Source organism: Lethenteron reissneri, unplaced genomic scaffold, assembly GCF_015708825.2.
Source record: "Lethenteron reissneri isolate LAM-NWPU_2019-01 unplaced genomic scaffold, ASM1570882v1 scaffold_1846, whole genome shotgun sequence".
Classification (NCBI taxonomy): domain Eukaryota; kingdom Metazoa; phylum Chordata; class Hyperoartia; order Petromyzontiformes; family Petromyzontidae; genus Lethenteron; species Lethenteron reissneri.
Genome location: NW_026891604.1, coordinates 754121 through 898299, shown reverse-complemented (window position 1 = coordinate 898299; position 144179 = coordinate 754121). Strand labels below are relative to the sequence as shown.

Sequence of the window (144179 nt, the reverse complement as noted above, 5' to 3'; positions counted from 1 at the left end):
TTCTTAAATCCTTTATATTAAGTTCACTTGCTTGCTTGCTTGCGCGCTTACGACCGTGCAAATCTTTCGGTCGTTTTTTAACCCACTTCCCGTGATCCAATCGAGCTGACATTTTGCACACAGACTCGTTGTGCGTGACAATTTATTTTCGTGAAAATTTTTTTCCAAAATGTTCCACTTTTTAGGAAAAAAAAAATTCATATTTAATTTAAAATACCAATGTGATAAAAATGAAACTCTTACTCAAGAAAAACAGAAATGAATAATAAAATAAAACCGATGCCACGCATATAAAGGATTTATAGTGAAAAACTTTGTTTTTACGGGTTAATTTTATTTTCTCTTTGTGTCTCTAAATCTCTCTGTCTCTCTGTCTGTTTTACGCCGTCCATTCCTGGACTTTTGTTTTCTCTTCAGATGTTGTTATTTTGCCTTTCCCACTTCTATTTATATCTCTATGATGTATCTCTGTGTCTATGTGTATCTCCATGTGCTCTATGTATATCTACGTGTATCTACGTATCTCTGTGTATCTTTACGTATTTTAGGTATCTCTATGTATATCTGTGTATCCCTCGATGGTGCTGAGGGGATATCTTGTCTAGCTCACCCAGCAGCTCGTTATTCTCTTGATCCCAATCCCGATACAACTCGCTGTGGTACTCTGTAGCCCCATTTCTGTGGGTCTCTCTTCTTTGTCCATCTTGCCGTCCCTGCCTTGTCTCGCTGTTTTACTGCAGCCTGATACTCTAAACTCGTGGCGACGTTGATTCTAAATGTGGAGGGAAAAAACCGGAGGACCCGGAGAGAAATCCACGCGACCACGGGGAGAGAGAGATGCAAAGTCGGGTCATACAGCAGGCGTTGTCAGGGTCTGGGATCGATTCCATGGCCTCCTGTATATCCCAGGAGAAGTAGTTAACATCTTTCTAGCCACCATGATGATGATGAGAGAGAGAAATACAAACCAAATATACAAGCGTCATGATCGAGATCAAACCCACAACTCCCTGCACACCAGGCGAGGTAGTTAACATCTCTCTAGCCACTGTGGCGCCCTGTGTATCATCGGCACAAAAACGAAGGTTTACGCCGAAGCTTGAAATTACTTTGCCAAGAGGAAGAATCTCCACGCGGTGAAGAGAACAGCGCCCAGAATAGACCCTTGGGGGACACCGCAAAGCGGAAGCTCGCGAGAGAACGCGACCACCGTTCATAGACACCGACTCTATATCACGCACTCCGTAGCACATTCACACCGCGACCTGTCTTAAGATATTTTAAATTATTTCCACTCACCCCTCCCCCCAATCCCATTCCCACCTGCACTCTACAAGGCGCTCCTTGCCACAAATTAACCGCAACTTCTCGCTGCTGATGTCGTCAGCAAGAAGCTATAAACCATCATCACGACAACTCCGCTCAGCATCCTCACAGGAGCAGCAGCGGCTCTGGCTCAGCCGTTGAACAAAGACGGTCACCTCACTGCATATTTTCCTATCCTATAGAAGGTCACTGCATCATCACGCTGAGCATTCACATGCGTAGAACGCTCCTCCCGAAATGATGAAGCTACTGCAGCTATTCACTTTTACAACATCTAGATTGAAAAAATATATGTTTTTGTTTGTAATCCTTCCCCAGCTCCTCCGATTAGCTTAGTTGGCTACGTCCTGTGCCAAAGTTCAAACTACTACACGGACACTACGCACTACTTTACTATGCAGTATACTATAGACCACTCTACACACTACACGCAGTATACTGAAACCCTTTTTCTTCATAACTGCTTTTTGTGTTTAGTTTATTGTCCTCATCAAGTGGAACATTCATAGCAGCAGCCAACTAATCTAAACACGCGACGATGATTCTTAATGTTGAGTGAAATAACAAAGTATCCGGAGAGAAATTCACGCAGTGACCACAACGGGGAGAGAGAGACACGCAGACTCCACATATATACATCAGGTGTCAGGGTCGTGATCGAACCCTCAACCTTCTGCATACCAGGCGAGGTATTGAACATATCCTAGCCACCCTGATGACGATGAAAGAGAGAGGCACAGTCATCAAAATATACAGCAGCAAGCATCATCAGGATGGCGATCGAACCCACGACCTCGTGTATAACAGGCGAAGTATTTAACATCTCCGAACCACCGTCATGTAAAGAGATAGCAAAGCAAATTCCACGATCTCCTGCATACCAGGTGAGATGGTTAACATCTCCGAGCCATCGTACAGGCCTCCTTAGGTTTCAATGTGGCCTCTGAGTCGGAGGCGTTATAACCTGCAAATGTAACAGAATCGTGATCTAGTAGTAGGTTTTTACCCTTTTAACTGGTACAAAATCTGACACCTTTATGCAAGGCATCATGTTTGCAATAACCTCAACACAAGAAGTCAAAATGCAAACAAAAATGAAACAACTCTGATGATGATAATGATATGCACTGTCCTTGAAGTTGTTTGGTCCACACCCAAGACAGCTTTCTTTAGAGCCTAGTCTCCATTGGTGTTGGACCAGATGACGCCAAAAGGCGTACAACTCAAAGACAGCGCACTATCAGAGTATTGAGAGCTCGGGGTAAGCATTTACACTATGAGACATCTCCTTTACCAGTGGCAAAATATAGTAATAGGTTTTTACCCTTTCAACTGGTACAAAATCTGACACCTTTATACAAGGCATCATGTTTGCAATAACCTCATAGTGTAAAAGAATCGTGATCGTTGTCGTGATGTTGATAACGACACACACGCCACTTGGCACTGACCACGTGACACGTCACATCCCGTCGCCTGATTATTTGTTAACGAATGGCTGTCAATAACGCGACCACTTGCCGATCGATCTATCAATTGATTTCATCGACGGCCAATCTCCTTGATTGTAATCACGTAGCGCATTCATAGCGAGACGTGGAACTGTAGCGTCATCACTTCCCTTCGTTATCTACGCACTGCTATCGTTGTTTACCCTGTGATGGGTTCAGTGCGTTAGTGAACTGACTGTTCAGGGTGCCAATGAACTGGCGGTTCACTCATGGCGATCATCAACAATAGAGCTGTGGGCGACAGCAGTGATGGTGGTGGTGATTATAAGATTCTACCATCTGATGTCAGCTGGGATTGCAGTGTTGTTGGTTTGAGGTCAGTGCCACGTGGCTTCTCATGGCGTCTGGGCCTTGCTCTACTGTGACGTGAGTGCCACGTGGTTTCTCGTTTGGTCGTGGTGGTGAAAGAGAACCAACTTGGACTGGAGAAAAGGACTCCTTTATCATCGGTAAAGTCACGGAGAAGGGAAGTAATAAAATAATAAAAATAAAACATAATAAAATAATTCTCACGACGTTTCGGCCACAACGCAAGCAGCCGTCCTCAGGTGAAGAACAGGTCTGTCGATAAGACAGAGTCTGAATGACGCGTCCTAGGCTTGGAGCGTCTATTTAAGCCTAGGACGTGTCATTCAGACTCTGTCTTATCGACAGACCTGTTCTTCACCTGAGGACGGCTGCTTGCGTTGTGGCCGAAACGTCGTGAGAATTATTTTATTATGTTTTATTTTTATTATTTTATTATTTCCCTTCTACGTGACTTTACTGAAAGAACCGAGAAGATGAATCCCTGCAGTCACGAAAGCTTTAAATCGAATCTGCTTATGATATAATAATGAGGCACTGCTATATATAAGTCTTTGTCAGAATAAGGCTGCTATATATACATGTATTTGTGATTTGAGAAGAAGGCCTTGCTATCTATAAATCTAAATAAGATCTAAGAAAATGTACTGCTAAATACAAATCTATAATATATAAGAATACGGCACTGCTACATATGAATCTATACAAGGTATTAGATTATCATTCTCCAGCCAACTGCGCCTGTTCAGACATTCTGTACCTCAGCCGCTGGATCTCTCGAAACCTCGCAGCCGTGAGGGATACCAATTCCAAGACAGACCCCGACCAGCCGCGTTGCTCTGGTACCAATAGCGGATGTCCACTCACTCGGCACGGCAGCGAGCAGAGCCTCGACTGAGCTCGCAGTGCGGGGAGTCCTAGAGTGGTCACAGCAGCAGCTGGAATACATTTTGAGTGCCAATATCTTATCTCTGTCAGTGTTTTTCTTAATGTACAAGTCTCGATGTTGTTCTTTAAGATGCTCAGTGTTGTGTCTTGGTGCTTAAGATTTGCTTGCTTCTCCAGATGTTAGTGAATGCTGCCACTAACTCATTTCGCCTTAAAAGATCTTCGCTTTTTACTTCTCCCATTCAGTCGTTGTCCCATGACAGGAGACTTCCCAAGTATGCCAGGTAAGTCCCACTGAGCTATAATCCTCTTTGTGAGAAGTGACCTTGCGGGTAACGGGTGTATAACAAAATCGCTGGTCACCCCACCCTTGACCGAGTAGTTCTAGCCTGCACACGATCTGTCATGAGTCTTCGGATGCTTTCAGATCAGGTCATGGATAGCGTGACACCTCCACCGTACTGCTTAAGCCTGCCTGGAGTCAAGGGCCAGCAACCCTTGAACCCTCCTCTCAGTTGCCACAAGAAACAAAGCCAAGCCTCGACAGGACGGATCAAAACAGAAACGAACTGCGTCTGCCCACTGACTACGAGCAACAGAACTGCGCTTCAGGCCTTCAAATGCCGAGCACATGGACATCTCCTGACTTCACCGCACGCCTGGTACGGACTGAGTCATTGGGCTGCAGCGACCAGAATGATTATGCCGATTAGATTTACTAATGTCTGACATGGCTTAGTGTTCACAATTCCACAAAATAAAAAAAAAATCACCAATAATAGCTCAGCGAAGTGGCTTATTGTCACGTGGTATTTCACAGCAGTGGACACAAATGCTGAACGCACGTTGATGCTAAATGTGGAGGTAAGAACCAGAGGACCCGGAGAAGAATCCGGGAGAGACATTGAAACTCCCAATGTAAAGCAGCAGGTGTCAGGGTCGAGATAGAACCCACGACCTCCTGCATACCAGGCGAGGTAGTTAACATCTCCCAGCCCACCGTACAGCCCTCGTTAGGTTCCAATGTGGCCCCTGAGTCGGAGGCGTTCTAACTTTCTGCACCTGTCACAGAATCGTGATCGTTGTCGTAATGCTGATAACGACACCCACACGAAGCACTTGGCACTGACCACGTGACGTGTCACGTGTCGCATTCCGTCGTCTGATGATCATTAACGGACGGCTATCAATCACGTGACCAATCACCGATTGATCTCTCGATTGAATTCATCGACGGCCAATCTCCTTGATTGTAATCACCGATTGCATTTGTAGCGAGATCGTGAACTTCAGCGTAATCACTCCCCTTCATTATCCACGCAAGGTTAGCGTTGGTCACCCTGTGATGGGTTCAGTGCATTAGTGAACGGACTGTTCAGGGTGTCAATGAACTGGCGGTTCACTGATGGCAATCATCAGTGATTGCGCTGTGGGCGACAGCAGTGATGATGTTGTTGTATTGGGATCGTGTTGTTGTTGTTAAGACATCAGGGCCACGTGGCTTCTCATGGTGATTGGGCCTTAATCTACTGTGACATCAGGGTCATTTATAAAGGGAAGGAGTGTTACATACCTGCATTTCCCATGTCCCCTCCCTTGGATGCTGCTAATCCTGCATAATGCACGGGCATAAGTAGTACTAATCACATACCTGCATTTCCCATATCCCTACCCTTTGATGCTACTAATCCTGCATAATGCACGGGCATAAGTAGTACTAATCACATACCTGCATTTCCCATAAATATGCTAAATTCCTCTTGATATGCATGTTCTTTTGTCGAAGCGCCCTTTCCCCCCCTTCCAACCCAGCTTATATATATGCTCCAAGCACGTGTGCTGTTTCATTCAGACGCTGTCGCTTCGACGGACCTGGTTTTCACCTGAGGACGGCTGCTTGCGTTGTGGCCGAAACGTCGTAAGAATGATTTTATTGTTTAATTTTTATTATTTTATTATTTCCCTTCTACGTGACTTTACCGAAAGAACCAAGAAGATGAATCCCTGCAGTCACGAAATCTTTAAATCGAAAAAGACTGCTATATCTCAATCGATATGAGATATGAGAGCAAGGCTCTTCAAAAACACAAATCTACACAAGGTATAAGAATAAGGCACTGCTCATATTAATCTATGTAAGATATGAGAATAAGGGCATTCTATATATATGTAGAGGTGTAATTGCGCATGGCTACGAATGTTGAGGTGTGATTATGCATGGCCACGGATGGCCAACAAACACAAGGGGCGGGGTTACGGCCGTACACAAGGGTGGCGCTCGCACCGACGTCCGCATGTGTATCCCCCACGGGCCCCCCCTCGGGGGCGAGTCCTATAAAAGGTGATGAGCTCGAGGGCTCGAGGTGGGGACTCAGCTTTAACCAGAGAAGAACGAAGACCTGCTAGTATAGGCCCCGGAGCTCCCCTGGCTCGCTGTCCTTCTAAGGGCCGACCAGGGCAAGCCGGTGGCGTGGCCCCGAGAGCCCAGACGAAGCTGGTTTGGTGACTCAGGGAGCCGGGATCCCAGCTTAACCAAGCTGGGACAGATAGCCTCCCCTAGTCCCGTAGTGGAGGAGTTGGTATAGGCTAGAGGGGTTAGCTGTCGAGAAATCCCTGTAGCCAAGTGACCTGTAATAACTGTGTTGGTGTAATAAATAAGTGTGCCTCCGATCCTGTCGTCAAGCCTCCATATATACTTACTACATCTGGGGTCAGAAGTAAACGTCCAACGATGGACACACGAGGGACGACACGTACCAGGGAGTCGGAGATGGAAGACGCCGCGGCCGAATCACCACCAGAGATGGCCGGGGTCGAATTGGAGCAGCCGGGGCCGAGTACGCCCGCGCCGCTACGACAGGAGGAGGGGGATGCGTCGGCCGAAGGACTCCGGCTGGCCCACTCCCGCCTGGCGGACCTGCTCTACGCCGCGGCCGCCGCGTTGGAGGAGATCACGCGGCTGGGGGCTGGAGGAGCAGCGCGGGTCGACGACGGCAGCCGGCGCGGGGCGACGTTTCCCGCCACCCCGACGCGGCTCGCGGTCAAATTTCCCGCCATCGACGCTGCAGCTGTTCGGGGCGTGGCCAGCCTACACATCCACTCCGGCATCGCCGTCGCTGAAGCTGCGACGTCATCACCACCGCGACAGGCGATCCCATCGGCCGCTCGCACCGACGCACAGCCGAGTGGAGGTGACATCTGCCCGCAGGAATCTACACCAACCGCTGCGCTCCATCAGAGGCTGCGGGCCCGGGCTGCTTGCCATCGACGGCGAGTTGGAACGACGTCGCCCGTCAACTCGACCAGCTGCTGGTGGCAAGGGAGTGGCCGGGTGTTGGTGAGTGATGGCGAAATTGGCTGTGGCGTTCGCGCCGTTTCGGCGGTGTCGGCGTTCCCGCCATTTGCACCATGCCGGCGTTTCACGCCACTTCAACGTGCCGGCGTTCCCGCCTTTTGCGCCTTGTGTGCTTTGCGCCTTGTGTGCCGGCCTTGTGGGCCTTGTGTGCCGGCCTGGCGGCGTACCACTGCAGCCCTGTGATTACGGGCCTCCCTCCCCCCATTGAAGTAAGAAGAGCGGGGGAGGGCATCGGTGGTGAGAGCGAGAGGGGTCCGTGATTGAAGAGAGGCTTCCGACTATGGAGACACTGCTGGGAGGAACTTTTTCAGTTTGACACTCCGGTTTTGTGTTCCTCGCGGACGGTTTTTCCCTCTGTTCTTTTTGCATTTTGGCTTGTGAGAGTGTTATTTGGTTAATGTTGAAGGGGATTTTGAAATTACAGGTTCGGGTTGTTTCAAACCCACTGGTTGGTTCCTGTCCGTTGTTGTGATGGTAGGATGTCTTTTGTGCGGGAATGCTCCTTGTGTTCTACATGGATCGGGGGTGCGTTTCCGTTAATTGCGTTGCTCTCTCCACTCGGTTGGTACAGCTGCATTGCTGCAATGCGAGTCTCGGAGATGAGGGGTACGGATACGGGATGTGAGGTGTATGTGTTGTGATGGTGTTAAATTGCGATGGTGACATGCTGCCAGGGATTTGGAATTGTGGTGCTGGCTGTCACTTATCTTGGGGCGCAGATCCTGACCAGGATGGCCCTGTGAGTGTTGCGTGTTTAACATGAGCGTTGTGGTCCCGTCATGCAATGGCTGACGGCTTGACCTGACAGCCCGGAGATTAAAACACTCCGTGGTATGTCTAGCCTAGTGGGCTGTGTGCTCACATGGCTCAGAGAATGTGGTCCCGTCATGCTATGGCTGACGGCTTGACCTGACAGCCCGGAGATTAAAACACTCCGTGGTATGTCTAGCCTAGTGGGCTGTGTGCTCACGTGGCTCAGGGAGTGTGGTCCCGTCATGCTGTGTCTGACGGCTTGACCTGACAGCCCGGAGATTAAAACACTCCGTGGTATGTCTAGCCTAGTGGGCTGTGTGCTCACGTGGCTCAGGGAGTGTGGTCCCGTCATGCTGTGTCTGACGGCTTGACCTGACAGCCCGGAGATTAAAACACTCCGTGGTATGTCTAGCCTAGTGGGCTGTGTGCTCACGTGGCTCAGGGAGTGTGGTCCCGTCATGCTGTGTCTGACGGCTTGACCTGACAGCCCGGAGATTAAAACACTCCGTGGTATGTCTAGCCTAGTGGGCTGTGTGCTCACGTGGCTCAGGGAGTGTGGTCCCGTCATGCTGTGTCTGACGGCTTGACCTGACAGCCCGGAGATTAAAACACTCCGTGGTATGTCTAGCCTAGTGGGCTGTGTGCTCACATGGCTCAGGGAGTGTTGTCCCGTCAGGCTGTGTCTGACGGCTTGACCTGACGGCTCGGAGGTTGAGACCCTCTGAGGCGCGTTGAAACAGTGAGCTGGAGATTCGTAAGGTTCGAGTGGGTTAGCCAGTTTTCATGTATATAGGTTGTTTTTTTTACGGAATTCGTATTTATTCAAGGGGGGGGTGCGTCGGGTTGTTTTCTCTTCTTGCTGTTGCATTTTGTTGTGTTCTTGTTGCCGTTCTTGTTCTTGTTAAAAATTACGCGAGGCACACACACGGGGTTTTTGTGAGGGATACACCTTTATTCTGATTTTTTTTTTTTGCAGCCAGGGACGGCTGCGAGCTGTACAGGGGGGGGGGGGTGATGTAGAGGTGTAATTGCGCATGGCTACGAATGTTGAGGTGTGATTATGCATGGCCACGGATGGCCAACAAACACAAGGGGCGGGGTTACGGCCGTACACAAGGGTGGCGCTCGCACCGACGTCCGCATGTGTATCCCCCACGGGCCCCCCCTCGGGGGCGAGTCCTATAAAAGGTGATGAGCTCGAGGGCTCGAGGTGGGGACTCAGCTTTAACCAGAGAAGAACGAAGACCTGCTAGTATAGGCCCCGGAGCTCCCCTGGCTCGCTGTCCTTCTAAGGGCCGACCAGGGCAAGCCGGTGGCGTGGCCCCGAGAGCCCAGACGAAGCTGGTCTGGTGACTCAGGGAGCCGGGATCCCAGCTTAACCAAGCTGGGACAGATAGCCTCCCCTAGTCCCGTAGTGGAGGAGTTGGTATAGGCTAGAGGGGTTAGCTGTCGAGAAATCCCTGTAGCCAAGTGACCTGTAATAACTGTGTTGGTGTAATAAATAAGTGTGCCTCCGATCCTGTCGTCAAGCCTCCATATATACTTACTACATATACATCAATATAATTAATAAGAATAAGGTGCTGCTATATAAATCCGTAAAAAGGTATAAAACTAAGACTTAAATATATATAAAATATAAGAATAAGACGCTGCTATACATAAATCTATACGATGAATAAGATAATTATTCTCCGGCCAACTGCGCCTGCTCAGACATCCTGTACCTCAGCCGCTGGATCTCTCAGCACCCAGGAGTCGTGAGGAGGGCTGGATCAGACTACCATGCGGACCCCGACTCAGCGCGTTGCTCTGGTACCAATAGTGGCTGTCCGCTCACTCGGCACGGCAGCGAGCGGACAGCGCGGTGAGAGCCTCGACTGAGCTCGCAGTGCGCGGAGTCCTGGAGTGGTCACAGCAGCAGCAGCAGCAATACATTTCGAGTGTCAACATCTGTCAGTCTTTGTTTTAATGTCCAAGTCTCGCAGGCATACAGAGCTGCTACTGAACATGCATGCTGTTCTTGGTTCTTTCGGTAAAGTCACGTAGAAGGGAAGTAATAAAATAATAAAAATAAAACATAATAAAATACAATTCTCACGACGTTTCGGCCACAACGCAAGCAGCCGTCCTCGACAGACCTGGTTTTCACCCGAGGACGGCTGCTTGCGTTGTGGCCGAAACGTCGTGAGAATTATTTTATTATGTTTTATTTTTTATTATTTTATTTTTTCCCTTCTACGTGACTTTACCGAAAGAACCAAGAAGATGAATCCCTGCAGTCACGAAAGCTTTAAATCGAAATGCATGCTGTTCTTTAACATGTTCAGTGTTGTGTATTGTAGCTTAAAGATTTTCTTGCTTCTGCCAGATGTTAGTGAATCCTGCCACTGACTCGTTTCACCTTCAGCGATCCTCGCTCTTCACGTCTCCCGTGCAGTCGTCGTCCCACGCCAGGAGACTTCCCAAGCGCACAAATTATCTTCACGTTCACAATCTCGCCGCTCTCTATAATTGTCACCTCTCTCAACGTCCTCCTTCACCATCACCATCGTCTTTGTCTTTGTCTCTTTCTCCGCGTCATCCTCAGTCCCAGCATCCCCTCCTGGCTTAGTCAGCGCTATGAACACTTTCCTGCAGTGCCACGCAGCTTTCTTCCCATCACGTCTACGTCGTCCGCGAATCTCAGGTGAATTTTCTCTTTCCCCTTCAACACAGAGATTCCTGCGTGGCGATGTCCTGAATGGAATCCGTCACTCTGTTCCCAAAGTACGTGACGAGGTTGTTTGGTGATGGTGGATCTCCCTGTCTCATACCTGCTGCTGTTGGGACAATTCTACCCTGTCTCTCTCTGTCGGTCTCTCTGTCTGTCTCCGTCTCTCTCTGTGCAGGAACGTGCCCATGTGTCAAGGCGCTGCATTCTCGGGACCTGGCCGACCTACTCGACGCAAAATGGAGAGACCATTTCTCTCCCCTCATTGCGACATTCGTGTTCAGTAGCAGATCTATGCCTTGTTAGACGTGGACGTTAAAACAAAGAACTGACAGAGATAAGATGTTGACACTCGAAATGTATTGCAGCTGCTGCTGCTGCTGTGACCACTCCAGGACTCCCCGCACTGCGAGCTCAGTCGAGGCTCTCACCGCGCTGTCCGCTCGCTGCCGTGCCGAGTGAGCGGACAGCCGCTATTGGTACCAGAGCAGCGCGCTGAGTCGGGGTCCACATTCCAATCGTAATAGATCACGACTCCTGGGTGCTGAGAGATCCAGCGGCTGAGGTACAGGATGTCTGAGCAGGCACAGTTGGCCGGAGAATAATCATCTCATACATCGTATAGATATATATATAGCAGCGCTGTTTTAATTAGTAGATTCATATGTAGGAGCATCCTATTCTCATACCTTGTATAGATTTATTTATAGCAGCGCATAGTGACGAGTGGTGAAAACAGAGCACGTGTGAGACACGTGGGCGTTGTCACGTGGGAACACAATACGTGCCCAATTAGTTATGATTCAGTGAGTCTATGGGTCTCTGTGTGGTGATGAGTCTATGGGTCTCTGCGTAGTGATGAGTCTATGGTACTCTATGTGGTGAGTCTATGGGTCTCTATGTAGTGATGAGTCTATGGTACTCTGTGTGGTGAGTCTATGGGTCTCTGCGTAGTGATGAGTCTATGGTACACTGTGTGGTGAGTTTATGGGTCTTTGTGTGGTGGTGAGTCTATGGTACACTGTGTGGTGAGTCTATGGGTCTCTGTGTGGTGAGTTTATGGGTCTTTGTGTGGTGGTGAGTCTATGGTACTCTGTGTGGTGAGTCTATGGGTCTCTGTGTGGTGAGTTTATGGGTCTTTGTGTGGTGGTGAGTCTATGGTACTCTGTGTGGTGAGTCTATGGGTCTCTGTGTGGTGAGTTTATGGGTCTTTGTGTGGTGGTAAGTCTATGGTACTCTGTGTGGTGAGTCTATGGTTCTCTATGTAGTGATGAGTCTATGGGACTCTGTGTGGTGAGTCTATGGGTCTCTGTGTGGTGATGAGTCTATGGGTCTCTGTGTGGTGAGTCTATGGGTCTCTGTGTGGTGATGAGTCTATGGGTCTCTGTGTAGTGGTGATGAGTCTATGGGTCTCTGCGTAGTGATGAGTCTATGGTACTCTGTGTGGTGAGTCTATGGGTCTCTGCGTAGTGATGAGTCTATGGTACTCTATGTGGTGAGTCTATGGGTCTCTATGTAGTGATGAGTCTATGGTACTCTGTGTGGTGAGTCTATGGGTCTCTGCGTAGTGATGAGTCTATGGTACACTGTGTGGTGAGTCTATGGGTCTCTGTGTGGTGAGTTTATGGGTCTTTGTGTGGTGGTGAGTCTATGGTACACTGTGTGGTGAGTCTATGGGTCTCTGTGTGGTGAGTTTATGGGTCTTTGTGTGGTGGTGAGTCTATGGTACTCTGTGTGGTGAGTCTATGGGTCTCTGTGTGGTGAGTTTATGGGTCTTTGTGTGGTGGTGAGTCTATGGTACTCTGTGTGGTGAGTCTATGGGTCTCTGTGTGGTGAGTTTATGGGTCTTTGTGTGGTGGTAAGTCTATGGTACTCTGTGTGGTGAGTCTATGGTTCTCTATGTAGTGATGAGTCTATGGGACTCTGTGTGGTGAGTCTATGGGTCTCTGTGTGGTGATGAGTCTATGGGTCTCTGTGTGGTGAGTCTATGGGTCTCTGTGTGGTGATGAGTCTATGGGTCTCTGTGTAGTGGTGATGAGTCTATGGGTCTCTGCGTAGTGATGAGTCTATGGTACTCTGTTTGGTGAGTCTATGGGTCTCTGCGTAGTGATGAGTCTATGGTACTCTATGTGGTGAGTCTATGGGTCTCTATGTAGTGATGAGTCTATGGTACTCTGTGTGGTGAGTCTATGGGTCTCTGCGTAGTGATGAGTCTATGGTACACTGTGTGGTGAGTCTATGGATCTCTGTGTGGTGAGTTTATGGGTCTTTGTGTGGTGGTGAGTCTATGGTACACTGTGTGGTGAGTCTATGGGTCTCTGTGTGGTGAGTTTATGGGTCTTTGTGTGGTGGTGAGTCTATGGTACTCTGTGTGGTGAGTCTATGGTTCTCTATGTAGTGATGAGTCTATGGGACTCTGTGTGGTGAGTCTATGGGTCTCTGTGTGGTGATGAGTCTATGGGTCTCTGTGTGGTGAGTCTATAGGTCTCTGCGTAGTGATGAGTCTATGGTACACTGTGTGGTGAGTCTATGGGTTTCTGTGTGGTGATGAGTCTATGGTACACTGTGTGGTGAGTCTATGGGTCTCTGTGTGGTGATGAGTCTATGGGACTCTGCGTAGTGATGAGTCTATGGTACTCTGTGTGGTGAGTCTATGGGTCTCTGCGTAGTGATGAGTCTATGGTACTCTGTGTGGTGAGTCTATGGGTCTCTATGTAGTGATGAGTCTATGGTACTCTGTGTGGTGAGTCTATGGGTCTCTGCGTAGTGATGGGTCTATTTCTCTATGCGTGAGAATCGCCACTCCAGTTGAAGACAATCCCAGACGGAGCATTCGACCGTCTCACCTTCCTCACCCAAGCCTTTCTCTTGACCAACCCATGGGAGTGAGAGGGCAGGGGAACGAGTGGGGCTGGGTTCCAGAGAAAGAGTCAGAGACACAGAGAGTAAGAGACACACACACACAGCAAGAGACAAAGATAGATAAATAGAGAGCGAGACAGGGAGAGACACAAATATACAAATACATAAACAGAGAGACAGACAGAAACACAGAGAGATACAGACAAAGAGACGGACATAAAAAGACAGGGAGACAAAGAGAGAACGACAGATATCCAGAAGGCATTCGATGCGACTAAGCACGCTATACGACGTGGGCAACATTAAGATCACACGGAGTAGGGAAATGATCAATTAACATATTGTCTAGGAGTCTAGGTGACAGGGGGAAGTCAGCAGTAGAGTTTGGACAGGAATTGGGAGAACGGTTCCCAACAGCAGTCGGTATGAGACAGAGAGATCCACTATCGGCGATAGAGAGAGAGAGACACACACAGACAGAGATGGAAACAGAGAGAGTCGTAGAGGGAGAGAAACAGATAGAGAGACAGAGAGAGAGAGACAGAGAGACACAGAGAAAGACAGAGAGACAAGAAGAGTGAGAGCTATAAAGAGAAACAGATAGAGAGACAGAGACACAGAGAGACAGAGAGTGACAGAGTGACAGAGAGACAGAGACAGAGAGTGACAGTGACAGAGAGACAGAGACACAGAGAGACAGAGAGTCAGAGACAGAGACACAGAAAGACAGAGAGTCAGAGACAGAGATTGACAGAGTGACAGAGAGACAGAGACAGAGAGTGACAGTGACAGAGAGACAGAGAGACAGAGAGACAGAGACACAGAGAGACAGAGAGTCAGAGACAGAGACACAGAGTGACAGAGAGATAGAGACAGATACAGAGTGACAAAGAGACACGGAGAGACAGAGACACAAAGTGACAGAGAGACAGAGAGAGAGAGACAGAGAGACAGAGACACAGAGTGACAGAGAGACAGAGAGATAGAGACAAAGAGACACAGAGTGACAGAGAGACAGAGACACAGAGACACAGAGTCTGGGACAGAGACACAGAGACACACAGAGACAGAGACACAGAGAGACAGAGACACAGAGAGACAGAGAGACACAGAGTGACAGAGACACAGAGAGACAGAGACACAGAGAGACAGAGACACAGAGAGACAGAGACACAGAGAGACAGAGAGACACAGAGTGACAGAGACACAGAGAGACAGAGACACAGAGTGACAGAGAGACAGACTTTTTGACTTTTAAACAATTTTATTGCTGCGGCGGCAATTGCTCCGCACCCACTTTTGATTCGAGGTCATCGCCATCAAGAACAGTAACATCATCACCCCACCAGCCCCAATTGCGCTGGGGGGGCCATTTTCAATGCACAATCGACAGCGGCAGAACAAACACGGCTCACCGCATCGTCACGCACGCCACCCCTCCAAGGTCAACCCATCAAGCGTGCCTCTCATCGGAGCCGCGCCTCGGACAAGTCCGCGCAGCATCGCCACCGCCAACAGCCAGCGTCCGATGCACTCTCACCAAAGCTTTGTTTTTTCGGGGCCCTTTTTTGCCTGGTAGGGCACCCCGTACAGACACACACCTGCCCTCACAACGAGTGATGGCAGTGGTGATAGTGATGACACCATCATTGCCTTCAGCTGGTAGATCTCCTGGCGGTTGAACCACCCCCGTACTTTGTGCGGGTCCTGGACCACCGACCGGGCCGTCTCCATGAAAGCCCCCCTCCCTGTCGGGGAACGTCTCCTGCACCCGGACCAAGTGGCCTTCCAAACGACCACCACAGGAAGTCGCCGAAGTTTTCAGTCGTGCACCTCGCCACCTCATCCGGCTCCGTCCGGTCAATGCTGCTGGCGCCGCTCGCAGTGTCCAACTCTGATGCCCCGGCATCAGAGTCGATTGCCACGTTGGCGCAGGTCCCTTCTGCCACCTCCGCCGAACCATCTGGAGCCAGGGTCCCACTGAGCTCGATCTCAAGCCCGGGCAGCCCACTCCCATCGGGCTCCACGCTCACCGCCACCGCCACCCATCGGGACGGGCGAAGAGGCGCTCCCCGGAGCGTCGGGGTGGGTGAGGCCGGGTCCGGCGGTCGCGCTCCCGGCTTGGTCGCATCCGACAGGTGTGCGTCGCCAGTGGCGTCCATTCACCCCCTCCCCCGTACTCTTAGGTCTTTCGGTAAAGTCACCATGTAGGTAAGAAATGAAATTAAAATTAATAAAAATAAAATAAAACGATAAAAATCACGACGTTTCGGAGGCAACACAAGCTTCCCCGTCTTTAGGTGAAACCGTCACAGTAAACTATCTGTACCTTATATAGTGGTTAAGGGGGGAGAAGCCAGGAAGGGCAGCGGGGCAGGAGGAGTTGTGAAGTGGTCAATTACTGCTCTTCTTCTTGGTTCTTTCGGTAAAGTCACGTAGAAGGGAAGTAATAAAATAATAAAAATAAAACATAATAAAATTATTCTCACGACGTTTCGGCCACAACGCAAGCAGCCGTCCTCAGGTGAAAACCAGGTCTGTCGAGGCGACAGCGTCTGAATGAAACAGCACACGAGCTTGGAGCATGTATATAAGCTGGGTGCCTTGACAAAGGAATTTGCATATCAAGAGGAATTTAGCGTACTTATGGAAAATGCAGGTATGTGATTAGTACTACATATGCCTGTGCATTATGTAGGATTAGCAGCATCAAAGGGAGGGGATATGGGAAATGCAGGTATGTGAATAGTACTAATTATGCCCGTGCATAATGCACGGGCATAATTATTACAAAAAATAACTAAAGCGAAGCAAAGAAAGACAACGAAAAAGATCGCATCCAACCCGTTTACCTCTCCCTCAGGCTAGGCTCAGGATACCCTGAAGCCCAGGCCTCCGTCCACACACCTGGGAAAACGGGAGCGCCCACCAGGTGCGACCGCCTACCAGGATGCACAGAGAGAGAGAGACAGAGAGAGACAGAGAAAGCAGAGGGAGAGAGACGTAGAGAGACAGATACAGAGAGAGATAGGGAGACAGACAGACATTTAGGGAGACAGGGTAGAATGGTTCCCAACAGCAGCAGGTATGAGACGGGGAGAGCCACCATCACCAAACAACCTCGTCACGTACTTTGGGAACAGAGTGACGGATTCCATTCAGGACATCGCCACGCAGGAATCTCTGTGTTGAAGGGGAAAGAGAAAATTCACCTGAGATTCGCGGACGACGTAGACGTGATGGGAAGAAAGCTGCGTAGCACTGCAGGAAAGTGTTCATAGCGCTGACTAAGCCAGGAGGGGATGCAGGGGTAATGAAGGACTCTTCCACTGTGTCTGTCTCCATTGTCCTTTATTTGGGTTCTTACAACTTTGCCCCACACGGCCCTCACTCAGAGCCTTCTCCACCTCTCGCTCGGCAGCCCTTCTGCTGCCGTCGCTCACATAGCCTTTTCTCCTCGCTCCCGATGCAGCTCCGCTGCTGGCTTTCCTCTCAGCCTCTCCGCCCCTATGCAGCCTCTCGGCTGCTCCCTCTGCAGCCCCACCGCTGCTCTCCGTCTCCCCCGTGCCCGGACACCGCTGGCCAACGGTGCCGAGTCCCGTCCTGTGGCGATCACGCCACTCTCCACTCTCTGCCCTGCGTGGCCTCCTCCCGTCTTTATTCTTACACTCTCCTCCCGTCTCTTCCGGTTCCCGCCCTTAAGAGCATTCCCTTCTCCCCCACGTGACCTAACTCCTCCCCCCGTTACGTCATATCCGCAAGGCCGTTTAAGCCCGCATTACACGGGACTGAGGATTGACGCGGGGGAAAGAGACAAAGACAGAGACGATGGTGGTCGTGAAGGGAGGACGTTGAGAGAGAAGTGACAATAATAGAGAGCGGTGAGATTGTGAACGTGAAGGGAATTTGTGTGCTTGGGAAGTCTCCTGGCGTGGGACGACGACTGCACGGGAGATATGAAGAGCGAGGATCGCTGAAGGCTAAACGAGTCAGTGGCAGGATTCACTAACATCTGGAGAAGCAAGCAAATCTTAAGCGACAAGACACAACACTGAACATGTTAAAGAACAGCATGCATTTCGATTTAAAGCTTTCGTGACTGCAGGGATTCATCTTCTTGGTTCTTTCGGTAAAGTCACGTAGAAGGGAAGTAATACAATAATAAAAATAAAACATAATAAAATAATTCTCACGACGTTTCGGCCACAACGTAAGCAGCCGTCCTCGGGTGAAAACCAGGTCTGTCGAGGACGGCTGCTTGCGTTATGGCCGAAACGTCGTGAGAATTGTATTTTATTATGTTTTATTTTTATTATTTTATTACTTCCCTTCTACGTGACTTTACCGAAAGAACCAAGAACAGCATGCATGTTCAGTAGCAGCTCTGTATGCCTGCGAGACTTGGACATTAAAACAAAGACTGACAGAGATAAGATATTGACACTCGAAATGTATTGCAGCTGCTGCTGCTGCTGTGACCACTCCAGGACTCTCCGCACTGCGAGCTCAGTCGAAGCTCTCACCGCGCTGTCCGCTCGCTGCCGTGCCGAGTGAGTGGACAGCCGCTATTGGTACCAGAGCAGCGCGCTGAGTCGGGGTCCGCATTCCAATAGTCATTGTGATTCCTCAAGACTCCTGGGTGCTGAGAGATCCAGCGGCTGAGGTACAGGATGTCTGAGCAGGCGCAGTTCGCCGGAGAATAATCATCATATCATCATCATGGCTTGGCTTCGCGAACGAAGATCTAGGAAGGACATCCACGTCTTCTGCAGGCACGCTGGTGGCTGAAGAGGCCTATGCGGGACAAGCAGGTTCTGCCACAACAGCTGCAAGTATAGGTCTCATCTGGGATGGGTGCTGAGGGATCACGGTTCTTCCTCCTTCTCCTTTTGTCCTCCATACGGGCCCTGCGGGTATCTTCGAAGAAGGAGGTGGCCTGGTGGACTGTGTGCCGCCAGGAGTTGCGATCAGCTGCTTGTGTTGCCCACTGACGGTGATCGATGCAGCAAGCAGTGAGGGACTTCTTCAGGGAGTCTTTGTATCGCTTTCGTGGTGCCCCTATGTCGCGATGGCCAGAGGACAGTTCCCCATACAGCACAATCTTAGGCAAGCGGTGGTTCTCCATCCTGGCGATGTGCCCTGCCCAACGAAGCTGTGTCTTGAGGACCATGGCCTCGATGCTGATGACCTTCGCTGACTTGAGGACTTCAGTGTTGGCGACGAAGTCACTCCAGTGAATATTGAAGATTGTGCGGAGGCAGCGCTGATGGAAACGCTCGAGGAGACTCAGGTGACGACGGTACGTGACCCAGGACTCAGCACCATACAGGAGAGTGGTCAGCACAACAGCTTTGTAGACGTTGACCTTTGTGGCTCTTTTAATGTTTCTGTTGTTCCAGACACGTTTGTATAGTCTGCCAAATGCACTGTTTGCCTTGGCCAGCCTGTTGTCGACTTCGTTGTCGACCTTGGCGTCAGACGAGATGACGCACCCCAAGTAGCTGAACTGGTGGACAGCTTTCAGTTCTGTTTGTTCAATGAAGATGCTTGGTGGATGGTGCTCCTCATGGGGTGCGGACTGATGAAGAACTTCAGTCTTCCTCAGGCTGACTTCAAGGCCGAAGATCTGAGCTGTTTTCGCGAAACAGGACGTAATTCGCTGCATAGCTGCCTCTGTATGAGCAAGGAGGGCGGCATCGTCAGCAAAAAGCAGCTCCCTGATCAGTTGCTCCATGGTCTTTGTGTGGGCCTGCAAACGCCTCAGGTTGAACACGCTCCCGTCGAGACGAAAACGGATGTATACGCCATCAGCGTCGTCGAGGTCCTCTGTGACCTGCTGGAGCATCATGCTGAACAAAATGGTGAACAGCGTGGGAGCAAGAACACAGCCCTGTTTCACGCCGTTTGCAATAGGGAAGGGCTGCGAGAGATTGTTGCTATGTCTGACTTGTCCAAGCTGGTCTTCATGAAGCTGGACGATCATGGTGAGGAACTTCGGTGGGCAGCCTAGCTTGTCCAGGATTTTCCAAAGTCCCTGCCTGCTCACGGTGTCAAACGCTTTGTCAGGTCCACAAAGGTGACGTACAGTGCTTTGTTTTGCTCCCGGCACTTTTCCTGAATCTGCCTCAGGACAAACACCATGTCTGTGGTTCCCCGGTTGGCTCTAAAGCCACACTGGGTCTCTGGGAGGTGATCTTCAGCTATTGCGGGTACCAGTCTATTCAGCAGTACTCTTGCGAGGATTTTGCCGGCGACGGACAGAAGTGTTATGCCACGATAATTGGAACAGTCTGATTTCTCCCCTTTGTTCTTGTACAGGGTGATGATGACTGCATCTTTGAGATCTTGAGGGAGTTTACCCTGCTCCCAGCAGCAGACGAAGAATTCATGGAGTTTGGTGTGCAGTGCTGGGCCTCCGTTCTTCCATACTTCAGGAGGGATGCCATCGACTCCTGCAGCTTTACCACTCTTCAGCTGTTTAATGGCTTCCTCAGTCTCTTGTAATGTTGGTGCCACATCCAGTTCGGTTTTCACTGGTTGTTGTGGGATGCGGTCAATCGCTGGTTCTTGGACTGAGCGGCTAGCATTGAAGAGCGTGTAGAAGTGCTCAGACCAGCGGTTCAGGATTGAGTCCTTTTCAGTGAGCAGTTTTTTCCCGTCTGCACTCCGCAGGGGGCTCAGGATTTGGTACGAGGGGCCATATACATCGTATATATTTATATATGCAGTGTCTTATTATTATATCGTATGTAGATTTATATCTAGTAGTGTTTAATTCTAATATCTTATGAATATGTATATGTACCATTGACTTATTATAATGTTATATAGATGCATATATAGCAGTGCCTTATTGTTGTACCTTTTCAAGATTTATATATAGCAGCACCTTATTTGTATTCCTTGTAAAGATTGATATCTAGCAGTGCCTTATTCTTATGAAGATTTGTATATTGCAGTGCCTGATGCTTATTGATAAACAGCGCCTTATTCTTTATCGTAAGCAGGTGTGTGATGCTGCAGCTGATGGTGATGACAAAGGAGTCCTTGTCTCCAGTCCGAGGTGGTTCTTTTTCACCACCACGACCAAGCGAGAAACCACGTGGCACTGACGTCACAACAACAACACCACGATCCCAGCCGACATCAAATGGTAGAATCTTGTTTTGATCACCATCACCATCACTGCTGTCGCCCACAGCATTGTTGCTGATGATCGCACTGAACCCATTGCTGGGTAACCAATGCTAGCAGTGCTTGGATAATGAAGGGGAGTGATTATGCTACAGTTCAACGTCTCGCTATGAATGTGCTCTGTGATTACAATCAAGGAGAATGGCTGTCGATGAAATCAATTGATAGATCGATCGTCGAGCGTGATTGACAGCCATTCGTTAATGATAATCAGGAGACGGAATGTGACGTGTCACGTGGCCAGTGCCAAGTGCCGTGTGTGGGTGTCGTTTTCAGCATCACGATAACGATCGTGATTCTGTTACATGTATAGAGGAGTGAAATACGTGGTGCGCACAGTTAACCGAGGGCAACTGAGGGCAAACAGGTGCGTGTGTGCAACGTCAGGGTTCCACGGACAAGCTGCCAGTTGTTAAGGGGCGACGCAGGTGCAAACGGGTTCGGCCGGGTGTGCACGTTGAGGCCGGAGGTGTTGCCAGGGAGATGGGAGATGGGGGCGATGATAAGGTGATTAATGTGACATCTGGCGCTAGCCTGGCGAGAGCTAAAGAGATGCATGGGAGGTCTGGGATAATTAGCAGAGTGATATAAGGGTGTGTGCGTGAGCGTAGAGGGAGTAGTTGCTGGAGACAAGAGCGAAGACAACTCATCGCTGCGACTCGAGCCGTCAATGGGACCTCAACCCTCATGCATCGCCGGGCGGGTATTGGCTCATCCCCCTGCCCGGGACAGACAGGTGAGTAGGTCTGAGGAAGCATAGGTGAGGGCAGCACCGGAGATATAGACTAGCGGTGTGCAAGATAATTCGTTTTTAAATCTAGATATTGTAAAAGTGCACAGCTGCAGTGGATTCCAAGTTTCGGGAGGAGCGTTACAGATGCCGGAGAAGCTGCGCATCTGAAGGCGCAGCGCGATGATGCGGTGACCTTCTCTAGGATAAGGAAGCATGCAATGAGGTGACCGTCTTTGTTCGACAGCTGAGACACAAGCTGCTGCCGCTGCGGCTGCAAAGATGCTGAGTGGAGTGGTCGCCATGATGGTTTATAGCTCCTTGCTGATGACATCAGCAGCGAGGCGTTGCGGTCCATTTGAGGCAAGGAGCGTCTTGTCGGGTGCGGGTGGCAATGGGATTGGGGTGACAGGTGAGAGGAAATAATTTAAAATATCTGAAGCTAGGTCGCGGTGTGAATGCGCTACGGAGTGCGCGATGTAGAGCCGGTCGTGCTGCACAGTCTGGAAGCGTGTTGACTCTTTATCTTACCAGGTGTAAGGTCCCGCTGAGCGGAGTAGCAGCTCTTTGTTCAGAAGCGATCTGGCCATCAATAACGATAGCAGCTCAACCATGTGACTGATATCATTATCACACAGAGACCCATAGACTCACAGAGACCCAAGCACATGGAGTCACACCCAAACTCATAGAGACCGATACCCATAGAGATCCATACCCATAGAGACCCATACCCATAGAGATCCATACCCATACTCATAGAGACCCATACCCATAGAGACCCATACCCATAGAGACCCATACCCATAGAGACCCATACCCATAGAGACCCATACTAAAACTAAACTACGTATTTATCTTACCCGGTGTAATTCCCAATGAGCCGTGTAGCAGCTCTTTGTTCAGAAGAGATATGGCTATCAATAACTATAGCAGCTCAACTAAGTGGCTGCTATCACCGTCACCGTCATATAGATGGAGTGGGTCCAAGCACGGCGCACACTAAGGCTTGGAGGCAACACTGTTCATTAACCAACATTACATAACCCTTAACAGAACAACAGCACAAGGTGGTAACCCACAATTCCTACACCTCGCTATGTACACTGGGAGCAGATGGCTATGTACATTCTGGAACGACGACTGCAAATCGGACCAGGTGAGCCAACACGCTGCCTGGTCCACAAGACGTCCAGACCGCCGACGACGATGGATTCTTCTCAGCCAGGACCGACCCCGCTACCCCCCCGGGGCTCGGCTTTTATCCTCACGGCGTGACCACGCCCCCCCCCTGGCCACGCCTCCTTTCCCGATCCTTCGCGAGGGTTCAGGGCCCACGTCACGTGTTCCTCAACTCTGGCACCCCCACCGTCCGCCCCACATCCGGTCACGTGCCCCTTCCTGTTTACCCAGCCTCCCCTGCTGTGCCCATCCGGCGTCTGGGGAGAGGCTCCGCCCCTAAAGTACCTCCAACATGGTTCTGTCTCTACACACGGGTACTCACACCAACGACACTACGTAGACATTTAATACACACACATAGAGACCGATAGAGACTGGTAGACATACTTAGAGATACATAGTGAATACAGAGATACACAGAGACATAAAGACACGTAAATACACATAGCGATTATAGACCCATGGAGACCCATCGAGACCCATAGAGACACACATAGAGATGCTTAGAGATCCTTGGAGATCCGTAGAGACCAACAGATACACATGGACTCCCACAGACTCATCTAAGACTATATTTATTTTACCAAGTGAGGCTGTTTGTGTGGTGTAAAGAGCTCCATCTGATAATAATTCTGTACCCGCTGATCGGGCGCATTGCGGTGTCTATGAACGGTGGTCGCGTTCTCTCGCGAGCTTCCGCTTTGTGGTGTCCCCCAAGGGTCTATTCTGGGCGCTGTTCTCTTCACCGCATGGAGATTCTTCCTCTTGGCAAAGTCATTTCAAGCGTCGGTGTAAAACTCCGTTTCTGTGCCGATGATACACAGTGCTCCACAGTGGCTAGAGAGATGTTAACGATCTTGCCTGATTGCAGGTAGTTGTGGGTTTGATCTCGATCCTGACGCTTGTATATTTGGTATATTTGGTTTGTATTTCTCTCATCATCATCATGGTGGCTATAAAGATGTTAACTACTTCTCCTGGTATATACAGGAGGCCATGGAATCGATCCCAGACCCTGACAACGACTACTGTATGATCCGACTTTGCATCTCTCTCTCCCCCCCCCCCCCCCCCCCCGTGGTTGCGTGGATTTCTCTCCGGGTCCTCCGGTTTTTTCCCTCCACGTTTAGAATCAACGTCGCCACGCGTTTAGAGTATCAGGCTACAGTAAAACAGCGAGACAAGGCAGGGACGGCAAGATGGACAGAGAAGAGGCACACACACAGAGATGGGGCTACAGAGCGTCACAGCGAGTTGTATCGGGATAGGGATCAAGAGAACAAGGAGTTGCTGGGTGAGCTAGACAAGATATCCCCTCAGAACCATCGAGGGATACACAGAGATACATAGAGATACCTAAAATAGTAAAGATACACATCGAGATACACATTGATATACAGAGATACATAGACACACAGAGATACGTAGATAGACGTAGATATACATAGAGACATATAGAGATACACATAGTTAGACAGCGAAACATCATAGAGTTATAAATAATATGGGAAAAGGCAAAATAACAACATGAAAAGAAAACAAAAGTCCAGGAATGGAAGGCGTAAGACAGACAGAGAGGAGATACAGAGACACAAATAGAGAGACAGAAAGAGACAAACAGGGAAAGAGAAACACAACGCATTCAAGAGAGACAGAGGGAGAGAGAGAAATATAAATAGAGACATACTTTTAAACAACTTTTAGTGCCGCCAGCAGCAACAGCACTGGAGGCGATTCCGATATGAAATACACAAAGTCACCAGCAAACAAATGTAATGCAAGCAAGGAATGAGGGGGCAGAGTCTGGGTCACGTGAGGAGAAGGAGGAGTCAGGGTCACGTGAGGAGAAGGAGGAGTCAGGGTCACGTCGGAGAGAGGATTTAGGTGGAGAACCGGAAGGGATCGGGGAGTGGAGAAGGAGTGGAAACAGGAGGAGGCCACGCTGGGCAGTTGCGAGAGGGTGGCGCGATTGCCACGTGGTGGAAGGCCACGGCACCGTCGGCCAGCGGTGTACGTGGGGCACAGCAGAGCTAGTGGGCTAGAGTTAGTGGAGTAGAGCTAGCAGAGGAGAGCTAGTGGAGTGTGGGAAGCTAGCCGGGCGTGAAGAGCTAGCAGAGTGTGCGGGGCACACGGAGCAGCAGTGTGGCTGCAGACGGAGCAGCGGTGTGGCTGCAGACGGAGCAGCGGTGTGGCTGCAGGGTGCACGGTGGAGGAGGTACGGGTCTGAGCGAGGACGCCGTAGGGGCGAGAGAGACAAGAACCCGAATAAAGGACAAAGGAGATCTACACTGTTGAAAAGTCCTTTATTACACAAATCAACAAAAGCTATAAATCCACGCGCTGTGGCACTAAATGCAACGCGCACAACACGAAATAAAAGTCACGTGGTGGTGGTCATCGCGCACGCCACAGTGACGAGCGAGCGCTTCAGAAGGTGAACACGAGGGTGCCGTCCACGGCGTTCGAAGAAGATGCGCACATCACCGACGTGTGTGTGGTACATGGCGTGCTCCAGCCCGAGCCGCGCCTTGAGCAGGCCCCTGAACACTGGAAGCACAGAGCAGCCGTCAGTGTCACCTTCCAGCATCTTTTTCCTCGTTCTGTACACCGCCATCTTCGCCTGAGCACAGGCAAGGTTGGCGAGGTCATGGCGCTTGTTAGCCAGGTAAGGCACCCCATATACGATGCTGCTGTTGTAGAAGGGCACCCCCAGTTTCCTGAAGATGTCCCCTAAAAGGTGGAACATTGGTTTGAGGCGCTGGCAGCATAATTACTTTTGGGGCAGGGACATAGAAAGAAAGACAGAGAGAGAGACAGAGAGAGAAACATAGAAAGACAGAGGGAGATAGAGAGGTAGAGAGAGAGAGAAAAAAATACAGAGGGAGAAACAGAGATAGAGACAAAGACAAACAGAGGGATAGAGAGACTAGGAGAGAGACAGGGATAAAAGCCGTAGCTATGAGACATGATTCACTAACGTCTGTCAGAAGCAAGCAAATCTTAATCTACAAGACACAACACTGAACATCTTAAAGCACAACATGCGTGTTCAGTACCAGCTCTGTATGCCTGCGAGAACTGGACATTAAAACAAAGACGGACAGAGATAAGATATTGACACTCGAAATGTATTGCAGCTGCTGCTGCTGTGACCACTCCATGACTCCCCGCACTGCGAGCTCAGTCGAGGCTCTCACCGCGCTGTCCGCTCGCTGCCGTGCCGAGTGAGCGGACAGCCGCTATTGGTACCTGAGCAGCGCGCCTGGTCGGGGTCCACATTCCAATCGGACTTCCTCACGACTCCTGGGTGCTGAGAGATCCATCGGCTGATGTACAGGATGTCTGAACAGGCGCAGTTGGCCGGAGAATAATCATCTTATACATTGTGTAGATTTATATTAGCATCACCACAACGATCACGATTCTGTGACAGGTGCAGAAAGTTTGAACGCCTCCAACTCAGTAGTCGTTTGCAGGAGGTCATGCGTTCGATCCCGAACCTGACGTCTTCTGTATATTTGGAGTTTGAGTGTCTCTCTGCCCATGGTCACGTGTTTATTTAATCGGGTCCTCCCGTTTTCCCTCCACCATTATAATCAAAGTCACACGTTTAAAGCATTTGGATACTGCTATGAATATCCAGGTGAAGATGATATCAGCCACTTCGTTCAGTTGTCACAGCCGATGCCCTTCTGAACAAGGATCTACAGTATATAGCTTTACCTGATTTATTTTTCGTCTACAGGTCTATCCGAGTCTCTGGGTCTCTTTTGGTCTATGGTTCTCTATGATATATGGGTCTCTATTGGTCTCTTGGGCTTTCAATCGATTTGTACGAGTATGGGTTGCTATGGGTCTCTGTTGGTTTCTGTGGGTCTCTGTTGATGTCTATGGTTCTGTATCTGGATCTCTTTGTGCCTCTTTGGGTCTGTATGAGTTGTGAGTGTCTATTGGTCTCTGTGGGTGTAGTTTAGATAACGTCAACAACAACAACAAGGTCAACAACAACAACAACAATGGTGGTGGTTGTGCAATGCTGCAGGTGAACGCGTTGCAGAGCTCCTCCTCTGATACCAAAGAAACTGCCGCACCGGGAGATACAATTATAATGGGGCGGTGCCGACCTGTGGCCGTGCGAGTTCAGCGGTGGTGGCGGTGGTGCAGAAACCCTGGACAGCACCACGGAGCGCATGGACACGGAGCGCAGAAAAACGTAGCTTGCTACACACGATGCGTAGTGATGCGTTGTGACGCGTTGTGACGCGTTGTGACGCGTTGTGACGCGTGGTGACGCGTGGTGACGCGTGGTGACGCGTTGTGACGCGTGGGGACGCGTGGTGACGCGTGGTGACACGTGATGACGCGTTGTGACGCGTGGTGACACGTGATGACGCGTGGTGACGCGTTGTGACGCGTGGTGACGCGTGGTGACGCGTGGTGACACGTGATGACGCGTTGTGACGCGTGGTGGCACGTGGTGACGCGTGGTGACGCGTTGTGACGCGTGGTGACGCGTGGTGACACGTGGTGACGCGTTGTGACGCGTGGTGACGCGTTGTGACGTGTTGTGACGCGTGGTGACGCGTTGTGACGCGTTGTGACGCGTTGTGACGTGTTGTGACGCGTTGTGACGCGTGGTGACGCGTGGTGACACGTGGTGACGCGTGGTGACGCGTGGTGATGCACGTGGCTCACGATACACGACTTGCAGTGACGCGTAGTGAACGCAGGTCACGTGAGTCCGCGTGAGTTCACGTGAACGTCACCACTCCACTATGAGACCTCCTTTACCAGTGGCAAAATATAGTGATAGGCGTACAACTCAAAGACAGCGCACTATCAGAGTATTGAGAGCTCGGGGTAAGCATTTACACTATGAGAACTCCTTTACCAGTGGCATCTGGTCCAACACCAATGGAGACTAGGCTCTAAGGAAAGCTGTCTCGGTTGTGGACCAATCAACTTCAAGGACAGTGCATATCATTATCATCATCAGAGTTGTTTCTTTTTGTTTGCATTTTGACTGCTTGTGTTGTGGTTATTGCAAACATGATGCATTGTATACAGGTGTCAGTTTTGTACCAGTTGAAAGGGTAAAAACCTGTCACCACTCCAGTTGAAGAGCATCCCGCATGGAGCGTTCGACCGTCTCAGCTCCCTCACCCACGCCTATTTCTTTAGCAACCCATGGGAGTGCGAGGGCAGGGGACGAGCGTGGCTCTGCGGTGTGGGAGCTATGCACCAGGCTGTGTGTGTGTAGTACGCGTGCTGTGTGGAGCTACGTTGGTGTTGTGTGCATGGCACGTGGTGTGTGCGTGTGTATGTTGTCTTTGTGTATCTGTGCTGGGCTTCATAGGCGCTTCTACTCGCTAACAGTACTTGCTCCAACAGTCTATTGAGGCTAAAAGGGGGGTCTTTGTCTTTCTCTTTGCATCTGTGTGTGTGTCTGTATCTGTGTGTGTGTCTGTATCTGTGTGTGTGTGTGTGTCTGTGTGCATCTGTGTGTCTATGTGTTTCTGTGTGTATATCTGTGTGAATCAGTGCCAGCATTTATAGGCGCTTCTACTCGCTAAAAGCACTTGCCCCAAAAGTATGTTAAGGCTACACGGGTTTTTTTTGTCTTTGTATCTGTGTGTGTATCTGTGTGTGTATCTACGTGTGTACTGTGTGTGTATCTGTGTGTATGTGTGTGTATGTGTATTGTGTGTATTGTGTGTGTGTTGTGTGTATTGTGTGTGTGTGTATCTGTGTGTGTGTATGTGTGTGTATTGTGTGTATGTGTGTCTGTGTGTATGTGTGTGTCTGTGTGTGTATGTGTATCTGTGTGTGTATTGTGTGTGTATCTGTGTGTGTGTGTATTGTGTGTGTATCTGTGTATGTGTATTGTGTGTATGTGTGTGTCTGTGTGTATCTGTGTGTGTGTCTGTGTGTTTGTTTGTGTATGTGTGTGTGTGTATCTGTGTGTGTGTGTATCTGTGTGTGTGTGTATGTGTGTGTGTGTATCTGTGTGTGTATGTGTATTGTGTGTGTGTGTATGTGTGTGTGTGTTTGTTGTGTGTGGGCAGCGTTAGTGTAGCGGTGCGTGTGCTGTGCTACGAACCTGGCCACTCGGGTTCGATTCCCACTCACGGCCAACACCAGTGACGATATTTAAACCACTCTTCGGCCTCCTCTAGGTCGACTCAGCCTCAAATGAGCACCTGGTGCAGTGGGTAAACATCGCCACTGGTAACACAAAGGTGGTCCGCGTAGTGCTGGCCACCCACCCCCTCGTGCGCCGTTCTGGCCTTCATAGGTGCTCGCAAACAGCACTTGCCCCAACAGTCTGTTGCAGGCTATACGGAGATCTGTGTTTTTGTCTTATTTTGTAGTGTTCTCTCTCACATCCTAAAAGTTTACCGGCGTTGTGTTGCATTGAGATTATTTAAAGAAGTGTTTTTTAACCTTTAACTGCAACTTGCTCCACTTTGGTTCTTAATCGTAAAAAAACGCATACTGTGAATAAACACAGAGGGTTTAATGAAACATTTGTGTTTCGATCATTTTCCTTCTAAAAATAATCTGCCCGTGTCTCGCACCCCCAGGGTGTGCGTGCTGCACCCCAGACTAAGAAGAGCCACTGGGCTTAGAGTGTGGAGCTGCCTGTGCCGGTTACCAACAGCGTGGCCGTTATTGGTACCAGAGCACTTTGCGCTGTCTGGGTTCACGGTCCACGACGACCCAGTCCACTGCTCCCGCACGATGCCCGAGTGCTGAGCGACCCAGCCACTCAAGTAGAGGATGTCCGTGCACTGACAGTCCCAGGGGTGTGGAGCGGAATGATCTATAACTCTGCACATAAAGCACTCAGCCTGACTAGAACAACAACAACCTGCAGCTTCAGCTCCTCCATTAGAACAACGCCCACCTCTTGTCTCCTAGACCTGCATCTTTATCTTGCTACTGGTACTCACTGCCCCTGCAAACCAGCTATCAGCAGGGCTACCCCTACCACTATCACTACCACTACCCCTACCACTATCACTACCCCTATCACTATCACTATCCCAACCCCAATCACCACCCCTAACTCAACCTCTGTTACTACCCAAACACCTATCACTACCCCAACCCGTATCACTACCCCTTTCACGAACTCTATCACTACCCTAAACATTGTCACTAAGCGATGACCACCACAACGACTACCCCAACCCCTATTAGTGCCCCAAACTCTACGCAACGCAAAAGCGAAACGTCTCACAGCGCGGTTCGCTTCTAGCCTGGGGGACCGCCCAAAGGCAGTGTCGCTGTGCAGTGCAAGGTGACTCGGAACCTGCCTGCAACCTGTAACCAGGCTGATGATGATGCAGCTGATGACGATGATGATGCAGCTCATCCAGATGATGATGATGCAGCTCATGATGATGATGATGCTGTAGCTGAGTATTATGATGATGCAGCTGATGATGTTGCTGCAGCTAATGAAGACGATGCAGCTGATGGTGATGATGATATTAGAGAAGTCCACGTCTCTAGTCCGAGTTGGTTCTGTTTGAGCACCACCACAACAGAGCGAGAAGCCACGTGGCCCTGACGTCACAGTAGACCAAGACCCAGACACCATGAGAAGTCATGTGGCCCTGACGTCACAGTAGACCAAGACCCAGACACCATGAGAAGTCACGTGGCCCTGACGTCACAGTAGACCAAGACCCAGACACCATGAGAAGCCACGTGGCCCTGACGTCACAGTAGACCAAGACCCAGACGCCATGAGAAGTCACGTGGCCCTGACGTCATAGTAGACCAAGACCCAGACACCATGAGAAGCCACGTGGCCCTGACGTCACAGTAGACCAAGACCCAGACGCCATGAGAAGTCACGTGGCCCTCAAGTCACAACAACAACAACAACATTGCAATCCCTGCCGACATGAGATGCTGTAATCTTGTCATCACCACCACAACTGCTGTGGTCCAGAGCGCCATCAGTGTTTTCGAAATCACCAAAATGAAGCTATAAAAACAATGTAACAACAGTAATCATAGGAACTGTGATTCAAATTGAACAATAAACGATATGCATAACATGTACGATCAAACTTGCAGCCATAGCTGCAGCATGATACTCCCAGTGTATGATGTGTGAGTGAGTCAGTGGTAGTGTGAGTGAGTTTATGATGTATATGGTACGGGTGGGAATGAGATTGGGGGGACAGGTGAGAGGAAGTCATTAAAATATCTGAAGACAGGTCGCGGTGTGAATGTACTACGGGGTGAGTGATATAGAGGCGGTGTCTATGAACGGTGGTCGCGTTCTCTCGCGAGCTTCCGCTTTGCGGTGTCCCCCAAGGGTCTATTCTGGGCGCTGTTCTCGTCACCGCGTGGAGATTCTTCCTCTTGGCAAAGTCATTTCAAGCTTCGGTGTAAAACTCCGTGTATGTGCTGATGATACTCAGGGCGCCACAGTGGCGATAGAGATGTTAATTACTTCGCCTTGTTTGCAGGATGTCATGGGTTCGATCCCAGTCTCTGACAACGCCTGCTGTATGACCCGACTTTGCATCTCTCTCTCTCCCCGTGGTCGCGTGGATTTCTCTCCGGGTCCTCTGGTTTTTTCCCTCCACGTTTAGAATCAACGTCGCCACGCGTTTAGAGCATCGGGCTGCAGTAGAACAGCGAGACAAGGCAGGGACGGCAAGATGGACATAGAAGAGAGACCCACAGAGATGGAGCTACTGAGTATCACAGCGAGTTGTTTTGTGATAGGGATCAAGAGAATAACGAGCTGCTGGGTGAGCTAAACAAGATATCCCCTCAGCACCACCGGGAGATACAGAGACACGTATACATACAGAGATACATAGAGATACATATAAATACACCTAGAGATACACATACTTACACAGATATACATAGAAATACATAAAGATTAAAAGAGAAGCGTATAGATACACATGGAGAAACATAGAGATACACGTAGATTAATGTAGATATACATAGACACTTAGAAATATATAAATACACACGTACTTAGATATATACAGAGATACATAGAGATACATAGATATATACAAGTAGAAATACATATACACGTAGATACACAGAGATAGATAGAGATACATAGAGATATTTAGAGAGTAACATATAGAGACATAGAGATATATTGATTTACACAGATACATAGAGATAGAGACACGTAGAAATCCACCTAGATACATAGAGGTATAAAGAGATACACAGAGATACGTAGAGATGAGACGATGATGACGGTGATGATGAGGCTCGTGGCAGAGAGAGCGAAGAGAACGGGAAGGAAGCTGCTGAGCACTGCAGGGAAGACTTCCCCTCAGCACCACCGAGGGGGGTGATGACAATGATGACATCTCGTACGAAGAAATGGGAAAGGAAAAATAACAACATCTGAAGAGAACGCAAAAGTCCTGGAGTGGACGGCATAAGAAAGACAGAAACAGAGAGAAAGACAGAGCAAGAGAGAGACGGAGAGAAATACATTGCCAGACAGAAAAATACAGGATGAGAGACGGCTAGAGACAGAGAGAAAGATATAATAAGAGACAAAGAGAGACGGACGGAGACAGAGAGAGAGGCGGGAGGAGAGACAGACATAGAGACAGACAGAGAGAATGGTTCCCAAAAGCAGTAGGTATGATACAGGATTCACTAACATTTGACAGAAGCAAGCAATCTTAACCTAGAAGGCCAAACACTGAACATGTTAAAGAACAACATGCGTGTTCAGTAGCAGCTCTCTATACCTGCGAGAATTGGACATTATAACAAGGACTGACAGAGATAAGATGTTGACACTCGACATGTATTGCAGCTGCTGCTGCTGCTGCTGTGACCACTCCAGGACTCCCCGCACTGCGAGCTCAGTCGAGGCTCTCACCGCGCTGTCCGCTCGCTGCCGTGCCGAGTGAGCGGACAGCCGCTATTGGTACCAGAGCAGCGCGCTGAGTCGGGGACCACTCTGTTCCAACCATCATCTGCCGTCCTCACGACTCCTGGGTGCTGAGAAATCCAGCGGCTGAGATACAGGATGTCTGAGCAAGAGCAGTTGGCCGGAGAATAATCATCTTATACTTCGTACAGATTTATATATAGCAGTGTCTTATTCTTATTAATATTTACATAGCTCTGCCGTATTCTTATATCGTATATAGATAAAAAAATAGTACAGCCTTTTTCTCATATTTTACTTAAATTTACATAGAGCAGAGCCTTATTGTGATATCTTATATAGATTTAAATATGCTAGTGACTTATTCTTATATCCTATGTAGATTTATTGCAGCGCTTTATTTTCACAACTTCCATAGATGTATATATAGCAGCTCCTTAATTATTATATCTTAAGGACACTGATGATGCTGCAGCTGATGGTGATGATAAAGGAGTCCACATCTCCATTCCGAGTTGGTTTTGTTTGACCACCACTACCGTGCAAGAATCCACATGGCCCTGACGTCTTAGTAGCGCAAGGCCCAAACGCCATGAGAAGCCACATGGCCCTAACATCACAGTAGGCCAAGGCCCAAACGCCATGAGAAGTCACATGGCCCGAACATCACAGTCGGCCAAGGCCTAGACGCCATGAGAAACCACGTGGCCCTGACGTCACAAGAGACCAAGGCCCATACGCCATGAGAAGTCACGTGGCTCTGACGTCACAATAACAGCAGACACAACAACACTGCTCTCGCCCACAGCGCCATCGCTGGTGATCGCCATCAGTGAACCGCCAGTTCACTGACACCGTGAGCAGTCCGTTCACTAACGCTCTGAACCCATCACCAGGTACATTACATTATATTTCGATATTTTACGAGGTTATTTAATGTTAGTGTGTCTTTCTCCTGATTTTCAAGCTTGCGTTGCCGTGCCACGTCGTCATCTTACTTGCAGCAGCATCACGTTGCCGTCCACTCATTGACATGCTAATTTTTTCTCTGCCCCCTCCCTCTCTCCGCCCCCGCCCCCCTCTCTATATTTAAGGCACCGTCACAGAAACGACCTCTCTCCTTGTGCCGATACGTGTCCTCTCTCTGTGTGTCCTTGTGATGTCTGTCTGCTTGTATGTCTGTCTATAGTTTTCTAGTTAGATTTTTGTTGCTATTTCTTTTATGCCTGATGATGATTGCTTGTGTTGCAATCGAAACGTCGTAATATGCTATTATTTAATTTATTATTATATCTTTAGACGTGACTTAACCGAAAGAACCAAAGAATAAGAACCATTACCAGGTAACCAACGCTACTGGTGCGTGGACAACGAAGGGGAGTGAGTATGCTACAGTTCACCGTCTCGCTTCGAATGCGCTCTGTGTTTACAATTCAGGAGATTGGCCGTCAATTAAATAAATAGATCGATTGGTGAGCGGTCACGTGATTGACAGTCGTTCCTTAAGTGATCATCAGGTGACAGGATGCGAAGCGTGACGCGTCACGTGATCAGTGCGACGTCCCGCGTGTGATGTCGTTATTAGCATCACGACAACGTGATGCTAATAACACACAAGCAGATGGAGACACACACAGAGAGACACACAGAGCCACACACAGAGACACACAGAGACACACAGAGAGACACACAGAGAGACACACAGAGACACACAGAGACATAGAGACATAGAGACACACAGAGACACACAGAGACACACAGAGACACACACAGAGAGAGACACACACAGAGACACACACAGAGAGAGACACACACAGAGACACACACAGAGAGAGACACACACAGAGACACACACAGAGACACACACAGAGAGAGACACACACAGAGACACACAGAGACACACACAGAGAGACACACAGACCGAGACACACAGAGAGAGACACACACAGACACACACAGAGAGACACACACAGAGACACACAGTTACACACACAGAGACACACAGAGAGAGACACACACAGAGACACACAGAGAAAGACACAGAGAGACACACAGAGACACACAGAGAGACACACACAGAGACACACAGAGAGAGACACACAGAGACAAACAGAGACACAGAGAGACACACAGAGAGACACACACAGAGAGACACACAGAGACACACAGAGAGACACACACAGAGACACACAGAGAGACACACAAAGAGACACACAGAGAGACAACGCCTCTGTGTCGAGACCTTAAATAGAGAGAGTGGGTGGGGCAGAGAGAGAGGGGGGGGGGGATTGAGGTTGAGAACAATGAGAGATTTGTGTGGAATTCCTGTGTATCTCTGTGTGTCTCTATCTGCTAATATGTTTGGCTGTGTGTCTCTGTGTCTGTGTTTTGTCTCTCTCTCAATTTTTAGCAATCTTTGGAAGAACGCAATCAACCAGGTAAGGTTTTTGACTTGTGTTAGCCGACTCTCTGTGCTGTATTGCATTATATTTCTAAGTTTACTACGTTTGTTTTTTCATTCATTCTTGCCTGATGATGGTTGCTTATGTTGCAATCGAAACGTCGTATTCTGTTATTATTTAATTTATTTTTATTCTACATGACTTTACCGAAAGAACCAACGAGTAATTCCTGCAGTCACGAAAGCTTCAAAACTAGTTTAAAGAGCATTATAGCCTTACATGATTTAGTTTTCGTCTATGGTTCTATCTGAGTCTCTGGATCTCTTTTGGTCTCTATGGTTCTCTATGACATATGGGTCTCTATTGGTCTCTTGGGCTTTAAATGGATTTGTATGAGTATGAGTTGCTATGGGTCTCTGTTGGTTTGTGCCTCTTTGGGTCTGTATGAGTTGTGAGTGTCTATAAGTATCTATGGGTGTAGTTTAGATAACGTCAACAACAACATCATCAACAACAACAACGTCAACAACAACAACAACGTCAACAACAACAACAACAATGGTGGTGGTACAATGCTGCAGGTGAACGCGTTGCAGAGGTGTTTTTTGAGATGATGTCGTGGCACAGAGCTCCTCCTCTGATACCAAATAAACTGCCGCGCCGGGAGATACAATTATAATGGGGCGGTGCCGACCTGTGGCTGTGCGAATTCAGCGGTGGTGGTGGCGGTGGTGCAGAAACCCTGGACAGCACCACGGAGCGCATTGACACGGAGCGCAGATGCCCGCAGCTTGCTACACACGATGCACAGTGATGCGTGGTGACGCGTTGTGACACGTGGTGACGCGTTGTGACACGTGGTGACGCGTTGTGACGCGTTGTGACGCGTTGTGACACGTGGTGACGCGTGGTGATGCACGTGGCTCACTACACACGACTTGCAGTGATGCGTAGTGAACGCAGGTCACGTGAGTCCGCGTGAGTCCACGTGAACGTCACCACTCCACTATGAGACCTCCTTTACCAGTGGCAAAATATAGTGATAGGCGTACAACTCAAAGACAGCGCACTGTCAGAGTATTGAGAGCTCAGGGTAAGCATTTACACTATGAGACCTCCTTTACCAGTTGCATCTTGTCCAACACTAATGGAGACTAGGCTCTAAGGAAAGCTGTCTTGGTTGTGGACCAATCAACTTCAAGGACAGTGCATATCATTATCATCACCACAGTTGTTTCTTTTTGTTTGCATTTTGACTGCTTGTGTTGTGGTTATTGCAAACATGATGCCTTGTATACAGGTGTCAGTTTTTGTACCAGTTGAAAGGGTAAAAACCTGTCACCACTCCAGTTGAAGAGCATCCCGCATGGAGCGTTCGACCGTCTCAGCTCCCTCACCCACGCCTATTTAGTTGGCAACCCATGGGAGTGCGAGGGCAGGGGGCGAGCGTGGCACTGTGGTGTGGGAGCTATGCACCAGGCTGTGTGTGTGTAGTACTCGTGATGTGTGTAGCTACGTCGGTGTTGTGTGCATGGCACGTGGTGTGTGCGTGTGTATGTTGTCTTTGTGTATATGTGTGTGTATCTGTGTGTGTATTTGTATGTGTATCTACGTGTGTACTGTGTGTGTATCTCTGTGTGTGTGTATGTGTGTGTGTATTGTGTGTGTATTGTGTGTGTGTGTGTATCTGTGTGTGTGTGTGTCTGTGTGTGTATGTGTATCTGTGTGTGTGTGCATGTGTGTGTATGTGTATTGTGTGTATTGTGTGTATGTTGTCTTTGTGTATCTGTGTGTGTATGTGTGTATGTGTGTGTATGTGTGTATGTGTGTGTATGTGTGTATCTGTGTGTGTATGTGTGTATCTGCGCGTGTATCTATGCCGGGCTTTATAGGTGCTTCTACTCGCTAACTGTACTTGCCGAAACAGTCTGTTAAGGCTACACGAGGGTTATTTGTCTTTGTATCTGTGTATCTGAGTGTACTGTGTGTGTCTATGTGTGTGTGTGTGTGTATGTGTGTGTCTGTGTGTATCTGTGTGTGTGTCTGTGTGTGTATGTGTGTGTGTATACCTATTACCATCATTAGAGGAAAAAACGGTGATCCAAACTCCGACCCCCCAGGAACAGGTTTGCAGATTTGCTGAGCATTTCTGTGAGGTCCTGGGGGAGGGAAATTCTCTCAGCCAGGAAAACATCATGGCACAAAGTGGGGATAACCCTGCTGAGGCTGCGGTGCCTCAAATATTGGAAGAGGTCACCCCCTGTGAGTGGCTGGCTGAGGTGCCAGCTGTTGAGGAAGTACTGAGGGCGATCCGGAGTCTGAGACCAGGGAAGGCACCGGGCAGAGATGATCTCCCAAGCGAAATGCTGAGGGAGGGTGGCGTTTGTGCACAGACTGCCCTATATGACATCATAACAACAGTCTGGACCACTGGACGGGTTCCGCAGGACTGGAAGGATGCCCTGGTGGCCCCCCTCTTTAAGAAGGGGGACTGTACCGACTGTAACAACTACAGGGGCATCTCACTCCTAAGTGTGCCGGGTAAGGTCCTGGCAAGGATTATTCAACATCGCCTTGCTAGGCACGCTGAGGAGGGGCTTGCGGAGCCCCAATGCGGTTTCAGGAAAGGGCGGTCCTGCACAGATGCCATATTTTCTGTCCGTCTGCTACAGCAGAGGTGTAGGGAATTCCAAAAAGACCTACATCTCTGCTTTATTGATCTGGTCAAGGCCTATGATACCATCAGTAGAACTGGACTCTGGGTTGTTCTTCGTGTTCTATATTCTTAGGTGTTTTCGGTAAAGTCACGTAGGTAAAACATCAAAATTAATAAAAATAATAAAATAAAAATAAAAATAAAGATCACGACGTTTCGGAGGCAACACAAGTCTCCGTCATCAGGTGGGACAGTCACAGCCAGATCAGCTGCATCAAGTGAGGCAATGATTCAAGATGTAATCCCTTAAAAGCGAGTTGAGGGGGGGAGGAGAGGGGGGGGAGGGGCTCATCAGAATGTGGTAGCCAATGAATGGAAAGTATCGGGAGAGAAGGGCCAACAAAAAGGTGGGCGACGGCGTGGAAGCTATTGTGCGCAAGCGACACACTGCTGCCCACGTGCTTTCGGAGTCCCTGACCCTCTGCTCACGATCATTAAGGACCTTCATGATGGTGAGCGGGCCCGGATAAAACTACGTGGCCGGGAGTCGGAGCCTTTCCCTGTACACCTTGGGGTGCGACAGGGATGTCCTCTGGCTCCCACATTATTTAACATTTATTTTGACCGCATAGTTCGTGAAGCCTTCAATAGCTGTACCGGGGGAATTTCCATTTGGTACAGATATAATGGGAGGCTGATCGATGCCCGGGTGCGATCAAGGGATGGCTCCCTATTGGTCAACCACGTTATGTATGCCGATGATTTGGTAATAGCTGCTCATTCAGAAGAGGAGTTGGAGACGCTGCTGCTGAGACTGGAGCGTGCCACTAAGAGGTGGGGCCTTACCATCAGCCCCACCAAAACTAAGCACCTGCCTGGGTATTTTGTACCATCGGACACTCCACCCCCACAACTCCCAATTGGTGATGGGGCAGTTGTGGAGAGAGTGGAGAGTTTCCCATACCTGGGCAGTGTGCTTATGACCGGCTCCAGTTTGTCAGCAGAGGTCTCACTCCGAATCAGTCGAGCGGCAATATCTTTTCATCGGTTGCGTAACGCTGTGTGGAAGCTACCTGGTCTGTCGCTCCGCACGAAGCTTCAGGTCTTCTCGGCCACGGTCATTCCCTCCCGTCTCTACGCTTGCGAAACGTGGATCCCCCTAGTGGAGCATCTTCGCCGGTTGGAAACATTTAGGCTGGTCTGCCTACGATCCATCCTGGGTTTAACCAGGCTGGATTGTGTGAGGAGCTCACAAATCCTTGAAAGATCTGGGCAAAGTCCCATCGGTGAGCTCCTCCGGCAGGCAAGGCTGCGTTGGCTGGGTCATGTAGCCCGCATGCCCAGCCACCGCATGCCTAAACAGCTTTTGTTCGGCCGGATCGAGGGGGCTAGACGGGCGCGACACGGGCTGGAGAAGAGATGGAGTGATGTGGTACAGGAGGACGTGGAGCTGAGTGGACTTGCCGATGACTGGTACCAGCGGTGTCAAGATCGGCCTTAGTGGAGGAGGCTCGTGAAGGACGCTACTGGGCAGTTGGAGGCAGTCGCCCTCCAACAACAACGGAGGGCGGAGGAGCGACGCTCACAACAACGAGCGGAGCGCCGGGTGGCTAAAGCACAGCAAGTTGGTACAGTAGGGGGCACAGGTGGTGCATCAGCCAGTCATCTCGGTCATCTCGGTCAGTCGACCCGTGGCACCTGGGTCTGCCCCGTGACCTCCTGCCACCGGGCGTTCGACACTTCACGTGGCCTCAAGGTGCACTTGGCCTGGCACAAGCATCGTGGTGACGTCACCGCCACTTAGTGGCGAATGGCGGTTGTTGTTGTTGTTGTTGTGTGTGTATGTGTGTGTATCTGTGTGTGTGTCTGTGTGTGTATGTGTGTGTGTGTATGTGTGTGTGTGTATGTGTGTGTGTGTATGTGTGTGTGTGTATGTGTGTGTACGTGTGTGTGTGTGTATGTGTGTGTATTGTGTTTGTTGTGTGTGGGCAGCGTTAGTGTAGCGGTTCGTGTGCTGTGCTACGAACCTGGCCACTCGGGTTCGATTCCCACTCACGGCCAACACCAGTGATGATATTTGAACCACTCTTCGGCCTCCTCTAGGTCGACTAAGCCTCAAATTAGTGCCTGGTGCAGTGGGTAAACATCGCCACTGGAGAGACAAAGGCGGTCTGGCGTGGTACTGGCCACCTACCCCCTCGTGCACCTTTCTGGCCTTCATAGGTGCTCGCTAACAGCACTTTCCCCAACAGTCTGTTGCAGGCTATACGGGGGATCTGTGTCTTTGTTTTTTTTGTGTGTTCTCTGTAACATCCTAAACGTTTACTGGCGTTGTGTTGCATTGAGATTATGTAAAGTTGTTTTTAACCTTTAACTGCAACTTGCTCCACTTTGGTTTTTAATCGTAAACATTTTTATAATGTGAATAAACACAGAGGGTTTAATGAAACAAAGTAAGTTGTACTTACATTGCCACGTGCATAATTAGTTTTTTCGATGATTTCCCTTCTAAAATAATCTGCCCGTGTCTCGCATCCCCAGGGTGTGCGTGCTGCACCCCAGACTAAGAAGAGCCACTGGGCTTAGAGTGTGGAGCTGCCTGTGCCGGTTACCAACAGCGTGGCCGTTATTGGTACCAGAGCACTTTGCGTTGTCTGGACTGTGCCTCCACGGCCACCCCTCACCCACGATGCCCGAGTGCTGAGCGGCCCAGCCACTCAAGTAGAGGATGTCCGTGCATTGACAGTCCCAGGGGTGTGGAGCGGAATGATCTATAACTCTGCACATAAAGCACTCAGCCTGACTAGAACAACAAAAACAACCTGCATCTTCCACTCCTCCATTAGAACAACGCCCACCTCTTGTCTCCAAGACCTGAATCTTCATCCTGCTACTGGTACTCACTGCCCCTGCCACCCAGCTATGAGCAGACCTACCCCTACCACTATCACTACCCCTATCACTACCCCAATCCCAATCACTACCTCTAGCACTAGCCAAACCCCTATCACTACCCTCACCACTATGACTATCACGACCGGTATCACTATTATTACCAATATCACTATCACTATCCCAACCCCAATCACTACCCCTAACTCAACCTCTATTACTACCCCAACCACTATCACTACCCCAACACGTATCACTACCCCTTTCACGAATCCTATCACTACCCTAAACATTGTCACTAAGCGATCACTACCACAACGACGACCCCAACCCCTATTAGTACCCCAACCTCTACGCAAAGCAAAAGCGAAACGTCTCATAGCGTGGTTCGCTTCTAGCCTGGGGGACCGCCCAATGGCAGTGTCGCTGTGCAGTGCAAGGTGACTCGTAACCGGCCTGCAACCTGTAACCAGGCTGATGATGATGCAGCTCATGAAGATGATGGTGCTGCAGCGGATTATGAAGATGCAGCTGATGATGATACTGCTGAAGATGAAGACAATGCAGCTGATGGTGATGATGATATTAGAGAAGTCCACGTCTCTAGTCCGAGTTGGTTCTGTTTGAGCACCACCACTACAGAGCGAGAAGCCACGTGGCCCTGACGTCACAGTAGACCAAGACCCAGACGCCATGAGAAGTCACGTGGCCCTGACGTCACAGTAGACCAAGACCCAGACGCCATGAGAAGTCACGTGGCCCTGACGTCACAATAGACCAAGACCCAGACGCCATGAGAAGTCACGTGGCCGTGACGTCACAGTAGACCAAGACCCAGACGCCATGAGAAGTCACGTGGCCCTCAAGTCACAACAACAACAACAACAACGTTGCGATCCCTGCTGACATCAGATGCTATAATCTTGTCATCACCACCACCACAACTGCTGTGGTCCAGAGCGCCATCAGTGTTTTCGAAATCACCAAAATGAAGCTATAAAAACAATGTAACAACAGTAATCATAGGAACTGTGATTCAAATTGAACAATAAACGATATACATAACATGTACGACCAAACTTGCAGCCGTAGCTGCAGCATGATACTCCCAGTGTATGATGTGTGAGTGAGTCAGTGGTAGTGTGAGTGAGTTTATGATGTATATGGTACGGGTGGGAATGAGATTGGGGGGACAGGTGAGAGGAAGTAATGAAACTATCTTAAGATAGGTCGCGGTGTGAATGTACTACGGAACGCGTGATATAGAGGCGGTGTCTCTGAACGGTGGTCACGTTCTCTCGCGAGCTTCCGCTTTGCGGTGTCCCCCAAGGGTCTATTCTGGGCGCTGTTTTCGTCACCGTGTGGAGATTCTTCCTCTTGGCAAAGTCATTTCAAGCTTCAGTGTAAACCTTCGTTTCTGTGCCGATGGTACACAGGGCGCCACAGTGGCGAGAGAGATGTTAACTACCTCGCCTGGTGTGCAGGGAGTTGTGAGTTCGATCTGGATACTGACGAGTGTATATTTGGTTTGCATGTCTCTCATCATCATCACGGTGGCTAGTGAGATGTTAACTACTTATCCTGGTATAGAGGAGGTCGTGGGATCTCTATCCCCGTGGTCGCGTGGATTTCTCCCCGGGTCCTCCGGTTATTTCCCTCCACATTAAGAATCAACATCGCCACGCGTTTAGAGAATCAGGCTGCAGTAAAATAGCGAGACAAGGCAGGGACGGCAAGATGGACAAAGAAGAGAGACCCACAGAGATAGGGCTACTGAGTATCACAGCGAGTTGTATCGGGATAGAGATCAAAAGAATAACGATCTGTTGGGTGAGCTCGACAAGATATACCCTCAGCACCACCGAGGGATACACAGAGATACATAGAGATACCTAAATACGTAAAGATACACAGAGATACGTAGATACACGTAGATATACATAGAGCACATGGAGATACACATAGACACAGAGATACATCATAGAGATATAAATAGAAGTGGGAAAGGCAAAATAACAACATCTGAAGAGAAAACAAAAGTCCAGGAATGGACGGCGTAAGACAGACAGAGAGACAGAGAGATTTAGAGACACAAAGAGAAAATAAAATTAACCCGTAAAAACAAAGTTTTTCACTATAAATCCTTTATATGCGTGGCATCGGTTTTATTTTATTATTCATTTCTGTTTTTCTTGAGTAAGAGTTTAATTTTTATCACATTGGTATTTTAAATTAAATATGAATATTTTTTTTTCCTAAAAAGTGGAAAATTTTTGAAAAAAATTTTCACGAAAATAAATTGTCACGCACAACGAGTCTGTGTGTAAAATGTCAGCTCGATTGGATCACGGGAAGTGGGTTAAAAAACGACCAAAAGATTTGCACGGTCCTAAGCAAGCAAGCACGCAAGTGAACTTAATATAAAGGATTTTAAAAGAAACACAAAGCGAGAGAGACAGAGGGAGAGAAAGAAAGAAAGAGACCTACAGAGCCAGGACAGAAAGAGAGACAGACAGAGAAAGAAAGAGACAGAGGGAGAGACAGACAGAGACACAAGTAGAATGATTCCCAAAGCAGGAGGCATGAGACATGATTCACTAACATCTGACAGAAGCAAGCAAATCTTAAGCTACAAGACACAACACTGAACATCTTAAAGAACAACATTCGCGTTCAGTAGCAGCTCTGTATGCCTGCGAGACTTGGACATTAAAACAAAGACAGACAGATATAAGATATTGACACTCGACATGTATTGCAGCTGCTGCTGCTGCTGTGACCACTCCAGGACTCCCCGCACTGCGAGCTCAGTCGAGGCTCTCACCGCGCTGTCCGCTCGCTGCCGTGCCGAGTGAGCGGACAGCCGCTATTGGTACCAGAGCAGCGCGCTGAGTCGGGGTTCACAGCGTAGGAAGAGGGATCCCTCACGACCCCTGGGTGCTGAGAGATCCAGCGGCTGAGGTACAGGATGTCTGAGCAGGCGCAGTTGGCCAAAGAAAATCATCTTATACATTGTGTAGATTTCATATAGCAGTGTCTTAGTTTAATACCTTATATAGATTTATATAACAGTGCCTTATTCTCATACCTTGTGTAGATTTGTATTTGGCAGAGCCTTGCTCTTATATCTCATTTAGAATCAATGTCGCCACGCGTTTAGAGAATCAGGCTGCAAAACAACAGCGAGACAAGTCAGGGACGGCAAGATGGACAAAGAAGAGAGACCCACAGAGATGGGGCTACTGAGTATCACAGCGAGTTGTATCGGGATAGGGATCAAGAGAATAACGAGCTGCTGGGTGAGCTCGACAAGATATTCCCTTAGCACCACCGATGGATACACAGGGATACCTAAAATACGTAACGATACACATCGAGATACACATTGATATACAGATATACATAGACACAGAGATACATAGACGTAGAGATACATAGAGACACGTAGATATACATAGAGACACATATAGATACACATAGTTAGACACAGAGATAATTCATAGAGTTATAAATAATAGTGGGAAAGGCAAAATAGCAACATATGAAGAGAAAACAAAGTCCAGGAGTGGACGGCGTAAGACAGTCAGATATACAGAGAGATACAGAGACAGACAGAGAACCACAGATAGGAAGACAGAAAGAGACAGACAGAGAAAGAGAAACACAAAGCGAGAGAGACAGAGGGAGAGAGAGAAAGAGAAACAGAAAGAAACATATAGAGCCAGGACAGAGAGAGAGACAGAGAAAGAGAGAGATGAAGGAGAGAAAGGGAGAGAAACAGACAGACAGAGATAGAAAAGACAGAGGGAGAGACAGACAGAGACACAAGTAGAATGATTCCCAAAGCAGGAGGCATGAGACATGATTCACTAACATCTGACAGAAGCAAGCAAATCTTAAGCTACAAGACACAACACTTAACATCTTAAATAGCAATATGCTTGTTCAGTACCAGCTCTGTATGACTGCGAGACTTTGGACATGAAAAAAAGACTGACAGAGATAAGATATTGGCACTCGAAATGTATTGCAGCTGCTGCTGCTGCTGTGACCACTCCAGGACTCCCGGCACTGCGAGCTCAGTCGAGGCTCTCACCGCGCTGTCCGCTCGCTGCCGTGCCGAGTGAGCGGACAGCCGCTATTGGTATCAGAGCAGCGCGCCTGGTCGGGGTCCACTCCGTCATAATTATTCCTCACGACTCCTGGGTGCTGAGAGATCCAGCGGCTGAGGTACAGGATGTCTGAGCAGGCGCAGTTGGTCGAAGAATAATCATCTTATGCTTCGTATAGATTTATATATAGCAGCGTCTTATTTTAAAATCTTGTACAGATTTATATATAGCAGTGCCTTATTCTTATATATACATAACTCTGCCTTATTCTTACATCGTATATAGATTAAAAAATAGTACAGCCTTTTTCTCATATTTAACTTAAATTTACATATAGCAGAGCCTTATTGTTATATCTTTTCTAGATTTATATATGCTAGTGCCTTATTCTTATATCCTATGTAGATTTGTTGCAGCACTTTATTTTCATACCTTCCATAGATGTATATATAGCAGCTCCTTAATGATTATATCTTAAGGACACTGATGATGCTGCAGCTGATGGTGATGATAAAGGAGTCCACATCTCCATTCCGAGTTGGTTTTGTTTGACCACCACTACCGTGCAAGAATCCACATGGCCCTGACGTCTTAGTAGCTCAAGACCCAAACGCCATGAGAAGCCACGTGGCTCTAACATCACAGTAGGCCAAGGCCTAGACGCCATGAGAAACCACGTGGCCCTGACGTCACAAGAGACCAAGGCCCATACGCCATGAGAAGTCACGTGGCTCTGACGTCACAATAACAGCAGACACAACAACACTGCTCTCGCCCACAGCGCCATCGCTGGTGATCGCCATCAGTGAACCGCCAGTTCACTGACACCGTGAGCAGTCCGTTCACTAACGCTCTGAACCCATCACCAGGTACATTACATTATATTTCGATATTTTACGAGGTTATTTAATGTTAGTGTGTCTTTCTCCTGATTTTCAAGCTTGCGTTGCCGTGCCACGTCGTCATCTTACTTGCAGCAGCATCACGTTGCCGTCCACTCATTGACATGCTAATTTTTTCTCTGCCCCCTCCCTCTCTCCGCCCCCGCCCCCCTCTCTATATTTAAGGCACCGTCACAGAAACGACCTCTCTCCTTGTGCCGATACGTGTCCTCTCTCTGTGTGTCCTTGTGATGTCTGTCTGCTTGTATGTCTGTCTATAGTTTTCTAGTTAGATTTTTGTTGCTATTTCTTTTATGCCTGATGATGATTGCTTGTGTTGCAATCGAAACGTCGTAATATGCTATTATTTAATTTATTATTATATCTTTAGACGTGACTTAACCGAAAGAACCAAAGAATAAGAACCATTACCAGGTAACCAACGCTACTGGTGCGTGGACAACGAAGGGGAGTGAGTATGCTACAGTTCACCGTCTCGCTTCGAATGCGCTCTGTGTTTACAATTCAGGAGATTGGCCGTCAATTAAATAAATAGATCGATTGGTGAGCGGTCACGTGATTGACAGTCGTTCCTTAAGTGATCATCAGGTGACAGGATGCGAAGCGTGACGCGTCACGTGATCAGTGCGACGTCCCGCGTGTGATGTCGTTATTAGCATCACGACAACGTGATGCTAATAACACACAAGCAGATGGAGACACACAGAGAGACACACAGAGCCACACACAGAGACACACAGAGACACACAGAGAGACACACAGAGACACACAGAGACATAGAGACATAGAGACACACAGAGACACACAGAGACACACACAGAGAGAGACACACACAGAGACACACACAGAGAGAGACACACACAGAGACACACACAGAGAGAGACACACACAGAGACACACACAGAGACACACACAGAGAGAGACACACACAGAGACACAACAGAGACACACACAGAGACACACACAGAGACACACAGAGAGAGACACACACAGACACACACAGAGAGACACACACAGAGACACACAGTTACACACACAGAGACACACAGAGAGAGACACACACAGAGACACACAGAGAAAGACACATAGAGAGACACACAGAGACACACAGAGAGACACACACAGAGACACACAGAGAGAGACACACAGAGACAAACAGAGACACAGAGAGACACACAGAGAGACACACACAGAGAGACACACAGAGACACACAGAGAGACACACAGAGAGACACACACAGAGACACACAGAGAGACACACAAAGAGACACACAGAGAGACAACGCCTCTGTGTCGAGACCTTAAATAGAGAGAGTGGGTGGGGCAGAGAGAGAGGGGGGGGGGGATTGGGGTTGAGAACAATGAGAGATTTGTGTGGAATTCCTGTGTATCTCTGTGTGTCTCTATCTGCTAATATGTTTGGCTGTGTGTCTCTGTGTCTGTGTTTTGTCTCTCTCTCAATTTTTAGCAATCTTTGGAAGAACGCAATCAACCAGGTAAGGTTTTTGACTTGTGTTAGCCGACTCTCTGTGCAGTATTGCATTATATTTCTAAGTTTACTACGTTTGTTTTTTCATTCATTCTTGCCTGATGATGGTTGCTTGTGTTGCAATCGAAACGTCGTATTCTGTTATTATTTAATTTATTTTTATTCTACGTGACTTTACCGAAAGAACCAACGAGTAATTCCTGCAGTCACGAAAGCTTCAAAACTAGTTTAAAGAGCATTATAGCCTTACATGATTTAGTTTTCGTCTATGGTTCTATCTGAGTCTCTGGATCTCTTTTGGTCTCTATGGTTCTCTATGACATATGGGTCTCTATTGGTCTCTTGGGCTTTAAATGGATTTGTATGAGTATGAGTTGCTATGGGTCTCTGTTGGTTTGTGCCTCTTTGGGTCTGTATGAGTTGTGAGTGTCTATAAGTATCTATGGGTGTAGTTTAGATAACGTCAACAACAACATCATCAACAACAACAACGTCAACAACAACAACAACGTCAACAACAACAACAACAATGGTGGTGGTACAATGCTGCAGGTGAACGCGTTGCAGAGGTGTTTTTTGAGATGATGTCGTGGCACAGAGCTCCTCCTCTGATACCAAATAAACTGCCGCGCCGGGAGATACAATTATAATGGGGCGGTGCCGACCTGTGGCTGTGCGAATTCAGCGGTGGTGGTGGCGGTGGTGCAGAAACCCTGGACAGCACCACGGAGCGCATTGACACGGAGCGCAGATGCCCGCAGCTTGCTACACACGATGCACAGTGATGCGTGGTGACGCGTTGTGACACGTGGTGACGCGTTGTGACACGTGGTGACGCGTTGTGACGCGTTGTGACGCGTTGTGACACGTGGTGACGCGTGGTGATGCACGTGGCTCACTACACACGACTTGCAGTGATGCGTAGTGAACGCAGGTCACGTGAGTCCGCGTGAGTCCAAGTGAACGTCACCACTCCACTATGAGACCTCCTTTACCAGTGGCAAAATATAGTGATAGGCGTACAACTCAAAGACAGCGCACTGTCAGAGTATTGAGAGCTCGGGGTAAGTATTTACACTATGAGACCTCCTTTACCAGTTGCATCTTGTCCAACACTAATGGAGACTAGGCTCTAAGGAAAGCTGTCTTGGTTGTGGACCAATCAACTTCAAGGACAGTGCATATCATTATCGTCATCACAGTTGTTTCTTTTTGTTTGAATTTTGACTGCTTGTGTTGTTGTTATTGCAAACATGATGCCTTGTATACAGGTGTTAGTTTTTGTACCAGTTGAAAGGGTGAAAACCTGTCACCACTCCAGTTGAAGAGCATCCCGCATGGAGCGTTCGACCGTCTCAGCTCCCTCACCCACGCCTATTTAGTTGGCAACCCATGGGAGTGCGAGGGCAGGGGGCGAGCGTGGCACTGTGGTGTGGGAGCTATGCACCAGGCTGTGTGTGTGTAGTACTCGTGATGTGTGTAGCTACGTCGGTGTTGTGTGCATGGCACGTGGTGTGTGCGTGTGTATGTTGTCTTTGTGTATATGTGTGTGTATCTGTGTGTGTATTTGTATGTGTATCTACGTGTGTACTGTGTGTGTATCTCTGTGTGTGTGTATGTGTGTGTGTATTGTGTGTGTATTGTGTGTGTGTGTGTATCTGTGTGTGTGTGTCTGTGTGTGTATGTGTATCTGTGTGTGTGTGCATGTGTGTGTATGTGTATTGTGTGTATTGTGTGTATGTTGTCTTTGTGTATCTGTGTGTGTATGTGTGTGTATGTGTGTATGTGTGTGTATGTGTGTATCTGTGTGTGTATGTGTGTATCTGCGCGTGTATCTATGCCGGGCTTTATAGGTGCTTCTACTCGCTAACAGTACTTGCCAAAACAGTCTGTTAAGGCTACACGAGGGTTATTTGTCTTTGTATCTGTGTATCTGAGTGTACTGTGTGTGTCTATGTGTGTGTGTGTGTATGTGTGTGTCTGTGTGTATCTGTGTGTGTGTCTGTGTGTGTATGTGTGTGTGTGTATACCTATTACCATCATTAGAGGAAAAAACGGTGATCCAAACTCCGACCTCCCAGGAACAGGTTTGCAGATTTGCTGAGCATTTCTGTGAGGTCCTGGGGGAGGGAAATTCTCTCAGCCAGGAAAACATCATGGCACAAAGTGGGGATAACCCTGCTGAGGCTGCGGTGCCTCAAATATTGGAAGAGGTCACCCCCTGTGAGTGGCTGGCTGAGGTGCCAGCTGTTGAGGAAGTACTGAGGGCGATCCGGAGTCTGAGACCAGGGAAGGCACCGGGCAGAGATGATCTCCCAAGCGAAATGCTGAGGGAGGGTGGCGTTTGTGCACAGACTGCCCTATATGACATCATAACAACAGTCTGGACCACTGGACGGGTTCCGCAGGACTGGAAGGATGCCCTGGTGGTCCCCCTCTTTAAGAAGGGGGACTGTACCGACTGTAACAACTACAGGGGCATCTCACTCCTCAGTGTGCCGGGTAAGGTCCTGGCAAGGATTATTCAACATCGCCTTGCTAGGCACGCTGAGGAGGGGCTTGCGGAGCCCCAATGCGGTTTCAGGAAAGGGCGGTCCTGCACAGATGCCATATTTTCTGTCCGTCTGCTACAGCAGAGGTGTAGGGAATTCCAAAAAGACCTACATCTCTGCTTTATTGACCTGGTCAAGGCATATGATACCATCAGTAGGCCTGGGCTCTGGGTTGTTCTTCGTGCTTTCGGAGTCCCTGACCCTCTGCTCACGATCATTAAGGACCTTCATGATGGTGAGCGGGCCCGGGTAAAACTACGTGGCCGGGAGTCGGAGCCTTTCCCTGTACACCTTGGGGTGCGACAGGGATGTCCTCTGGCTCCCACATTATTTAACATTTATTTTGACCGCATAGTTCGTGAAGCCTTCAATAGCTGTACCGGGGGAATTTCCATTTGGTACAGATATAATGGGAGGCTGATCGATGCCCGGGTGCGATCAAGGGATGGCTCCCTATTGGTCAACCACGTTATGTATGCCGATGATTTGGTAATAGCTGCTCATTCAGAAGAGGAGTTGGAGACGCTGCTGCTGAGACTGGAGCGTGCCACTAAGAGGTGGGGCCTTACCATCAGCCCCACCAAAACTAAGCACCTGCCTGGGTATTTTGTACCATCGGACACTCCACCCCCACAACTCCCAATTGGTGATGGGGCAGTTGTGGAGAGAGTGGAGAGTTTCCCATACCTGGGCAGTGTGCTTATGACCGGCTCCAGTTTGTCAGCAGAGGTCTTACTCCGAATCAGTCGAGCGGCAATATCTTTTCATCGGTTGCGTAACGCTGTGTGGAAGCTACCTGGTCTGTCGCTCCGCACGAAGCTTAAGGTCTTCTTGGCCACGGTCATTCCCTCCCTTCTCTACGCTTGCGAAACGTGGATCCCCCTAGTGGAGCATCTTCGCCGATTGGAAACATTTAGGCTGGTCTGCCTACGATCCATCCTGGGTTTAACCAGGCTGGATTGTGTGAGGAGCTCACAAATCATTGAAAGATCTGGGCAAAGTCCCATCGGTGAGCTCCTCCGGCAGGCAAGGCTGCGTTGGCTGGGTCATGTAGCCCGCATGCCCAGCCACCGCATGCCTAAACAGCTTTTGTTCGGCCGGATCGAGGGGGCTAGACGGGCGCGACACGGGCTGGAGAAGAGATGGAGTGATGTGGTACAGGAGGACGTGGAGCTGAGTGGACTTGCCGATGACTGGTACCAGCGGTGTCAAGATCGGCCTTAGTGGAGGAGGCTCGTGAAGGACGCTACTGGGCAGTTGGAGGCAGTCGCCCTCCAACAACAACGGAGGGCGGAGGAGCGACGCTCACAACAACGAGCGGAGCGCCGGGTGGCTAAAGCACAGCAAGTTGGTACAGTAGGGGGCACAGGTGGTGCATCAGCCAGTCATCTCGGTCATCTCGGTCAGTCGACCTGTGGCACCTGGGTCTGCCCCGTGACCTCCTGCCACCGGGCGTTCGACACTTCACGTGGCCTCAAGGTGCACTTGGCCTGGCACAAGCATCGTGGTGACGTCACCGCCACTTAGTGGCGAATGGCGGTTGTTGTTGTTGTTGTGTGTGTATGTGTGTGTGTGTATGTGTGTGTCTGTGTGTGTATGTGTGTGTGTGTATGTGTGTGTGTGTATGTGTGTGTATGTGTGTGTGTGTACGTGTGTGTGTGTATGTGTGTGTATTGTGTTTGTTGTGTGTGGGCAGCGTTAGTGTAGCGGTTCGTGTGCAGTGCTACGAACCTGGCCACTCGGGTTCGATTCCCACTCACGGCCAACACCAGTGATGATATTTGAACCACTCTTCGGCCTCCTCTAGGTCGACTAAGCCTCAAATTAGTGCCTGGTGCAGTGGGTAAACATCGCCACTGGAGAGACAAAGGCGGTCTGGCGTGGTACTGGCCACCTACCCCCTCGTGCACCTTTCTGGCCTTCATAGGTGCTCGCTAACAGCACTTTCCCCAACAGTCTGTTGCAGGCTATACGGGGGATCTGTGTCTTTGTTTTTTTTTGTGTGTTCTCTGTAACATCCTAAACGTTTACTGGCGTTGTGTTGCATTGAGATTATGTAAAGTTGTTTTTAACCTTTAACTGCAACTTGCTCCACTTTGGTTCTTAATCGTAAACATTTTTATAATGTGAATAAACACAGAGGGTTTAGTGAAACAAAGTAAGTTGTACTTACATTGCCCTGTGCTTCATTTATTTTTCGATGATTTACCTTCTAAAAATAATCTGCCCATGTCTCGCACCCCCAGGGTGTGCGTGCTGCACCCCAGACTAAGAAGAGCCACTGGGCTTAGAGGGTGGAGCTGCCTGTGCCGGTAACCAACAGCGTGGCCGCTATTGGTACCAGAGCACTTTGCGTTGTCTGGACTGTGCCTCCACGGCCACCCCTCACCCACGATGCCCGAGTGCTGAGCGGCCCAGCCACTCAAGTAGAGGATGTCCGTGCATTGACAGTCCCAGGGGTGTGGAGCGGAATGATTTATAACTCTGCACATAAAGCACTCAGCCTGACTAGAACAACAACAACAACCTGCAGCTTCCACTCCTCCATTAGAACAACGCCCACCTCTTGTCTCCTAGACCTGCATCTTCATCCTGCTACTGATACTCACTGCCCCTGCCACCCAGCTATGAGCAGGGCTACCCCTATCACTATCACTACCCCTATCACTGTCACTACCCCTATCACTACTCCTACCACTACCCCTAACACTATCACTATCCCAACTCCTATCACTAGCACAACCCTTATCACTACCTCTACCACTATCACTACCCCTACCACTACCCCTATCACTGTCACTACCCCTATCACTACTCCTACCACTACCCCTAACACTATCACTATCCCAACTCCTATCACTAGCACAACCCTTATCACTACCTCTACCACTATCACTACCCCTACCACTACCCCTATCACTGTCACTACCCCTATCACTACTCCTACCACTACCCCTAACACTATCACTATCCCAACTCCTATCACTAGCACAACCCTTATCACTACCTCTACCACTATCACTACCCCTACCACTACCCCTATCACTACCACTACCCCTATCACTAACCCGATCACTACCCATACCACTATCACTACCACTACCCCTATCACTATCACTGCCCCTATCACTACCCCAACCCCAATCACTACCTCTAGCACTAGCCAAACCCCTATCACTACCCTCACCACTATGACCATCACGACCGCTATCACTATTATTACCAATATCACTATCACTATCCCAACCCCAATCACCACCCCTAACTCAACCTCTATTACTACCCCAACACCTATCACTACCCCAACCCGTATCACTACCCCTTTCACGAATTGTATCACTACCCTAAACATTGTCACTAAGCGATCACTACCACAACGACTACCCCAACCCCTATTTGTACCCCAACCTCTACGCAACGCAAAAGCGAAACGTCTCACAGCGCGGTTCGCTTCTAGCCTGGGGGACCGCCCAATGGCAGTGTCGCTGTGCAGTGCAAGGTGACTCGGAACCTGCCTGCAACCTGTAACCTGGATGATGACGATGATGCAGCTGATGACGATGATGATGCAGCTCATCCAGATGATGATGATGCAGCTCATGATGATGATGATGCTGTAGCTGAGTATTATGATGATGCAACTGATGATGGTGCTGCAGCTGATGAAGACGATGCAGCTGATGGTGATGATGATGTTAAATGAGTCCACGTCTCTAGTCCGAGTTGCTTCTGTTAGAGCACCACCACTACAGAGCGAGAAGCCACGTGGCTCTGACGTCACAGTAGACCAAGACCCAGACACCACGAGAAGTCACGTGGCCCTGACGTCACAGTAGACCGAGACCCAGACACCATGAGAAGTCACGTGGCCCTGACGTCACAGTAGACCAAGACTCAGACGCCATGAGAAGTCACGTGGCCCTGACGTCATAGTAGACCAAGACTCAGACGCCATGAGAAGCCACGTGGCCCTGACGTCACAGTAGACCAAGACCCAGACGCCATGAGAAGTCACGTGGCCCTGACGTCACAGTAGACCAAGACTCAGACACCATGAGAAGTCACGTGACCCTGACGTCACAGTAGACCAAGACCCAGACGCCATGAGAAGTCACGTGGCCCTGACGTCACAGTAGACCAAGACCCAGACACCATGAGAAGTCACGTGGCCCTGACGTCACAGTAGACCAAGACCCAGACACCATGAGAAGTCACGTGACCCTGACGTCACAGTAGACCAAGACTCAGACACCATGAGAAGTCACGTGACCCTGACGTCACAGTAGACCAAGACTCAGACACCATGAGAAGTCACGTGACCCTGACGTCACAGTAGACCAAGACCCAGACACCATGAGAAGTCACGTGGCCCTGTCGTCACAGTAGACCAAGACCCAGACGCCATGGGAAGTCACGTGGCCCTGACGTCACAGTAGACCAAGACCCAGACGCCATGAGAAGTCACGTGGCCCTGACGTCACCGTAGACCAAGACCCAGACACCATGAGAAGCCACGTGGCCACAACAATCAACACAAGTCACAACAAGAACATCGAAATTCCTGCTGACATCAGATGCTAGAATCTTGTCATCACCACCACCACCATCACTGCTGTCGCCCACAGCGCTATCACTGATGATTGCCGTCAGTGAACCGCCGGTTCATTGACACCATGAACAGTTCGTTCACTAATGCACTGAACCCATCACCGGGTAACCAACGCTACCATTGCGTGGATAAATAAGTATAACCCGTAAAAACAAAGTTTCTCACTCTAAATCCTTTATATGCGTGGCGGCTAGAGTCCTCTCGTCCTCTGGCTTGAGATGGCTGCCATTCATCCACCCACCCATGTCTGCCAGTATTAAGCAATTGGTAATTAAATATTTAATTTGTTTTCCCTAAACAGTGTAAAATTTTGAAAAAAAATTTCACGAACATTAATTGTCACGCACAACGAGTCTGTGTGCAAAATGTCAGCTCGATTGGATCACGGGAAGTGGGTTAAAAAACGACCGAAAGATTTGCACGGTCGTAAGCAAGCAAGCGAACTTAATATAAAGGATTTAAAAAGAGGAGTTATTACGCTACACTACGAATGCAATTGGTGATTACTATCAAGGAGATTGGTCGTTGACAAAATCAATCGATAGATTGACCGACGAGCGGTCTCGTGATTGACAGCCGTCTGTTAACGATCATTAAGCAATGGGATATGATGCTTCACGTGGTCAGTGCCAAGTGGCCCGTGTGGATGTCGTTATCAGCATCACGACAACGATCACGATTCTGTGACAGGTGCAGAAATTTAGAACGCATCCAAATCAGAGGCCACATTGGAACCTAACGGGGGCTGTACGATGGCGAGGAGATGTTAACTACATCGCCTGGTATGCAGGAGTTTGTGGGTTCGATCATGGACCCTGGTGATGCCTGCTGCTGTATATTTGGAGTTTGCCGTGTCTCCCTCTCTCTGCCACTGAGCCCTGCGCTGTCAGCCCCGGTGAGGTGGAGTGGCTGAAGCAGAACGACCCCCGTAGCCCCCAGGGCTGCACGTGACCACGAGGAGCCCCTTTGCAGTCAGTGGCAGCCTTCGAGTCGGCTGTGAACCAGCGTGGCCCTTACTCCTAGTGTAGTGTGTAGTGTAGTGTGTAGTGTAGTGTGTAGTGTAGTGTATAGTGTAGTGTAGTGTGTAGTGTAGTGTATAGTGTAGTGTAGTGTGTAGTGTAGTTTATAGTGTAGTGTATAGTGTAGTGTATAGTGTAGTGTGTAGTGTAGTGTAAATTGTAGCGTATAGTGTAGTATGTAGTCTATTGTATAATATAGTGAATTATATTATTTGTAGTGTAGTGTATAGTGTAGTGTATAGTGTAGTGTGTAGTCTATTGTATAATACAGTGTATTGTGTTATTTGTAGTGCAGTGTATAGTGTAGTGTACAGTGTAGTGTATAATGTGTATAATAAAGAGTATTATGTAATGTGAAGTGTAGTGTATAGTGTAGTGTATAGTGTTGTGTGTAGTCTATTGTATAATATAGTGTATTATGTTATTTGCAGTGTAGTGTATAGTGTAGTGTAGTGTGTAGTCTATTGTATTATATAGTGTATTATGTAATGTGTAGTGCATAGTGTAGTGTATAGTGTAGTGTATAATACAGTGTATTATGTAATGTGTAGTGTATAGTGTAGTGTACAATGTAGTGTATAATGTAGTGTATAATAGAGAGTATTATGTAATGTGAAGTGTAGTGTATAGTGTAGTGTGTAGTCTATTGTATAGTATAGTGTATTGTGTTATTTGCAGTGTAGTGTATAGTGTAGTGTACAGTTTAGTGTATAATAGAGAGTATTATGTAATGTGTAGTGTATAGTGTAGTGTACAATGTAGTGTATAGTGTAGTGTACTATGCAATGTGTAGTGTAGTGTGAAGTGTATAGTGTATAGTGTAGTCTATTGTATAATATAGTGTATTATGTTATTTGTAGTGTAGTGTATAGTGTAGTGTACAATGCAGTGTATAATGTAGTGTATAATAGAGAGTATTATGTAATGTGAAGTGTAGTGTATAGTGTAGTGTTTAGTGTAGTGTATAGTCTATTGTATAATATAGTGTATTATGTTATTTGCAGTGTAGTGTACAGTATAGTGTACAGTGTAGTGTATAATAAAGAGTATTATGCAATGTGTAGTGTATAGTGTAGTGTACAATGTAGTGTATAATGTAGTGTATTATGTAATGTGTAGTGTAGTGTGTAGTGTAGTGTAGTGTGTAGTATATTGTATAATATACTGTATTATGTTATTTGTAGTGTAGTGTATAGTGTAGTGTACAATGTAGTGTATAATGTAGTGTAATGGCTCCCAGGTGTCTTTTATACAGATTAGGAGCACACTCTTAAAAGGAGTGCTCCTAATCTCAGCTAGTATACTTAGAAATGTAATTTAATACAACAGAGAGTCGGATAACAAAACAGTCAACACCCTGTGCCTATGTTTGTCTATCTCTATCTCTGTGATATCTGTCTGCTTATATGTCTGTCTATATGTCTCTGGTTCTGTGTTTTATCTCTCTCTCAAATGTATCATTCTCAGGAAGAACGTAATCAACCAGGTAGGGTGTTGACTGTGATGTTATCCGACTCTCTGTTGTATTACATTACATTTATAAGTATACTAGATTTGTCTTTCTATTTCATTTATACCTGATGATGATTTCTTGTGTTTCAATCGAAACGTCGTATACTAGTATTTAATGTATTATTTTATCTTTATACGTGGCTTTACCGAAATAACCAAAGAGTAGGGGTTAGTGTGTCGGCTACGGGATTGGGGTTACCAAAGGCCGTGGCACTGGTTGACCCCAGAGGACACGTGACCGGTTGAGTCTACACAGGAACCCCCAAGTGGGGGCTGGGAGGCGGTCACGTGTCAGGCGGAGAAACCGCTCGAGGTTTCTCGAAGGTGGCCGTGGCCAAAGGCGGAGCCAGCCATGGGAGAGAGTTTATAAGGCAGGTCCCCGAGAGGGAGCGGCATCAGTTGTTCATCTTCAAGATTCTACGTTTTACGTTCTACGTCCGGCCGAGTCTCCAACACATGGGACCGAAGCCAGGGTCCGGTCCGTTGAAGCTATTGGAGTGTAATTAGCGCAGTTAGCCTAGCGGACCACCACCATAGGTGTTTTAGTGTTAAGGGGTAGTTACACCGGAAGCCACTACAGCTTGGCGAGCATCGGACGGACACGGTATCGGATCTTGCAGCAGCGCCCGTCACGACGCCGTGGTGCCAGGGAGTTCTGTACCCGCTGATCGGGCGCATTGCGGTGTCTCTGAATGGTGGTCGCGTTCTCTCGCGAGCTTCCGCTTTGCGGTGTCCCCCAAGGGTCTATTCTGGGCGTCAGTCTCTTCACCGCGTGGAGATTCTTCCTCTTGGCAAAGTCATTTCAAGCTTCGGCATAAACCTTCGTTTTTGTGCCGATGATACACAGGGCTCCACAGTGGCTAGAGAGATGTTAACTACCTCGCCTGGTGTGCTGGGAGTTGTGGGTTCGACCAAGACCCTGATGCTGCCTGAATATTTGGAGTTTGCATGTCTCTCTCATCATCATCAGGGTGGCTCGGGAGATGTTAACTACTTCTCCTGGTATAGAGGAGGTCGTGGGATCTCTCTCCCCGTGGTCGCGTGGATTTCTCTCCGGGTCCTCCATTTATTTTCCTCCACATTTAGAATCAACGTCGCCACGTGTTTAGAGTTTCAGGCTGCAAAACAACAGCGAGACAAGGCAGGGACGGCAAGATGGACATAGAAGAGACACCCAGAGAGATGGGGCTACTGAGTATCACAGCGAGTTGTATCGGGATAGGGATTAACAGAATAACGAGCTGCTGAGTGAGCTAAAAAAGATATCTCCTCAGCACCACCGAGAGATACATAGAGATACATAGAAACATAGAGACACGTATACATACAGAGATACATAGAGATACATATAGATTCATGTAGATACACACAGACACGTAAAATATATAAATACAGAGATACATAGATATACACAAAGAGATACATAGAGATACATAGATATACAGAGATATATACACAGATACACATCGAGAAACATCATAGAGATACACATAATCACACACAGAGACACATATACACGTAGAGACACGTAGATATGTATAAAGATACGTAGAGATATATAGAGATCCACATAGAGACGCATAGAGATATATAGAGTTACACAGATACACAGAGATAGAGACAGAGAGATCCACAGAGATACACAGACATACACAGAGATACATAGATATACACAGATATATACAAATAGAAATACATATACACGTAGAGACACAGAGATAGATAGAGATTCATCTTCTTGGTTCTTTAGTTGTGGCCGAAACGTCGTGAGAATTATTTTATTATGTTTTATTTTTATTATTTTATTACTTCCCTTCTACGTGACTTTACCGAAAGAACCAAGAAGATGAATCCCTGCAGTCACGAAAGCTTTAAATCGAAATAGATATAGATACATAGAGACATAGAGAGATATAGATTTACACAGATTCATAGAGATAGAGACACATAGAGATCCACCGAGATACATAGAGGTATAAAGAGATACACAGAGATACGTAGAGATGAGACGATGATGACGGTGATGATGATAGTGGGCGCAGCTGCTTAACAGCAAATGCCGCCGTGGAGGCTCGTGGCAGAGAGAGCGAAGAGAACGGGAAGGAAGCTGCTGAGCACTGCAGGGAAGACTTCCCCTCAGCACCACCGAGGGGGGTGATGACAATGATGACATCTCGTACGAAGAAATGGGAAAGGAAAAATAACAACATCTGAAGAGAACGCAAAAGTCCTGGAGTGGACGGCATAAGAAAGACAGAAACAGAGAGAAAGACAGAGCAAGAGAGAGACGGAGAGAAATACATTGCCAGACAGAAAAATACAGGATGAGAGACGGCTAGAGACAGAGAGAAAGATATAATAAGAGACAAAGAGAGACGGACGGAGACAGAGAGAGAGGCGGGAGGAGAGACAGACATAGAGACAGACAGAGAGAATGGTTCCCAAAAGCAGGAGGTATGATACAGGATTCACTAACATCTGACAGAAGCAAACAAATCTTAACCTAGAAGGCCAAACACTGAACATCTTAAAGAACAACATGCGTGTTTAGCAACAGCTCTGTATGCCTGCGAGACTTGGACATTAAAATAAAGACTGACAGAGATAAGATGTTGACACTCGAAATGTATTGCAGCTGCTGCTGCTGTGACCACTCCAGGACTCCGCGCACTGCGAGCTCAGTCGAGGCTCTCACCGCGCTGTCCGCTCGCTGCCGTGCCGAGTGAGCGGACAGCCGCTATTGGTACCAGAGCAGCGCGCCGAGTCGGGGTCCACAGCGTAGCCTGATCCAGCCCTCCTCACGACTCCTGGGTGCTGAGAGATCCAGCGGCTGAGATACAGGATGGCCGGAGAATAAACTTCTTATACATTGTGTAGATTTATGTATAGCAGCGTCTTATTCTTTCATTTTATATAGATTTACGTATAGCAGTGTCTTAAGTTGTATACTTTTTACGGATTTATATAGCAGCACCTTATTCTTATTAATTATATTGATGTATATATAGAATGTCCTTATTCTCATATCTTACATAGATTAATATGAGCAGTGCCTTATTCTTATACCTTGTGCAGATTTGTGTTTTTGAAGAGCCTTGCTCTCATATCTCATATCGATTGAGATATAGCAGTCTTTTTCGATTTAAAGATTTCGTGACTGCAGGGATTCATCTTCTTGGTTCTTTCGGTAAAGTCACGTAGAAGGGAAATAATAAAATAATAAAAATTAAACAATAAAATCATTCTTACGACGTTTCGGCCACAACGCAAGCAGCCGTCCTCTGGTGAAAACCAGGTCCGTCGAAGCGACAGCGTCTGAATGAAACAGCACACGAGCTTGGAGCATATATATAAGCTGGGTTGGAAGGGGGGGAAAGGGCGCTTCGACAAAAGAACATGCATATCAAGAGGAATTTAGCATATTTATGGGAAATGCAGGTATGTGATTAGTACTACTTATGCCCGTGCATTATGCAGGATTAGTAGCATCAAAGGGTAGGGATATGGGAAATGCAGGTATGTGATTAGTACTACTTATGCCCGTGCATTATGCAGGATTAGCAGCATCAAAGGGAGGGGATATGGGAAATGCAGGTATGTGATTAGTACTACTTATGCCCGTGCATTATGCAGGATTAGCAGCATCAAAGGGAGGGGATATGGGAAATGCAGGTATGTGATTAGTACTACTTATGCCCGTGCATTATGCAGGATTAGCAGCATCCAAGGGAGGGGACATGGGAAATGCAGGTATGTAACACTCCTTCCCTTTATAAATGACCCTGATGTCACGGTAGATTAAGGCCCAATCACCATGAGAAGCCACGTGGCCCTGATGTCTCAACAACAACATCAGATGGTAGAATCTTGTTACTATCACCGCCTCCATCTTTGCTGTCGCCCACAGCGCAATCACTGATGATTGCCATCAGTGAACCGCCAGTTCATTTACACCCTGAACAGTCCGTTCACTAATGCACTGAACCCATCACAGGGTGACCAACTCTAACCTTGCATGGATAATGAAGGGGAGTGATTACGCTGAAGTTCACCATCTCGCTACAAATGCAATCGGTGATAACAATCAAGGAGATTGGCCGTCGATAAAATCAATCGAGAGATCAATCGGCGAGCGGTCGCGTGATTGACAGCCGTCCGTTAACGATAATCAGACGACGGAATGCGACACGTGACACGTCACGTGGTCAGTGCCAAGTGCTTCGTGTGGGTGTCGTTATCAGCATCACGAAAACGATCACGATTCTGTGACAGGTGCAGAAAGTTTAGAACGCCTCCGACTCAGTGGCCACATTGGAACCTAACGAGGGCTGTACGGTGGCTGGGAGATGTTAACTACCTCGCCTGGTATGCAGGAGGTCGTGGGTTCGATCCTGACCCTGACACCTGCTGCGTTGCATTGGGAGTTTGAATGTCTCTCCTTCTGCCCGTGTTAGCGGTGTATTCTTCTCCGGGTCCTCCCGTTTGTTCCCTTCACATTTAGAGTCAAGAGAAAGTGGTAAATAATGTACATTTGTGTATTTCAATCTTAATTAGGAGCTTTCGTGACTGCAGGAATTATTCTTTGTTTTTTTCGGTAAAGTCACGTATAAAGATAAAATAATAAATTAAATAATAGCATACTACGACGATTCGATTGCAACACAAGCAATCATCATCAGGTATAAAAGAAATAGCAACAAAAATCTAACCAGAAAACTATAGACAGACATATAAACAGACAGACATCATAAAGATACACAGAGAGAGAACACGTATCGGCACAAAGAGAGATCGTCTCTGTGACGAGGCCTTAAATAGAGAGAGGGGGCGGGGGCGGAAAGAGGGAGGGGGCAGAGAAAAAATTCGCATGTCAATGAGTGGACGACGACGTGGTACGGTACGCAAGCTTGAAAATTAGGAGAAAGACAAACTAACATTAAATAACTAAATGAACGACGTTTGGCTCGCAACCCCCTCGAGAGAGGAGACGGAGTGGGGTCGGTGTGAACGACATCGCGGCGTCCGCGTGGCCTCGCATCACGCAGAGACGTCCACATCTGGCGCCCGGCGGCTCCACCGCCTTAACCGCTGCGTCTCAGCAGCAGCCTGGCGCGTTCATCTACAGCGCAGGGGTCGGGGGGGGGGGGGAAACCACCACGGGGCGCAGCTGTGAGTCAGGGAAGGACTGAACCGTGCCCTGTCAGCACCGAGGAGGTGGCTCGGTGAAGCAGATCGACTCCCCGTGGCCCACAGGGGTGGACGTGGCTACGAGCCCCTTACATGGAGCAGCACGGTGTCTAGGAGATGTTAACTCCTTCGCCTGGTATACAGGAGGTCGTGGATGCCATCCTGACCCTGACGCCTGCTGTATGGTTGGAGTCTGTGTGTGTGTGTCTCTCTCTCCCCCCGTGGTCGTTTGGATTTTTCTCCGGGTCCTCTGGTTCTTACCTCCACATTTAGCATCAACGTGCGTTCATAGTTTGTGGCCACTAATGTCAAATGCCACGTGACAATAAGCCACTTCGCTGAGCGATTATTGGTGATTTTGTTTTTATATTGTGTGGAATTGTGAACTCTACGCCATGTCAGACATTAGTAAATCTAATCGGCATAATCATTCTGTTCACTGCAGCACAATGACTCAGTCTGTACCAGGCGTGCTTTTTAAGGTAGGAGATGTCCATGTGCTCGGCATTTGAAGGCCTGAAGCGCATTTCCTTTGCTCGTTTTCAGTGGGCAGACGCAGTTCGTTTCTGTTTTGATCCGTCCTGTCGAGGCTTGGCTTTGATTCTTGTAGCAACTGAGAGGAGGGTTCAAAGGTTGCTGGCCCTTGACCCCAGGCAGACTTAGGCGGTGCGGTGGAGGTGTCACGCTATACATGACCTGATCTGAAAGCATCCGAAGACTCATGACAGATCGTGCGCAGGCAACAGCCACTCGGTCAAGTGTGGGGTGACCAGCAATTTTGTTATACACCCGTTACCTGCAAGGTCGCTTCTCACAAAGATGATTATAGCTCAGTGGGACTTACCTGGCATACTTGGGAAGTCTCCTGGTGTGGGATAACGACTGAACAGAAGACGTAAAAAGCAAGGATTTCTAAAAGCCAAAGGAGTTAGTGGCAGGATTCACTATCATCTGTAGAAGCAAGCAAATCTTAAGCTACAAGACACAACACTGAACATCTTAAAGAACAACATTCGTGTTCAGTAGCAGCTCTGTATGACTGCGAGACTTGGACATTAAAACAAAGACGGACAGAGATAAGATGTTGACACTCGAAATGTATTGCAGCTGCTGCTGCTGTGACCACTCCAGGACTCCCCGCACTGCGAGCTCAGTCGAGGCTCTCACCGCGCTGTCCGCTCGCTGCCGTGCCGAGTGAGCGGACAGCCGCTATTGGTACCAGAGCAGCGCGCCTGGTCGGGGTCCACACTATAATAGGGATCCCTCACGACTCCAGGGTGCTGAGAGATCCAGCGGCTGAGGTACAGGATGTCTGAACAGGCGCAATTGGCCGGAGAATAATCATCTTATACATTGTGTAGATTTATATTAGCATCACCACAACGATCACGATTCTGTGACAGGTGCAGAAAGTTAGAACACCTCCAACTCAGGAGGCGTTTGCAAGGAGCTCATGCGTTCGATCCCGACCCTGACGCCTTCTGTATATTTGGAGTTTGAGTGTCTCTCTGCCCATGGTCACGTGTTTATTTCACCGGGTCCTCCCGTTTTCCCTCCACCATTATAATCAAACTCACACGTTTAAAGCAGATGGATACTGCTATGAATATCCAGGTGAAGATGATATCAGCCACTTCGTTCAGTTGTGACAGCTATATAGCCTTACCTGATTTAGTTTTCATCTATGCTTCTATCCGAGTCTCTGGATCTCTTTGGTCGCTATGGTTCTCTATGACATATGTGTCTCTATTGGTCTCTTGGGCTTTAAATGTATTTGTATGAGTATGAGTTGATATGGGTCTCTGTTGGTTTCTGTGGGTCTCCGTGGATGTCCATGGTTCTGTATCTGGATCTCTTTGGGTCTGTATGAGTTGTGAGTGTCTATCGGTCTCTGTGGGTGTAGTTTAGATAACGTCAACAGCAACAAAGGTGGTGATACAATGCTGCAGGTGAACGCGTTGAAGAGGTTTTTTGAAATGATGTCGTGGCACAGAGCTCCTCCTCTGATACCAAAGAAATTGCCGCGCCGGGAGATACAATTATAATGGGGCGGTGCCGACCTGTTGCCGTGTGAGTTCATCGGTGGTGGTGGTGGCGGTGCAGAAACCCTGGACAGCACCACGGAGCACATGGACACGGAGAGCAGATGCACGTAGCTCGCTACACACGATGCACAGTGACGCGTTGTGACGCGTAGTGACGCGTTGTGACGCGTGGTGACGCGTGATGACGCGTGGTGACACGTGGTGACGCGTAGTGACGCGTGGTGACACGTGGTGACACGTGGCTCACCATTCACGATGTGTAGTGACGCGTAGTGAACGCAGGTCACGTGAGTCCGTGTGAGTCCACGTGAACGTCACCACTCCACTATGAGACCTCCTTTACCAGTGGCAAAATATAGTGATAGGCGTACAACTCAAAGACAGCGCACTATCAGAGTATTGAGAGCTCGGGGTAAGCATTTACACTATGAGACCTCCTTTACCAGTGGCATCTTGTCCAACACCAATGGAGACTCGGCTCTAAGAAAAGCTGTCTCGGTTGTGGACCAATCAACTTCAAGGACAGTGCATATCATTATCATCATCAGAGTTGTTTCTTTTTGTTTGCATTTTGACTGCTTGTGTTGTGGTTATTGCAAACATGATGCCTTGTATACAGGTGTCAGTTTTGTACCAGTTGAAAGGGTAAAAACCTGTCACCACTCCAGTTGAAGAGCATCCCGCATGGAGCGTTCGACCGTCTCAGCTCCCTCACCCACGCCTATTTCTTTGGCAACCCATGGGAGTGCGAGGGCAGGGGGCGAGCGTGGCACTGCGGTGTGGGAGCTATGCACCAGGCTGTGTGTGTGTAGTACGCGTGCTGTGTGCAGCTACGTCGGTGTTGTGTGCATGGCACGTGGTGTGTGCGTGTGTATGTTGTCTTTGTGTATCTGTGTGTATGTATCTGTGTGTGTATCTCTGTGTGTATCTGTGCCGGGCTTGATAGGTACTGTACTTCTCCTCGCTAACAGTACTTGCCTCAACAGTATGTTAAGTCTATACGGGGGATCTTTATCTTTCTCTTTGCATCTGTGTGCGTCTATATCTATTTGTGTTTCTGTGTGTTTCTGTGTGTGTGTTTATCTTTTTGTGAATTTGTGTCAGCATTTATAGGCGCTTCTACTCGCTAACAGCACTTGCCCCAACAGTCTGCGACACGGGGGTTATTTCTCTTTGTATATGTGTATTTGTGTGTGTACTGTGTGTGTATCTGTGTGTGTACTCTGTGTATCTGTGTGTGTGTGTCGATGTTAGACGTGGTTTAGTGTAACCAGGCTGGATTGTGTGAGGAGCTCACAAATCCTTGAAAGATCTGGAGAAAGTCCCATTGGTGAGCTCCTCCGGCAGGCAAGGCTGCGTTGGCTGGGTCACGTAGCCCGCATGGCTAGTCACCGAATGCCCAAACAGCTTTTGTTCGGCCGGATCGAGGGGGCTAAACGGGCGCGGGACGGGCTAGAGAAGAGATGGAGTGATGTGGTACAGGAGGACGTGGAGCTGAGTGGACTTGCCGATGACTGGTACCAGCGGTGTCAAGATCGGCCTCTGTGGAGGAGGCTCGTGAAGGACGCTACTGGGCAGTTGGAGGCAGTCGCCCTCCAACAACAACGGAGGGCGGAGGAGCGACGCTCACAACAACGAGCGGAGCGCCGGGTGGCTAAAGCACAGCAAGTTGGCACAGTAAGGGGCACAGGTGGTGCATCAGCCAGTCATCTCGGCCATCTCGGTCAGTCGACCCGTGGCACCAGGGTCTGCCCCATGACCTCCTGCCAGCGGGCATTCGACACTTCACGTGGCCTCAATGTGCACATGGCCTGGCACAAGCGTCGTGGTGACGTCACCACCACTTAGTGGCGAATGGCGGTTGTTGTTGTGTATATCTGTGTAGTCACGATTTTCTGAACCGGTCCTGAGCCTCCTCTAGGTCGACTCAGCCTCAAATGAGTACCCGGTGCAGTGGGTAAACATCGCCACTGGGGAAACAAAGGCGGTCGGCCGTTGTACTGGCCACCCACCCCCTCGTGTGCAGTTCTGGCCTTCATAGCTGCTCGCTAACAGCACTTTCCCCAACAGTCTGTTGCAGGCTATACGGGAGATCTGTGTTTTTGTTTTATTTTTGTGTGTTGTCTGTAACATCCTAAACTTGTACCGGTGTTGTGTTGCATTGAGATTATCTAGAGCAGTGGTTCTTATCATTTCACTGCAGCTTGCACCCCTTTGGTTGTCAGTCCTATAAACACAGACGGTTTGATGAAACAAAGTAAGTTGTACTTACATTGCCCCGTGCTTAATTTATTTTTCGATGATTTACCTTCTAAAAATAATCTGCCCGTGTCTCGCACCCCCAGGGTGTGCGTGATGCACCCCAGACTAAGAAGAGCCACTGGGCTTAGAGTGTGGAGCTGCCTGTGCCGGTTACCAACAGCGTGGCCGCTATTGGTACCAGAGCACTTTGCGTTGTCTGGACTGTGCCTCCACGGCCACCCCTCACCCACGATGCCCGAGTGCTGAGCGACCCAGCCACTCAAGTAGAGGATGTCCGTGCACTGACAGTCCCAGGGGTGTGGAGCGGAATGATCTATAACTCTGCACATAAAGCACTCAGCCTGACTAGAACAACAACAACAACAACCTGCAGGTTCAGCTTCTCCATTAGAACAACGCCCACCTCTTGTCTCCTAGAGCTGCATCTTCATCCTGCTACTGGTTCTCACTGCCCCTGCAAACCAGCTATCAGCAGGGCTACCCCAACCACTATCACTACCGCTACAACTACCCCTATCACTACCACTACTATCACTAACCCGATTACTACCCCTATCACTACCCCTACCCTGATCACTACCCCTATCACTAGTAATACCACTATCACTACCCCTATCACTATCACTACCCCTATCACTACCACTATCACTACCCCCATCACTATCACTTCCCCTATCACTACCCCTACTCATAGCACTGCCCCTATCACTACCAAAACCCCTATCACTTCCCTCACCACTATCACAGTCAAGACCCATATCACTATCATCATCCCAACCTCTATCACGACCCATAACCCCTATCATTATCCAAAACCTCAATAACTACCCTACCCATGTGACTACCCTAACCACTAGCCCTACCTCTATCACTCCCCTAACCCCTATCACCATCACTACCTATAACAACTATCACTACCCCAACCCGTATCACTACTCCGATCACTATCCCTATCACTACCCAAACCATTGTCACTAAGCGATCACTACCACAGCGACTACTGCCCCAACTCCTATTACTGCCCCAGCCTCTACGCAACGCAAAGCTGAACGTCTCACAGCGCGATTCGCTTCTCGCCTAGGGGACACCCCAATGGCAGCCAGTCGCTGTGCAGTGCAAGGTGACTCACTACTGGCCTGCAATCGGTAACCAGGCTGATGATGATGACACAGCTCATGAAGACGATGCAGCTGATGATGATGATGCAGGTGATGATGATGCAGTTGATAATGGTGATGCAGCTGATAATGATGATGCAGTTGATGATGATGCAGTTGATAATGATGATGCAGTTGATAATGATGATGCAGGTGATGATGATGCAGTTGATAATGACGATGCAGCTGATGATGATGATGCAGGTGATGTTGATGATGCAGCTGATAATGACGATGCAGCTGATGATGATGATGTTAAAGGAGTCCACGTTTCTAGTCATAGTTGGTTGTGTTTGAACACCACCACTACGAAGCGAGAAGCCACGTGGCCCTGACATCATAGAGAACAAAACCACAGGCACCATGATAAGCAACGTAGCCCTAACATCACAACAACGCGGTCCCAGCTGACAGCAAATGGTAGAATCCTGTAATCATCACCACCACCATCATTGCTGTCGCCCACAGCGCTACCGCTGATGAGTGCCACCACGGGTTCATTGACACCGTGAGCAGTCAGTTCACTAACGCATTGAACCCATCATCAGGTAACCAACGCTACCGGTGCGTGGATAACGACGAGTGATTACGCTACAGTTCACCGTCTCGCTAAGAATGCGATCACTGATTAAAATCAAGGAGTTTGTCCGTCGATGAAATCAATCAATCAGCGAGCGGTAGCTGTGATTGACAACTATTCGTGGAGTTTGCGTCTTTCTCTCTCCCCGTTGTGGTCACTGCATGGATTTTCCTCCGGATCCTTCAGTTTTTTCCTCTCCATTCATAATGAAAGTCACGTGTTTAGATTAGTTGGCTGCTGCGATGAATGTTCCACTTGATGAAGACAACAAACTAAACACAGTTCTAAAGAAATGGGTTTTCAATGTAGTATTGTGTGTATTGCGTCGTGTGGTCTATAGTAGACTGCATAGTAAGGTAGTGTGCAGTTTAACACGAAAGCTTTCGCGACCAATATCATCCAAAATAAATGTTTTTTAGGGTTAGATCGTGTAAATATAGTGAGTTATATGCATTCATTAGTTCCCCCCCCCCCCACCACTTCGCGCCAGAAGTTGCTCACAAGTGATGTCATCACATCTACGCCTCTATTTAAGGGACGAAACAGGAGGATTTATCTACAAATCTGGCTGTCGCCGATTAATCTGGTTGAAATTTCTGGCGAAACGTCGAATACAGATTGTACATGTTGTGGCTTTGCTCTCCAAAACACCGATGTGCTGTACTAGTAACGAATTGCAATGTTCTGTTTACATGACTAACCTTACTAATTGGTTGTGTTGGGTGGTGGCGAGTTTAACGACACATTCATATTTAGGCGATCTACCCACAAAAAAACCTGTATTTATTCTGTAGTATGTGTGTAGCATGTTGAAATTTGGCACAATAAGTAGCCAACCGTGCTAATAGGATGAGCGGAGGAAGGACTACAAGCTAAAGCAATTAGTTTTTAAATCTAGATGTTGTACAAGTGCACAGCTGCAGTGGTTTCCAAATTTCGGGAGGAGCGTTACAGATGCCGGAGAAGTTGCGCATCTGAAAGCGCAGCGCGATGATGCGGTGACCTTCTCTAGGATAAGGAAGCATGCAATGAGGTGACCGTCTTTGTTCGACAGCTGAGCCACAAGCTGCTGCCGCTGCTGCTGCGAAGATGCTGAGTGGAGTTGTCGTGATGATAGTTTATAGCTCCTTGCTGATGACATCAGCAGCGAGGCGTTGCGGTCCATTTGTGGTAAGGAGCGTCTTGGAGGGTGCGGGTGGCAATGGGATTGGGGGGACAGGTGAGAGGAAATAATTTAAAATATCTGAAGCTAGGTCGCGATGTGAATGTGCTACGGAGTGCGTGATATAGAGCCGGTCGTGCTGCACAGTCTGGAAGCGTGTTGACTCTTTATCTCACCAGGTGGAAGGTCCCGCTGAGCTGTGTAGCAGCTCTTTGTTCAGAAGCCACCTGGCCACCACAAACGATAGCAGATCAACCATGTGACTGATATCATTATCACACAAAGACCCATAGACTCACAGAGACCCAAACACATGGAGTCCCACAGAGTTCCATAACTATCGAGACCAATAACCAAAAAACCCATACCCATAGAGACCCATACCCATAGAGACCCGCTGATCGGGCGCATTGCGGTGTCTATGAACGGTGGTCGCGTTCTCTCGCGAGCTTCCGCTTTGCGGTGTCCCCCAAGGGTCTATTCTGGGCGATGTTCTCGTCACCGCGTGGAGATTGTTCCTCTTGGCAAAGTCATTTCAAGCGTCGGTGTAAAACTCAGTGTCTGTGCCAATGATACACAGGGCTCCACAGTGGCTAGAGAGATGTTAACGACCTTGTCTGATGTGCAGGGAGTTGTGGGTTTGATCTCGATCCTGACGCTTGTATATTTGGTTTGTATTTCTCTCTCTCATCATCATCATGGTGGCTAGAAAGATGTTAACTACTTCTCCTGGTATATACAGGAGGCCATGGAATCGATCCCAGACCCTGACAACGCCTGCTGTATGACCCGACTTTGCATCTCTCTCTCTCCCCGTGGTCGCGTGGATTTCTCTCCGGGTCCTCTGGTTATTACCCTCCAACATTTAGAATCAACGTCGCCACGCGTTTAGAGCATCAGGCTGCAGTAGAACAGCGAGACAAGGCAGGGACGGCAAGATGGACAAGAAGAGAGACCCACAGAGATGGGGCTACAGAGTATCACAGCGAGTTGTATTAGGATAGGGATCAAGAGAATAACGAGCTGCTGGGTGAGCTAGACGAGATATCTCCTCAGTACCACCGGGAGATACATAGAGATACATAGAGATACGTAGAGACACGTATACATACAGAGATACATACAGATACACAGATTAATGTAGATATACATAGACACTTAGAAATATGTAAATACACACGTAATTAAATATACATAGAGATACATAGAGATACATAGAGATACATAGATATACACAGATATATACAATTAGAAATACATATACAGTGAGGTAAAAAAGTATTTGATCCCATGCTGATTTTGTACGTTTGCCCACTGACAAAGAAATGATCAGTCTATAATTTTAATGGTAGGTTTATATGAAAAGTGAGAGACAGAATAACAACAACAAAATCCAGAAAAACGCATGTCAAAATGTTATAAATTGATTTGCATTTTAATGAGGGAAATAAGTATTTGACCCCTCTGCAAAACATGACTTAGTACTTGGTGGCAAAACCCTTGTTGGCAATCACAGAGGTCAGACGTTTCTTGTAGTTGGCCACCAGGTTTGCACACATCTCAGGAGGGATTTTGTCCCACTCCTCTTTGCAGATCTTCTCCAAGTCATTAAGGTTTCGAGGCTGACGTTTGGCAACTCGAACCTTCAGCTCCCTCTACAGATTTTCTATGGGATTAAGTTCTGGAGACTGGCTAGGCCACTCCAGGACCTTAATGTGCTTCTTCTTGAGCCACTCCTTTGTTGCCTTGGCCGTGTGTTTTGGGTCATTGTCATGCTGGAATACCCATCCACGACCCATTTTCAATGCCCTGGCTGAGGGAAGGAGGTTCTCACCCAAGATTTAACGGTACATGGCCCCGTCCATCGTCCATTTGATGCAGTGAAGTTGTCCTGTCTCCTTGGCAGAAACACACCCCCAAAGCATAATGTTTCCACCTCCATGTTTGAGGGTGGGGATGGTGTTCTTGGGGTCATAGGCAGCATTCCTCCTCCTCCAAACACGGCGAGTTGAGTTGATGCCAAAGAGCTCCATTTTGGTCTCATCTAACCACAACACTTTCACCCAGTTGTCCTCTGAATCATTCAGATGTTCATTGGCAAACTTCAGACGGGCATGTATGCTTTCTTGAGCAGGGGGACCTTGCGGGCGCTGCAAGATTTCAGTCCTTCACGGCGTAGTGTGTTACCAACTGTTTTCTTGGTGACTATGGTCCCAGCTGCCTTGAGATCATTGACAAGATCCTCCCGTGTAGTTCTGGGCTGATTCCTCACCGTTCTCATGATCATTGCAACTCCACGAGGTGAGATCTTGCATGGAGCCCCAGGCGAGGGAGATTGACAGTTCTTTTGTGTTTCTTCCATTTGCGAATAATCGCACCAACTGTTGTCACCTTCTCACCAAGCTGCTTGGCGATGGTCTTGTATCCCATTCCAGCCTTGTGTAGGTCTACAATCTTGTCCCTGACATCCTTGGAGAGCTTTTTGGCCTTGGCCATGGTGGAGAATCTGACTGATTGATTGCTTCTGTGAACAGGTGTTTTTTATACAGGTTACAACCTGAGATTAGGAGCACTCCCTTTAAGAGTGTGCTCCTAATCTCAGCTCGTTACCTGTATAAAAGACACCTGGGAGCCAAAAATCTTTCTGATTGAGAGGGGGTCAAATACTTATTTCCCTCATTAAAATGCAAATCAATTTATAACATGTTTGACATGCATTTTTCTGGATTTTGTTGTTATTATGTCTCTCATTGTTCAAATAAACCTACCATTAAAATTATAGACTGATCATTTCTTTGTCAGTGGGCAAAAAAATCAGCAGGGGATAAAATACTTTTTTTCCCTCACTGTAGTAAGATACAGAGAGAGACAGAGAGAGAGAAACAGAGAGACGGAGACAGAAAAATACAGAGGGAAAGACAGAGAGAAAGAGGCAGACAGAGAGAATGGCTCCCAAAAGCAGTAGGTATGAGACAGGATTCACGAACATTTTGCAGATGCAAACAAATCTTAACCTAGAAGGCGAAACACTCAACATCTGAAAGAACATGCGTGTTCAGGTAACTGCTCTGTATGCCTGCTAGATTCGGACATTAACACAAAGACTGACAGAGATAAGATGTTGACACTCGAAATGTATTGCAGCTGCTGCTGCTGCTGTGACCACTCCAGGACTCCCCGCACTGCGAGCTCAGTCGAGGCTCTCACCTTGCTGTCCGCTCGCTGCCGTGCTGGGTGAGTGGACAGCCGCTATTGGTACCAGAGCAGCGTGCATGGTCGGGGTCCACAGGGTAGCCTGATTCAGCCCTCCTCACGACTCCTGGGTGCTGAGAGATCCAGCGGCTGAGGTACAGGATGTCTGAGCAGGCGCAGTTGGCCGAAGAATAGTGATCTTATTTCTCGTATAGATTTATGTATAGAAGCGTCTTATTCTTATATTTTATATAGATTTACGTATAGCAGAATCTTAGTTTTATACCTTTTTACGGATTTATATAGCAGTGCCTTATTCTTATTAATTATATTGATGTATATATATATAATGTCCTTATTCTCATATCTTGCATAGATTAATATGAGCAGTACCCTATTCGTATACCTTATAGGAATTTAGATATCACAATGCCTTATTCTTATACCTTGTATAGATTTGTGTTTTTGAAGAGCCTTGCTCTCATATCACATATCGATTGAGATATAACAGTCTTATTCTTATTGTTGAATATATTTATATATAGCAGATTGTTATTCTCATATCTTGTATAGATTCATATATAGAAGATTCTTATTGTCATATCTTTTATAGGTGTGAATATAGCAGAGCCTTATTCTCATATCTCATTCAGATTTATATATAGCAGTGACGTATTGTGATATCTAAATGAGATTTATTTAAAGCAAAGCCTTATTCTTATACCTTATAGAGATTCATATACAGTGCAACCTTATTTACATACCTTTTAAAGGTTTATAAATAGTGGCACCTTAGTATTTTATCTAAAGTAAGCTGATGCTGCTGCAGCTGAAGATGGTGGTTTTGTTTGACCACTACTACCGAGCGAGAAGCCACGTGACCCCGACGTCACAGTAGACCAAGACTCAGACGCCATGAGAAGCCACGTGGCCCTGACGTCACAGTAGACCAAGACCCAGACGCCATGAGAAGTCACGTGGCAATGACGTCACAGTAGACCAAGACCCAGACACCACGAGAAGTCACGTGGCAATGACGTCACAGTAGACCAAGACCCAGACATCATGAGAAGTCACGTGGCAATGACGTCACAGTAGACCAAGACCCAGACACCACGAGAAGTCACGTGGCCCTGACGTCACAGTAGACCAAGACCCAGACACCACGAGAAGTCACGTGGCAATGACGTCACAGTAGACCAAGACCCAGACACCACGAGAAGTCACGTGGCCCTGACGTCACAGTAGACCAAGACCCAGACACCACGAGAAGTCACGTGGCAATGACGTCACAGTAGACCAAGACCAAGACACCACGAGAAGCCACGTGGCAATGACGTCACAGTAGACCAAGACCCAGACACCACGAGAAGTCACGTGGCAATGACGTCACAGTAGACCAAGACCCAGACACCACGAGAAGTCACGTGGCCCTGACGTCACAGTAGACCAAGACCAAGACACCATGAGAAGTCACGTGGCCCTGACGTCACAGTAGACCAAGACCCAGACGCCACGAGAAGTCACGTGGCCCTGACGTCACAGTAGACCAAGACCCAGACACCATGAGAAGTCACGTGGCCCTGACGTCACAGTAGACCAAGACCCAGACGCCACGAGAAGTCACGTGGCCCTGACGTCACAGTAGACCAAGACCCAGACACCACGAGAAGTCACGTGGCCCTGACGTCACAGTAGACCAAGACCCAGACACCACGAGAAGTCACGTGGCCCTGACGTCACAGTAGACCAAGACCCAGACACCACGAGAAGTCACGTGGCCCTGACGTCACAGTAGACCAAGACCCAGACACTACGAGAAATCATGTGGTTCTGACGTCACAGTAGACCAAGGCCCAGACACCATGAGAAGTCACGTGGCTCTGATGTCTCAACAACAACAACGCGATCCCAGTCGAAAGCAGATGGTAGAATCGTGTTACCATCACCGCCTCCATCTCTGCTGTCGCCCACAGCGCAATCACTGATGATTGCCATCAGTGAACCGCCAGTTCATTGACACCCTGAACAGTCCATTCACTAATGCACTGAACCCATCACAGGGTGACCAACGCTAACCTTGCATGGATAATGAAGGGGAGTGATTACGCTGAAGTTCACCATCTCGCTACAAATGCAATCGGTGATTACAATCAAGGAGATTGGCCGTCGATGAATTCAATCGATAGATCAATCAGCGATTGGTCGCGTGATTGACAGCCGTCCGTTAACGATAATCAGACGACGGAATGCGACACGTGACACGTCACGTGGTCAGTGCCAAGTGCTTCGTGTGGGTGTCGTTATCAGCATCACGAAAACGATCATGATTCTGTGACCGGTGCAGAAAGTTAGAACGCCTCCGACTCAGGGGCCACATTGGAACCTGACGAGGGCTGTACGGTGTGGGCTGAGAGATGTTAACTACCTCGCCTGGTATGCAGGAGGTCGTGGGTTCTATCTCGACCCTGACACCTGCTGCTTTATATTGGGAGTTTGAATGTCTCTCCCTCTGCCCGTGTTTGGGGCGGATTCTTCTCCGGATCCTCCCGTTTTTTCCCTTCACATTTAGAGTCAAGAGAAAGTGGTAAATAATGTAAATTTGTGTATTTTAATCTTAATTAGGAGCTTTCGTGACTGCAGGAATTATTCTTTGTTTTTTTCGGTAAAGTCACGTATAAAGATAAAATAATAAATTAAACAATAGCATACTACGACGTTTCGATTGCAACACAAGCAATCATCATCAGGTATAAAAGAAATAGCAACAAAAATCTAACCGGAAAACTATAGACAGACATATAAGCAGACAGATATCACAAAGATACACACAGAGAGAGAGAACACGTATCGGCACAAAGAGAGAGGTCGTCTCTGTGACGAGGCCTTAAATAGAGAGAGGGGGCGGGGGCAGAGAGAGGGAGGGGGCAGAGAAAAAAGATTGCATGTCAATGAGTGGACGACGACGTGGTACGGTACGCAAGCTTGAAAATTAGGAGAAAGACACACTGAAATTAAATAGCCTAAATGAGCGACGTTTGGCTCGCAACCCCCTCGAGAGAGGAGACGGAGTGGGGTCGGTGTGAACGACATCGCGACGTCCGCGTGGCCTCGCATCACGCAGAGACGTCCACATCTGGCGGCCAGAAGCTCCACCGCCTTAACCGCTGCGTCTCAGCAGCAGCCTGGCACGTTCATTCACAGCGCAGGGGTCGGAAACCACCACGTGGCGCAGCTGTGAGCCAGGGAAGGACTGAGCCGTGCCCTGTCAGCACCGAGGAGGTGGCTCGGTGAAGCAGATCGACTCCCCGTGGCCCACAGGGGTGGACGTGGCTACGAGCCCCTTGCATGGAGCAGCACGGAGCAAGTGCAGCAGCAGCAAGTGCAGCAGCAGCAGCAAGTGCAGCAGCAGCAGCAACTGCAGCAGCAGCAGCAACTGCAGCAGCAGCAGAAACTGCAGCAGCAGCAGCAACTACTGCAGCAGCAGTAACTACAGCTCCCTTTGATGCTGTTAATCCTGCATAATGCACATGCATATGCAGTACTAATTACATTCCTGCATTTCCCATAAATATGCTAAATTCCTGTTGATATGCAAATTCCTTTGTCAATGCGCCCAGCTTATATATATGCTCCAAGCCCGTGTGCTGTTTCATTCAGACTCTGTCGCCTCGACGGACCTGGTTTTCACCTGAGGACGGCTGCTTGCGTTGTGGCCGAAACGTCGTGAGAATTGTTTTATTATGTTTTATTTTTATTATTTTATTACTTCCCTTCTACGTGACTTTACCGAAAGAACCAAGAAGAAGATGTTAACTCCTTCGCCTGGTATACAGGAGGTCGTGGATTTGATCCAGGACTCAGGCACCTGCTGTATATTTGGAGTCTGCATCTCTCTCCCTCTCATCATCATCATGGTGGCTAGGAGATGTTAACTACCTTGCCTGGTATTTAGGAGATCCCGGACCCTGACGATGCCTGCCTGTTGTATATTCGGAGCCTGCGTCTCTCTCTCTCTCTCAATATTATAACGGTGGCTAGGATACGTTAACTACCTTCCCTGGTATACAGGGGATCGTGGGTTCTATCCTGGACCCTGACGATTCCTGTTGTATATTTCGAGTTTGCATGTCTCTCTCTCTCTCATCATCATCACCGTGGCGAGAAAATATTAACGACATCGCCTGCTAGTTAGAAGGTACGTGGGATCGATCCCGGACCCTAACAATGCCGGCTATATATTTTAGAGTTTGCGTCTCTCTCTCTCTCTCCCCGTGGTCGCGTCGATTCCTCTCCGGGTCTACCAGTTATTTACCTCCACATTTAGAATCAACGTCGCCACGAGTTTAGAGTTTCAGGCTGCAGTGAAACAGCGAGACAAAGCAGGGACGGCAAGATGGGCAAAGAAGAGAGACCCACAGAGATGGGGCTACTGAGTATCGCAGCGAGTTGTATCGGGATAGGGATCAAGAGAATAACGAGTTGCTGGGTGAGCTAGAGAGGATATACCCTTTGGACCACCGAGGGATACACAGAGATACAGAAAGATAAATAGAGATATAGACATACACAGAAACACATAGAGATACATAGAGATGCACATAGAGATAGGAACAGATACCTAGTGATAAGATGATGATGATGCGGAGACTCGGGCTGGGATAGTGGGCGCAGCTGCTTGACAGCAAATGTTGCTGTTGAGGCTCGTGGCAGAGAGAGCGAAGATTATTAAATGGAAGCTGCTGAGCACTGCAGGGAAGATTTCCCCTCAGCACCACCAATGATGACGTCTCGTACGAAGAAATGGGAAAGGTAAAATAACAACATCTGACGATGAATCAAAAGTCCAGGAGTGGACGACATAAAACAGACAGATAGACAAAGAAACAGAGAGGGACAGAAATACAGACGTAGAAATAGAGAAGCAGAAAAATACAGAGTGACAGAGATAGAGAGAGACAAATAGATAGGGGGAGATAGACGGGGAACAGATGCATACAGACAGAAAGAGAGATAGTGAGATAAACAGGAAGAGAAAGGCAGAGAGTGAGAGAGATAAATAGAGAGAGAGGAAAAAGGAACGACAGGGAGAGACAGAGAGAGACACACGCCGAGACAGATAAAAAGAGACAGGGAGAATGATTATTAAAATTCGAAAGGTTTGAGAGATAATTCAGTAACATCTGGCAGAAGAAAGCAACCCTTAAGCTACAAGACCAACACAGAACAACTTAAAGAACAACATTCGTGTTCAGTAGCAGCTCTGTATGCCTGCGAGAACTGGACATTAAAACAAAGACAGACAGAGATAAGATGTTGACACTCGAAATGTATTGCAGCTGCTGCTGCTGCTGTGACCACTCCAGGACTCCCCGCACTGCGAGCTCAGTCGAGGCTCTCACCGCGCTGTCCGCTCGCTGCCGTGCCGAGTGAGCGGACAGCCGCTATTGGTACCAGAGCAGCGCGCTGAGTCGGGGACCACTCTGGTCCAATTATCATCTGCCGTCCTCGGAACTCCTGGGTGCTGAGAGATCCAGCGGCTGAGATACAGGATGTCTGAACAGGCGCAGTTGGTCGGAGACAAATCATTTGTACCTTGTATAGATTAATATAGAAATAAGTGTCCTTTTTAAATCCTTTATATTAAGTTCACTTGCTTGCGCGCTTACGACCGTGCAAATCTTTCGGTCGTTTTTTAACCCACTTCCCGTGATCCAATCGAGCTGACATTTTGCACACAGACTCGTTGTGCGTGACAATTTATTTTCGTGAAAATTTTTTTCCTAAATTTTCCACTTTTTAGGAAAAAAACACATTTCACTAACACAATCATACATTTTTCCTAAACACAGAAAATTATTCAAGAAAACAACAGAAATGTACAATATAAACAATCATACAAATACTGAAAACCTTATAATCCTTATATACGACTTTCTTTATATTTAATTAAAAATACCAATGTGATAAAAATGAAACTCTTACTCAAGAAAAACAGAAATGAATAATAAAATAAAACCGATGCCACTCATATAAAGGATTTATAGTGAAAAACTTTGTTTTTACGGGTTAATTTTTTAAATATCTTGCATAGATTTATATCTACTTGCGCGTTATTCTTATTTCTTAGATATATAGAGAGCAGAGCCTTATTCTTATATCCCATGTAGATTTACATATATAGCAGAGCTTAATTGTTATATTTTGAATAGATTTAAATATTAGCAGCGCCTTATTCTAATTTATTGTATAGATGTATATATATAGCAGTGCCTTATTCTCGTATCTTGTATAAATCTACATATAGCAGTCTTGTTCTTATATCTTGTATAGCTTCATATACAGCAGAGTATTATTCTTATATCTTGTTTAGATTTATATACAGCAGGGCCTTATTCTTATACCTTGCATAGATTCATGTATATCACGACCTTTTTCTTATATTTTCTAAAGGTTTATATGCAGTAGCATCTTATTCTCATATCTAAAGTCGGCTGATGCTGCTGCAGATGATGGTTCAGCTTGAGCATCACTACCGAGCGAGAAGCCACGTGGCCCTGACATCACAGTAGACCAAGACCCAGACGCCATGAGAAGTCACGTGGCCCTACACGTCACAGTAGACCAAGACCCAGACACCATGAGAAGTCACGTGGCCGTGACGTCACAGAAGACCAAGACCCAGACACCATGAGAAGTCACGTGGCCCTGACGTCACAGTAGACCAAGACTCAGACACCATGAGAAGTCACGTGGCCCTGACGTCACAGTAGACCAAGTCCCAGACACCATGAGAAGTCACATGGCCCTGACGTCACAGTAGACCAAGACTCAGACACCATGAGAAGTCACGTGGCCCTGACGTCACAGTAGACCAAGACCCAGACACCATGAGAAGTCACGTGGCCCTGACGTCACAGTAGACCAAGACCCAGACACCATGAGAAGTCACGTGGCCCTGACGTCACAGTAGACCAAGACCCAGACACCATGAGAAGTCACATGGCCCTGACGTCACAGTAGACCAAGACTCAGACACCATGAGAAGTCACGTGGCCCTGATGTCACAGTAGACCAAGACCCAGACACCATGAGAAGTCACGTGGCCCTGACGTCACAGTAGACCAAGACTCAGACGCCATGAGAAGTCACGTGGCCACAACAATCAACAACACACAAGTCACAACAACAACATCGCAATTCCTGGTGACATCAGATGCTAGAATCTTGTCATCACCACCACCACCATCACTGCTTTCGCCCACAGCGCTATTGCTGTTGATTGCCGTCAGTGAACCGCCGGTTCATTGACACCATGAACAGTCCGTTCACTAACGCACTGAACCCATCACCGGGTAACCAACGCTACCATTGCGTGGATAAAAAAAGTATAGCCCGTAAAAACAAAGTTTTTCACTCTAAATCCTTTATATGCGTGGCGGCTAGAGTCCTCTCGTCCTTTGGCTTGAGATGGCTGCCACCTATGGGTCAGATGATTGTCTGCAGTATTAAACAATTGGTAATTAAATATTTAATTTGTTTTCCCTAAACAGTGTAAAATTTTGGAAAAAAAATTTCACGAACATTAATTGTCTGGCACAACGAGTCTGTGTGCAAAATGTCAGCTCGATTGGATCACGGGAAGTGGGTTAAAAAAACGACCGAAAGGTTTGCACGGTCGCAAGCACGCAAGCAAGCGAACCTAATATAAAGGATTTAAAAAGAGGAGTTATTACACTACACTACTAATGCAATTGGTGATTACAATCAAGGAGATTGGTCATTGACAAAATCAATCGATAGATTGACCGACGAGCGGTCTCGTGATTGACAGCCGTTCGTTAACGATCATTAGACAACGGGATGTGATGCTTCACGTGGTCAGTGCCAAAGGCCCCGTGTTGGTGTCGTTATCAGGACCACGACAACGATCACGATTACGTGACAGGTGCAGAAAGTTAGAACGCATCCAAATCAGAGGCCACATTGGAACCTCGCGGGGGCTGTACGGTGCCTAGTAGATGTTAACTACACCTCGCCTGGTATTCAGGAGGTCGTGGGTTCGATCCCGGATCCTTGACGATGTCTGTCTGCTGGATATTTGAAGTCCACGTCTATTTCATCACCATCATCACCGTGGCTAGGAGATGTTAACGACATCGCCTGGTATGTAGGATGTCGTGGGTTCGATCTCTAACCCTGACGATGCCTGCCTGCTGTATATTTGAAGTCTGCGTCCTTCTCATCATCATCATCATCACCGTGGCTAGGAGATGTTAACTACCTCGCCTGGTATTCAGGAGGTCGTGGGTTCGATCTCTCACCCTGACGATACCTGCCTGCTGTATATTTGAAGTCTGCGTCCTTCTCATCATCATCATCATCACCGTGGCTAGGAGATGTTAACTACCTCGCCTGGTATTCAGGAGGTCGTGGGTTCGATCTCTCACCCTGACGATACCTGCCTGCTGTATATGTGAAGTCTGCGTCCTTCTCATCATCATCATCACCGTGGCTAGGAGATGTTAACTACATCGCCTGGTATGTAGGAGGTCGTTGATTCGATCTCTCACCCTGACGATGCCTGCCTGCTGTATATTTGAAGTTGCACCCTTCTCATCACCATCACTACGGAGGCTAGGAGATGTTACCTACATCATGTGCAGGAAGCCGTGGGTTCCATCCTGGAGCATGGCTATGCCTGCCAGCTGCATATGTGGACCATAATAGAGTTTGTTTGGGTTAGATCACGTAAATATATTAATGTGTTGTTAAACCCGCCACCACCTGACACAGCCTACCAGTAATAGTTGTCACTTAAACATATGTGTGTGTATATATATTCATAATCAACGTTTTTGGGTTTAGATCGCGTTATTTATAAATGTGTCGTAACCCTCCACCACCCGACACGGCCAATCAGTAAAAAAGTGTCATGTTGACAAAAGACAAATATAGAGCAGAGAACGGGAGATACAGCAGAGCCTCACCATTCTGGCGAATTGCCCGATGATGCTGGATGCAATTACCAGCGAAACGTCGTACAACTCAAATTGTAAATGTTGTGGTTTCACACTTCAACACACCGGTGGGCTAAAGCAGGGAACTATTTGTCTTTTGTCAACGTGACACTTTTTTACTGATTGGCCGTGTTGGGTGGTGGAGGGTTACGACACATTTATAAATAACGCGATCTAAACCCAAAAACGTTGATTATGAATAACATTGGTCGCGAAAGCATGCGTGTTAAACTGTATATATATATTCTTGGTTTTTTCGGTAAAGTCACGTAGAAGGGAAATAATAAAATAATATAAAACAATAAAAATTCTCACGACGTTTCGACTGCAACACAAGCAATCATCATCAGGTGTGAAATCCACAATTTTCTTGCTGTGGATTTGTTTCATATTTTTATTATTTTATTATTTCCATTCTACGTGACTTTACCGAAATAACCAAGAAGATGAATCCCTGCAGTCACGAAAGAAGCTTTAAATCGAAATTTAGCGCAGTGAGGGGGGAAGCCGCCAGGGGGCGCAGCTGCGAGCCCGTGGCCACTGAGCCCTGCGCTGTCAGCCCCGGTGAGGTGGAGTGGCTGAAGCAGAACGACCCCCGTAGCCCCCGGGGCTGCACGTGACTACGAGGAGCCCCTTGCAGTCAGTGGCAGCCTTCGAGTCGGCTGTGAACCAGCGTGGTTCATACTCATAGTGTAGTGTATAGTGTAGTGTATAGTGTAGTGTGTAGTGTATAGTGTAGTGTATAGTGTAGTGTATAGTGTAGTGTGTAGTGTATAGCAGTGTAGTGTGTAGTGTATAATACAGTGTATTATGTAATGTGTAGTGTATAGTGTAGTGCATCATGTAGTGTATAGTGCAGTGTATAGTGTAGTGTATAGTGTAGTGTATAGTGTAGGGTAGTGTATAGTGTAGTGATTAGTGTAGTGTATAGTGTAGTGTATAGTGTAGTGTATAGTGTAGTGTATAGTGTAGTTTATAGTCGTGTATAGTAGTGCATAGTAGTGTATAGTGTAGTGTATAGCAGTGTAGTGTATATTGTAGTGTATTGTATAGTGTATAGCAGTGTTGTGTATAGTGTAGTGTATAATATAGTGTATAATGTAGTGTATAGTGTAGTGTATAGTGTAGTGTATAGTGTAGTTTATAAAGTAGTGTATAGTGTAGTGTATAATATAGTGTATAATGTAGTGTATAATGTAGTGTATGGTGTAGTGTATAGTGTAGTGTAGTGTGTAGTGTATAGTGTAGTGTATAGTGTAGTGTATAGTGTAGTCATTAGTGTAGTTTATAGTGTAGTGTCGTGCATAGTGTAGTGATTAGTGTAGTGATTAGTGTAGTGTATAGTGTAGTGTGTAATGCAGTTTATATTCGTGTATAGTAGTGTATAGTGTAGTGTATAGTGTAGTGTATAGTGTAGTGATTAATGTAGTGTATAATATAGTGTATAGTGTAGTTTATAAAGTAGTGTATAGTGTAGTGTATTGTATATAGTGCAGGTTATAGTAGTGTATAGTGTAGTGGATTGTGTAGTGTATAGTGTAGTTTATAAAGTAGTGTATAGTGTAGTTTATGAAGTAGTGTATAGTGTAGTGTATAGTGTAGTGTATAGTGTAGTGTATAGTGTAGTTTATAAAGTAGTGTATAGTGTAGTTTATGAAGTAGTGTATAGTGTAGTGTATAGTGTAGTGTATAGTGTAGTGATTAGTGTAGTGTATAGTGTAGTGTATAGTGCAGGTTATAGTAGTGTATAGTGTAGTTTATAGTGTAGTTTATAGTGTAGTGATTAGTGTAGTGTATAGTGTAGTGTGTAATGCAGTTTATATTCGTGTATAGTAGTGTATAGTGTAGTGTATGGTGTAGTGTATGGTGTAGTGTATAGTGTAGTGATTAGTGTAGGGATTAATGTAGTGTATAATATAGTGTATAGTGTAGTGTATTGTATATAGTGCAGGTTATAGTAGTGTATAGTGTAGTGTATTGTGTAGTGTATAGTGTAGTTTATAAAGTAGTGTATAGTGTAGTTTATGAAGTAGTGTATAGTGTAGTGTATAGTGTAGTGTATAGTGTAGTGATTAGTGTAGTGTATAGTGTAGTGTATAGTGTAGTGTATAGTGTAGTGATTAGTGTAGTGTATAGTGAAGTGTATAGTGTAGTGATTAGTGTAGTGTATAGTGTAGTGTATAGTGCAGGTTATAGTGTAGTGTATAGTTTAGTGATTAGTGTAGTGTATAGTGTAGTGTACAGTGTAGTGTATAGTGTAGTGTATAGTGTAGTTTATAAAGTAGTGTATAGTGTAGTGTATAGTGCAGGTCATAGTAGTGTATAGTGCATAGTAGTGTAGGTTTCGTGTAGTTTAGTGTATCGTAGTGTAAGGTCCTGTATAGAAGTGTATACTAGTGCATAGTAGTGTATAGTGTAGTGTATGCAGGATGTGAAACCGTGCGATGCGATAACGTTTTTATTTGATAGCTGAGCAGCTGCTGCGGCTGGAAGGATGCTGAGCGAAGTTGGTGTGATGATAGTTTTAGCTTCTTGCTGACCAGAGGCATTGTGGTTCATTCATGGCAAGCACTTTCAGAGACCCATATACTGAAACCGTCACCCATAGACTCACACAGGAAACCACAGAATCACCACACAGAGACACATATACTCATCACCACACAGAGACACATAGACTCATCAGCACACAGAGAGCCATAGACTCATCACCACACAGAGAGCCATAGACTCGTCACGACACAGAGAGTCATCGATTCATCACCACACAGAGAGTCATCGATTCATCACCACACAGAGAGCTATAGAGTCATCACACAGAAACCCATAGACTCCTCAACACACAAAGGAGACTCAGACAGAGATGCATAGACTCACACAGAGACCCAACGACTCACGCACAAACATAAACCACCACACAGAGACGCACAGACTCATCACCACCACACAGAGACCCACAGACTCATCACCACACAGAGACCCACAGACTCATCACCACACAGAGATCCACAGACTCATCACCACCACACAGAGACCCACAGACTCATCACCACACAGAGACCCACAGACTCATCACCACCACACAGAGACCCACAGACTCACCACACAGAGACCCATAGACTCATCACCACCACACAGAGACCCATAGACTCACCACACAGAGACCCATAGACTCATCACCACCACACAGAGACCCATAGACTCATAACCACCACACAGATACCCATAGACTCATCACCACACAGAGACCCACAGACTCACCACACAGAGACCCATAGACTCATCACCACCACACAGAGACCCACAGACTCATCATCACCACGCAGAGACCCACAGACTCATCACCACTACACAGAGACCCACAGACTCATCACCACTACACAGAGACCCACAGACTCATCACCACACAGAGACCCACAGACTCATCACCACCACACAGAGACCCATAGACTCATCACCACCACACAGAGACCCATAGACTCACACAGAGACCCATAGACTCATCACCACCACACAGAGGAGACTTGAGGACTTCAGGGGCGTTTAATCTTCGACTGCGCGACGCCTCTCCTCCGAGCCCCCTCCACGATCAACACGCACACCAACAAAGTCAGCGCAGACAGGAGCAGCAGCAGAGACCCTCCTGCCCCTCCTGTTCCTCCCCCTCCTCCCCCCCCTCCTCCCCCTCCTTCTGCTGCTACTCCTTCTGCTGCTACTCCTCCAATTCCCCCTCCACCTGCCCCTCCTCCTCCTCTTCCTCCTGCTACTCCTCCTACTCCTCTCCCTCCTCCCCCTCCTCCTACTCCTCCCCCTCCTCCCCCTCCTCCTCCCTCTCCTGCCCCTCCTGCTGCTCCTCCTTCTGCTGCTTCTCCTTCTGCTGCTCCTACTCCTCCCCCTCCTCCTCCCCCTCCTCCTACTCCTCCCCCTACTCCTCCTTCTGCTGCTCCTCCCCCTCCTCCTCCTCCTCCTCCCTCTCCTGCCCCTCCCCCTCCTCCTCCTGCTCCTGCTGCCGCTGCCGTCGCTGCTCGCGGCCTGAGGTGCTCGGCTCCGCCCACAGCGGTCACGTGCTCGAGCCAGCGACTGAGCGTGGCGCCGGGGGACATCGGCAGGGAGCGGTGCAGCGCGCTGGCGGCACGGGCAGCTGCACGGAGCCTGCGGGGGGGGGGGGGGGGTTCAGTGGGTGGTTCAGTGGGTGGTTCAGTGAGTGAGTGGGTGGTTCAGTGGGTGAGTGAGTGGGTGAGTGAGTGGGTGGATGAGTGGGTGAGTGGGTGGGTGGTTCAGTGGGTGGTTCAGTGGGTGGTTCAGTGAGTGAGTGGGTGGTTCAGTGGGTGAGTGAGTGGGTGAGTGAGTGGGTGGATGAGTGGGTGGGTGGGTGGTTCAGTGGGTGGGTGGGTGTGGTGGTGAGTGGGTGTGGGTGGGTGAGTGGGTGGGTGGGTGTGGTGGTGAGTTTGTGTGATGGTGAGTTTGTGTGATGGTGAGTTTGTGTGATGGTGAGTTAGTGTGGTGGTGAATTTGTGTGGTGGTGAGTGTGTGGGTGGGTGAGTGGATGGGTGAGTGGGTGGGTGGGTGAGTGGGTGAGTGGGTGGGTGGGTGAGTGTGTGGATGGGTGAGTGGGTGGGTGGGTGAGTGGGTGAGTGTGTGGGTGGGTGAGTGGGTGAGTGGGTGAGTGGGTGTGGTGATGTGTCGGTATTGTGGTGTGTGGGTGAGTGGGTGGGTGGGTAAGTGTGTGTGGTGGTGAGTGGATGTGGTGGTGAGTGGGTTGGTGGGTGGGTGATTGGGTTGGTGGGTGGGTGAGTGGGTTGGTGGGTGGGTGAGTGGGTTGGTGGGTGGGTGAATGGGTGGGTAGAGGGGTGAATGAGTTGATGGATGTGTGGTGTGGAATGGTGAGCGAGGGAATTGGTGAGTGGGTGCGTAAGTGAATGGTGGTGGTGTGGAAGGGGAAGTGGCAACAGTACAGTCGTTTAACACATTGCTTTCACGGCCACGGGAAGAGAGAGAGATGCAGACTCCAAATATACAGCAGCAGGCGTCAGGGTGCGGGATTGAACCCATGGCCTTCTGTATACCAGGCGAGGTAGTTAACGTCTCCCATCCACCGCGGTGATGATGATGAGAGAGGGAGAGAGACACAAACTCTAAATATAAAGCAGGCCGAAGGTCCCGGGGTCGAACCCACGACCTCCTGCATACCAGGCGAGGTAGTTAACATCTCCTAGCCACCGTGATGATGATGATGATGCGAGAGATGCAGATTCCAAATATACAGCAGGCGTCAGAGTCAGGATCTTACCCATGAACTTCCTGTATACCAGGCAAGGTAGTTAACATCTACCCAATCACTGTGACGTTAAGGTCTGGGATCGAACCCACGCCCTCCTGCACACCAGGCGATGCAGTCTACATCTCGCTGGGTGCGGGATCGAACCCACGACCTGCGTACCAGGCGAGGTAGTTAACATCTACGCAATCACCGTGACGTTAAGGTCTGGGATCGAACCCACGACCTCCTGTGCACCAGGCGAGGTAGTCTACATCTCGCTGGGTGCGGGATCGAACCCACGACCTGCGTACCAGGCGAGGTAGTTAACATCTACCCAATCACCGTGACGTTAAGGTCTGGGATCGAACCCACGACCTCCTGTGCACCAGGCGAGGTAGTCAACATCTCGCAGGGTCCGGGATCGAACCCACAACCTCCTGTGCACCAGGGTATGTAGTCAACATCTCGCAGGGTCCGGGATCGAACCCACAACCTCCTGTGCACCAGGCGATGTAGTCAACATCTCGCTGGGTGCGGGATCGAACCCACGACCTCCTGCGTACCAGGAGAGGTAATCAACATCTCACATGCTCCGGGATTGAACCCACACCCTCCTGTATACCAGGCGAGGTAGTTAACATCTACCCAATCACCGTGACCTTAAGGTCTGGGATCGAACCCACAACCTCCTGCGCACCAGGCGAGGTAGTCAACATCTCGCAGGGTCCGGGATCGAACCCACGAACCTCTTGTATACCAGGCGAGGTAGTAAACATCTCACATGCTCCGGGATCGAACCCACGACCTCCTGCGTACCAGGAGAGGTAATCAACATCTCACATGCTCCGGGATTGAACCCACGCCCTCCTGTATACCAGGCGAGGCAATCAACATCTCACATGCTCCGGGATCGAATCCACGGCCTCCTGTATACCAGGCGAAGCAATCAACATCTCACATGCTCCGGGATTGAACCCACGCCCTCCTGTATACCAGGCGAGGCAATCAACATCTCACATGCTCCGGGATTGAACCCACGCCCTCCTGTATACCAGGCGAGGCAATCAACATCTCCTCGGCCACCCTCTACCTGGGCTCTTGCAGGGCGCCGTGCAGGGCGGAGTGCAGGGCGTCTCTGTCCAGGGAGGCCACCCGCAGGCAGACTGCGAAACCGCGACTCTGTGCCAGGCGGCAGTTGCGGTGCTGATCGCCGAACAGCGGGATCATGACGGCAGGGACGCCGTGGTAGATGGCCTCGTACACACTGTTCATGCCTCCGTGAGAGACCAGCAGACGGGCTCCACTGTGGCCTGCATGCGGGGGAAGTGGGTGGGTGGGTGGGTGAGTGGGTTATTGGGTGGGTGAGTGGGTGGGTGAGTGGGTGGGTGGGTGAGTGGGTGGGTGGGTTATTGGGTGGGTGAGTGGGTGGGTGAGTGGGTGGGTGGGTTATTGAGTGGGTGAGTGGGTGGGTGAGTGGGTGGGTGGGTGGGTGGGTTATTGGGTGGGTGAGTGGGTGGGTGAGTGGGTGGGTTATTGGGTGGGTGAGTGGGTGGGTGAGTGGGTGGGTAATTGAGTGGGTGAATGGGTGGGTGAATGGGTGGGTGAGTGGGTGGGTGGGTGGGTGAGTGAGTGAGTGGGTGGGTGGTTGGGTGAGTGGGTGGGTGAGTGGGTGGGTGGTTGAGTGGGTGGTTGAGTGGGTAGTTGAGTGGGTGGGTGAGTGGGTGGGTGGGTGAGTGGGTGGGTTATTGAGTGGGTGAATGGGCGGGTGAATGGGTGGGTGAGTGGGTGGGTGGGTGAGTGGGTGGGTGAGTGGGTGGGTGAGTGGGTGGGTGGTTGAGTGGGTGGTTGAGTGGGTAGTTGAGTGGGTGGGTGAGTGGGTGGGTGAGTGGGTGTGTGGGTCAGTTGACTTTTTACCCACCCAGCAAACCCGCTCACTCATTAATTCACTTCACCATTCACTCATTCAGGAATAAACTAATTAATTCCCTCACCCATGAGCTCCTTGTGAGGCAAGCCAGTGATTGAGTCGACCTATTCCTGAGTGAATGAGTGAGTGACTGACCAAGTGCACTAAGGAACGAATAAACGAAGGAATCACTGAATGAGTGAACGGAGATTGTTGTGAGGCAAGCAGTGAATAGCAGACTACTGGTTGTCCCAATGGGTGAACGAATTACGAAGGAGTAAACAAATGAAGGAATTAATAATGGAATGAATGAACGAACAAAGAACGAAACAATCGCCCACGAGGTATTTGTGAGGCAGCCAGTGAATATAACTCGGGCGATGACTGAGTGACTGAAGGAATTAGGGAACGAATGAATGAGTGAACGATTCAACGAGAAAACGAATGAATGAATGAATGAAAGAGTGAATGAACGACTCGCCCACGAGTCCCTTGTGGGGCAGCGAGTGAGTGAGTCGACCGATTCCCAGGGAACCGAGTGACCTATCGAATAAATGATTAAGTGAATGAGTGAAGGAATGAACGCATGAACTAATGAAGAAGTCAACGCACGAACGACTCACCCACGAGATCGATGTGAAGCAGCCAGTGAATGAGTCGACTGATTCCCAAATAACCGAGCGACGGATTGAATAACCGACCGAGTGAATGAATGAGTGTTGAGTTAGTGAATGAGTGAATGAGTGAGTGAATGAGTGAACGAACCAACGACTCGCTCACGAGGTCCTTGTGAGGTATCCAGTGGACTAGTTGACCGATTCCCGAGTAACTGAGTGACGGATTGAATAACCGACCGAGTGAATGAGTGAGTCAATGAGTGAGTGAATAAGTGAGTGAATGAGTGAGTGAATGAGTGAACGAACCAACGACTCACCCACGAGGTCCTTGTGAGACAGCCTGTGAATAAGTCGACCGATTCACAGGTTCCGAGCGACGGATTGAAAAACCGACCAAGTGATTTGAGTGAGTGAATGAGTGAGTGAATGAGTGAGTGAATGAGTGATTGAATACGTTAGTGAATGAGTGAGTGAATGAGTGAGTGAATGAGTGAATGAACCAATGACTCGCCCACGAGGTTCTTGTGAGGCAGCCAGTGAATGAGTCGACTCATTCCCGAGTAACCGAGTGACGGATTGAAAAACTGACCGAGTGAATGAATGAGTGTTGAGTTAGTGAATGAGTGAGTGAATGAGCGAGTGAATGAGTGATTGAATGAGTGAGTGAATGAGTGAGTAAATGAGTGAGTGAATGAGCGAGTGAATGAGTGAGTGAATGAGTGAACGAACCAACGATTCACCCACGAGGTCCTTGTGATACAGCCTGTGAATAAGTCGACCGATTCACAGGTTCCGAGCGACGAATTGAATAACCGACCGAGTGAATGAATGAGTGTTGAGTTAGTGAATGAGTGAGTGAATGAGTGAGTGTTGATTTAGTGAATGAGCGAGTGAATGAGTGAGTGAATGAGTGAGTGAATGAGTGAGTGCATGAGTGAGTGAATGAGTGAGTGAATGAGTGAGTGAATAAGGGAGTGAATGAGTGAGTGAATGAGTGAGTGAATGAGTGAACGAACCAACGACTCACCCACGAGGTCCTTGCGATACAGCCTGTGAATAAGTCGACTGATTCACAGGTTTCGAGCGACGAATTGAATAACCGACCGAGTGAATGAATGAGTGCTGAGTTAGTGAATGAGTAAGTGAATGAGTGAGTGTTGAGTTAGTGAATGAGTGAGTGAGTGAATGAGTGAATGAGTGAGTGAGTGAATGAGTGAGTGAATGAGTGAGTGAATGAGTGAACGAACCAACGACTCACCCACGAGGTCCTTGTGAGGCAGCCAGTGAATGAGTCGACTGATTCACAGGTTCCGAGTGACGGATTGAAAAACCGACCGAGTGAATGAATGAGTGTTGAGTTAGTGAATGAGTGAGTAAATGAGTGAGTGAATGAGTGAACGAACCAACGACTCACCCACGAGGTCCTTGTGAGGCAGCCAGTGAATGAGTCGACTGATTCACAGGTTCCGAGCGACGGATTGAAAAACCGACCGAGTGAATGAATGAGTGTTGAGTTAGTGAATGAGTGAGTAAATGAGTGAGTGAATGAGTGAGTGAATGAGTGAGTGTTGAGTTAGTGAATGAGTGAGTGAGTGAATGAGTGAATGAGTGAGTGAGTGAATGAGTGAGTGAATGAGTGAGTGAATGAGTGAACGAACCAACGACTCACCCACGAGGTCCTTGTGAGGCAGCCAGTGAATGAGTCGACTGATTCACAGGTTCCGAGTGACGGATTGAAAAACCGACCGAGTGAATGAATGAGTGTTGAGTTAGTGAATGAGTGAGTAAATGAGTGAGTGAATGAGTGAACGAACCAACGACTCACCCACGAGGTCCTTGTGAGGCAGCCAGTGAATGAGTCGACTGATTCACAGGTTCCGAGCGACGGATTGAAAAACCGACCGAGTGAATGAATGAGTGTTGAGTTAGTGAATGAGTGAGTAAATGAGTGAGTGAATGAGTGAGTGAATGAGTGAGTGAATGAGTGAGTGAATGAGTGAATGAACCAACGACTCGCTCACGAGATCGATGTGAGGCAGCCAGTGAATGAGTCGACTGATTCCCGAGTAACCGAGCGACGGATTGAATAACCGACCGAGTGAATGAGTGAGTGAATGAGTGAGTGAATGAGGGAGTGAATGAGTGAGTGAATGAGTGAGTGAATGAGTGAACGAACCAACGACTCACCCACGAGGTCTTTGTGATACAGCCTGTGAATAAGTCGACCGATTCACAGGTTTCGAGCGACGAATTGAATAACCGACTAAGTGAATGAATGAGTGTTCAGTTAGTGAATGAGTGAGTCAATGAGTGAGTGAGTCAATGAGTGAGTGAACGAACCAACGAACGAACCAACGACTCACCCACAAGGTCTTTGTGAAGCAGCCAGTGAATGAGTTGACCGATTCCCAAGTAACCGAGTGACGGATTGAAAAACCGACTGAGTGAATGAATGAGTGAATGAGCGAGTGAATGAGCGAGTGAATGAGTGAGTGAATGAGTGAGTGAATGAGTGAACGAACCAACGACTCACCCACGAGGTCCTTGTGATACAGCCTGTGAATAAGTCGACCGATTCACAGGTTCTGAGCGACGGATTGAAAAACCGACTGATTGATTTGAATGAGTGTTGAGTTAGTGAATGAGTGAGTGAATGAGTGAGCGAGTGAGTGAATGAGTGAGTGAATGAGTGAATGAACCAACGACTCGCTCACGAGATCGATGTGAGGCAGTCAGTGAATGAGTCGACTGATTCTCAAGTGACGGATTGAATAACCGACCGAGTGAATGAATGAGTGTTGAGTTAGTGAATGAGTGAGTGAATTAATGAGTGTTGAGTTAGTGAATGAGTGAGTGAATTAATGAGTGTTGAGTTAGTGAATGAGTGAGTGAGTGAATGAGTGAGTGAATGAGTGAGTGAATGAGTGAACGAACCAACGACTGACCCACGAGGTCCTTGTAAGGCAGCCAGTGAATGAGTCGACTGATTCACAGGTTCCGAGCGACGGATTGAAAAACCGACCGAGTGAATGAATGAGTGTTGAGTTAGTGAATGAGTGAGTAAATGAGTGAGTGAATGAGTGAGTGAATGAGTGAGTGAGTGAGTGAATGAGTGAGTGAATGAGTGAATGAACCAACGACTCGCTCACGAGATCGATGTGAGGCAGCCAGTGAATGAGTCGACCGATTCACAAGTAACTGAGTGACGGATTGAATAACCGACCGATTGAATGAGTGAGTCAATGAGTTAGTGATTGAGTGATTGAATGAGTGAGTGAATGAGTGAGTGAATGAGTGAACGAACCAACGACTCACCCACGAGGTCCTTGTGATACAGCCTGTGAATAAGTCGACCGATTCACAGGTTCCGAGCGACGGATTGAAAAACCGACCGAGTGAATGAATGAGTGAGTGAATGAGTGAGTGAATGAGTGAGTGAATGAGTGAACGAACCAACGACTCGCTCACGAGGTCCTTGTGAGGTATCCAGTGGACTAGTTGACCGATTCCCGAGTAACTGAGCGACGGATTGAATAACCGACCGAGTGAATGAGTGAGTCAATGAGTTAGTGAATGAGTGAGTGAATGAATGAGTGTATGAGTGAGTGAATGAGTGAACGAACCAACGACTCACCTACGAGGTCCTTGCAATACAGCCTGTAAATAAGTCGACCGATTCACAGGTTTCGAGCGACGAATTGAAAAACCGACCAAGTGAATGAATGAGTGTTGAGTTAGTGAATGAGTGAGTGAATGAGTGAACGAACGAACGAAGAGACTCGCCCATGAGGTCGTTGTGAGGCAGCCAATCAGCGACGTGCACGTTGCGTCCCCTGGGCCAGGCGAGGTCCGCGTGTCGCCAGAGGACGCAGAGGGGAGCCAGGCGGGAGAGGGCGGCGCTCATCTCGCCCAGCAGACGCTCGTCGGACACCGACGAGACCATGGAGCCCAGCGAGACGAGAACGAAGCCGCGGGAGCACGGCCCAGACAGCAGAGAGTCTAGGGTCTACGTGGAGACACGTAGAGACACACACAGACTCATAGAGATTCATAGCGACACATAGAGACCCATACAGACTCATAGAGACTCACAGAGACTCAGAGATACGTAGAGATAGTTAGTGACTCGTAGGGACACATAGAGACTCATAAAGACACATAGAGACTCATGAAGACACATAGAGACTCACAGAGACTCATAAAGACACGTAAAGACACATGAGACACATGAAGACACATAGAGACTCATGAAGACCATAGAGACACAGAGAGACTCATAGAGACACATAGAGACACATAGAGACACAATGAGACACATGAGACCCATACAGACTCACAGAGACTCATAGAGACACGTAAAGACTCATGAAACACATGAATACACATATAGACTCATGAAGACCATAGAGACGCACAGAGACACGTAAAGACACATGAGGCATAGAGACCCATACAGACGCATAGAGACTCATAGAGACACGTAGAGACTCACAGAGACACATAGAGACACATAGAGACACAAAGAGACTCGTGGAGACACGTAGAGACTCATAGAGACTCATGGAGACACATTAGAGACACGTTAGAGACACATAGAGACCCATACAGACGCATAGAGACTCACAGAGACTCAGAGATGCGTAGAGACCCACACAGATGCATAGAGACACATAGAGACACATAGAAACACGTAGAAACACATGAAGACCATGGAGCCCAGCGAGACGAGCACGAAGCCGAGGGAGCACTGCCCAGATAGCAGAGAGTCTAGGGTCTACGTGGAGATACATAGAGACACGTGAAGACACGTAGAGACTCACAGAGACTCCTGGAGACACCTAGAGATAGGTAGAGACACATGAAGACACGTAGAGGCTCATGAAGACCATAGAGACACAGAGAGACTCATAGAGACCAATAGAAACACATACAGACTCATAGAAACACGTTAGAGACACGTAGAGACTCATGAAGACCATGGAGCCCAGCGAGACGAAGACGAAGCCGCGGGAACACGGCCCAGACAGCAGAGACTCAAGCGTCTACGTGGAGACACATAGAGACACATAGAGACACATAGAGACACATAGAGACCCATACAGACTCATAGAGACTCACAAAGACACGTTAGATACACGTAGAGACTCATGAAGACCAATAGAAACACATAGAGACTTGTAGAGACACACACAGACCCATACCGACTCATAGAGACTCACAGAGACTCAGAGATGCGTAGAGACCCATAGAGACTCACATAGGTTCATAAAGACCATAGAGACAGAGAGACTCATAGAGACCATGGAGCCCAGCGAGACCAGCACGAAGCCGAGGGAGCATGGCCCAGATATCAGAGAGTCTAGGGTCTACGAGGAGACACATAGAGACCCATACAGACTCATAGAGACTTGTAGAGACTCAGAGACACGTAGAGACACATGAGACACATGAAGAAACATAGAGACTCATGAAGACCATGGAGCCCAGCGAGACGAGGACAAAGCCTCTGGAGCACAGCCCAGACAGCAGAGAGTCTAGGGTCAACGTGGAGATACATAGAGACACATAGAGATACACACAGATGCATAGAGACACGTTAGAGACACGTAGAGACACATAAAGACACGTAAAGACTCATAAAGACGCATAGAGACATGAAGACCATAGAGACTCATACAGACCATAGAGACACAGAGAGACTCATAGAGACACATAAAGACACATGAGACACATGAAGACACATAGAGACCCATACAGACTCATAGAGTCTCACAGAGACACGTAGAGACTCATGAAGACCATAGAGACACAGAGAGACTCATGAAGACAATGGAGCCCAGGGAGACCAGCACGAAGCCGTGGGAGCATGGCCCAGACAGCAGAGACTCAAGCGTCTACGTGGAGATACATACAGACTCATAGAGACTCACAGAGACTCGGAGATATGTAGAGATAGTTAGAGACTCGTAGGGACACATAGAGACACATAAAGACACATGAGACTCATGAAGACACATAGAGACTCATAGAGGCTCACAGAGACACGTTAGAGACACGTTAGAGACACAAAGAGACTCGTGGAGATGCATAGAGACCCATACAGACGCACAGAGACTCACAGAGACTCGGAGATACGTAGAGATAGTTAGAGACTCGTAGGGACACATAGACACACATAAAAACACATGAGACACATGAAGACACATAGAGACCCATACAGACTCATAGAGACTCACAAAGACTCAGAGATACGTAGAGATAGGTATAGACTCGTAGGGACACATAGAGACACGTAAAGACACATGAGACACATGAAGAAACATAGAGACTCACAGAGACACGTAGAGACACATAAAGACACATGAAGACACATAGAGACCCATAGAGACACGTAAAGACACATGAGACACATGAAGACTCATAGAGACCCACACAGACTCATAGAGACTCATAGAGACTCATGAAGACCATAGAGACACAGAGAGACTCATAGAGACCCATACAGACTCATAGAGACTTGTAGGGACACATATAGACCCATACAGACTCATAGAGACTCATAGAGACTCTAAGAGACACGTAGAGATAGGTAAAGACTCGTAGAGACACACAGAGACTCATGAAGACCATAGAGACACAGAGAGACTCATAGAGACCCATACAGACTCATAGAGACTTGTAGGGACACATATAGACCCATACAGACTCATAGAGACTCATAGAGACTCTAAGAGACACGTAGAGATTGGTAGGGACACATAGAGACACGTAGAGACTCATGAAGACCATGGAGCCCAGGGTGCTGGTGGTGGTGAGTGAATGAGCAGTCAGAGAGAGTGTCTTGCCATTGGCAGCACTAGCGTTTAAAAACTACAAACTACTTTGTATTTTGCAAGGTGAAAGACACTTCCTCATCATCATCATCACATAGAGACCCATACTAATAGAGACCCATAGAGACCCACACTCATAGAGACCCACAGAGACACATACTCATAGAGACCCACAGAAACCCATACTCATAAAGACCCACAGAGAGCCACACTCATAAAGACCCACAGAGACCCACAGAGACCCAAACTCAGAGGCCCACAGAGACCCACAGAGACCCAAACTCATAGAGACGCACATAGACCCACACCCATCGAGACCCATACTAAAACGAAACTATATTTACGTATTTTTATATTATTAGGTTTTTCGGTAAAGTCACGAAGGTAAAATTAAAATTAATAAAGTAAAATAAAAATCACGACGTTTCGGAGGCAACACAAGCTTCCGTCTTCAGGTGGAACCGTCACAGCACGATTGCTGTATCAAGCAAGAGAAACTCCAAGAGACCCGTCCCTGCATATATACTGGTTGAGGGTGGGAGGAGCCAAGGCAGGCACCTGGATCGGAGCTTTGTATTATTATTGTGAGGTTGGTGCGGCTGAGGCCGCCGCTAGGAATGGGGCTTTGTTGTGTATGTAATGCGAGCGTAAATGGGCAGATCGGATGTGACGATCCGAGAGGGAGGAGTCAGGGTCACGTGGGAGAGGGAGGAATCAGGGTCACGTGGGGGAGAAGTTATAGCGAGGAGACAGGAAGACATGAGGGGAGTCGAGGGAGTGAAGAGGGGAGATCACGTTGGGTGGTCGCCGTGCCTCAGCCTGGTGGCTGAGGGGCTCATCGGACGGCGCCAGCCAGCGGGGTGAGGAGAGAGCAGAGTGCGCGGGGCGCACAGGGCGTGCTGGGGTTGCACGGAGCAGCCGAGTAGCTGCAGAGCTAGTGGAGGCTAGCACAGGGCGTGCAAGGTTGCACAGGCAGCAGAGTAGCTGCATAGGGAGCAGCAGTGGGGCTGCATAGGAAGCAGCAGGGTAGCTGCAGAGTGCACGGGGCGCAAGGAGAGACGACGCTGGGCCGAGGAGGAGGCCAGCGGGGTGAGCGGAAGACGAACACAAATAAAGGACCGACGGAGATCAACATCGTGTGACGGAGTCTTTTATTACATGTAGACTGGTTGAACTGGGAGGTACCAAGAGTTGTTAAGGTGCGGCTGATGTAAATGGGACTGAGCCTTTGTTACGTAGATGAAACAGCCCTTTGCTATGTTGATGAATTTCTCTTACTTGATACAGCAATCGTGCTGTGACAGTTCCACCTGAAGACGGAGGCTTGTGTTGCCTCCGAAACGTCGTGATTTTTATTTTATTTTTATTTTACTTTTATTAATTTTATTTTTTTTACCTACGTGACTTTACCGAAAAAACCTAAGAATATGAATCCTTGCAGTCACGAAAGCTTCAAATCCAGAATTATATTTACGTCACCAGGTGTAAGGCTCCGCTAAGCTGCTGCGTGGCTCTCTGTTCAGACAAGGGACCTGGTCAATACAAACGAAAGCAGCTCCACCATCATTATCATCACCGTGAGGAAATTGACATCAGCAGCCAAATGCTCTGGACGCGTAGAGACGTTGAATGTAAATGTGGAGACAAAATCAACGAGTGAATCAACGAGACCTGTTCTTCACCTGAGGACGGCTGCTTGCGTTGTGGCCGAAACGTCGTGAGAATTATTTTATGATGTTTTATTTTTATTATTTTATTATTTCCCTTCTACGTGATGACTTTACCGAAAGAACCAAGAAGACGAATCCCTGCAGTCACGAAAGCTTTAAATCGAAAATCAACGCAGTGACCACCACGGAGAGAGAGACAAACAGACTCCAAATATACAGCAGCAGGAGGCATTGTTAGGGTGCCCGATCGAACCCACGACCTCCTCCATACCAAGTGAGGAATTTATCATCTCGGGGGATCTGGGATCGAACCTACATCGTCCCGATAACATCTCCCTAGCCACCACCGTGCCCTTACAGGCATCTTTGGAGTCTGGGATCGAACTCACCAACCTTCTGCGTCACGGGCGAGGTAGTCAACATTTCCCAGAGTCCGAGATCGAACCCACGAACTCCCGCATACCGGGTGAGGTAGTCAACATCTCCCAGAGTCCAGGACGAACCTACGACTTCCTGTGTACCGGGAGAGGTAGTCAACATCTCCCCGAGTCCGAGATCGAACCCACGAACTCCCGCATACCGGGTGAAGTAGTCAACATCTTCCAGAGTCTGGGATCGAACTCACGACCTCCCGCCTACCGAGTGAGGTAGTCAACATCTTCCAGAGTCTGGGATCGAACCCACGACTTCCCACGTACCGAGTGAGGTAGTCAACATCTTCCAGAGCGCAGGATTGAACCCACGACCTCCCGCGTACAGGACGAGGTAGTCAACATGTTCTAGCGTCAGTGATCGAACCCACAACTTCCTGTGTACCGGGAGAGGTAGTCAACATCTCCCAGAGTCCAGGACAAACCCACGACCTCCCGCGTACTGGGAGAGGTAGTCAACATCTCTAAGAGTCCAGGACGAGCCTACGACTTCATGTGTACCGGGCGAGGTAGTCAACAACTTCCAGATTCCAAGATCGACCCCACAACCTCGCACGTACCAGGCGAGGTAGTCAACATCTTTCAGAGCGCAGGATCGAACCCACGACATCCCACGTACCGAGAGAGGTAGTCAACAACTTCCAGAGTCAAGGACGAACCTACGACTTCCCGCGTACCGGGAGAGGTAGTCAACATCTTCCAGAGTCTGGGATCGAACCTGCGACCTCCCGCATACCGGGAGAGGTAGTCAACATCTCCCAGAGTCCGAGAGCGAACCCACGACCTCCCTCGTGCCGGGAGAGGTAGTCAACATCTTACAGAGTCTGGGATCGATCCTGCGACCTCGCACGTACCGGGAGAGGTAGTCAACATCTCCCAGAGTCCAGGATGAACCTACGACTTCCCGCGTACCGGGAGAAGTAGTCAAAATCTTCCAGAGTCTAGGATCGGCCCCACGACCTTGCACGTACCGAGTGAGGTAGTCAACATCTTTCAGAGCGCAGGATCGAACCCACGACCTCCCGCGTACAGGACGAGGTAGTCAACATGTTCTAGCATCAGTGATCGAACCTACGACCTCCCACCTACCGGGAGAGGTAGTCAACATCTCCCAGAGTCCGAGATCGAACCCACGCCCTCCCGCCTACCGGGAGAGGTAGTCAACATCTTCCAGCATCTGGGATCGACCCTGCGACCTCGCACGTACCGGGAGAGGTAGTCAACAACTTCCAGGGTCTGGAATCGACCCCACTACCTCGCGCATACCGGGCGAGGTAGTCAACAACTTCCAGAGTCCGAGATCGAAGCCACGACATCCCACGTACCAGGCGAGGTAGTCAACATGTCCCAGCGTCTGGGATCGATCCCACGACCTTGCACGTACCAGGCGAGGTAGTCAACATCTTCCAGAGTGCAGGATCGAACCCACGACCTTCCGCCTACCAGGAGAGGTAGTCAACACCTTCCAGAGTCTGGGATCGACCCCGCGACCTCGCACGTACAGGACGAGGTAGTCAACATCTTCCAGTCCCGGATAAAACCCGCAACCTGCCGCGTACCGGGCGATTGAGTCAACATGTTCTAGACACAGTGATCGAACCCTCAACTTCCCGCCTACCGGGCGAGGTAGTCAACATCTCCCAGAGTCTGGGATCGAACCTACGACCTCCCTCGTGCCGGGAGAGGTAGTCAACATCTTACAGAGTCTGGGATCGATCCTGCGACCTCGCGCCTACCAGGCGAGGTAGTCAACATCCCTCGCTCACCGGTGGCAGAGGACGCGGTGGCCTGGCGAGGAGGCCGCCCACACAGACGGCGTAGGGAGGGAGAGGCCGGGCAGACTCGAGGGCGAAGTCCACGTTGAAGAACCACATCTCGGGCTGGGTGGACAGCTCCCACAGGGTCGGAGCAAGGCCACTCGCGCCTCCAAGGTGTCTGGGAAACAACCACACAGAGAGAGAGACACGCCATGTGTGTGAGGCTGTGTGTGAGTGAGTCTGTGAGTGAGTATGTCTGTGTGAGTGAGTCTGAGTGAGTGAGTCTGAGTGAGTGAGTCTGAGTGAGTGAGTCTGAGTGAGTCTGTTTTAGTAAGTAAGTATGAGTGAGTGAGTCTGAGTGAGTGAGTCTGTCTGTGTGAGTATGTCTGAGTGAGTCTGAGTGAGTGAGTGAGTCTGAGTGAGTGTGTCTGAGTGAGTCTGAGTGAGTCTGAGTGAGTGTGTCTGAGTGAGTCTTTGTGAGTATGTCTGAGTGAGTCTGAGTGAGTGAGTGATTCTGAGAGCGTGAATCTGAGGGAGTGAGTCTGAGTGAGTGAGTGAGTCTGAGTGAGTGAGTCTGTGTGAGTGTGTCTGAGTGAGTGAGTGAGTCTGTGTGAGTGAGTCTGAGTGAGTGAGTCTGAGTGAGTGAGTCTGAGTGAGTCTGAGTGAGTGAATCTGAGTGAGTGAGTCTGTGTGAGTGAGTCTGTGTGAGTGAGTCTGAGTGAGTGAGTCTGAGTGAGTGAGTCTGAGTGAGTCTAACTGCATCTGAGTGAGTGAGTCTGAGTGAGTCTGAGTGAGTGAGTGAGTCTGAGTGAGTGAGTCTGTGTGAGTGAGTGAGTGAGTCTGAGTGAGTCTGAGTGAGTGAGTGAGTCTGAGTGAGTGAGTCTGAGTGAGTGAGTCTGAGTGAGTGAATCTGAGTGAGTGAGTCTGTGTGAGTGAGTCTGAGTGAGTGAGTCTGTGTGAGTGTGTCTGAGTGAGTCTAACTGCGTCTCAGTGAGTGAGTGAGTCTGAGTGAGTGAGTCTGAGTGAGTGAGTCTGTGTGAGTGAGTGAGTCTGAGTGAGTGAGTCTGTGTGAGTGAGTCTGAGTGAGTGAGTCTGTGTGAGTGAGTCTGAGTGAGTGAGTGAGTCTGAGTGAGTGAGTGAGTCTGAGTGAGTGAGTCTGTGTGAGTGAGTCTGAGTGAGTGAGTGAGTCTGAGTGAGTGAGTGAGTCTGAGTGAGTGAGTCTGTGTGAGTGAGTCTGAGTGAGTGAGTGGGTCTGAGTGAGTTTGTGTGAGTGAGTGAGTCTGAGAGAGTGAGTCTGAGTGAGTGAGTCTGTGTGAGTGAGTCTGAGGGAGTGAGTGGGTCTGAGTGAGTTTGTGTGAGTGAGTGAGTCTGAGATAGTGAGTCTGAGTGAGTGAATCTGAGTGAGTGAGTCTGAGTGAGTGAGTCTGTGAGTGAGTCTGTGAGTGAGTCTGTGTGAGTGTGTCTGAGTGAGTGAGTCTGAATGAGTGAGTCTGAGTGAGTGAGTCTGAGTGAGTGAGTGAGTCTGAGTGAGTCTGAGGGAGTGAGTCTGAGTGAGTGAGTATGAGTGAGTCTGAGTGAGTCTGAGTGAGTGAGTCTGAGTGAGTGAGTCTGAGTGAGTCTGAGTGAGTGAGTTTGAGTGAGTGAGTCTGAGTGAGTCTGAGTGAGTGAGTCTGAGTGAGTGAGTCTGAGTGAGTGAGTGAGTTTGAGTGAGTGTGTCTGAGTGAGTCTGTCTGAGTGAGTGAGTCTGAGTGAGTGAGTCTGAGTGAGTGAGTCTGAGTGAGTCTGAGTGAGTGAGTGAGTCTGAGTGAGTGTGTCTGAGTGAGTCTGAGTGAGTGAGTGAGTGAGTCTGAGTGAGTGAGTTTGTGTGAGTGTGTCTGAGTGAGTCTAACTGCATCTGAGTGAGTGAGTCTGAGTGAGTGAGTGAGTCTGAGTGAGTGAGTCTGTGTGAGTGAGTCTGAGTGAGTGAATGTAAGTGAGTCAGTCTGATTGAGTCTGAGTGAGTGAGTCTATGAGTGAGTCTGTGTGAGTGTGTCTGAGTGAGTCTAACTGCGTCTCAGTGAGTGAGTGAGTCTGAGTGAGTGAGTCTGAGTGAGTCTGTGTGAGTGAGTCTGAGTGAGTTAGTGAGTCTGAGTGAGTTAGTGAGTCTGAGTGAGTGAGTCTGAGTGAGTGAGTGAGTCTGAGTGAGTGAGTCTGTGTGAGTGAGTCTGAGTGAGTGAGTGGGTCTGAGTGAGTCTGTGTGAGTGAGTGCGTCTGAGAGAGTGAGTCTGAGTGAGTGAATCTGAGTGAGTGAGTCTGAGTGAGTGAGTCTGTGAGTGAGTCTGTGAGTGAGTCTGTGTGAGTGTGTCTGAGTGAGTGAGTCTGAGTGAGTCTGAGTGAGTCTGAGTGAGTGAGTGAGTGAGTCTGAGTGAGTCTGAGGGAGTGAGTCTGAGTGAGTGTGTCTGAGTGAGTGAGTGAGTTTGAGTGAGTGTGTCTGAGTGAGTGAGTCTGAGTGAGTGAGTCTGAGTGAGTGAGTCTGAGTGAGTGTGTCTGAGTGAGTCTGAGTGAGTGAGTGAGTCTGAGTGAGTGAGTCTGAGTGAGTCTGAGTGAGTCTGAGTGAGTGAGTCTGAGTGAATGAGTGAGTCTGAGTGAGTGAGTCTGTGTGAGTGTGTCTGAGTGAGTCTAACTGCATCTGAGTGAGTGAGTCTGAGTGAGTGAGTGAGTCTGAGTGAGTGAGTCTGTGTGAGTGAGTCTGAGTGAGTGAATGTAAGTGAGTCAGTCTGATTGAGTCTGAGTGAGTGAGTCTATGAGTGAGTCTGTGTGAGTGTGTCTGAGTGAGTCAGTGAGTCTGAGTGAGTCTGAGGGAGTGAGTCTGAGTGAGTGAGTATGAGTGAGTCTGAGTGAGTCTGAGTGAGTGAGTCTGAGTGAGTGAGTCTGAGTGAGTCTGAGTGAGTGAGTTTGAGTGAGTGAGTCTGAGTGAGTCTGAGTGAGTGAGTCTGAGTGAGTGAGTCTGAGTGAGTGAGTGAGTTTGAGTGAGTGTGTCTGAGTGAGTCTGTCTGAGTGAGTGAGTCTGAGTGAGTGAGTCTGAGTGAGTGAGTCTGAGTGAGTGTGTCTGAGTGAGTCTGAGTGAGTGAGTGAGTCTGAGTGAGTGTGTCTGAGTGAGTCTGAGTGAGTGAGTGAGTCTGAGTGAGTGAGTTTGTGTGAGTGTGTCTGAGTGAGTCTAACTGCATCTGAGTGAGTGAGTCTGAGTGAGTGAGTGAGTCTGAGTGAGTGAGTCTGTGTGAGTGAGTCTGAGTGAGTGAATGTAAGTGAGTCAGTCTGATTGAGTCTGAGTGAGTGAGTCTATGAGTGAGTCTGTGTGAGTGTGTCTGAGTGAGTCTAACTGCGTCTCAGTGAGTGAGTGAGTCTGAGTGAGTGAGTCTGAGTGAGTCTGTGTGAGTGAGTCTGAGTGAGTTAGTGAGTCTGAGTGAGTTAGTGAGTCTGAGTGAGTGAGTCTGAGTGAGTGAGTGAGTCTGAGTGAGTGAGTCTGTGTGAGTGAGTCTGAGTGAGTGAGTGGGTCTGAGTGAGTCTGTGTGAGTGAGTGCGTCTGAGAGAGTGAGTCTGAGTGAGTGAATCTGAGTGAGTGAGTCTGAGTGAGTGAGTCTGTGAGTGAGTCTGTGAGTGAGTCTGTGTGAGTGTGTCTGAGTGAGTGAGTCTGAGTGAGTCTGAGTGAGTCTGAGTGAGTGAGTGAGTCTGAGTGAGTCTGAGGGAGTGAGTCTGAGTGAGTGTGTCTGAGTGAGTGAGTGAGTTTGAGTGAGTGTGTCTGAGTGAGTGAGTCTGAGTGAGTGAGTCTGAGTGAGTGAGTCTGAGTGAGTGTGTCTGAGTGAGTCTGAGTGAGTGAGTGAGTCTGAGTGAGTGAGTCTGAGTGAGTCTGAGTGAGTCTGAGTGAGTGAGTCTGAGTGAATGAGTGAGTCTGAGTGAGTGAGTCTGTGTGAGTGTGTCTGAGTGAGTCTGACTGCGTCTGAGTGAGTGAGTCTGAGTGAGTGAGTGAGTCTGAGTGAGTGAGTCTGTGTGAGTGAGTCTGAGTGAGTGAATGTAAGTGAGTCAGTCTGATTGAGTCTGAGTGAGTGAGTCTATGAGTGAGTCTGTGTGAGTGTGTCTGAGTGAGTCTAACTGCGTCTCAGTGAGTGAGTGAGTCTGAGTGAGTGAGTCTGAGTGAGTCTGTGTGAGTGAGTCTGAGTGAGTTAGTGAGTCTGAGTGAGTTAGTGAGTCTGAGTGAGTGAGTCTGAGTGAGTGAGTGAGTCCTGAGTGAGTGAGTCTGTGTGAGTGAGTCTGAGTGAGTGAGTGGGTCTGAGTGAGTCTGTGTGAGTGAGTGCGTCTGAGAGAGTGAATCTGAGTGAGTGAATCTGAGTGAGTGAGTCTGAGTGAGTGAGTCTGTGAGTGAGTCTGTGAGTGAGTCTGTGTGAGTGTGTCTGAGTGAGTGAGTCTGAGTGAGTCTGAGTGAGTCTGAGTGAGTGAGTGAGTCTGAGTGAGTCTGAGGGAGTGAGTCTGAGTGAGTGTGTCTGAGTGAGTCTGAGTGAGTGAGTATGAGTGAGTCTGAGTGAGTCTGAGTGAGTGAGTCTGAGTGAGTGAGTCTGAGTGAGTCTGAGTGAGTGAGTTTGAGTGAGTGAGTCTGAGTGAGTCTGAGTGAGTGAGTCTGAGTGAGTGAGTCTGAGTGACTGAGTGAGTCTGAGTGAGTGAGTCTGAGTGAGTGTGTCTGAGTGAGTGAGTGAGTGTGTCTGAGTGAGTGAGTCTGAGTGAGTGAGTCTGAGTGAGTCTGAGTGAGTGAGTGAGTCTGAGTGAGTGAGTCTGAGTTAGTGAGTGAGTGTGTCTGAGTGAGTCTGAGTGAGTGAGTCTGTGTGAGTTTGTGAGTCTGAGTGAGTGAGTCTCTGTGAGTGAGTCTGTGTGAGTGAGTCTGAGTGAGTGAGTGAGTCTGAGTGAGTCTGAGTGAGTGAGTGAGTCTCAGTGAGTCTAACTGCGTCTGAGTGAGTGAGTCTGAGTGAGTGAGTCTGAGTCAGTCTGTGTGAGTGAGTGAGTGAGTCTGAGAGAGTGAGTCTGAGTGAGTGAGTCTGAGTGAGTGAGTGAGTCTGAGTGAGTGAGTCTGTGTGAGTGAGTCTGAGTGAGTGAGTGGGTCTGAGTGAGTCTGTGTGAGTGAGTGCGTCTGAGAGAGTGAGTCTGAGTGAGTGAATCTGAGTGAGTGAGTCTGAGTGAGTGAGTCTGTGAGTGAGTCTGTGAGTGAGTCTGTGTGAGTGTGTCTGAGTGAGTGAGTCTGAGTGAGTCTGAGTGAGTCTGAGTGAGTGAGTGAGTCTGAGTGAGTCTGAGGGAGTGAGTCTGAGTGAGTGTGTCTGAGTGAGTCTGAGTGAGTGAGTATGAGTGAGTCTGAGTGAGTCTGAGTGAGTGAGTCTGAGTGAGTGAGTCTGAGTGAGTCTGAGTGAGTGAGTTTGAGTGAGTGAGTCTGAGTGAGTCTGAATGAGTGAGTCTGAGTGAGTGAGTCTGAGTGAGTGAGTCTGAGTGACTGAGTGAGTCTGAGTGAGTGAGTCTGAGTGAGTGTGTCTGAGTGAGTGAGTGAGTGTGTCTGAGTGAGTGAGTCTGAGTGAGTGAGTCTGAGTGAGTCTGAGTGAGTGAGTGAGTCTGAGTGAGTGAGTCTGAGTTAGTGAGTGAGTGTGTCTGAGTGAGTCTGAGTGAGTGAGTCTGTGTGAGTGAGTGAGTCTGAGTGAGTGAGTCTCTGTGAGTGAGTCTGTGTGAGTGAGTCTGAGTGAGTGAGTGAGTCTGAGTGAGTGAGTGAGTCTCAGTGAGTCTAACTGCGTCTGAGTGAGTGAGTCTGAGTGAGTGAGTCTGAGTCAGTCTGTGTGAGTGAGTGAGTGAGTCTGAGAGAGTGAGTCTGAGTGAGTGAGTCTGAGTGAGTGAGTGGGTCTGAGTGAGTGAGTCTGAGTGAGTCTGTGAGTCTGTGTGAGTGAGTGAGTCTGAGTGTCTCTCTGTGAGTAATAAGAGCCACATCTCAGGCTGGGTGGGAGGACAGCTCCCACAGGGTCGGGGCATGGCACCCACGCTACCCAGGTATGGTGATGAGTCCATGACTCTCTGTGTGGTGATGAGTCCATGACTCTCTGTGTGGTGATGAGTCCATGACTCTCTGTGTGGTGATGACTCTATGGGTCTCTGTGTGGTGATGACTCTATGGGTCTCTGTGTGATAATGACTCTATGGCTCTCTGTGTGGTGATGACTCTATGGCACTCTGTGTGGTGATGAATTTATTTGTCTCTGTGTGGTGATGAGTCTATGGGTCTCTGTGTGGTGATGACTCTATGGGTCTCTGTGTGGTGATGAGTCTATGGGTCTCTGTTTGGTGATGAGCCTATGGCTCTTTGTGTGGTGATGAGTCTTGCCTCAGAGCCAGTCCCTGTGTTGGTGATGAGTCTATGGGTCTCTGTGTGGTGATGAGTCTATGGGTCTCTGTGTGGTGATGAGTCTATGGGTCTCTGTGTGGTGGTGATGAGTCTATGGCTCTCTGTGTGGTGATGAGTCTATGGAACTCTGTGGGGTGATGAGTCTATGGGTCCCTGTGTACTCACTCTGTTCATCATCTGCGCACTTACTTCCGTATGACCGCGTCGAACTGCTCCATCTGGTAGCCTCCACCGCAGCCGCCCTCACCACCACCCTCACCGCCACCCTCACCGCCACCCTCACCGCCACCCTCGCCGCCACCCTCACCGCCACCCTCGCCACCGCCACTGCCCATGGCGTCGTCCTTCAGTCCGTCGACGAACCCGCCAGCCCCTCCTCCACCGCCATCTCCTCCCCCTCCTTCCCCAGGGTCATCGCCCGGAGCGTCGGGCAAGCCGGGCGGCTGGCCCCGCCGCGGGAACCCGTCCGGCTGCACGGCCACGGAGCGAGCGCCGAGGGCTCGCGCCAGAACGAACGAGCACGGGTTGAAGGCGTCAAGAACGGCCACGTGGGGGCGCACGCGAGCCATGGCCGCCATTGCATCCGCGTCAGAGAGGATGACGTCACACTGGCGCGCCATGTGACCGTAGAAGGCGCGGAAGCCGGCCACGTGGTTCCTGCGACGGTGCGACGGACAGAGGGGGAGGGGTGGCGGTGGTGGTGGGGTTAATGTCGACTGTGTGTGTATATGTGTGTGTCTGTATGTTTGTGTAAGTCTGTGTGTGTTTGTGGGTGTGCCTTTGTGTGTGTATGTGGGTGTCTGTGCGTGTGTCTGTGTGTGTATGTGTGTGTCTGTATGTATAAGTCTGTGTGTGTCTGTGTGTGTGTGTATGTGTGTCTGTATGTATGTATGTGTAAGTCTATGTGTGTCTGTGTGTATGTCTCTGTGTCTGCGTGTGCGTCTGTGGGTGTCTGTGTGTGTGTCTGTGTGTACGTGTGTGTTTGTGTGTGTATGTGTGTATCTGTATGTATGTGTAAGTTTGTGTTTGTGTCATTGTGCGTGTGTTTCTGTGGGTGTCTGTGTGTGTCTGTGGGTGTCTGTGTGTGTGTATGTGTGTGTCTGTATGTATCTTCGCCGGTTGGAAACATTCAGGCTTGCCTGCCTACGATCCATCCTGGGTTTAACCAGGCTGGATTGTGTGAGGAGCTCACAAATCCTTGAAAGAGCTGGGCAAAGTCCCATCGGTGAGCTCCTCCGGCAGGCAAGGCTGCGTTGGCTGGGTCATGTAGCCCGCATGCCCAGCCACCGCATGCCTAAACAGCTTTTGTTCGGGCGGATCGAGGGGGCTAAACGGATGCGGTACGGGCTAGAGAAGAGATGGAGTGATGTGGTACAGGAGGACGTGGAACTGAGTGGACTTGCCGATGACTGGTACCAGCGATGTCAAGATCGGCCTCTGTGGAGGAGGCTCGTGAAGGACGCTACTGGGCAGTTGGAGGCAGTCGCCCTCCAACAACAACGGAAGGCGGAGGAGCGACGCTCACAACAACGAGCAGAGCGCCGGGTGGCTAAAGCACAGCAAGTTGGTACAGTAGGGGGCACAGGTGGTGCATCAGCCAGTCATCTCGGTCATCTCGGTCAGTCGACCCGTGGCACCTGGGTCTGCCCCGTGACCTCCTGCCAGCGGGCGTTCGACACTTCACGTGGCGTCAAGGTGAACATAGCCTGGCTCAAGCGCCGTGGTGACGTCACCGCCATTTAGTGGCAAATGGCGTTTGTTGTTGTGTGTGTCTGTATGACTCTATGTGGGTCTGTGGGTCTCCGTGTGAGTCTGACCCACTCACTCAATCACCCACCAACACGCCCTCCCACTCACCTACCCACTCACCAATTCGTCCACTCACTGACTCAACCACCCACCCACTCACTCATCCACCCACATAACCATCCACTCACCCACTCAGACACTCACCCATTCACTCACTCAATCACCCACTCACTCACCCATCCACTCAATGACCCACGCACGCACCCACTCACCCAGCCACCCAACCAACCACCCACTCACTCACCCACCCACTCACTCACCGAGCAAGCCCACTCACCGTCCCTTAAAAAATTCCTTCATGCTGGTGTGGAACCAGGCGTGGTACTCGTCCGAGTAGTCCTCTCCCATGGACCACGGGAGTACTCGATACGTGCGGTTCCCAGCGAGCTGGTCGAGACCTGAGCGGTGAAGTATGGAATCATTATGGTACAGGCCAAATTATTGTAAAGGTACGTGAAAAGGAGCTGATGCACTTTTAAATAGTCATTTAGATTGACCGACTCATATCTTGATGACTACTGCTTGTTCTTGTGCCAAAGAGGTTCATACTTACTACACTACACACTACACTACTATACACTACACTACACACTACACTATACACTACACTATGCACTACTATACAATACACTATACACTACACTACACTATACATGACACTACACTATACACGACACTACTATACATGACACTACACTATACACTACTATACACTACACTATACACTACACTACTATACACTACACTATACACTACACTATACACTACACTATACACTATACACTACACTACACTATACACTACACTATACACTACACTATACACTACACTATACACTATACACTACACTATACACTATACACTACACTATACACTACACTACTATACACTACACTATACACTACACTATACACTACACTACCCACTATATACACTACACTATACACTACTTTACACAAACACTCTACACTACCATAGAGTACACTATATACAACACAATATACTACACTTTACACTACACTATACACGACTATATAATACACTATACACTACATTACTATCCATTGCATTCTCCATTACACTATTATACACAAACACTCTACACTACAATATACTCAACTATACACTACACTCTACACTACACTAACATACACTACACGAAACAAGACACTATATACGACACTATACACTCCAATATACACGAAACTATGCACTACACTACTCTACACTACCCGACTATACACTACATTATATACTACACTACTATATACTACACTATAAACTACATTTTACACTACACTATACAATACACTAACATACACTACACGAAACTATATACTACACTATACACTCCAATATACACCACACTATGCACTACACTACTATACACTACACTATACACTACACTATACACTACACTATACACTACACTACTATACACTACACTATACACTACACTACTATACACTACACTACTATACACTACACTATACACTACACTATACACTACACTATACACTACTATACACTCCACTTTACACTTTATTATACACTACACTACTATACACTACACTACTATACACTACACTATACACTACATTATACACTACACTACTATACACTACACTACTATACACTACACTATACACTACATTATACACTACACTACTATACACTACACTACTATACACTACACTATACACTACATTATACACTACACTACTATACACTACACTACTATACACGACACTTTACACGACACTACTATTAATTACAATGTACACTACTGTACAATACACTATACGTGATACGATCAATTACACCACTATACTACATTGAAAACTTATCTTTTACGTACGGTGCAAAATTAGTTCAAACACATACCTATATAGATAACGCGGGTAATTTACATAGCAAATGTCATCATGTTTGGAAGTGTTATTTTTATCACGTTAATTTTTACTGAATGTAGTCACGTTTAACTTTAAATCAAGTTTGTAAAATAGATGCTATCGCTTGTTAAATCGGACGTGTAATTTCAGTTGTGGTGATGAGTCTATGGGTCTCTGTGTGGTGGTGAGTCTATGGGTCTCTGTGTGGTGATGAGTCTATGGGTCTTTTTGTGATGATGAGTCTATTAGTCTTTGTCTGGCGATGAGTCTATGACTCTCTGTGTGGTGATGAGTCTATGGGTATCTGTGTGATGAGTCTATGGGTCTCTGTGTGGTGGTGAGTCTATGGGTCTCTGTGTGGTGATGAGTCTATGTGTCTCTGTGTGGTGGTATGTCTATGGGTCTCTGTGTGGTGATGAGTCTATGGGTTTCTGTGTGGTGATGAGTTTATGGGTCTCTGTGTGGTGATGAGTCTATGGGTCTCTGTGTGGTGGTGAGTCTATGGGTCTCTATTTGATGAGCCTGTGGGTCTCGGTGTGGTGATGAGTCTATGGGTCTCTGTGTGGTGATGAGTCTATCGGTCTCTGTGTGATGAGTCTATGGGTCTCTGTGTGGTGATGAGTCTATGGGTCTCTGTGTGGTGATGAGTCTATTGGTCTCTGTGTGGTGATGAGTCTATGGGTCTCTGTGTGGTGGTGAGTCTATGGGTCTCTATGTGGTTATGAGTCTATGGGTCTCTGTGTGGTGGGGAGTCTATGGGTCTCTGTGTGGTGATGAGTCTATGGGTCTCTGTGTGGTGGGGAGTCTATGGGTCTCTGTGTGGTGATGAATATATGGGTCTCTGTGTGGTGGTGAGTCTGTGGGTCTCTGTGTGGTGATGAATCTATGGGTCTCTGTGTGGTGGTGAGTCTATGGGTCTCTGTGTGGTGACGAGTCTCTGGGTCTCTGTGTGGTGACGGGTGTCTGTGTGGTGGTGACGAGTCTATGGGTCTCTGTGTGGTGACGGGTGTCTGTGTGGTGGTGACGAGTCTATGGGTCTCTGTGTGGTGATGAGTCTATGGGTCTCTGTGTAATGATGAGTCTATGGGTCTCTGTGTCCTGACGAGTCTATGGGTCTCTGTGTGGTGATGAGTCTATGGGTCTCTGTGTGGTGGTGATGAGTCTATGGGTCTCTGTGTGTTGGTGGTGAGTCTATGGGTCTCTGTGTGGTGGTGATGAGTCTATGGGTCTCTGTGTGATGGTGATTAGTCTATGGGTTTCTGTGTGATGAGTCTATGGGTCTCTTTGTGGTGACGGGTCTCTGTGCGGTGGTGATGAGTCTCTGTGTGCAGTCATCTACCTAGGACACTGGGGGTTCCCGTCTGTACGAACATCGTCACGTTGTGCCCTCTGGACGCCAGCGACCTGGAGATTTGATCCATTATCAAATAGTGACTCCCACCTGGAGGAGGGACGGAGGGAGACACGGGGAGGAGAAGGAGGAGGAGGGGGGAGGGAGAAACGTTTTATTAAGCTCCTGGAAAACGGTCAAAATCTCAATTTTTCTATTATTTATTCTTATTTTTTTGTCCTCACGATTTGTGCAGGTGAGGAGCTTCTCTCTCTGTGTTTTGTGTTACTTTTTGGTGCACGTTTTTTTTTAAATTAGTTTTTTTGTCTTCATTTAGCTGTGGCCTAGCCCGACCAGTCCGACCAGACCCCATCCCACCTCTGCTGCTCCACACCACCTGGTTCTACTGTGCTCCTGTGCTGTGTCACTACTCCGTGTGTCTTTGTGGTGTGAATATTCACTTTTTTTTAATCAAACACATTTTATTTTGTCCTTTTTTTTATCTCACAACACAGCAAAAATCTCTCAACCCCCTCCTCCACTTTTAATTCTAGATTTGAAGCTTTCGTGACTTGCAATGATTCATACTCTGAGGCTTTTTCGGTAAAGTCACGTAGGTAAAAAATAAAAATAAAATTAATAGAAGTAAAATAATAGAAACTAAATATTAAATCACGATGTTTCGGAGGCAACACAAGTCTCCGTCATCAGGTGGGACCGTCACATCTAAAATTACTGCATCACTCTATGGGAACCTCATTTGCCAGTAAAAATATGATAATTGTTTTTTTTACCCTTCTATCTGGCAACAAAACTGACACCTTTTTACAAGGAGTCATGTTTGCATTGACCGCAATACCTGCAGTCATAATACAAACAAAAGACATAACTCTGATAATACCCATGTGAGACTAGGCTCTAAGGAAAGCTGTCTCGGGTGTGGACCAATCAACTTCAAGGACAGTGCACATTATCAGAGTTATGTCTTTTGTTTGCATTACGACTGCAGGTATTGCGGTCTATGCAAACATGACTCCTTGTAAAAAGGTGTCAGTTTTGTTGCCAGATAGAAGGGTAAAAAAAAAACAATTACTGCATCACTGTTAAGGGGAAATTAAGTGCAGGTGAGGGTAGGGAGAGTAGGTAAGGATAGCCATCTGGTGCACATACATTTCACCACGGCCTCCTATGCCCAAGTAGCCACTGCTAGGTCGTGATGGGGCTGCGGGACCCGCTCAGGCCTCTGCCTCAGGCGCTGACTTCGCCAGCAGCAACAACTGGCCCAGGCTCGCCACGAGCAGCAGCAGCAGCAGCGGCTTAATGCTCTTAAGACAGTGGAGATGGTTGTGGACTTCAGGAAGAATACAGCCCCACTCACCCCCATCACCCTGTACGACTCCCCAGTCAACACTGCGGAGTCCTTCTTGGGCACTATCCTCTCCCAGGACCTCAAGTGGGAGCTGAACATCAGCTTACTCATAAAGAGAGCTCAACAGAGGATGTACTTTCTACGGCAGCTGAAGAAATTCGACCTGCCAAAGACAACGATGGTGCACTTCTACACAGCCATCATTGAGTCCATCCTCACCTCATCCATCACCATCTGGTACAGGGGAGACACGGGGAGGGGAGGGAGACACGGGGAGGGGAGGGAGATACGGGGAGGGAGACACGGGGAGGGGAGGGAGACACGGGGAGGGGAGGGAGACACGGGGGGGGAGGGAGACACGGGGAGGGGAGGGAGACACGGGGAGGGGATGGGAGACACGGGGAGGGGATGGGAGACACGGGGAGGTGATGGGAGACACGGGGAGGTGATGGGAGACACGGGGAGGGGATGGGAGACACGGGGAGGGGATGGGAGACACGGGGAGGGGATGGGAGACACGGGGAGGGGATGGGAGACACGGGGAGGGGAGGGAGACACGGGGAGGGGAGGGAGACACGGGGAGGGGAGGGAGACACGGGGAGGGGAGGGAGACACGGGGAGGGGAGGGAGACACGGGGAGGGGAGGGAGACACGGGGAGGGGAGGGAGACACGGGGAGGGGGAGGTGGGAGACGAACAATAATCAAGAGGGTGGTGATGATGATGATGATGCTGCTACTGATGATGATGCTGCTGCTACTGATGATGATGCTGCTGATGATGATGCTGCTGCTAGTGATGCTGCTGATGATGATGCTGCTGCTACTGATGATGATGCTGCTGATGATGATGCTGCTGCTAGTGATGCTGCCGATGATTCTGCTGATGTTGATGCTGCTGATGCTGCTGATGCTGCTGATGCTGCTACTGATGATGATGATGATGCTGATGATGCTGCTGCTGCTGCCCATGACATTGACTGACTATGATGATGATGATGGATATTTCATGAAGGCTAAATTTGAGGAATGCATTATCTCAAGGCGAATAAAATCATACGAAACAAAATAAAAAGACGCGAGATCTGAGTCTCCAGGCAAGGTCGTTCTGTCTGGGTCAGGTCGGCCTCTCTCCTCGCATTCCTTCACCCTCACCCTGAACCTCGCCCTTGCACTCACAGAGGCGCTCATCTCGGCCGGTGACATTCCACGTTACCGGTCCGAGGACGGGAGGGTTCCGGAGAGACAGAGAGACTTAGAGAAGAGTGAGACAGAGAGAGACAGAGAGACTTAGAGACAGAGAGAGAGAGAGACAGAGAGAGACAGAGCGACTTAGAGACAGAGAGAGAGAGACAGAGTGAGACAGAGTGACAGAGAAAGACAGAGTGACAGAGAGAGACAGAGTGAGACAGAGAGAGACAGAGTGAGACAGAGAGACAGAGAGAGACAGAGTGAGACAGAGAGACAGAGAGAGACAGAGAGACAGAGAGAGACAGAGAGAGACAGAGAGAGACAGAGAGAAACAGAGAGACAGAGAGTAGTGTATAGTGTATAGCAGTGTAGTGTATAGTAGTGTAGTGTATAGTAGTGTAGTGTATAGTGTATTGTATAACAGTGTAGTGTATAGTAGTGTAGTGTATAGTGTAGTGTATAGCAGTGTAGTGCATAGTAGTATAGTGTATAGTGTAGTGTATAGCAGTGTAGTGTATAGTAGTGTAGTGTACAGTGTAGTGTATAGTAGTGTATAGTGTAGTGTATAGTGTAGTGTATAGTAGTGTATAGTGTAGTGTATAGTGTAGTGTATAGTAGTGTAGTGTATAGCAGTGTAGTGTATAGTAGTGTAGTGTATAGTAGTGTAGTGTATAGTGTATTGTATAACAGTGTAGTGTATAGTAGTGTAGTGTATAGTGTAGTGTATAGCAGTGTAGTGTATAGTAGTGTAGTGTACAGTGTAGTGTATAGTAGTGTATAGTGTAGTGTATAGTGTAGTGTATAGTAGTGTAGTGTATAGTAGTGTAGTGTATAGTAGTGTATAGTGTATAACAGTGTAGTGTATAGTAGTGTAGTGTATAACAGTGTAGTGTATAGTAGTGTATAGTGTAGTGTATAGTAGTGTATAGTGTAGTGTATAGTAGTGTATAGTGTAGTGTATAGTAGTGTATAGTGTAGTGTATAGTAGTGTAGTGTGTAATGTATAGTAGTGTAGTGTATAGTAGTGTATAGTAGTGTAATGTATAGTAGTGTAGCGTATAGCAGTGTAGTGTATCGTGGTGTAGTGTATAGTGTAGTGTATAGCAGTGTAGTGTATAGTGTAGTGTATAGTGTAGTGTATAGTAGTGTAGTGTATAGTAGTGTAGTGTATAGTAGTGTAGTGTATAGTAGTGTTTAGTGTATAGTAGTGTAGTGTATAGTAGTGTTTAGTGTATAGTAGTGTAGTGTATAGTGTAGTGTATAGTGTAGTGTATAGTAGTGTAGTGTATAGTGTAGTGTATAGTGTAGTGTATAGTAGTGTACAGTGTAGTGTATAGTAGTGTAGTGTATAGTAGTGTAGTGTATAGTAGTGTATAGTGTATAGCAGTGTAGTGTATAGTAGTGTAGTGTATAGTAGTGTAGTGTATAGTAGTGTATAGTGTAGTGTATAGTGTAGTGTATAGTAGTGTAGTGTATAGTAGTGTTTAGTGTATAGTAGTGTAGTGTATAGTAGTGTATAGTGTAGTGTATAGTGTAGTGTATAGTAGTGTAGTGTATAGTAGTGTTTAGTGTATAGTAGTGTTTAGTGTATAGTAGTGTAGTGTATAGTAGTGTAGTGTATAGTAGTGTAGTGTATAGTAGTGTAGTGTATAGTAGTGTTTAGTGTATAACAGTGTAGTGTATAGTAGTGTATAGTGTATAACAGTGTAGTGTATAGTAGTGTATAACAGTGTCGTGTATAGGAGTGTAGTGCATAGTGGTGTAGTGTATAGTAGTGTATAGTGTATAGTAGTGTATAGTGTATTGTAGTGTAGTGTATAGTAGTGTATAGTAGTGTATAGTTTAGTGTATAACAGTGTAGTGTATAGTGTAGTGTATAGCAGTGTAGTGTATAGTAGTGTAGTGTGTAGTGTATAGCAGTGTAGTGTATAACAGTGTAGTGTATAGTGTATAACAGTGTAGTGTATAGTGTATAACAGTGTAGTGTATAACAGTGTAGTGTATAACAGTGTAGTGTATAGTGTATAACAGTGTAGTGTATAGTGTATAACAGTGTAGTGTATAACAGTGTAGTGTATAGTGTATAACAGTGTAGTGTATAGTGTATAACAGTGTAGTGTATAGTGCATAACAGTGTAGTGTATAGTAGTGTAGTGTATAGTGTATAACAGTGTAGTGTATAGTGTATAACAGTGTAGTGTATAGTGTATAACAGTGTAGTGTATAGTGTATAGTAGTGTAGTGTATAGTGTATAGTAGTGTAGTGTATAGTGTATAACAGTGTAGTGTATAGTGTATATCAGTGTAGTGTATAGTGTATAAAAGTGTAGTGTATAGTGTATAACAGTGTAGTGTATAGTGTATAACAGTGTAGTGTATAGTCTATAACAGTGTAGTATATAGTGTAGTGTATAGTAGTGTAGTGTATAACAGTGTAGTGTATAGTAGTGTAGTGTATAACAGTGTAGTGTATAGTGTATAGTAGTGTAGTGTATAACAGTGTAGTGTATAGTAGTGTAGTGTATAACAGTGTAGTGTATAGTGTATAGTAGTGTAGTGTATAGTGTAGTGTATAGTGTATAGTAGTGTAGTGTATAGTGTAGTGTATAGTAGTGTAGTGTATAGTGTAGTGTATAGTAGTGTATAGTGTATAGTAGTGTAGTGTATAGTAGTGTAGTGTATAGTAGTGTAGTGTATAGTGTATAGTGTAGTGTATAGTGTAGTGTATAGTGTAGTGTATAGTAGTGTAGTGTATAGTGTAGTGTATAGTAGTGTAGTGTATAGTAGTGTAGTGTATAGTGTATAGCAGTGTAGTGTATAGGAGTCTATCAGCAGCACAGAGACGGGAGTTGGTGTGGATGTTACGTAAAGCATTTTGTTGACTCCGCGTCTCTGTTCCCTGAATCAATCTGGTGGCGTTTATCAACGACGCATCCACATTATTCCTTGCCTCTTCAAGGTCACAAAGACAAAGATCCCCCATGTAGCCTCTAACAGGGCTGTAGGGGCAAGTGCTGTCGTTAGTAACGAGTAGCAGCAACAGCAGCAGCGCCTATGAAGGCCGGCAACTGTGGCACACACAGACACACACACAGACAGACAGAGACACAGAGAGACACACATAGACACACACAGGCACACACAGACACACACAGATACACACAGACAGAGACACAGACACACACAGATACACGCAGACACACATAGACACACATAGGCACACACAGATACACACAGACAGAGACGCAGAGAGACACACAGACACACGCAGACACACACAGACACACACAGATACACACAGACAGAGACACACACAGACACACACACAGACACACACAGACAGAGACACAGAGACACACAGACACACACAGGCACACAGACACACACAAACACATACAGACAGAGACACAGAGAGAGACGCACAGACACACATAGAGACACACAGAGACACACACAGACAGAGACACAGAGAGACAAACACAGACAGAAACACAGAGAGACACACAGACACACACAGAGACACACAAGCACACAGAGAGACACACACCAAAACAACCGCCATTCTCCACTAACGCTTGTGCCAGGCTATGTGCACGTTGAGGCCACGTGAAATGTCGAACGCTCGCTGGCACGAGGTCACAGACCCAGATGCCATGGGTCGACTGACTGAGATGACTGGCTGATGCACCACCTGTGCCCCGACTGTGCCAACTTGCTGCGCTTTAGCCACCCGGCGCTCCGCTCGTTGTTGTGAGCGTCGCTCCTCTGCCCTCCATTGTTGCTGGAGGGCGACTGCCTCCAACTGCCCAGTAGCGTCCTTCACGAGCCTCCTCCACAGAGGCCGATCTTGACACCGCTGGTACCGGTCATCGGCAAGTCCCCGTGCCGCACCCGTTTAGCCCCCTCGATCCGGCCGAACAAAAGCGGGCACACACAGACACATGCACATCTACGGACACACACAGACACACACACAGACATATACACAAATACACAAAGACAAAGCTCCCCCGTGTAGCCAGTAACGCCCTATAGTGGCAAGTGCTGTTAGCGAGTAGAAGCAGCGGCACCTTCGAAGGCCGGTACTGTGGCACACACAGACAAACACACACAGAGATACACACACAGATACACACAGACACACACACACAGATACACACATACACACACACACAGACACACACACAGATACACACAGACACACACACAGAGATACACACAGACAAGCACATACACACACAGATACACACAGACACACACACAGAGATACACACAGACAAGCACATACACACACACAGACACACGCACAGACACACACACAGACACACACACAGAGATACACACAGACACACACACATACATACCCACAGACACACAGACACACGCAAACACACACACAGAGACACACAGATACACACACACACAGACATACACAGACACAGACAGAGACACACATAGACACACACATACACACACACAGACATACAGACATACAGACACGCACGCAAACATACACACACATAGACACACACAAACATACACACAGACACGCACACAGACATACACAGACACACAAACACACACAGACACAGAGACACAGACACACACAGACACAGAAACACAGATACACACAGACATACAGACACACACATACACACACAGAGACACAGACAGACACCCACAAAGACACACACAGAGACACACAGACACACACTACTGCTGATGGGAGGAGGAGGATGGGAGCCATAGACTCCCCATCACACAGAGACCCATAGACTCATCACCACACAGAGACCCATAGACTCATCACCACACAGAGACCCATAGACTCATCACCACACAGAGACCCATAGACTCATCACTACACAGAGACCCATAGACGCACCACCACTACACAGAGACCCATAGACTCCCCATCACACAGAGCCATAGACTCACCACCACACAGAGACCCATAGACTCATCACCACACAGAGACCCATAGACTCATCACCACACAGAGACCCATAGACTCCCCATCACACAGAGACCCACAGACTCATCACCACACAGAGACCCATAGACTCATCACCACACAGAGACCCATAGACTCATCACTACACAGAGACCCATAGACTCATCACCACACAGAGACTCATAGACTCACCACACAGAGACCCATAGACTCACCATCACACAGAGACCCATAGACTCATCACCACACAGAGACCCATAGACTCATCACCACACAGAGACCCATAGACTCATCACCACACAGAGACCCATAGACTCATCACCAACACAGAGACCCATAGACTCATCACCACACAGAGACCCATAGACTCATCACTACACAGAGACCCATAGACTCATCACCACACAGAGACTCATAGACTCACCACACAGAGACCCATAGACTCACCATCACACAGAGACCCATAGACTCATCACCACACAGAGACCCATAGACTCATCACCACACAGAGACCCATAGACTCATCACCACACAGAGACCCATAGACTCATCACTACACAGAGACCCATAGACGCACCACCACTACACAGAGACCCATAGACTCACCATCACACAGAGACCCATAGACTCACCACCACTACACAGAGACCCATAGACTCACCATCACACAGAGACTCATAGACTCACCACACAGAGACCAATAGACCCATCAAACAGAAACTCATAGACTCACCACACAGAGACTCATATACTCATCACACAGAGAAATATAGACTCACCACACAGATACCCATAGACTCACCACACAGAGACTCATAGACTCACCACACAGAGAAATATAGAATCACCACACAGAGACTCAGACTCATCACATAGACACCCATAGACTCATCACACAAAGACTCATAGACTTACCACACAGAGACTCAGACTCATCACATAGACACCCATAGACTCATCACACAAAGACTCATAGACTCACCACACAGAGATTCATAGATTCACCACACAGAGACTCAGACTCATCACATAGACACCCATAGACTCATCACACAAAGACTCATAGACTCACCACACAGAGACTCATAGACTCACCACACAGAGACTCAGACTCATCACATAGACACCCATAGACTCACCATCACACAGAGACCCATAGACTCATCAACACACAGAGACTCATAGACTCACCACACAGAGACCCATAGACTCACCATCACACAGAGACCCATAGACTCATCACCACACAGAGACCCATAGACTCACCACCACTACACAGAGACCCATAGACTCACCATCACACAGAGACCCATAGACTCATCACCACACAGAGACCCATAGACTCATCACCACACAGAGACCCATAGACTCATCACCACACAGAGACCCATAGACTCATCACCACACAGAGACCCATAGACTCATCACTACGCAGAGACCCATAGACTCATCAGCACACAGAGAGCCACAGACTCACCATCACACAGAGACCCCTAGACTCATCACCACACAGAGACCCATAGACTCATCACCACACAGAGACCCACAGACTCACCATCACTCAGAGACCCATAGACTCATCACCACACAGAGACCCACAGACTCATCACCACACATAGACCCATAGACTCATCATCACACAGAGACCCATAGACTCATCACCACACAGAGAGACATAGACTCATCACCACACAGAGACCCATAGACTCATCACCACACATAAACCTTTAGACTCATCACCACACAGAGACCCATAGACTCATCACCACACAGAGACCCATAGACTCACCATCACACAGAGACTCATAGACTCATCACCACACAGAGACCCATAGACTCATCACCACACAGAGACCCATAGACTCACCATCACACAGAGACCCATAGACTCATCACCACACAGAGACCCATAGACACACCATCACACAGAGACCCATAGACTCACCACCACACAGAGACCCATAGACTCACCACCACTACACAGAGACCCATAGACTCACCATCACACAGAGACCCATAGACTAATCACCACACAGAGACCCATAGACTCATCACCACACAGAGACCCATAGACTCATCACACAGAGACTCATAGACTCACCACACAGAGACCAATAGACCCATCAAACAGAAACTCATAGACTCACCACACAGAGACTCAGACTCATCACATAGACACCCATAGACTCACCATCACACAGAGACCCATAGACTCATCACCACACAGAGACTCATAGACTCACCACACAGAGACCCATAGACTCACCATCACACAGAGACCCATAGACTCATCACCACACAGAGACCCATAGACTCACCACCACTACACAGAGACCCATAGACTCACCATCACACAGAGACCCATAGACTCATCACCACACAGAGACCCATAGACTCATCACCACACAGAGACCCATAGACTCATCACCACACAGAGACCCATAGACTCATCACCACACAGAGACCCATAGACTCATCACTACGCAGAGACCCATAGACTCATCACCACACAGAGACCCACAGACTCACCATCACCCCTGAGACCCCTAGACTCATCACCACACAGAGACCCATAGACTCATCACCACACAGAGACCCACAGACTCACCATCACTCAGAGACCCATAGACTCATCACCACACAGAGACCCACAGACTCATCACCACACATAGACCCATAGACTCATCATCACACAGAGACCCATAGACTCATCACCACACAGAGAGACATAGACTCATCACCACACAGAGACCCATAGACTCATCACCACACAGAAACCTTTAGACTCATCACCACACAGAGACCCATAGACTCATCACCACACAGAGACCCATAGACTCACCATCACACAGAGACTCATAGACTCATCACCACACAGAGACCCATAGACTCATCACCACACAGAGACCCATAGACTCACCATCACACAGAGACCCATAGACTCATCACCACACAGAGACCCATAGACACACCATCACACAGAGACCCATAGACTCACCACCACACAGAGACCCATAGACTCACCACCACTACACAGAGACCCATAGACTCACCATCACACAGAGACCCATAGACGAATCACCACACAGAGACCCATAGACTCATCACCACACAGAGACCCATAGACTCATCACACAGAGACTCATAGACTCACCACACAGAGACCAATAGACCCATCAAACAGAAACTCATAGACTCACCACACAGAGACTCATATACTCATCACACAGAGAAATATAGACTCACCACACAGAGACCCATAGACTCACCACACAGAGACTCATAGACTCACCACACAGAGGCTCATAAACTCACCACACAGAGACTCATAAACTCACCACACAGAGACTCAGACTCATCACATAGACACCCATAGACTCATCACCACACAGAGACTCATAGACTCACCACACAGAGACCCATAGACTCACCACCACACAGAGACCCATAGACTCATCACTACACAGAGACCCATAGACTCATCACCACACACAGACAGAGAGAGAGAGAGCCATAGACTCATTATTGACTCAAACGAACGAATCGCTGACCGATGAGCGACACGGTGAGGATTCTCAGAGGCTCCGATTTGTCGGGGACATCCGCTCGCTCCGTGGAGTCGTCCTGAGCAGCAGCTCCGACGAGACGATGGTGGTTCTGGTGGTGGAGGAGGAGGTGGAGGAGGAGGAGGTGGAGGAGGTGGAGGTGGTGGAGGAGGAACTGGACAGGAGCCATGGTGGAGACTCAACGGCTCAAGGGCGAGTTGGAACTATCCAGAGAACGGGGAGAGACGGGAACTTTATATCGGTAGGAGGAGGTGGAGGGAGGAGGGTGGAGGAGGTTGGAGGAGGTGGTGGTGCCAGACTAAAGCGGTGGAGAGATAAGATAGAGAAGGACACTGGGAGAGATTTGAGTGAGGGGGGAGGTGAGTAGAGGGGGAAGACTCGTGTAGAGAGAGAACCACAGACTCATCACATAGAGACTCATATATTCATCACACAGAGACCCATAGAATCATCGCATGAAGACCCATAGACTCGCCACACAGAGACCAAAAGACTCATCACATAGAAACCAATAGGCTCATCACTCAAAGACTCATCACATAGAGAACAATAGGCTCATCACACAGAGACCCATAGACTCACCACACAGAGACCCAGATGTCATGACTGTACTGCTGTGCCAGGCTAGGTGCAGGAGGAGGTCACGGGACAGACCCAGCAGGTGCCATGGGTTGACTACTGTGCCAGGCTAGGTGCAGGAGGTGGAGGTCACGATACACACCCAGCAGGTGCCATGGGATGACTGCTGCTGTGCCAGGCTAGGTGCAGGGAGAGGTCACGGGACAGACCCAGCAGATGCCATGGGTTGACTGCTGTGCCAGGCTAGGTGCAGGAGGAGGTCACGCTACAGACCCAGCAGGTGCCGTGGGTTGACTGCTGTGCCAGGCTAGGTGCATGAGGAGGTCACGCTACAGACCCAGCAGGTGCCGTGGGTTGACTGCTGTGCCAGGCTAGGTGCATGAGGAGGTCACGGGACAGACCCAGCAGGTGCCGTGGGTTTACTGCTGTGCCAGGCTAGGTGCAGGAGGCAGAGGTCACGGGACAGACCCTGCAGGTGCCATGGGTTGTACTACTGCTGTGCCAGGCTAGGTGCATGAGGTCACGGGGCAGACCCAGCAGGTGCCATGGGTTGACTGCTGTGCCAGGCTTCACCATGGTGAACTCAAATGAGTTCCTGGTGCAATGTGCGTGTTAGACAAAGCTCCCCCATGTAGCCTCTAGCAGGGCTGTCAGGGCAAATGCAGTGTCAGTAGTAGCGAGTTGCATCAGCAGAGACTATGAAGGCCGACATTGTGGCACACAAAGACACACAGAGATTCTAAGAGATACAAAGACACACAGAGACACACACAGAGACACACAGAGACACACAGACACACACAGACACACATACACACACAGACACACAGACACACACACAGAGACACACAGACACACACACAGAGACACACAGACACACACACAGAGACACACAGACACACACAGAGACACACAGACACACACAGAGACACGCAGACACACACAGACACACACACACAGACACACATACATACAACAACCGCCATTCGCCACTAAGTGGCGGTGACGTCACCACGACGCTTGTGCCCCCCCCCACCACACACCCCACCCCACCCCCCTCACAAACCTCACCAGAGGGAATCGATTCGAATAATCGTTATCTGCGGCAAACCTCCTTTGTTGTTGCTGCTATCGTCGCGAGCATCGATTCCAAAACTTTGTGTATTTAATCTCAAAGGAATCGATTTCCCGCAATTCTCTGCAGACTCCGATGGCGGAGAAATCGTTTCGCGAATCGATGCAAACGATTCCGACTGCCCACTTATTATTTGGAATCTATTTTTGGCTTGGTTCTTGGCTTTCTGTGAGTATTTTAAAAACCTCCGTCTCGAATAATTTAGCGATCGTCTTTTTGTAACTCAAACAAACAAGTTACTCATCCGAGATGGGGAGGATTTGTTTCATAGCCTCGCGTCTTCGCCCAACTGATTGTGGCTCCCTGAATCGCGGAGACCGAGCGGCTTATAGGCCCAAGCCTCGGTCTTGCCTAGATTTCGCCCCCGGGAAGCCGAGGCGAACCGAGGCGAATCGCGGAGACCGAGCAGCGTATAGGCCCAAGCCTCGGTCTTGCCTAGATTTCTCCCCCGGGAGGCTGAGGCGGTCCCACCGTGAATCGTAGAGACCGAGGGGCTTATAGGCCCAAGCCTCGGTCTTGCCTAGATTTCTCCCCCGGGAGGCCGAGGCCGTTTCACCGTGAATCGTAGAGACCGAGGGGCTTATAGGCCCAAGCCTCGGTCTTGCCTAGATTTCTCCCCCGGGAGGCCGAGGCCGTTTCACCGTGAATCGTAGAGACCGAGGGGCTTATAGGCCCAAGCCTCGGTCTAGCCTAGATTTCTCCCCCGGCAGGCTGAGGCGGTCCCACCGTGAATCGTAGAGACCGAGGGGCTTATAGGCCCAAGCCTCGGTCTTGCCTAGATTTCTCCCCCGGGGGGGGGGCGAGGCGGGCGTGGGCCACCTCACGCCCCCCCTTGCCCGGTAGGAATCGCGATGTATTTCGTAGTCAGGATAAGCGGTTGCTTTTAGAATAAGTAGCGCGTATAGGTACGGGCGGTTTGAATACATAGTGCGGATGAGCGGGCGCGATTGGAATACGCAGTCCGCATTAGCACGGTTGGCTGTAAATGGTTGAGTGGGTGAGTGAGTGTGTGGGCGAGGTAGTGAGTGGGTGGGTGTGTGGGTGGTTGGGTGTGTGTGTGTGTGGGTGAGTGGGTGTGTGTGTGTGGGTGAGTGGGTGGGTGGGTGAGTGAGTGGGTGAGTGGGTGGGTAAGTGAGTGAGTGTTTGGGTGAGTGGGTGGGTAAGTGAGTGAGTGTTTGGGTGAGTGAGTGGGTGAGGTGAGTGGGTGGGTAAGTGAGTGAGTCAGTGCGTGTGTGGGTCAGTGAGTGTGTGGGTGGGTGAGGTGAGTGGGTGGGTGAGGTGAGTGGGTGGGTGTGTGAGTGGGTGGGTGGGTGAGTGGATGGGTGAGTGTGTGGGTGGGTGAGTGTGTGGGTGGGTGAGTGTGTGGGTGGGTGAGGTGAGTGGGTGGGTGGGTGAGGTGAGTGAGTGGGTGAGTGTGTGGGTGGGTGAGTGTGTGGGTGGGTGAGTGGGTGGGTGGGTCGGTGAGGTGAGTGAGTGTGTGAGTGTGTGGGTAGGTGGGTGAGGTGAGGTGAGTGGGTGGGTGAGTGGGTGGGTGGGTGGGTGAGGTGAGTGGGTGGGTGAGGTGAGTGGGTGGGTGGGTAAGTGGGTGAGTGTGTGGGTGAGTGGGTGGGTAAGTGAGTGAATGTTTGGGTGAGTGAGTGGGTGAGGTGAGTGTGTGGGCGAGGTAGTGAGTGGGTGAGTTTGTGGGTGGGTGGGTGTGTGAGTGGGTGGGTGAGGTGAGTGGGTGGGTGAGTGTGTGGGTGGGTGGGTGAGTGTGTGGGTGAGTGTGTGGGTGGGTGAGGTGAGTGGGTGGGTGAGGTGAGTGAGTGTGTGAGTGTGTGGGTAGGTGGGTGAGGTGTGTGGGTGAGGTCAGTGGGTGGGTGTGTGAGGTGAGTGGGTGAGTGAGTGTGTGGGTGAGTCCGTGAGTGGGTGTCAGTGAGTGGGTGAGTGTGTGGGTGGGTGAGGGAGTGAGTGGGTGAGTGTGTGGGTCTGTGAGTGTGTGGGTGAGTGGTTGGGTGAGGTGAGTGGGTGGGTGAGGTGAGTGGGTGTGTGAGTGTGTGGGTGAGTCCGTGAGTGGGTGTTGGTGAGTGTGTGGGTGGGTGAGGGAGTGAGTGGGTGAGTGGTTGGGTGAGGTGAGTGTGTGGGCGAGGGAATGAGTGGGTGAGTGTGTGGGTCAGTGAGTGTGTGGGTGAGTGGTTGGGTAAGTGAGTGAGTGTGTGAGTGAGTGTGTGGGTGAGTGGGTGAGTGTGTGGGTGGGTGAATGGGTGAGTGGGTGGGTGAATGGGTGAGTGTGTGGGTGGGTGAGTGGGTGGGTCGGTGAGTGTGTGGGTGAGTCAGTGAGTGGGTGGGTGAGTAGGTGGGTGAATTGAGTGGTTGAGATGAGTGGGTGGGTGGATGAGTGGTTGAGGTGGGTGAGTGAGGTGAGTGGGTTAGGTGTGTGTGGTTTGGGTGAGGTGAGTGTGTGAGTAGGTGGGTGAGTGGGTGGTTGGGTGAGTGGTACTGGCTGGAGAAGAGATAGACTGATGAGTAAGTGGGTGAGTGTGGTTGGGTGATTGGATGGGTGAATGTGTGTGGGGTGGGTGAGGTGAGTGTGTGGATGAGATGAATGTGTGGGTGAGGTGAGTGTGTGGGTAAGTGAGTGGGTGAGGTGAGTGTGTGGTTGAGGTGAGTGGTTGAGGTGAGTGGGTGAGGTGAGTGGGTGAGGTGAGTGGGTGAGGTGAGTGTGTGAGTAGGTGGGTGAGTGTGGTTGGGTGAATGGGGGAGCGAGTGGATGAATGGGTGACTGAGTTAGTGACTGATAGAGGGGGCTAAACGAGCGCGGCATGGGCTGGAGAAGAGAAAAACTGATGTGTGACGGGGTGAGTGTGTGAGTGGGTGGGTGAATGGGTGAGTTGAGTGGGTGAGTGAGTGACTGGGTGAGAAGAGATGGACCGATGTGTGAGTCTTGTGTGTCGGGCAAAAACAACCCCCTACTTCCTCGGTTGATGGTATCGCTGTGGTGAGCAATGCCATGGGGAGAACGGCCAATTTGAAATTGGGCTCTACACCTTCTTGGCACTTGTGGCCATCACAGTTGGCCAATGGCAGCTCTGGACGGGTGCGAGGGGACTGGTAACCCCTCCACCTTCAATGCAGGTACCACAAAAACGCGGGATAAATATCGAGCAAAGCTTGTGCCGGAGGCCCCCGGGGGGACGGGCGTCCATGACGTATTGTTGCCAAACCCCATTTGGCGGAGCCAGGAGACTGAATCCTTACCCTCGGTTTTCCTCCAGAAACGGCAAAAAGCCACTGCGGGTGGCCACGTGGAATGTCCGAGTGCTCGGTGCAGAGGAGAGGCTGCCACTCTCAGGAGCTGGACAGGTGTCACCTGAATCTCTTGGGTATTCAGGAGGTCCGGTGGACCGGCTCTGGCTCCTGCCACCATGAGGGGTGGACAGTCCTCTACTCGGTGCAGGAGACTGCCAAACAATATGATGTGGCTCTTGTTCGGTATTCAGGAGGTCCGGTGGACTGGCTCTGCTTCCAGTCATGATGACTGAATGAGAGCTACGCAGAAAGAAAATAAAAAAATAGCTTTCGCCACCGTTTTTCCATTCTGCTTCCATCCAGGTAGCGCAAAACCCACGGGCATGGAGCGGAGGCCTGCCGAGCGTCCCCCGGGCAACCGCCACGAGTGCGACCACTGCCCCTACGTGACGGACCGCGCGAGCCACATGGAGAAGCACCGCATGACCCACACGGGCGAAAGGCCGTTCGCTTGCCCCGTGTGCGACCGGCGGTTCACGCAGCCGTCGGCCCTCCGCAGCCACGAGAGAACTCACACCGGCGAGAGACCGTTCGCGTGCGACCTCTGCCCCAAGTCGTTCGCCGTCTCCTCCACCCTGCGGATCCACGCCAGGACCCACACGGGCGAAAGGCCGTTCGCTTGCCCCGTGTGCGACCGACGGTTCACGCAGCCGTCGGCCCTCCGCAGCCACAAGAGAACTCACACCGGCGAGAGACCGTTCGCGTGCGACCTCTGCCCCAAGTCGTTCGCCGTCTCCTCCACCCTGCAGATCCACGCCAGGACACACACGGGCGAAAGGCCGTTCCGTTGCGACGTGTGCGGCAAGGCGTTCCCCGTGGCGTCCTCTCTGCGCATCCACGCGCGCGTCCACACTGGCGAACGGCCGTTTCACTGCGGGGTGTGCGGGCGGTCGTTCGCCCGGGCCTCCAACGCCCGCAACCACGCGAGGACGCACGCGGAAGACCGGCCGTTTCGCTGCGAGCACTGCGACCGGGCGTTCGCGCGCTCGTCGCACTTCGCGAACCACCTGAGGACGCACACGGGGGAGAGACCGTTCGCGTGCCCCCGCTGCGGCCGCGCCTTCTCGCAGGCCTCCCACCTGAGCGTGCACGCTAGGACGCACACGGGAGAGAAGCCCTTCGCTTGCGAGCGCTGCGGCAAGGCGTTCGCCCGCTCGTCGGCGCGCAACGCCCACCGGAAGACTCACGCGCGGGAGGGCGAGGAGGCCGCGGCGGCGGCGGCGGCGGCGGTGGTGGTGGTGGGGGGGGAGGAGGAGACTGAGGAGGAGACTGAGGAGGAGGAGATGGAGGAAGAGGAGGAGACGGAAGCAAGGAGCCGGCCACCTCGCGTGAAACGGGAAGCGGGGGAAGACGGAGGCTTTGAAACGTGGCCCGGAGTGGAGGTGAAACGGGAAGAGGAGGAGGAGGATTCGGCTCTGGAATCCGACTGCCAGGTGAAAAGCGTCATCGTCAAGCAAGAGGTGAATTCGGACTCGGAGGGAGAGTGAGGGGATGCCACCACTGTGCAGTTGTGAGGAAGTCAAGAGGGGCTGCCGAAGGGAGTAGCAGTGTACAAGCTGTGGCCCAGGAATTGGAGGTGAAACGGGAAGATGATGAAGATTCCATTGCGGAACACAAGATCTCCAGGTAGATGGAGGCATCGTCAAGCCCGTGGAGAAGAAGAATTCGGACTCTGGAGGCAGAGAGAGACGGTGAACCTCACCGTGCAGTTACAGGAAAGTCAAGGGGGGACTGCGGTGGAAGAAATTCGTGCCAGTTTTACAAGCCATGGCCCAGATGTTGGAGGTGACACGGGAAAATGATGAAGATTCCATTGCAGGACACAAGATCTCCAGGTCGATGGAGGCATCGTCAAGCAGGTGGAGAAGAATTCGGACTCTGGAGGGAGAGCGAGGTGATCGCCGCCATCGTTACAACAAGTCAAGGGCGCTGCGGTGGAAGAAAGTAGTCCCAGCACTATACACACGGCCAGGTGTGGAGGTGAAATGGCAACAGGGGGAGGAGGAAGATTTGGCTCCGGAATCCGACTGCCAGGTGAACAGCAGGAGGAGGAGAAGTTGGTCTCTGGATGGGAGAAGTTCGGACTCTTCAGGGAGAGTGGGACGGTGACCCCACCACCGTCAGAGGTCACAAACGGGTTTTGATTCCTTACCCGTACCCGGCCGCACCAGAGTCGCAAACGGGACCCGTACCCTACCCGGCCGGGTATGGGTAGGGTACGGGTATCGGGTACCCGATTGCGACCTCTGGGATGAAGCCATGTTACAGGCACTGGTGGGTTGATTCTAGGAACTTGAATTGTGAGAAGAGACAAGACGTTGGGAAATGAGTGACAAACGGTTACTCACCAGTGACTCAAGGCCTACCCGTACACGTACCCGGCCGGGTACGGGTAGCCGGGTAGGGTACGGGTATCGGGTAGGGTACGGGTATCGGGTACCCGGTTGCGACCTCTGACCACCGTGCAGTTACAGGAAAGGCGGGGAGCGCTGCGGCGGGTAGAAAGTAGTCCCAGCTTTACGTGGCCGGTCCGCCTCTTCCTACCGTTGTGAATCCTTGCGGTAAAAATAAACGACGATGAGCAGACAGACCTCTGCTTCGTGTTGCTCTGTCCCCTCCGGAGAAGTGTGGTGGGGGAAAACTCCACAACATACGAGCCACCATGGGGTGGATCAGGGACGCATCATCACCCTCCACGTCACAACACCGCTCCGTATCTGCAATAGTGGATCAACCACATCACCATCACCTTCCCATTTCACAACACCACTGCGTATCTGCAATAGTGGATCAACCACATCACCATCACCTTCCCATTTCACAACACCACTGCGTATCTGCAATAGTGGATCAACCACATCACCATCACCTTCCCATTTCACAACACCGCTGCGTATCTGCAATAGTGGATCAACCACATCGTCATCACCCTCCCATGTCACAACACGGCTGTGTATCTGCAATAGTGGATCAACCACATCATCATCAGAGTCAGACTCTGTCTTCTCGACAGACCTGTTCTCCACCTGAGGACGGCTGCTTGCGTTGTGGCCGAAACGTCGTGAGAATTATTTTATTATGTTTTATTTTTATTATTTTACTATTTCCATTCTACGTGACTTTACCGAAAGAACCAAGAAGATGAATCCCTGCAGTCACGAAAGCTTTAAATCGAAATTTAAATCTTACTTGTCGCTCAGATTGAAAGGGGGGTCTGGGGACCGCCACTAACTTCAACGCGCTGCCAGGTCGCGGCGACCCTCACACCAAGACCGAACGGCAAAATAACTAGCCAGATAATGGCTAAGTTCTTAATCATTTTTTTCCATAATAGAGGTTTTTGTTGGGTTAGATCGCATAAGTATAAAGGTTGTGACGTTAAACCCGCCACCACCCGACAAAGACAATCGGGAAGGTTTAGTGTAACGTAAACGGAACAATGCCAATTCGTTACTAGTACAGCACTACACTGGGTGTGTGTTGGAGAGCAAACGACAGGAGGTATAAGAACATTGTGCATTGATAAAGTTTGTTACAGGACATACGGGGGATCTTTGTGTGCTTATTTGTGTACCTGTCTGTACCTGTGTGTACCTGTTTGTGTACCTCTCTGTACCTGTGAGTGTACCTGTGTGTGTACCTTTTTGTGTACCTGTGTGTACGTACCTATGTATTTACCTGTGTGTACTTTCATAATATAGATGTTATTTGGGTTAGATCACGTAAAGATAAATGTGTCGTTAAACCCTTCACCACCCGACACAGCCAATTAATCATGTTTGTCACGTAAACAGAACGTGCCAATTCGTTACTAGTGTAGTGACTGACTCAAGAGACACTAAGTGTAGGATGCACTCTGTTTATTAACACGGCCTAACAGTTAACACTACGGTTCCCAGTCAGGACAGCTGGTAGACTGCCTGACTGGCGATGCCGAACTGTGTACACTTACCTGTAAGGACTGACATAGTCCAGCAGGGGCAGTCACAATATCCCGAGCCCCGGAGCAGGAGGGAGGGGGCCGTGGGGTGTCCTAGGATCCCTCGGGACCCCGCCCCTCGGGTGGGGAGGTGTATATAAGCCGGACCTCTACAGGCCCGTGGCCAGTTGAAGATAGAAGCACGAAGACTGGTCAGCTAGGACCCTGGGACCCTGTGTGGCTCAGTGGTGAGACCCTGGGAACCCCCGGCCCGATGTCCTTGTGTAGAGGTGGTACGTACCGGGGTGTAGCAAGCCATTACGTTGCGGTGTCTACATCACAGTCCGTGCGTGGGGTGTCTACATCGACGTCCGCATACAGCCCCGCCCCTTGGGGGGCAGTTGGGTATATAGGGCGGTGCGCGAGAGAGCTCGAGGCAGTCGTTGGAGCAGAAGAGCCAGTGAAGAAGGAAGACGGAGCAAGCTAGCTAGGACCCTGGGACCCTGAAACCCGCTGCCCTTGTCAGGGCTCCGGGACTCTGTGTGGCTCAGTGGTGAGACCCTGGGAACCCCCGGCCCGATGTCCTTGTGTACAGGTGGTACGTACCGGGGTGTAGCAAGCCATTACGTTGCGGTGTCTACATCACAGTCCGTGCGTGGGGTGTCTGCATCAACGTCCGCATACAGCCCCGCCCCTCGGGGGGTAGTTGGGTATATAAGGCGGTGCGCGAGAGAGCTCGAGGCAGTCGTTGGAGCAGAAGAGCCAGTGAAGAACGAAGAGGGAGCAAGCTAGCTAGGACCCTGGTACCTTATCAGGGCCGGGACTCTGTGTGGCTCAGTGGTGAGACCCTAGGAACCCCCGGCCCGATGTCCTTGTAAGGGCCGGGTCTGAGCGGGCCAGTGGTTGGGACCCGTACCCTGGCTAGGTCGGGTCAGATAGCCTCCCCTAGGAAATACATAGCCGGAGGACCTGAGAGCGTAGTCGGTGTCAGGTACGCTAGCCGTAGGCTGTGTTCCTAGGCTGTATAGCTGACGGTTACTGTTGTGTGTTATAAATAAATACGTGTTGCCTCCGTCAACCGTCTCCTGCACTACTTACGCCGTTACACTTGTAAGGGCCGGGTCTGAGCGGCCCAGTGGTCGGAACCAGGCTCCCTAGCTAGATCTGGTTAGAGTAGCCTCCCCTAGGCACCCATAGCCGGAGGACCTAGAGTAGCAGTCCCGTATCGGCTGAGTTAGCCCGGAGGCAGTACCTCCCTAGGCAAGGGTAATGGAAGGGCCGTTGCCCTGAGTGTGCCGGGTTGCACTGCCGGACATTGTGTTGAATCAATAGTGTTGCCTCCAAGACTTGTGTCCGACGTCTCCGGAATCCACAACACTACACAAGTGTAGTGGCTGACTCAGAGACACTAAGAGTAAGAGGCACTGTAGTAGTAGGTTTTTACCCTTTCAACTGGTACAAAACTGACACCTTTATACAAGGCATCATGTTTGCAATAACCACAACACAAGCAGTCAAAATGCAAACAAAAAGAAACAACTCTGATAATGGTAATGATATGCACTGTCCTTGAAGTTGATTGGTCCACACCCGAGACAGCTTTCCTTAGAGCCTAGTCTCCATTGGTGTTGGACCAGATGACGCCAAAAGGCCTACAACTCAGCGGTTTGGCTCGTGTGGTTTGGGTATTTTTTTTACCCATTTTTTTAAACTGCTGCAGTGCTGGAAAATTTGCATAGAAGTTAACCTGTTGGGGCAAAGGCGGTGGTAGTAGTAGTAGCGAGTAGCAGCAGCAGCGTCTATGAAGGCCTGCGCTGTGGCACGCACAAAGATAAAGATCCCCCGTATAGCCTTAACAGGCTGTCGGGGCAGGTGCTGTTAGCGAGTAGCACCTATCAAGGCCGGCACTTTGGCACACGAGGGGTTGGGTGGCCAACATTACGCCCGGTCGGCTTTGTTTCCCTAGTGGCGATGTTTACACACTGAACCATGTACTCATTTGAGGCTGAGTCAACCTAGTGAAGGCCCAGGACCGGTTCAGATAATCGTCACTCATGGTGGTTCAGATAATCGTCACGTCGCACAGCATAGCGCTAACCACTACACCACCGCTCCCCACACAGACACGCAGAGACACAGACACTCACACAGACACTAAGTGGCGGTGACGTCACCACGACGCTTGTGCCAGGCCATGTGCACCGTGAGGCCACGTGAAGTGTCGAACGCCCGCTGGCAGGAGGTCACGGGGCAGACCCAGCAGGTGCCACGGGTCGACTGACTGAGGTGAGTGAGATGACTGGCTGATGCACCACCTGTTGCCCCCTACTGTGCCAACTTGCTGTGCTTTAGCCCTCCGGCGCTCCGCTCGTTGTTGTGAGCGTCGCTCCTCCGCCCTCCGTTGTTGGAGGGCGACTGCCTCCAACTATGAGTATGAGTCTCTGTGGGTCTCTATGAGTATGGGTCTCTGTGATTCTCTTTGAGTATGGGTCTGTATGAGCACAAGTCTCTGTGAGTCTCCGTGAATATGGATCTCTATAATGTTGGGTCTCTGAGAATGGGGCTCTGTGGGTCTATGATTATGGGGCTCTGTGGGTCTCTATTAGTGTGGGTCTATATGGGTCTCTATAAGTATGCTTCTCTATGAGTATGGGTCTTCGTGGGTCTCTATGTGTATGGGTCTCTGTGGGTCTCTGAGAATGGGTCTCCGTGAGAATGGGTCTCCGTGAGTTTGGGTCTCTATAAATTTGGGTCTCTATAATTTTGGGTCTCTGAGTATGGGTCTCTGTGATTCTCTATGAGTATGGGTCTCTATGAGAATGGGGCTCTGTGGATCTATGAGTATGGGTCTCTGTGGGTCTCTATGTGTATGGGTCTCTGTGTGTCTCTATGAGCACGGGTCTCTGTGGGTCTCTATGAGAATGGGTCTCTGTGGGTCTCTATGAGTATGGGTATCTGTGAGTCTCTATGAGTATGGGTCTCTGTGGGTCTCTATGTGTTTGGGTCTCTAAGTATGGGTCTCTGTGGGTCTTTATGAGTATGGGTCTCTGTGGGTCTCTATGAGTATATGTCTCTGTGGGTCTCTGTGAGTATGGGTCTCTGTGGGTCTCTATGTGTATGGGTCTCTATGGGTCTCTGAGTATGGTCTACGTGCGTCTCTGTGTATGGGTCTATGTGGGTCTCTAAGTATGGGTCTCTATGAGTATGGGTCTCTGTGGGTCTCTATGAGTATGGGTCTGTATGAGCACAAGTCTCTGTGGGTCTCCGTGAATATGGGTCTCTATAAGTATGATTCTCTATGAGTATGGGGCTCTGTGTGTCTCTGAGTATCGGTCTCTGTGGGTCTCTATGTATATGGGTCTCTGTGGGTATTTATGAGTTTGGGTCTCTATGGGTCTATATGAGCACGGGTCTCTGTGGGTCTCTATGAGTATGGGTCTCTATGAGTATGGGTCTCTGTGGATCTCTATGAGAATGGGTCTCTGTGGGTCTCTATGAGTATGGGTCTCTGTGGGTCTCCATGAGTATGGGTCTCTTTGGGTTTCTATGAGCATGGATATCTGTCGGTCTCTATGTGTATGGGTCTATACGGATTTCCGTGAGTATGGGTCTCTATAATTTTGGGTCTCTATGAGTATGGGTCTATGTGGGTCTCCGAGTATGGGTCTCTGTGGGTCTCTATGTGTATGGGTCTCTATGAGTATGGGTCTCTATGAGTATGGGTCTCTGTGAGTCTCTGAGTATGGGTCTCTGTGGGTCTCTATGACAATGGGTCTCTATGGATCTCTATGAGCATGGGCCTCTGTGGGTCTCTATGTGTATGGGTCTCTTTAAGTCTCTATGAGTATGGGTCTCTGTGGGTCTCTATGTGTTTGGGTCTCTGTGGGTCTCTAAGTATGGGTCTCTGTGGGTCTCTATGAGTATGGGTCTCTGTGGGTCTCTATGAGTATATGTCTCTGTGGGTTTCTGTGAGTATGGGTCTCTGTGGGTCTCTATGAGTATGGGTCTCTGTGGGTCTCTGTGAATATGGGTCTCTGTGGGTCTCTATGAGTATGGGTCTCTGTGGGTCCCCATAAGAATGGGTCTCTTTGAGTATGGATCTCTTTGGGTCTCTATGAGTATAGGGCTCTATAAGTATACCTATCAATGAATACGGGTATCTGTTTATCACTATGATTATGGGTCTCTCTGGGTCTCTATTTGTATGGGTCTCTGTGGGTCTCTATGAATATGGATCTCTGTGGTTCTCGTTGAGTATGGGTCACTATGGGTCTCTATGAGTATGGGTCTCTGTGGGTCTCTGTAAGTATGGGTCTCTGTCGGTCTCTATTTGTATGGGTCTCTGTGGATCTCTATGCGTATGGGTCTCTGTGGGTCTCTATGAGTATAGGGCTCTATAAGTATCCCTATCAATGAATACGGGTCTCTGTGGATCTCTATGATTATGGGTCTCTGTGGGTTTCTATGATTATGAGTCTCTGTGGGTTTCTATGAGTCTGGATCTCTGTCGGTCTCTACGTGTATGGGTCTCTGTGGGTCTCTGTGAGTATGGGTCTCTATGGGTCTCTATGAGTGTGGGTCTCTGTGGGTCTCTATGGGTATGGGTCTCTATGAGCACGGGTCTCTGTGGGTCTCTATGAGTATGGGTCTCTATAGGTTTCTATGAGTATGGGTCTCTGTTGGTCTTTATTTGTAAGGGTCTCTATGGGTCGCTTCTGGTCAGTTAACGCTTCTGAATCGAAACAACACAGCAACTCAGTCGTGGTGCCTTACCAACCAGTAAAATATAAAAGTGATTGGTTGGTTAAGAGTTGAAAAAACCGAAAATAAAGTTATCCAGTTCATATTCTTTGGGTATTTCGGTAAAGCCACGTAGATAGAAAACATAACAAAAATCAAAATCACGACGTTTCGATCGCAACACAAAAAATCGTCTTCGGGTGAAAAATTAAGACCCATAGAATATGGATTCCTGCAGTCACGAAAACTTTAAGTCAAGATTTATCCAGTTCAAGTTTCAAGTTCATGTATAAGGTATAGCCCTGTGAGCCATTCGGCTCTTGATTCGGGTGCAACCGCAACAAACAAAAAACAAAAACATGAACAAGAAAACATCTTCAAGTGACTATGTGACTAAGTGCAAACAGAAAATCCAAGAAAAGACAGCAAAATATTGCAGAAAAAACACCGTACACCAACGCTGTGTGCAAAAATCCCAGTGGGATGCAAGTCAAACAACAATAACAGCACCCATAACACAACTTAGATTAAGACCATTAATCTTACTCCGTACTACAACAAACAAACATGGCCAAACCAGTAATCTTTTCGAAATCACCAAAATAAAGCAATGAAACAGTGATCATAGGAACTGATAGAATTTTCACAATAAACGACGTAAACAACATGTATTACCAAAACCCTGCAGCCATAGCTGGCTGAATGAGTCACTCCACAACAGCAGGAGCATCAATCGGAGTATTAGGCAGACACACACATGTAGTTACACACACAAATCGACTGACACACACACATAGAGTTCCACACACATATCGACTCACACATACATACATAGACTGAATAACAACAACCGCCATTCGCCAGTAAGTGGCGGTGACGTTGTGATGCCGCCACCACGGTGCCGTTCAGCAGGCGCCCCATCTGCGGCCTCGCCACCACCAAGCGACGGAGCCGACCCCACGTCCCCCTCACCTCACCTCACATGAACACACCCGCACGCATCCCCCCCCCCCCCCCCCCATAGAGCTGGAAGGGGAGGACACCTGATCGACCGGTTTTTATCCGAGAAACCCTTATCGGGATTAACTCTCACGGTTTCCGGCGATCAGGGAATTGGATGGCCTCCCCCGACGCTACGTTGCACCGCGGCGCTGCGACCGGCCTTAGGATGGTGTGGCCGCGGCGAGGGGCATTCGGCCACCACGGTTGAGACGCATCCCCCACACACACCCCCCCCCCCGTTGGCCCCCACACCAATATGTGGGGGCCAACGGCCCCCACATATTGGTGTCAGAAACGGGACGATCCCCCGCACCCCCAAGGGAAAGAAGCCCCCCAACCCAGATTAAAATCAAATGCACATTTACGGGCAAAGGAATTCCATCATGGAAATCGTTTGCCCGCAGCATCAGGGGGGCTAAAAAGGTTAATGGGTGGTCAGATGAGGAGGCGTTGCAGCAGTTAGAACTACATTTAGATGGGCGGGCAGCTGACTTTGTGGAAGCTTTGCCCGCAAGCGCTCAAACTCATTGGGAGGAACTAATGTGCCAACTCGAAGAGCGCTTCTGCAAGTATGATGAGGAGGAGGCGCAGGCGGCATTAGAGGCACGCCGCCGCCAACCCGGCGAGGATTTACGAGATTACGCCGAGGACGTACGCATGTTGACCCAGCTCGCGTACCCAGAGTACGAGGCAAAAATAATTGAGGGCCTCGCCGCCGGGAAGGTCCAGCGATATTTGGCACACACCCCGTGGTGGCAGACAAATGTCGACCGTGCACGCCTCTCCTTTAACACCCTCGTCAAGCGCGCGCGCAAATGCGAGAAACTCTCGGGTGAGCGCGCGCAGCCTCGAGGGAGGAGACGAGAGTGCGCCGTAGCGAGCCTACTCTCCGACGAGGAGGAAGAGATCGCCATCGCAGTAAGGGGACGGGCAAGGGAGCCCCAGAGACCCAGCGAGACCACCCCAGGGTGGGTAGCCGGGTTACAGGCTGGCATAGGAGATATACGCGAGGAAGCGAATAAAAATATGACCAAGCTGCAGTCTTCCGTTGAGACCATCCGATCCGAGATGGGGGAACTAGACTCCACGGTAGGAGGGCTAACTGGAAGAATAGCCCGACTAGAAGCAGAGTATGAGCAGCAGCGCACTGGGGGAGGAGGGAGTGGGCAGAGAGCCCACTACGGAGCCGCCACCCCTCCCCGGGCGTGTTATGTGTGCGATCGGCGAGGGCATCTCAGGAGGGACTGTCCTCAGGTCGCCCGAGCTAGACAAGAGCTAAGGTCAAACACTAAGGCCCCCCTAGAGAGGGGACCACCGGGGGGTGAAATCGACGTAGCCCCGACACAAACAAGCTGTAGTGATAATGGCGAGCGCGTGATCTCCACACAGGTTCCAGCAACAACGCCCACAGAAACGGTGACTCCTGGCGACTGGCTACGGGAGCTGGTGGCGGGGATCACGGGGGCCACGTCGCTGGTGGAAGGGGAGGTAAACGGAGTGCGTACCCGAATCCTGCTGGACACGGGGGCGGTGGCCTCGCTCGTGAGCACAGCGCACTGCAGCGCGATAGGGGTCGACGTGTGTCACCTGCAGGCACCGGACCGCGCGCTGCACACGGCGAGCGGAGCCAGAATGGGGCTGCTGGGGAGAGCCACCCTAGAGGTCCGCATAGGCAGTCAGGTGTGCACCCAGGAGTTCTACGTGTCGAGTGCGTTGTGTCACGAGTGTATCGCAGGTACCGACCTCTTAGAACGGCTGGGACTCAACGTGCAACCCCGCCAGCGATGCGCCACCATGGAGAGCAACGGCGAGCGGATACCGTTCCTGGGACGAGAACCGACGCGCCCCCGCTTCGCACCTGTGGCCGCTATCCTGGCGACGGCAGTCACCATCGGCCCGCTCACCGAGATGCTGGTGCCGGTGGCAACATCCCCCACCGACCCCGCGCTCCGACCATCAGGGGAGGTAATGCTAACTCCTCACCCGGAGTAGGCAAAACGGTATGGGATAGTGGGATCCGCCACGTTGGTAAACGCAGATGGGGACCGATTGTTTATGCGGATGTTTAACCCCCTCAATACCCCAGCGATACTGCGACGGCGCACCCCAATAGCCACAGTACACCCCCTGCACGCACGCCACTCTAACGACTCGGTGTTCGCACTCTGGGCTGAGGACCCCGGTCGTCCTGAGGGTGACCAGGACCTGGCCTGGCGAGTCGGCCCGACTCCCCGAGCCGAGGTCGTTCCCCTGCTCGACGCGTTACATGTACCATGGGCGGACTTACCTAAGGGAGAGGCCGATCGGCTGCGCGAGTTACTGCGGGAGTATGCCGACGTATTCAGTGAACACGACTCAGGCGTGGGTCGGACCGACCTTGTTAAGCACCAAATTGACACCGGTGCAGCCCGACCCATCAAACTCCCTGCATACCGAGTGGGCGCACCCGAACGCACCCAGATCAAAGAGGCGGTTGGGGACATGCTTCGCGATAACATAATTCAGCCCTCGGCGAGCCCCTGGTCAGCCCCGGTGGTACTAGTAACGAAAAAGGATGGGTCAACCCGGTTCTGCGTCGATTACCGTAAACTGAACGCAGTCACGCTCGGCGACGCCTTCCCCATACCTCGCATTGACGACACTTTTGACAGCCTCGCCGGAGTGCGATATTTTTCCACCCTCGATCTCGCGTCCGGGTACTGGCAGGTGGAGATGGCGGAGGAGGATCGGCCGAAAACCGCCTTCACCACCCCGATGGGACTATTCGAGTTTTGAGTACTCCCGTTCGGACTCACCAATGCGCCCGCGACGTTCCAGCGGCTGATGGAGTTGGTGATGCGGGGCTTGCAATGGGAACAGTGCCTGATTTACCTGGACGACGTGATAGTGTTCAGTAGATCTTTGTCTGAGCATTGATCCAGGTTACGAGAGGTGTTCCAGCGACTGCGAGCGGCTCATCTCAAGCTCAAGCCCCGTAAGTGTTACATCGCACAACGCGAGGTGGGGTACCTCGGGCATCGCGTCAGCGAGGCAGGCGTGCGTACCGATCCGGAGAAGGTACGTGCCGTAGTGGAGTGGCCACGGCCAAGGAATCTGACGGAGATCAGATCATTTTTGGGGCTCGCCACCTATTATCGTCGATTTGTAAAGGAATTCAGCGAGATTGCACGCCCCCTCACCCAACTCACCTCCCCTAAGCACCCCTATCAGTGGACGGGGGCCTGCCAGACGGCCTTCACCACTCTCAAAAACCACCTCACCCACGCCCCCACCCTCGCTTTCCCCGATTTTACCACCGATTTTATTTTGGACACCGACGCCTGCAGCAGCGGGCTGGGCGCGGTGTTGTCACAGGTACAGGATGGAACGGAACGAGTCATCGCGTACGCCAGCCGGACCTTGAGTGGGGCCGAGCTGAACTATTGCGTGACCCGCCAAGAGTTGTACGCAGTGATTTTCGCATGTAAACAGTTCCGGCCGTATTTGTACGGCAGGAAATGTCGCGTACGCACTGACCATTATGCTCTGCAGTTTCTTCTTACATTCAAGGAGCCGCGGGGGCAGATGGCCCGGTGGTTGGCGCAGTTGCAGGAATACAACCTGCAAATCGAGTATCGAGCTGGCCGGACGCATGCAAACGCGGACGCCTTGTCGAGGCAGCCCACGGTGTACGCCGAGACAAGGGCGGAGGAGGCCTGCCCGTGTTTCACGGGGGGACGCTGCCGGCAGGCAACGGACCCCCGAGGGGCCGCGGCCACTGACCCCCCCCCCCCCCCCCAGCGAGAGAGAGTGCAGTGTGTGCCACAGAGACCCTCCCAGGTGGCACCGAGGATCCCGTCGACCGCCCGGCAAGCGCGGGACCCACGGCTCGGGACCCGGCGGGTCACCCCGCCCCGATCGGACGGATCCAGGAGGACGTCGGCTGCGCCTTCCCGGGCCTGAACGACGAGCAGCTGAGACAGACCCAGCTGCGGGATCCAGATCTGGCGGCAGTGGAGGCGGCACTGCGGGGGGAAAAGAGCGCCCTACCAGGACCCTGGAGCGGTTTGTATGCCCGGTTGTGTGTGCAGAACGGAGTGGTACGGGAGTTAACCGAGCCCGGCCAGCCGGGGTGCATCTGTGTTCCTGCCCAGGTGCGACCCCAGCTGCTACGGCTGGTGCATGACCACCCACTCGGGGGCCACGATGGGGAACGACGCACTCGAGAGACCCTGCGTCGCCAGTATCTCTGGCCCAAATTGGCACAAGATGTGGCGGCCTGGGTACAGGGCTGCCGCGCCTGTCAGCAGTGCGGGCCGAAACCGGCACGATACCAGGTACCCCTAAGGCCGTTCCGCGTCAGCCGCACGAATCAGCTGGTCGGGATCGACCTACAGGGACCATTCCCACGATCCCATCGAGGCAACCGGTATATCCTGGTCGCAGTAGAGTATTTCACCCGCTACCCCGTGGCAGTGGCCATCCCTGATAAAACGGCCTTGGTGGTGGCCCGGGCATTTGTGGAACATTACGTACTGAAGCACGGGATCCCAGAACGAGTCCTCACCGACCAGGGTAGCGAGTTCGAGGCCGAGCTGTTCCAGGCACTGTGCCGAGAATTCGGAATCCAGAAGGACCGAACCACAGCGTACCACCCCCAAGCGAACGGTATGGTGGAGCGCATGAATCAGACCCTAGCGGGGAAACTCAAACGTATGGCGGCCGCAAATCAACGGGATTGGGACGAACACCTCCCCTTACCCCTTTTCGCCTACGCCACCACCGTACACACGTCGACGGGACAAACCCCGTTTTTAATGATGTTCGGCCGTGAGTCTCGTTTACCCGCAGATCTGCTATTTGGCGTTCCTTCCCCCCAGCCGGAGGAGGGAAGCCGCCCCGTGGAACACCTGTTGGAGACCCTGCGAGAAACCCAAGGCCGAGCATACCCGCAAGGGGAAGCCGCGCATCGGCGGCAGGAACAGGGCACCCGACCCCGCATGGAACCCCCCTTATTCCTGACAGGCGCTAAGGTGTGGCTACACACCCCTCGCGTCGGGGCCGGGCAGGTGGGGAAACTGACGACCTACTGGCGGGGACCCTGGATCGTGGTGCAACAGATCTCCCCCTGGACAGTACTAATCTATGGCGGGGAGAGGGATCGAGAGACGGTGGTCAACGTCCGCCGCTTAAAACCGTAGAAAGCGGCCCCGGCGAGAGAGAACCCCGTCACCCGAAGGCCCCGAAATCCCAGAGTACCCGCACCCCTCGTGCTGGGGGGCCTCGCACCCTACATGGGCCCCGCCGGGCCCCCGAGACGCCCCGATCCAGTTAGGAGACGACGCGGACGACGGCTCCTAAACCCTTCCGCTGCTGAGTTTGTGCCCCAGCCCGCAGGTACCGAGGGACAGGGAGAGCCGCTGGAGTGGAGGAGGAGGCCGCCGCAGGAGCTGCAGAGGACGGAGCCACCCGCCCCGAGACCAGCCACAAGGTCCGGACGGATCCCCCGGACCCCGCAACGTTTCCTCGTGGGCGCGGCCCAAGCGAGGTGCTCCAGTCGACCCGGGACGGGGACTGGCACCTCGGGGGGCTATGTGATGCCGCCGCCACGAAGCCGTTCGGCAGGCACCCCATCCCCGACCTCGCCACCACCAAGGGACGGAGCCAACCCCTCGTCCCCCTCACCTCACCTCACATGAACACACCCGCACGCATTTCCCCCCCCCCCCCCCCCATAGAGCTGGAAGGGGAGGACATCTGATCGACCGGTTTTTATCCGAGGAACCCTTATCGGGATTAACTCTCACGGTTTCCGGCGATCAGGGAATTGGATGACCTCCCCCGACGCTACGTTGCACCGCAGCGCTGCGACCGACTTTAAGATGGTATGGTTGCGGCGAGGGGCATTCGGCCACCGCGGTTGAGGCGCATCCCCCACACCCACCCCCACGTGTCGACGAGGCAAGCAGGGACGGGACGGCATAATTAGCAGGAATGCGGCGGCTCTTGCGTAGTCGCGGATGGTTAGGATGGTTGCGCTTGAGCGCGCAGGCACCATTGTTCGGGAAGGTAAAGCACTAAGCAGAAAGTATGAATAATCGGGAGGGCGGACGCACGCGGGGAGCCGTGCACAAATTCCCACGGCGCACCTTTGTAATGGACGCCGCCGCATAATGTGCAATAACAAAGGCATGCGTGAGAAAGGAATTAACTTGCGGCACATCCGATTAGCATATCAAAGGCGCACGGGACGTGGGAAGGGGGTAGGGGCCCGAGTCCGGGAATTAGGATAAAAACGAGCGTAGCAAGGTAGGGAGTCTCTCTCCTCACTTCTCTTCAAGAGGCACGCGTGCAAGTCGGCTCCCAGCTCTGCCCTCCGGACGTCCGCGTGACGTGCCCCGACGGCATAGAGGAAAAGCCACAGGACGCCAAATACTTCGAACCGTGAGTAGGAAGGTGAAATAGGATCATAGCCGATAAATAGAGAATAGATTCAGGGGTGGTAGAATAGGCCGGCCTCGTCGACTCATACTGATCTAGCATCAATTCGCAGGTAGCAAATAATAAATCATTAATAGCGAATCGTGGCCTCGTGTGATCTCGTGAGCGGTGTGAACGCGTGAAGCGCTGCGGCTCGCCTCGGGGGAGCGCTGCGCAGAGCGGCGCGAGAGTGGGTGTCGCGTGTGGAGCTGCGTGTGTGCGCGTGCGTTCGCTCCGCGTAGGATACAGGTGCGCGATCATAACGTGAGTAGTCAGTGTGGAGTTGGAGTGCACGGAGCTGTGTGTGTGTGTGTGCGTACGTTCGCTCCGTGTGGGTTGCAGGTACGCGATTAGGAAAGGGAGGTATCGTGGTAGCGTAAAGGGGGCATAATACTACTCGGTATCTAACCATGCCTACTACGCGGACCCGCGGTGGAGGGGAATCCTCGGGCGACGACTCCCACACCATGGGTGAGGAACCTAGCAGCGGTTCGCTTAGCAGCGGGGGGGGGGGGCGATTGATGATGTTAGCCCGGCCGTTAGCATCATCGAGGGAGGGATCTCGGGGGCGAGCGACCCCCACACACACACCAA

At 49.5% G+C, this 144179-nt stretch overlaps 2 protein-coding genes across 2 annotated transcripts; one reads left to right on the top strand and one right to left on the bottom strand.

The window, feature by feature from the left end:
• Positions 1-26059: 26059 nt before the first annotated feature.
• Positions 26060-112844, bottom strand: LOC133339358 (uncharacterized). Its single transcript, XM_061547491.1, has 10 exons — positions 112764-112844; positions 111395-111496; positions 108441-108561; positions 106544-107011; positions 99961-100129; positions 93044-93266; positions 87828-88047; positions 85479-85629; positions 29500-29611; positions 26060-26082 (listed from the first exon to the last, which is right to left on the bottom strand). The coding sequence occupies exons 2-10, from the start codon at positions 111474-111476 to the stop codon at positions 26060-26062; spliced, it is 1569 nt and encodes a 522-aa protein (XP_061403475.1). The 5' UTR covers positions 111477-111496; positions 112764-112844.
• Positions 112845-124292: 11448 nt separating this feature from the next.
• On the top strand, positions 124293-130055 carry LOC133339349 (zinc finger protein 239-like). The gene is made up of 2 exons (XM_061547476.1): positions 124293-124345; positions 127769-130055. Exon 2 carries the CDS (start codon positions 127789-127791, stop codon positions 128950-128952), a length of 1164 nt encoding a protein of 387 aa, XP_061403460.1. The 5' UTR covers positions 124293-124345; positions 127769-127788; the 3' UTR covers positions 128953-130055.
• The last annotated feature ends 14124 nt before the right edge of the window (positions 130056-144179 follow it).

Bases quoted from the DNA above. Each gene is read 5' to 3' on its own strand.
- LOC133339358 (XM_061547491.1), bottom strand. From the start codon at position 111,476: ATGGATCAAATCTCCAGGTCGCTGGCGTCCAGAGGGCACAACGTGACG. The intron at 100,130-106,543 runs GTAAGTGCGCAG...GTTGTTTCCCAG, and splicing joins TTCGACGCGGTCATACGGAA to ACACCTTGGAGGCGCGAGTG. The intron at 88,048-93,043 runs GCGAGTCTCTTC...CCCCGCATGCAG, and splicing joins GCCTCACAACGACCTCATGG to GCCACAGTGGAGCCCGTCTG.
- LOC133339349 (XM_061547476.1), top strand. From the start codon at position 127,789: ATGGAGCGGAGGCCTGCCGAGCGTCCCCCGGGCAACCGCCACGAGTGC.